This window comes from Zophobas morio, unplaced genomic scaffold (assembly GCF_036711695.1).
Source record: "Zophobas morio isolate AGI-343-1 ecotype UQ-CSIRO unplaced genomic scaffold, CSIRO_AGI_Zmor_V1 ptg000093l, whole genome shotgun sequence".
Lineage (NCBI taxonomy): Eukaryota > Metazoa > Arthropoda > Insecta > Coleoptera > Tenebrionidae > Zophobas > Zophobas morio.
In genome coordinates this window covers 88,870-196,861 of record NW_026972198.1, presented here as the reverse complement: position 1 = coordinate 196,861, position 107,992 = coordinate 88,870, and the positions used below count along the sequence as shown (strand labels likewise).

General features: G+C 32.6%; 18 protein-coding genes and 3 long non-coding RNA genes across 56 annotated transcripts in view; 12 read left to right on the top strand and 9 right to left on the bottom strand.

The window, feature by feature from the left end:
• LOC135144283 (uncharacterized) overlaps positions 1–1,096 on the top strand; it is a 9,764-nt gene extending 8,668 nt beyond the window's left edge. Inside the window, exons 6-7 of the mRNA XM_064076267.1 lie at positions 256–307; positions 1,016–1,096. Coding sequence (XP_063932337.1) covers positions 256–307; positions 1,016–1,046 — 83 coding nt within the window. The 3' untranslated portion in view covers positions 1,047–1,096. The remainder of the gene's footprint in view (positions 1–255; positions 308–1,015) is intronic.
• A 2,923-nt stretch (positions 1,097–4,019) lies between these two features.
• On the top strand, positions 4,020–8,572 carry LOC135144322 (uncharacterized). The gene is made up of 4 exons (XR_010283084.1): positions 4,020–4,059; positions 6,750–6,797; positions 7,343–7,409; positions 8,520–8,572. It is a non-coding gene; the product is annotated as an uncharacterized LOC135144322 (long non-coding RNA).
• LOC135144286 (uncharacterized) lies at positions 7,362–11,501 on the bottom strand. Of its 9 annotated transcripts, none has more exons than XR_010283066.1 (11): positions 11,438–11,501; positions 11,317–11,347; positions 11,178–11,261; positions 10,978–11,121; positions 10,182–10,919; positions 10,012–10,102; positions 9,745–9,963; positions 9,505–9,691; positions 9,340–9,442; positions 9,149–9,282; positions 7,362–7,473 (listed from the first exon to the last, which is right to left on the bottom strand). It is a non-coding gene; the product is annotated as an uncharacterized LOC135144286 (long non-coding RNA). The 9 variants fall into 9 exon arrangements; XR_010283068.1 differs by having other exon boundaries at positions 9,149–9,445; positions 9,505–9,552; positions 9,601–9,691; XR_010283063.1 differs by having other exon boundaries at positions 9,149–9,442; positions 9,505–9,552; positions 9,601–9,691.
• A 9,828-nt stretch (positions 11,502–21,329) lies between these two features.
• On the top strand, positions 21,330–23,643 carry LOC135144321 (anamorsin homolog). The gene is made up of 10 exons (XM_064076344.1): positions 21,330–21,410; positions 21,465–21,581; positions 21,636–21,801; positions 21,932–22,128; positions 22,361–22,429; positions 22,483–22,573; positions 23,150–23,217; positions 23,334–23,387; positions 23,447–23,562; positions 23,626–23,643. The coding sequence occupies exons 2-10, from the start codon at positions 21,465–21,467 to the stop codon at positions 23,627–23,629; spliced, it is 882 nt and encodes a 293-aa protein (XP_063932414.1). The 5' UTR covers positions 21,330–21,410; the 3' UTR covers positions 23,630–23,643.
• On the bottom strand, positions 23,469–27,633 carry LOC135144284 (cGMP-dependent protein kinase-like). 6 transcript variants are annotated; one of them, XM_064076269.1, is made up of 21 exons: positions 27,546–27,633; positions 27,313–27,422; positions 27,178–27,254; positions 26,792–26,911; positions 26,541–26,661; positions 26,180–26,262; positions 26,010–26,122; positions 25,767–25,956; positions 25,669–25,704; positions 25,547–25,615; positions 25,397–25,493; positions 25,095–25,339; positions 24,917–25,040; positions 24,755–24,860; positions 24,553–24,694; positions 24,247–24,361; positions 24,118–24,176; positions 24,005–24,061; positions 23,908–23,943; positions 23,654–23,827; positions 23,469–23,559 (listed from the first exon to the last, which is right to left on the bottom strand). In XM_064076269.1, exons 1-20 carry the CDS (start codon positions 27,569–27,571, stop codon positions 23,687–23,689), a joined length of 2,067 nt encoding a protein of 688 aa, XP_063932339.1. In that variant the 5' UTR covers positions 27,572–27,633; the 3' UTR covers positions 23,469–23,559; positions 23,654–23,686. The 6 variants fall into 6 exon arrangements, 5 of the variants coding, with proteins under 5 accessions (XP_063932339.1, XP_063932341.1, XP_063932338.1 ...); XM_064076271.1 differs by lacking the exon at positions 23,469–23,559 and having other exon boundaries at positions 23,597–23,827; positions 25,767–25,867; positions 25,957–26,122; XM_064076268.1 differs by lacking the exon at positions 23,469–23,559 and having other exon boundaries at positions 23,597–23,827.
• Positions 27,634–34,575: 6,942 nt separating this feature from the next.
• On the top strand, positions 34,576–37,497 carry LOC135144282 (MYG1 protein-like). Its single transcript, XM_064076265.1, has 10 exons — positions 34,576–34,617; positions 35,926–35,990; positions 36,044–36,147; positions 36,200–36,352; positions 36,430–36,576; positions 36,802–36,866; positions 36,920–36,990; positions 37,052–37,168; positions 37,217–37,294; positions 37,355–37,497. The coding sequence occupies exons 1-10, from the start codon at positions 34,577–34,579 to the stop codon at positions 37,495–37,497; spliced, it is 984 nt and encodes a 327-aa protein (XP_063932335.1). The 5' UTR covers position 34,576.
• Positions 37,498–38,681: 1,184 nt separating this feature from the next.
• Positions 38,682–39,595, top strand: LOC135144314 (uncharacterized). Its single transcript, XM_064076334.1, has 3 exons — positions 38,682–38,957; positions 39,050–39,162; positions 39,222–39,595. Exons 1-3 carry the CDS (start codon positions 38,695–38,697, stop codon positions 39,566–39,568), a joined length of 723 nt encoding a protein of 240 aa, XP_063932404.1. The 5' UTR covers positions 38,682–38,694; the 3' UTR covers positions 39,569–39,595.
• A 1,694-nt stretch (positions 39,596–41,289) lies between these two features.
• LOC135144323 (uncharacterized) lies at positions 41,290–41,764 on the top strand. 2 transcript variants are annotated; one of them, XR_010283085.1, is made up of 2 exons: positions 41,290–41,348; positions 41,450–41,764. It is a non-coding gene; the product is annotated as an uncharacterized LOC135144323 (long non-coding RNA). The 2 variants fall into 2 exon arrangements; XR_010283086.1 differs by having other exon boundaries at positions 41,302–41,348; positions 41,441–41,764.
• A 693-nt stretch (positions 41,765–42,457) lies between these two features.
• On the top strand, positions 42,458–45,166 carry LOC135144310 (uncharacterized). Of its 8 annotated transcripts, none has more exons than XR_010283081.1 (13): positions 42,458–42,773; positions 42,827–42,857; positions 42,922–43,023; positions 43,147–43,195; positions 43,575–43,651; positions 43,704–43,832; positions 43,888–43,944; positions 44,057–44,166; positions 44,236–44,293; positions 44,359–44,461; positions 44,526–44,607; positions 44,663–44,995; positions 45,083–45,166. XR_010283081.1 is itself a non-coding variant. In XM_064076328.1 (13 exons), the coding sequence occupies exons 1-7, from the start codon at positions 42,622–42,624 to the stop codon at positions 44,147–44,149; spliced, it is 675 nt and encodes a 224-aa protein (XP_063932398.1). In that variant the 5' UTR covers positions 42,458–42,621; the 3' UTR covers positions 44,150–44,166; positions 44,236–44,293; positions 44,359–44,461; positions 44,526–44,607; positions 44,663–44,746; positions 44,885–44,995; positions 45,083–45,166. The 8 variants fall into 8 exon arrangements, 6 of the variants coding, with proteins under 6 accessions (XP_063932398.1, XP_063932396.1, XP_063932397.1 ...); XM_064076328.1 differs by having other exon boundaries at positions 42,827–42,944; positions 44,663–44,746; positions 44,885–44,995; XM_064076326.1 differs by having other exon boundaries at positions 42,827–42,944; positions 44,663–44,746; positions 44,878–44,995.
• A 49-nt stretch (positions 45,167–45,215) lies between these two features.
• LOC135144309 (ribosome quality control complex subunit TCF25-like) lies at positions 45,216–48,689 on the bottom strand. Of its 3 annotated transcripts, XM_064076323.1 has the most exons (19): positions 48,503–48,689; positions 48,334–48,441; positions 48,054–48,281; positions 47,941–48,002; positions 47,850–47,866; positions 47,700–47,797; positions 47,544–47,642; positions 46,969–47,067; positions 46,818–46,911; positions 46,699–46,748; positions 46,474–46,638; positions 46,326–46,417; positions 46,217–46,264; positions 46,100–46,153; positions 45,908–46,048; positions 45,792–45,857; positions 45,608–45,742; positions 45,416–45,547; positions 45,216–45,285 (listed from the first exon to the last, which is right to left on the bottom strand). In XM_064076323.1, exons 1-19 carry the CDS (start codon positions 48,654–48,656, stop codon positions 45,271–45,273), a joined length of 1,857 nt encoding a protein of 618 aa, XP_063932393.1. In that variant the 5' UTR covers positions 48,657–48,689; the 3' UTR covers positions 45,216–45,270. The 3 variants fall into 3 exon arrangements, with proteins under 3 accessions (XP_063932393.1, XP_063932392.1, XP_063932394.1); XM_064076322.1 differs by lacking the exon at positions 45,216–45,285 and having other exon boundaries at positions 45,375–45,547; XM_064076324.1 differs by lacking the exon at positions 45,216–45,285 and having other exon boundaries at positions 45,375–45,547; positions 46,474–46,608.
• A 2,355-nt stretch (positions 48,690–51,044) lies between these two features.
• LOC135144327 (uncharacterized) lies at positions 51,045–52,319 on the bottom strand. The gene is made up of 6 exons (XM_064076350.1): positions 52,254–52,319; positions 52,116–52,187; positions 52,014–52,061; positions 51,635–51,744; positions 51,311–51,485; positions 51,045–51,247 (listed from the first exon to the last, which is right to left on the bottom strand). The coding sequence occupies exons 4-6, from the start codon at positions 51,731–51,733 to the stop codon at positions 51,210–51,212; spliced, it is 312 nt and encodes a 103-aa protein (XP_063932420.1). The 5' UTR covers positions 51,734–51,744; positions 52,014–52,061; positions 52,116–52,187; positions 52,254–52,319; the 3' UTR covers positions 51,045–51,209.
• Positions 52,320–53,196: 877 nt separating this feature from the next.
• LOC135144290 (DNA mismatch repair protein Mlh3-like) lies at positions 53,197–57,971 on the top strand. 8 transcript variants are annotated; one of them, XM_064076283.1, is made up of 23 exons: positions 53,197–53,405; positions 53,477–53,599; positions 53,671–53,754; positions 53,823–53,983; positions 54,324–54,443; positions 54,498–54,544; positions 54,730–54,811; positions 54,875–54,998; positions 55,050–55,097; positions 55,161–55,243; positions 55,368–55,477; positions 55,525–55,565; positions 55,623–55,674; positions 55,733–55,864; positions 55,919–56,147; positions 56,204–56,347; positions 56,410–56,579; positions 56,637–56,712; positions 56,775–56,877; positions 56,942–57,009; positions 57,070–57,334; positions 57,392–57,720; positions 57,777–57,971. In XM_064076283.1, exons 1-21 carry the CDS (start codon positions 53,303–53,305, stop codon positions 57,304–57,306), a joined length of 2,337 nt encoding a protein of 778 aa, XP_063932353.1. In that variant the 5' UTR covers positions 53,197–53,302; the 3' UTR covers positions 57,307–57,334; positions 57,392–57,720; positions 57,777–57,971. The 8 variants fall into 8 exon arrangements, with proteins under 8 accessions (XP_063932353.1, XP_063932352.1, XP_063932354.1 ...); XM_064076282.1 differs by having other exon boundaries at positions 57,387–57,720; XM_064076284.1 differs by having other exon boundaries at positions 57,070–57,521; positions 57,582–57,720.
• On the bottom strand, positions 57,359–59,899 carry LOC135144291 (V-type proton ATPase 116 kDa subunit a 2-like). Its single transcript, XM_064076290.1, has 12 exons — positions 59,865–59,899; positions 59,756–59,804; positions 59,304–59,702; positions 59,143–59,246; positions 58,960–59,066; positions 58,766–58,905; positions 58,290–58,662; positions 58,126–58,233; positions 58,019–58,069; positions 57,875–57,970; positions 57,591–57,710; positions 57,359–57,541 (listed from the first exon to the last, which is right to left on the bottom strand). Exons 3-12 carry the CDS (start codon positions 59,306–59,308, stop codon positions 57,359–57,361), a joined length of 1,287 nt encoding a protein of 428 aa, XP_063932360.1. The 5' UTR covers positions 59,309–59,702; positions 59,756–59,804; positions 59,865–59,899.
• A 128-nt stretch (positions 59,900–60,027) lies between these two features.
• LOC135144292 (V-type proton ATPase 116 kDa subunit a 1-like) lies at positions 60,028–61,827 on the bottom strand. The gene is made up of 10 exons (XM_064076291.1): positions 61,714–61,827; positions 61,538–61,616; positions 61,339–61,418; positions 61,222–61,281; positions 61,035–61,150; positions 60,875–60,949; positions 60,709–60,814; positions 60,477–60,653; positions 60,221–60,307; positions 60,028–60,160 (listed from the first exon to the last, which is right to left on the bottom strand). Exons 3-10 carry the CDS (start codon positions 61,405–61,407, stop codon positions 60,065–60,067), a joined length of 786 nt encoding a protein of 261 aa, XP_063932361.1. The 5' UTR covers positions 61,408–61,418; positions 61,538–61,616; positions 61,714–61,827; the 3' UTR covers positions 60,028–60,064.
• Positions 61,828–62,335: 508 nt separating this feature from the next.
• On the top strand, positions 62,336–63,420 carry LOC135144329 (uncharacterized). Its single transcript, XM_064076353.1, has 6 exons — positions 62,336–62,478; positions 62,537–62,716; positions 62,774–62,930; positions 63,011–63,113; positions 63,175–63,279; positions 63,335–63,420. The coding sequence occupies exons 1-6, from the start codon at positions 62,358–62,360 to the stop codon at positions 63,386–63,388; spliced, it is 720 nt and encodes a 239-aa protein (XP_063932423.1). The 5' UTR covers positions 62,336–62,357; the 3' UTR covers positions 63,389–63,420.
• Positions 63,421–67,131: 3,711 nt separating this feature from the next.
• LOC135144325 (attractin-like) lies at positions 67,132–68,593 on the bottom strand. 2 transcript variants are annotated; one of them, XM_064076349.1, is made up of 8 exons: positions 68,525–68,593; positions 68,402–68,466; positions 68,196–68,342; positions 68,022–68,146; positions 67,677–67,962; positions 67,430–67,618; positions 67,309–67,374; positions 67,132–67,195 (listed from the first exon to the last, which is right to left on the bottom strand). In XM_064076349.1, exons 2-8 carry the CDS (start codon positions 68,436–68,438, stop codon positions 67,188–67,190), a joined length of 858 nt encoding a protein of 285 aa, XP_063932419.1. In that variant the 5' UTR covers positions 68,439–68,466; positions 68,525–68,593; the 3' UTR covers positions 67,132–67,187. The 2 variants fall into 2 exon arrangements, with proteins under 2 accessions (XP_063932419.1, XP_063932418.1); XM_064076348.1 differs by having other exon boundaries at positions 67,191–67,374.
• A 10,157-nt stretch (positions 68,594–78,750) lies between these two features.
• Positions 78,751–83,877, top strand: LOC135144281 (ATP-dependent Clp protease ATP-binding subunit ClpX-like). The gene is made up of 11 exons (XM_064076264.1): positions 78,751–78,774; positions 82,194–82,292; positions 82,343–82,451; positions 82,517–82,647; positions 82,699–82,825; positions 82,871–82,939; positions 82,991–83,088; positions 83,144–83,233; positions 83,286–83,435; positions 83,490–83,582; positions 83,643–83,877. The coding sequence occupies exons 1-11, from the start codon at positions 78,751–78,753 to the stop codon at positions 83,781–83,783; spliced, it is 1,131 nt and encodes a 376-aa protein (XP_063932334.1). The 3' UTR covers positions 83,784–83,877.
• A 6-nt stretch (positions 83,878–83,883) lies between these two features.
• Positions 83,884–86,654, bottom strand: LOC135144297 (negative elongation factor A-like). Its single transcript, XM_064076305.1, has 11 exons — positions 86,569–86,654; positions 86,185–86,453; positions 85,859–86,014; positions 85,626–85,748; positions 85,488–85,571; positions 85,334–85,435; positions 85,118–85,275; positions 84,995–85,057; positions 84,846–84,923; positions 84,150–84,786; positions 83,884–84,094 (listed from the first exon to the last, which is right to left on the bottom strand). The coding sequence occupies exons 4-11, from the start codon at positions 85,678–85,680 to the stop codon at positions 83,922–83,924; spliced, it is 1,350 nt and encodes a 449-aa protein (XP_063932375.1). The 5' UTR covers positions 85,681–85,748; positions 85,859–86,014; positions 86,185–86,453; positions 86,569–86,654; the 3' UTR covers positions 83,884–83,921.
• A 234-nt stretch (positions 86,655–86,888) lies between these two features.
• On the top strand, positions 86,889–91,832 carry LOC135144287 (uncharacterized). 5 transcript variants are annotated; one of them, XM_064076276.1, is made up of 26 exons: positions 86,889–87,109; positions 87,217–87,378; positions 87,456–87,525; positions 87,592–87,665; positions 88,514–88,603; positions 88,657–88,765; positions 88,825–88,925; positions 88,978–89,028; positions 89,080–89,172; positions 89,223–89,379; positions 89,436–89,542; positions 89,593–89,658; positions 89,714–89,794; positions 89,851–89,953; positions 90,008–90,093; positions 90,151–90,230; positions 90,298–90,408; positions 90,466–90,580; positions 90,637–90,771; positions 90,824–90,858; positions 90,927–91,016; positions 91,066–91,131; positions 91,188–91,229; positions 91,288–91,390; positions 91,443–91,541; positions 91,579–91,832. In XM_064076276.1, exons 1-25 carry the CDS (start codon positions 86,924–86,926, stop codon positions 91,515–91,517), a joined length of 2,388 nt encoding a protein of 795 aa, XP_063932346.1. In that variant the 5' UTR covers positions 86,889–86,923; the 3' UTR covers positions 91,518–91,541; positions 91,579–91,832. The 5 variants fall into 5 exon arrangements, with proteins under 5 accessions (XP_063932346.1, XP_063932345.1, XP_063932344.1 ...); XM_064076275.1 differs by having other exon boundaries at positions 89,851–90,093; positions 91,597–91,832; XM_064076274.1 differs by having other exon boundaries at positions 89,851–90,093.
• On the bottom strand, positions 91,420–93,436 carry LOC135144288 (mitochondrial import inner membrane translocase subunit TIM44-like). The gene is made up of 11 exons (XM_064076279.1): positions 93,358–93,436; positions 93,050–93,268; positions 92,847–92,999; positions 92,607–92,791; positions 92,465–92,550; positions 92,314–92,406; positions 92,168–92,256; positions 91,937–92,113; positions 91,772–91,882; positions 91,585–91,717; positions 91,420–91,533 (listed from the first exon to the last, which is right to left on the bottom strand). The coding sequence occupies exons 1-10, from the start codon at positions 93,418–93,420 to the stop codon at positions 91,598–91,600; spliced, it is 1,296 nt and encodes a 431-aa protein (XP_063932349.1). The 5' UTR covers positions 93,421–93,436; the 3' UTR covers positions 91,420–91,533; positions 91,585–91,597.
• A 6,817-nt stretch (positions 93,437–100,253) lies between these two features.
• On the top strand, positions 100,254–105,902 carry LOC135144280 (potassium voltage-gated channel subfamily D member 3-like). The gene is made up of 8 exons (XM_064076263.1): positions 100,254–100,277; positions 100,573–100,622; positions 101,057–101,241; positions 102,782–102,851; positions 103,755–103,961; positions 104,710–104,847; positions 105,056–105,201; positions 105,747–105,902. Exons 1-8 carry the CDS (start codon positions 100,261–100,263, stop codon positions 105,900–105,902), a joined length of 969 nt encoding a protein of 322 aa, XP_063932333.1. The 5' UTR covers positions 100,254–100,260.
• Positions 105,903–107,992: the final 2,090 nt, after the last annotated feature.

The following is a 107,992-nucleotide window of genomic DNA, read 5'->3' as shown; positions in this document are numbered from 1 at the left end:
AATATCCTGGTTTAAGCAGTTCATTATTTTTTTCGGCAACAAGAAATTATTTTTATAATGAAATTCTTACAACGGATATATTTTGTTACCTATTTATAATTTTTTAAAAACTTCGCTCCTCATTAACTGTTATATTTTTATCAAAAATAGAAGTAATACTAATATGATGAGGTTTCACTATTTTCCCTTCTCTTCACTATTTTTTTCGATATTATTCATTAATGTTATGTAACTTTCTTATTATTTATTTATAAGGCTCTTCGCCTTTGGAACTTTTTATAAAAGGCGACTTGACTGTTACTCATTGGTAGGTCATCCTCCATTAAGAGATACAGCGTCTCATTTTTTTTTTTTATTGCAAAAAACTAGTTTTGAAAAAGTTTTGCTTTTATTTTTCTAATTTTAGTATTATCATTTTTATTATCATTACTATTACTGCTATTATCAATATTACTTTTATTTACATGATTGTTCATTTTTATTATCATTATCACTATTGCTTTTATTAATTATTATTACTTTTGTTTGAATGATATTAATACTATTTTTATTGTTTTCTTTATTATTAATACTTTCATTATTATAATTTTTATTATTAATAATACTGTAACTATTATAACTATTACCTTTACTAATTTATACCAATTGTTAATGAAATTATTACTTTTTTTTATTGTTAACTTCTTTCTCTGAATAAATTGTAATAAATAATAATACAATTATCATTATTTTAGTATTTTTGTTATTCCTTTTGCTGTTATTATTACTATTACTATTATTTTTACTATTTATTTGTTACTAATATTATTACCACTATTATTATTGTTACTATTACTTTCACTATATTATTATTATTATAATTTCACTATTATAACTGTTAATATTAGTTGTTAATATTATTACTATTATTATTCCTTCACTGTTTCAATCGTTAATAATCATATTATCATTACTATTATTGTTATTACTTTACTATTTTAACTGTTAATATTCTAACCATTCTTATTTCTGATAGGTGGAAGGTTTTACGAGTTCGCTTTAGCTAACTTTATATGAAAGGATTAATGATGGACGACTCGTTTCGCTTAAGTTTGAGGATTATTTATTGCTGGTTTTTATAGTTTATATATAAAAATAAATAATTTAATAAAAAGTAAATAATATTTTTTATACTTTTTTGTTTTATTTTAAATATTTTTCTGTTTATCTTTTTTTTATTGCCTTTTTCAATAATAACAGTAATACTTTTTTAATTTTCATTATTAGTAATTCTATTTATATTTATTTTTTCCTCTTCATTTCTTATTTATACTAATTATAATACTTTCTATTAAGTATTTATAAAATATTGTTTCCTCGTTTTTTCTTATATATATTAAGAATAATATTTTTTACTTTATTATCATTAAAATTTTTTATGTTAGTACATTTTTCTACTCGTTTTTTCCTTTTTAATAATAATAATAGTAATTTTTATAAAAAAAATATTTATCATTATTACTTTTATAAATATTCCCTGTCATTATATTTTTTTTCTTTTTTTTATTTATATTTAAGAATAATAATACTTATAAAAAACTTTTCAAAAAATATCTAAGAAATTTATAGTACTTTTTATATATCTATCATATATCAAAATAAATCATAAAGTTTTTATTTATATGTAAAATTATTATGTACTTTATATATATAAACTTTTATTTTGTATAGTATATAAAGTTATACATGTAATGTTTACTATAAAAATCCTTTTTTATTTATTAATTTTTTATTAACTTTTATTTATATTATTAATAATAAACACAAATTTTTTAAGTTATTATTATTATAATAAGAATATTTTTTATTACTTGTTTCATAATAATTCTTTCTAATTTTTTTCTTAAATATTATTGTTTATTATTTTTTTATGATTCTATACTTTTTATTTTCTTTTTATATTATGTTACAGAGTTTTGCTGTATTTTTTTAGAGCTTATATATAATATTTAAGTATATTTTTTTATAAAAGTTTTATTATTTTTTTTAAACGAGAGGTTTATATATTAAAACTTTACTTTCATAGGTTTTGGGATATCAGTTTTATTTATAAATATTAAATATTACTTATAGGATTTTTTATTATTTTTTGCGTTATCAATTTTTTATAAATAACTTTTTTATGAAGTTTTTTTATGTATATAAATATTTATTACAAAATGATTTTTAAAATTTAATACTTTTATACGATATTATTGAAGTATTGTGCTTTTCTTAATAATAAATCTTTAATAGATTATCCGATATCAATTGTATTACAAAAACATTAGTTCAAATTTTTTTTTATAATTATTAGATATTTTTATTATAAAAGTTTCCTACATTTTTACGAGAATATTATTTTTTAATACTTTTTCTATATAAATATGAAGTATTTTACTTTTATTAATATTAAAGCTTTATTGTTTGCAATATCAACTTTTAAATGAATATTTTAGGTTCTAGATTTGTTATTGATATTTAAAAATATTATTAAAACTTCATTTCTAATATAACACTTTTATATATTATTTAAAGGCTTTAATTTCATTAATAATTCTATTTAATCAACTTTTTAATGAAAACGTCATTCAAGTTTATATATGAATTTGTTTGTATTTCTAAGAAGAACTTTTTATTTTAGTTAATTTTATTATCTAATAATTTTATATAAATATAAATTTTATTTTATAGATTATCACATATTTATTGATCTCGAATTTTTTTTATTTTAAGAATATTTTTTAACATTTTTATTTATAAATTTTGTATTTAACTATTTTTTATATTTATTATATAATTTAAAATACAGTTAATAGCAAATTGTTTGCCATATAAACTTTTTACAAACATTTTTTTTTATAATATAAAATTTTTTCAAAGTTTATAAATATATTTTTTTACCAAAGTAACTATTCATCAAGGTTTATAAATACAAGTTATTAATTTTTAAGCCATTAATACAAAAAGTTATATAATAATTTTATTTTATATATTTTTTTTTAAGGAAAATTTTATTCTATCAATTTTTTTTTTAAATATTAGTATTTAAGTTTGAATTATTTTAGTTTTTTACTCTATTTTTTGCGAAATCTTTTACTTATAACATATTAAAGTTCTTTAATAAAAGCATTAACTTTTTGCAAAATATGTATTGATAAAATATAAAAGTTTCAATAAAAGTTTTGTATTTATATATTAATAATAAAGTTTATATTAAAAAAGTTACTAATCAATTTTTTACAGAACTTTTACTAATAAAATAGAAATATTTCTTCACAAAAGTTTTTCTATCATAATTGTTTTTATTAAATATTAAAATTTATAAAATAGGGTGTTTAAGTCAACATTTCGCAAAATTTTATTTAAAAAATTTTAAAGTTTTTCTAATAGTTTTTTTTTTCTTTTTAATAAAAAATTTCAGTTTTTCATATATAAATATTAGAATTTATATATGAAAATTTTCCTCCACTTTTTTTTGCAAAGTTTTACTTTAAAATTTTAAAGTTTTAATAAATATATTTTTATATATTAATATTTAAGTTTTTATGTAACAATCATTTTTTGTATCACTATTAAAGTTTTTAAAAGGTTTTTTATTACTAAAACTTTTATAACACCAAACATTTATTTATTAAAATATTGTTATACCAGTTTATGCATAATTATCTTCATATAATAAAAACTTTTCATAGTAATTATAGGATGTTATCCACCGTTGAAGGCGACGAGCTGCCCCAAGAAGAGTCCATAAGCAGCATAAGCGTGCAGTTATTCACGACTTCTTCTGGTTGGTTGGATGCCCCTTTTTTTTTCAAACTTTTTAATGATATTTTAATTCAAGTTGTTAAGAAGCTCGCTAATAAAAAACTTATCTTTGATGTTTTCATGAATACTATTGGAGACCTCGTTCATAAATATTCGGATACAGGCGAGCCTTTTATTATGTATTTGTTTATTTATATATTTATTTTTATTATAGAAACGATAGATTGTACAAGAAGTTTGCCGTATTACATGCATGTATCAGAAATTATTCGGGTTTTCATTATTATTATTATTATTATTATTATTATTATTATTATTATTATTATTATTATTATTATTATTATTATTATTATTATACTTCTTAAAATTTTTATTTATAATTTATTAAAGTTTTATTTCATTGTTGATCGTTTAATGCATTCTTTGTATATTCTTTACTTTAACTCTAAAACTTAATAGGCTCAGTTAACACCCTTCCATTTATTTTTTATTGGCAAGTCAAGATTTCGGTGCAATTTGTTATATTTTGATAAACCTAACAAAGTAGCAGAGGAGATTTGCCATATAAAAAACTTAATTATGTGATTTATTATAATACTTTTTCTAGAGAACCAACAAATAAAAACTTATATTTTATAAATCTCTAAAAATTTTAATTTATAATTTCATTAATTAAAAAATTAAATTAAGTCACAATTTTTAGTGAACTTCGCTAATATTGACTAAAACAACGGATTTTTAAACCAGAATTCTCCATGATATATGTAAAATTTTTATTCAGAGCAACGCAAACTTTTGTACTAAAAATTCCTTAAAATGTTGATTACAATTTTTTTGTGAATTCTAATAAAAATTAAAAGATTAGTTTTTTTTATTATTTAATACAAATTTATTATTATTTATTTAATGTATATTTGTTTTATAATGTAAATGTTTATTTATTTATACAATTTTTAATGTTATTATAAAAAGTTTCTTTTTTTTTTAAATTTGTTTATATTGTTATTCTTTTTATTTAAATTATATAAAATAACTTTTTTTTTAATTTATTATTTCAACTCTTATTATTTATAACTTTCTATAATATCGTAATTCATATAGATATTAACATGGAAACTATTAATATTTTATGATTTTTTTAATATAAAGTATATTTTATATATTTTTCTTTTAATATTTATTTTGAAACTAATGAATATTTATAAATCTTTGGTATAAAGTTTTTATTAGTATATATTCTTTACATGGTGACAGAAAAGTATAATACCATAAAATTTTTAAGTATAAAGTATATTTTTTGTTAATATTTTCAACTGATAGTGAAATATTATTATTTTTAATATTTTTTCTATAATTATATTTATGAAATTAAAATATTTTTTGTGCAAATTTTTAAGCTGCCGATATTAAATTTTTATTTTTTAATGATTTTTTTTATTATAAAATATATTTTATTTTATATTAAATTATTATTATATGACTTATTTATAATTTTTAATATAGAAGATATACTTTATATATATATTTGTTATTAATATTAAAAACTTTTTATATAAAATATACTTTCTGTATATGTATTTTTAATATTAAAAAGGCTTCATTTCTTTATAAATTCTTTTAATACGAGTTTTATTAGTTCAATATATTTTTAAAATGTTTACATTGAAACTATTGTTAAAAAAATTTATTGGTGTAAAGTTTATCTCTCTATATTTTTTATTATTAATAAATAAACTATTATATAAAGTAAATTTTTTAATATAAAGTATATTTATATATATTTTTAATATCCATATAAGGCTATCCTGTGCTCTTTTTATATATTAATTTTATCATTTTCTTTTTCTATCTTATATATTATTCTGTACATTCATTATTATTACAAATTTAAATTGTACGATATTATATTTTTAACAATTTTTATTATTCTTATAGACTGAAATTATATCATTTTTTTAATAAATTTCTTTAGTACAATTTTTTATTAATTTTATTTTAATTAAAAATACATAAAAATTTTTGTTTAGTTCAATTTTTTTCTTTTTTATGAACAAATTATTTTTTAGTGCTTAATTTTTGTACAGCTTTTATTATTTTGATTATAATTAGAAATTATAAACTATTTTTTGTACAGTTATTATTAATAATCTAAATTAAATTTATTTTACTAAGTATTTTAATTTTTTTATAAAATATTTTGTACTATATTTTATTATGAAAATTATATTAATTTTACTAATTAATTTTTTTGATCTATAAAAATATTTTTTGTACTATTTCTTTATTTTCGTTTTTGAATTAAATTATCTTCTGAACAATTTTTTATATTAATAAAAAATGTATTTATATACTATTTCATTCTCTGTACAACTTTTTTTATTAATAAAAACATATTAACTTTTCCATTCATTTTTTTGTATGAAAATATTTTATTTCCATTTTTTCATTAATAAAAATTTTATTAATATTATTATTCATTTTTGTTCTATATAAAATAATTTCGTATACCTTTTTCTTTATTACACAATAAAAAATTATATCAATTTTACTAATAATTTTCGTTTTTTTATAAATTATTTTTATATACGATTTTTCATTATTAATAAGTTATACTTTACATTTTTGTATTTTGGTTTTATTAAGAATGGATACCTTGTACAATATTTTTTCTTATAAATAAATATTATAATAATTTTATTAAATATTTTTTGTTTTGTTGGAAATATTTTTCTACATTTTAATGATATTAATAATAAACTTTTTATAATAATTCTTAAATACTCTTTCTCTTTTTATCAATTTTTTTTATCATTGTATTTTTCTTTCAGTATATTTATGTGTATAGCTTTGTTTTACGAATGTTTTAATTAGTTTAAGTATATTTATTAATAAAAGTAAACATCAATTTTTGTATAGTTTTTTTTAAAGAAATTTATTATTATTATTATTATTAAAAACTTCAGGATTTGGACCATGTCTCTCATTATATTTTAAGCGACCGCTACGATTCGGTTTTTTTCATAATCTTTTATTATATATGGAAGTATTATATACTATTGTCAACATCTTGAGTTTTTTGATAGTGCAGACTATGTTATTTTATTAATATTTATATAAAACTTTAATATTTGTTATAGTTATTATACTTAATATAACATTTATATTTAACAATTATGTTTACGTACAAAATACTATTAATGGTAAATAATTCATATGAAAATTCTTTTTTAAAAAATATTTTATGTTGTTATAAATAATAATATTTTTTTATATAAAAGTAAATAATAAAACTTATTTTATGTATTTTTATTAATAATTGAAAATTTTTTACTGGTTAGTTGATTCATTTTTATATGTTGTAGTACACAAAAAAAATGATAAAACCTAACTACGAAGTCTTTATAGGTGTACTTAGTAATAATAATGATAAATTAACACAAGATTAATGATTATAATAACAGCAATAATAATGAGAAAACTAGTATTAATAGTAGTTATACTGATTATAATTTCAATATTAATACACGTTACAGTACTAATAAAATACTTATGACAGTTTATTGAAAAGTTTCTTAAGTGCATGACTTTTTTTGAAATGATGGATCCGTACACCTTAAAAAAAGGTGTTTTTTTTTTTTTTCATTCAAATTTTCCATTCATTAATATTATTGAAAAGTTAGAATTTTTCTGTTATAAAAAATTTATATTAGATTTTTTATTTTTTCAGAGGAAGTTATGATAAAGTATATGACATACATGTGTATATATTGAAATTTTATTAATTTTTTATGAAGTTGACAATAAATAATATTAGATGTAGAAGTAAAAATAAAAATAAAAATTGTATGAAAGTAAAATAAATATTTTTTTATAATAAAATTATAATTATAGTCAGATATTATAATTTTTTTTTTAGAATTTTTTTTATTTGTATTTTATATAAGTAAATTGTATTATTAAAAATTAATAGCTAGTTATAGAAAAATTTATATGTAAATTATTAAAATGCTTTTTTGATAAATTTTTTATTTAACGTTATTTAAAGATTTTTAAATTTATTATTTTGTATAAAACTAATTTTTATTTTATATATTTATTTTTATTTTGTTTATTATAAAAATATTGATTTTTTTTATTGTTAATTCTTTAAGAATTAAAGTTTGTTTACTAATTTTTTATCCTCTGTATTAATAGTATATATACATGTATATTTATATAAAAATTGGTTTTTATTATTTATTCAATAGCTTATTTTAATATAAAACAATTTTTTTTTAATTAAGTACATATATTTTTAGTAATTATTATACAAGTAATAATAATTATATAAATAGTGGTACTGGCTTAAAAAAATAACAAAATTTCTAATGTTCTCTTAAATTTTTTAGTTACAAAATTATTATAAAAATTTAGAAACTTCTAAAAAAGATTTATTAGTTATTGTCGCAATCATTATATTTTTGCATTAGAATTTCAAAATCTACCAACTGTTCTGTGAATATTTTTTGTAAAGATTTTATTTGACCTATTATATTTCATTTATATATGAACTGTTAATAAAAAAATATAAAAAATAAAAATAACTTTTTAATATAAAAGAACACTAAATATAACCCAAATAGTCATATTTGTAATAAAATACCAATTTTATATTAATGAAAACTTCTAACTTTGTAATGAAGCCCAAATTTCTTTTATAATGTAATTTTTTATGATATATATTTTATTATCAGGCGAGCATATGCACTACGGCTCTCTAAGCTTCCGTCACGCGCTTATTGTATATAAAGTATTAAAGATAAACTTTCTTTTATTCTTGTTTATACTTTTTGCTTTTTTATAAATGATGTAAACTTTTATTATTATAATTATTTATTTTTATATTATTTTAGGAAAAAAGTTAGAAACAGATAATATAGCAGTTGATTATATATTATTTTTATTATTATTTTCTCTTACTTATTTTTTAGAAGTTATAAAGCAGTTGATTTTCTATTATTATTTATTATTATTTTTTATTAATAATTTATAAAGCAGAGTTGATTGTTTACGACTTTTATTAACTATTATTTATTTTATTTAAAAAAATTATAAAACAGTTTATTATTTTTATTTATTTTTCTATTACTTATTTTAAAAAAGAAAATTTTTAAGCAGTTGATTATAAATTATTATTATAAATACTTTTACCATATTTTCATATATATGTAAAAAAAAATTATCAAGTAAAATTATTTATATATTTATTTTAGAAGTTATTTTTTTCAGTTACTTATTTTTTTAAAATTAATAGTTATAAAGTAGTTTTATTATACTATTTATTTTTTTATAAAAAATTACAAAGAAAATATAAATACTTTACTTATTTATCAATTTTTCTTATTTTTCTTTTGCCGTGTCAAGTGTTACTAACCCAGTAGGTGTAGCATCCGAGTTTGCGGGTGGACGCATTGTATTTTGGGATACAAAGGCTCATCAAAGGTTACATCTATAATGCTTAGTATTTTAAAAGCTTTGAGGCCCTACATTTTAAATTTGTATTTCTTCGGGTACAGAGTGATGGAAATCTTTTAGTGCTTCGATCCCCAAGCTATCCACCCAGAGGATAGTTCAGAGTATAAGCTCTCGTTCCAAAAAGACAAAAACTTTTCATGCCCTGCTTAAGTGAATGTATTAATTGATATAAGTAGTAGAGTGGACGACACGACTGGTACTTACACAATTCTTGATTTGTGCACTTTAAAATAGAGATCCTCCGTAAAGGTACTTTTTTAAATTAGAATCATATAACATAGCTCTCACTGTCTTAAATACTTCTGATTGTTCCTTTTAACAATTCCATTATGCTTTGGGAACAATGATCCTTTAAAGGTTAATCGTCGACGAGTCCTCGAAATAAAAATTTCTGTGCATTGTTACAATAAAAAGTTACCTTACCATTTTAATAAGACTTATTACACCGTCGGACGGGATCAAGTATAACCTTGGAAACATCACTCTTTGTGTCAACAGGTACCAAATTAACCTCTCTGTAAAAGCACAGACAAAAGACAAGACAAATCTATAACAGAGTACGCTACAGGAGTCATTAGTCGCAAAATATCGAAGTACACTATTTCATAAACCCGTGTAGCTTTCAAGGAGTTTTCGTGCGCAAAGTTCAATGGTATCCTTTAGCTGATTGGCAACTTTAACACAAAGTGGCTTCACCAGTTTACGTGATACTTGAATTATCGGCGGTATTATTCTTTAACATGCCCATCAGCAAACGTTTCTGATTATGTCCAAGGCGACGGTACCAGAGATCCAAGGGGGCCTTGGTTTGTGCATAACTGAAATTACTCATCCCCCTAAGCGATTATTAATTGCAGTGTGTAGATCCACACCATTGTTACCTATGGTCTCAAGTCATTCTTGCATGAGAAAGTATGTCTCGCAAGAATTACACAGACGGCAGTTTGCTGAGGCTTATCCTGATCATGAACACTTCGGCCACTTGGTACAACACTTCGAGAAACTTTTGTTGCAGCCCCAACAAATGCCATTGTTTCTTCCTCTTCTCCTCTCTCTCTTCCCGTGTCCCCTCCAAGCGGTAGGCACAGTATTCGCATTGTCACTCTAGTTGGCCATTTTAAGGTCCTATCGAAAATCGCCGTAATAGCGAGCTAAAAAAGAAGGCTCAGTTTGGGATTAGATGATATGAATGAGGCTGGGGCGTTCGTCTGGTAGACCGCTTATGGAAAGCGACCAACATGCCATCGTCACTAATTAAGTACCTCTTAGAAATGTAGGTTACTGTGACGCAGTCATCCTCACTTCCTTTGCGTATTTCTGTACACTTGAGTAGTCTGACTGGCTTAAGCGGTACAATTAGTGTTTGAGGTAGAATCGGCGTTGGGTCGATTTCCTCTCGGGCTGTAAAAGAAGCGATTTCCATACTTAGCGTGGGGTCTCCGTGGTGAGTACGTAATTAATTGTCTGATCGCCGAAGGAGAGGATAAGGGGACTGGCAGCGCGGGCGTAGTGTTTTGCAAGCACCGCAGTGTGAGCCATATAGGGTTCATTCTAATCACATACATTTACAGTGACTAGCACAGGAAACCTTCCCTTCCAGGCTGAAAAGTTCTTTCCGTCTAAGTACGAAAAAGGATTAGTATTTGAGTTCACCTTAATATTCGCCAAAAATTCGACAGAGCCTCCATGGGAAACTCGTAGGAAGGGCTACTAAAGCGCATGAGTCTAAAGATACGGACTTTCGGAGCGCAAGGGCTTGAGAAAGAGGATCTTCGACTTCAACTTGAGGGCTTGCCGTGGGCAGAGCCACAGATTTTTTATCTGAGAGGAAAAAGAGGTGCGGTCGTTTTTGTTGTTTCGTAGAGGAAGGGTGTTACCTTCAGGGAGAAATAAAAAATGTGGGACAAAAATAAAGACGTCCCGTGGTATAAGCACATTGTATGAAGTACTTATATAGACGCCTGTTTAAGCACGTGATTAAGAGTTAACTCCAACAAATAATAAATTCTTATAAACCTTAAGTATATAACTTCTTTCCCAATTTTTTCTAAAATTTGGAATAAATAAAAATTAAAATCAATAAGTAAAGTGAATACAAGTATAAAAAAAATATTAAATAAATATACAAGATGTATACATAAAAATTAGAAAAAATTCTAGAATTCCCTCCTAATCTTTATCAAATAAAATATATATTTTCAATAAGGTAAAATCTGGAAAACAAGTTATGTAAAAAATAATTATTAACGCTAGAAATTTATAGCTTACTTTAACTGGGTGTAATTTTAAATATAAAATATATTAAGAAACTTTCAAAATAGTATTGGGCCGTAAAATAGATTATCTTAGATCAAATATCTTATTAAACAAAAATTTGCATGATGGTAATGCTTTAAAAAAAAATTCATTAATTCTTCTTGAGGCAAAACTTTCCGGCAGTTTACAAAAGCATGGTTGACTAATAGGTTGATAGGATACGTCCTAGAATTAAGTACACACTTCCGTTCGACAAATTATTCAGTTTATAATGGCGAATAAATGTGCAACTGTAAAAGATTGAAGAGAAGGCTGCGCCAAATTCTAACCGCAGTGCTACGGCAATAACTTTTATTAAAACTTATAATCTTATTCAACCAGTTAGCTTCTCTAGAAAATGTGTACGGAATTCATTAGCCAAAGTGTATGTTGTGAACGCAGCTTAGTAGTCAGATCATTAACGCATAAAATTAATGTAACGGTTCCCGTCGGTTCAGATCACAGTTTCTGGTTCTAATAGTCTCGTGTTTCTTTAAAACTCGTGCTTAACAAGCGAAAAATATTGATTATGGTGCCTAATTTTAGGTAAGCTCTGAGCTCAGATTTGGGCTGCTCCGCGAAGTAAAAAAGGTGGTGTTAGTGACTTAATATTCCACTCCATAAGATTTGCTTTAAAAACTGGTAAAATCCTGGGGTTCGCTTAAATTCTATATTAGATGTTAGATTCTATGTTGTTACTTGGCTATTATCATCAGAGGATACTTGAGCTCGTCCTACCACGTTTTTGCGTTGTATAAGGAAATCTTTGGTGAGACTTTTCTTGTAACTGATTACTCGCCACAGCTTATGCGTACTAATATCTGGCACTCCTTACTGCGGATCTACTCTCCGCAGAGGTGGTCAGATAAATCCTTTTGAACCTTACGTAAAACTTTGGTGAGACTTGTTTCCTTTATAAAGCTGACTCTGGTTAGTAGCTAACACACCTACTTTGGAACGATTACAGGAAGTTAGGGTGACAAATTGCACTAAGCATTTTTTCCACAGTTCGGAGTATACTACAACCGAGTTCTATAAAACAATAGGATTTTAAACAGTTAGCTAAGCTTTCTAGTCTATTTTTAAACTCATTAAGGAATAAGTAGATCAGTAATATAGTTAACGAGCTTATCTGGAAAAAAAAAAAACAAGGCCCTTAGCCAGCTGCGAAATGTTTTTATAAATCTATAAGATGAAGTTATTCTACACTTATAGCCTTTTGACTTTTCATCTTAATCATAAAAGGGTCTTTGAAGAGCGTAGAATTTCATAAGTGCCAATGCAGCAACACCTAATAAAGGTTCTAAATATCTTTTAGCCTTTAAAAGTTTTTTGTGAGATTTTCACTTGAGTGTTTATATAATCTCAGTTTAGCTATGTTTAACGCCTTAAATTTTTATTTTTGGCGCGCATAAAAGGTGCCCAACACTTTCTTTAGATTTTTTCCATTAAATCTTTCCCAAGGTTAAGATTAAAGTTCTTCCACCGTGATATCTTTTGATCAAATATGGGTTTTCCTAGGATATAACGTAGTTGAGGTTGCTTTACCTTATAAAAACGTTTTGCTCTATTCTTTAAAAATTTTGGTAGGTGAACATTAAAAAAAAAAAAAATTCCGCCAAAAAAAAAGGTATATATTAGAATCCCCTATTACAAAGTAATACAACTTTTATGTAATTCCTTTGATTAAACTATATTATAATAATAAAGATAAGTCAATGGATCAACCAGTTCAAGTAATAGGTATTATAGTAATGCTCTCTTTTTGAAAACCAACTATTACAATTTTCAAAGCACTTAAAATTGCATCGCATAACTTAAATAATTAAAACTATTGTAATAGATAATATTTATAAATTATTATATGATCTAGTAATAAGGACTTAGTAAGGTTCTATTTTTTTATGTTAGAAATGTTGTTTTAACTATTACGTATAGTTATTTTTATAATCCTGATGAGTGTTAATCATAAAGGACTAGAAGCAATATCAAAAGCATCCATTGAGAAGGAAATTATTTTGGATCATGCGTCTGCGGATCTGTAATTATATATAATTTTTAGTTTTTGCCACGCTCGGCTGATCACCTCTGTAGTCCAACAGTTAACAAATCTATTATTTTTTATTTATCCCTATGGAGGGCTTAGTTGCCTTTATGTGAGAGTTTTGTTAGCATAATGTTGGAGGTATAGTTCCTAACACCAAATTGTTACCCTTGGCTTTCATCTTACTTTTACCCAGGATGGAAAATTAATAAATTTTTAACCGATTAAATAATCCTACCCTCCAGACATCTAGTATGCCTAAAAAATTCACTTAATCATTAGCCTTCTCCCCGTGCACTATATATAAACGCTGGTTATCTATACTATATATTGTAAACATAACTTTATTCTTCCAATGATTTGTTCTTTATACGGTAAAAGAGACCTTTAAAATAGGAAGTAAGAATTGTTTTTTTCTTCAAATCTACCTATACCTTATCTAATAACAATTCTTCGAGCCCTCTTATTGACCACGAGGGAGCCAGAAAATTAATTCAAGAACTCAATCATTTGATAGAAAGAGTCAATGCTAAACGAGAGTCTGACATTATTATGCTCGAAGGTTCTTTTATTATAAATTTTTAGCCCTTAAAACTTTATAACCTTTACAATGCGAATGTTTTAGAACTTCGTCAGCACATTCAAGAAGCACAAAATACATTTTGGCAAAACATGAAAGACCACGTGGAAGTTTTAGAACGCGACAACATGGAAAGGTACGAACTGTTCAACGTTCAAATACAGGAAAAATTACACACTATTGGTAATATTATTAATTGAGCTTATAAAAAAAAAAATTAGTTTTCTCGCTTAGTGCAATTATGCGAGGATCAGAAAGTGTATCGCCGTAAAGTGAAAGAATTGTACTCCAGACTTTGTGAAATTTAAATATAAAGCAATTAAAAATTCAAATATTTTTACTATTTTTGGCTTAAAAATTCAGGTCTGTTGCACTTGAGGGCATATTGTTGCTCAACGGTAGCCAACCTTTTTGTTCCAGGGTGCCACTTTAATTAAATTAAAATATTTGACGTGCTACTATAACGTCTTCGTTGCCAACCCTTAGTGGAGACAAAATGTCTTTAAAATAACACACTACAAAAAATCCTTGTGTTATAGTTAAATAAGATTATTATCAAACATATTTTTGCTAACTTTCTAAAGGAAGCAATAAGCACACAAATTTCCAAATCAATAAGCGACTCAATTTTTAACTCAAACAAGCCAAAATAATTGAAAAAAATAAGGGAAAATTTCCTATGATACTTTATTGGAAAGCAAGGGGGTTTTCGTCAAACCAATTCGAGGCTAGGTAGGTAAAATTACTGGATATAGCCCTTTTAGAGAGCCTACACTCACCTGTACGGATCAAACCTTCTACAATTTGTCTTTTGATCATTACTCATTTCCTGCTGGGGTTGAAGTTTATTTTCTGACTAGGCAGAGAAGTTGTTGAAAATTACTATTTAAAATCTTTTTACAAGTTCAAAAGCGATAACCTATTTTCTTTCCCCTATTCATCATACTATTTTAGGATAATAGGGCTACTTCTGCCTTTGAAGTCTCCGTCGTTGTCTTTAAAGTACGCTACTACATTCAAATCCTTTAAAATTTTAAAACTTTTCACATTAAAGAACATTTTTTTTAAAATTTAAATTTCTCTTTCATCCTTAATTTGGCATTAAACTATTTATATCTAGTAACCAAGTTACACAAATAACTATGATGTCCTCACTTAGTTTCCCTACATATTAAGCAATCATTGACCGAACTGTAGAAGTCTTTAAGCCCAGAGGGTATGGCGTCCATCCCTTTCTAAAAACAAGTATTACATCAACATTCCCTAAAGGTAGTCCAGTGCAATGTACGTTCGTTCGGTTAATAAAAAACATGTTTTCTACTTCCTTTATCTAACTCTAGCAAATAGAATTCTTTAGCATTATACAGGATAGTGAAATAACTGTTGTTTCTCGCTTTTATATTAATTAACTTCTAGTTGGGCAAAGTATATTGATTTATAAGCACTTTTCATTTAAACTTCTGAAACCATTACTTTCATATAGGCCTCGGGTGTACGCTGTAAATGATTTTCAGCTTTATCCAAACCTAATTTAGGGACTGTCACGTGCCAGTATTTCCAATTTTAATCTTAGAAAACTCTAAAGATCCCAATAACTAGATGTTTTTCGGTTCACGTTGTACTAAGTTCAGCTTTAGTTCATCCTTTATTACACACCAAACTTACCTTTCCGCTCAATACCTGAGCGGCTACAATCTCATTAATGATCCCTTTCTCAGTAATCGCTTACCTATTTACATAGCCTCATTAACGATTTTACCAGTCATCAATCGGAATCCCACTTTCCTTTCTGTCGATATCGGCGAAGTCATTACGATACAGTTCACCTTTCATTTTCTCACCATAAATGTAACTGTCTTCTTCTTTTTCTTCTTGGGGCATCTCCCTACCATGAACATTTTTCCAGTTTAAACCATTTCACGATTCCTATTTCATTGCTAACTTCATAAATTTTTAGTGAATAACTCATAATAACCCCTTCCAAGTAAAAAATCAATTTCGATGAGAAGGCCGTGTCGAACGTTTATTCATACTAAACTTACTTGCTTCTACACTTCTGATAGTACCGTAATGAGACCCACCAAGTACGCTATATACCTTTTTTTTTGTTTAATATAAGTAATGAGTATGCGCTCGCTTTACTATAACCTATTTAACACTTATTAGACAATAAATTCGATCCAGAGACACAAGTTTTCAACGAAACACGAGTATAATTTCTATCAACTTTATTGTCCTTATTTACTAAAATACATTATTTTCATACAACTTGCAGGAATTACTCTAACGAGATAAACCTACTACGGTTATTACTACTTGATCAGTTTTTAACTTCCAGTCTGAACTCTAACTTTTAAGTAACTTTCGCATTACCACCTAAAATTATAATAATTACATTTTTTATATCCTTTGCATACCTTATTTTGGCTTTATTAAGTTCCCTTTTTAAATAAATTTTAACTTCGAAGTAACCTACCTTTCATATTCACGTATTTCCCAGTGGTTAGAAGCCAAATTAATGATTTTTCAAGTTAATAGTGTCGAGGATTAGTATATTATAAAGTAAAAAATAATATAGGAAACCGGAGGATTAAAAGAAACTTTAGTTAGTCAATTTAATAATCTAGCACTCTCTCGAGAAACACCCAAAACCAAGAGCGGTTATATATAAATACACAAATAACAGTAATAATAAAATTCGGGCCAACGTCTGCCAAAACACTTTAAATTGTAGAGGAATACTATATACCCTCGAGCTAGCAAACCCTTATATTTGATACATTTAATTAAAAGAATTTCAATTTTAAGGGAACTTGGAGAGATTTAAATATGTCTACTTCGTCAAGAGGACGAATTCACAGATAAATAATTGTTCCTCTTAAAAATACTCAAAATTACTAACTTTATCAAAAAGTAATTTAACCAGTCAACAAGAAGAGCTACGCATCTGCCGTATATGAAGACAAATTAAAAAATCTAAAATTAAATATCTCCCAACGCCAATTCAAGCAATGGCAAGAATGTTAAACGATCTTCTTAAGTCGTTAAAGATAACCTCTCATCGCCAGCTTGAATATGTTCGCATATTACTTTAGAACGCGGACACTCATCTATTCAAAAGAGAAGAGTTTCACAGTTTTTTGATAGCCAAAGAGTTAATAGTGTTTTAATAAGTGAAACTCATCGAAAATTAGCACATCTAATGAATTTCCCTAGTTACGTGCTCTACCGGCATGGCAGGACATATCAATAGAAGGTGGAGCAGCCGTTTTTATTAAAAAGCAGATAGCACAATTATTCATACCGCCGGTTAACTTAAATTATTGAAGAAGGGGCTATTAATATCAATCTTCATGTCCTGGGAACAGTAATTATTACCTCTTGGTATAAGGTCCCAGAACTGCCTTTGTTACCTTAAGCACTGAACTCTGCCCTTGACCGCGTGAAGCTGTAATATTTGGCGGCGCTTCAAACTGCAAAAATTTTTCTTGGAAAGGTTAAGTATGAAATTATAATTGAACCGAACTCTACAACTATGCTGAAAAAATAGGTTACCTTGATTCCCCTCCTATAAGAACTAACAAGCATAGCTAGAAAAGGGCACTTCAAATATTCTTGATATTCTCATTACAAAAAACATACGGTTGTCTCAAACTTGAACGCTAGTACTTCTTCCCTCGGATCACCCCTTGTATTATACGAAACTGGCTTCTAGAGTCTAACCCTCTGAATTACTTATGAAGGTATACGAACTGGAATAAATTTAAAATAGCGATTACGGGCACATAGAAAGCTTTCGTTACAAAAACGACCTCTCCGCTCAAAACACTCTTATTTGAGGAAATTGAATCCTTAACTTAAGAAGGTGACAAAACCGTAAGTACGTAACCTCCAGAAACCCCAGTCAAAAGATGCAAGTACTTCATCAAGTTGCGCAATGAAACTTGGGATATGAAACTTGCGGAGCTTGAATATTTCATAAATCCTACCTCTTGCTAACGATTTGTTAAACCCATAAGAAATCGCAAAACCCTCCTTAATAATGGGGCCGATTATACCTTTGAATACCATGTTAATGCGGAAAGTTTTCGTGTAAAGTTTATTAATTCATTGCAAGATCACAAAAGAAGTAGCTCCTGAGAACGAAAATAGAGCTAATCGCAGTAACAACTGTCGAGAAATAATTTGAGATATCGATACGAATAAGTGCTATTAGTTATAAACCTTTTACATACTACAGAAGCGCCAAATTCTGATGTGTAAGCAAACGAAATGTTTAAACACCTGCCTGAGACACCAATTAAGGACTTAGTTTCACTTATTAACCATTCTTTTGAGTTCTGTACATTTCCTGAACGATGGTAAACGGCAGCAGTCGGGTCATTTACAAAATTAAAGTGTCCTTCATAGAGCTACCATTCTAGAAGTGTTTTATCAAGTATTGACATAATAGGAGAAGAAGCTGTAACACTTTGACTGTTGGAAAGTTTGTTTAGAGAACTAATTGTTTACCCGAGATTTAGTTTGGATTTCAAAGGGAGTACTCTACTACACAATAGCTTTTGCGTTTTTCCGAACACATCACAAAAGGGTATAATGACAATAAGTCGAGATGTGCATAATAGATGTGGAAAAAGCAAATTGATAAGGTATGGCAAGCTGGATTTTAATGAAAATATCTTTACTGAGAATACAACGTCATATTCTTTCGCTTCTTCAGTCTTTTTTGCACCTACTGACGTATCATGTCAAAGTGAGAAATGCCAGCTCATCTATAAAAGAACTGACTATGAGAGTCCCACAAAATTAGCTGCTATCTACCACCTTGTTTGCTTTATACAGGCCGGACATTACTAGACCTGGAAGTACCTCTCCACGGTTTGCGTTGTATCTACGCGTTACTCCAACTCTCCTCCAGCTTTAAAACGCGTGCAAATGTATGTTTCTAACTTAAGGTATGATTTGATCAGTGGCGAATTGTAATTAACCTTCTTTAGAGCAAAGCTATATTTGTAGCAAAGAGAAGATTTAAAACGAAAGCATTTATTATACCACTTTGCAGCCAAGCAGTTTCTTGGCACACAGAAATCAGATACCTGGGTGTTTGGGCCGACAAGCAATATTTGTGCCATTATTATTTAACTATCCCATTAACAAAGCGAAGTAAGCTTTTCAAGAACGATTTCTCCTTGTGTGAAAAGAATTCCTTGTCAATGAGCGACAAACTTAGCTTTATTGCAAATTAATCTTCCGAGTTTTAACTTATGCAACCATGGCGTGTTCGTATGCTAGACAACTAAAAATTAAGCGACTTCATGCGATTTAAAATAGACTGCTGCGATCTATTACAGGCGCCCTATGGTTTTACCAGGCTGCTCACTTGCATGACCTGAAGTAGGAAACACTTTCTGAATCGTCTCAGTCATAACAATTTGTTTGTTTAAGACATTACCTATGACGCAGGTGCTTACACTTGACACAGAAATAACGACACCCCACCGCATAACGGAGCCCCGGACTTAGGGAACTGTTTTGCAAGATTATAAAATAGATAAAGCAGTATTTTAGACCCACTTTTAATTTTAGCCTTACTGTAGTATGTCAACTTTAACAGGACAAAAATAACTTTTTCCAAACAAGAAATACCTCTTTCTAGTAGTGCACTCCCTCCTTTTACATTATTTAAAAATTTTTAAAACTGTCGTCACTTTTACTAAACACTTCCACTAACCAATAACTCTTCAGCAGGAAAACTCGCAAAGGCCTTGTTTTTTAAAGGGGAATTTAAACAAAGAACAAGGTTATATAGCATTGCTTCCATTACAGTTTTACCGACTGATCGGTTAAAATAATTAAGAAATTATAAAAAGCAGAATTGCGTAGTAAAAGTTGTTTAAAATTTTACCGATGATATTAAAAACTTAGGCACTCTTTATATGCAAATCGGTAAGAATCCCTAAATAGCTAAAAAAAATATATATATATATATATATTTATAAAATTTTTTGACAATTGTTGATTAAAACCTTAGGACCTAAGGAGCTTTCAAAAATAATATACTCTTTTGAACTATTTAGATACTTAGTAGTTACTGTCGACAGAAACTACATGGAGATTACTCTTTATCTTTATGTGAACTTGTACAAATAAAGTATTTTTTTCTTATGGAATAAACATAGGAGAGAGTAAAACGAACCATTAAGCAATATTTAAATCTTAAGAACTTTATAGAAGCAAAATTAGAGGTAAATGAACACATTGAGATCAGACACAAAAACATACCTAACTGAAGATAAACTTTTTTCCAAAAAAATTTGAGTATCGAAAGAGTTTGGAAAAAACCATAATATTTATCTTTATTTAAAAAAACGTCATCACCTACAGAGATGAGTTAGTCTTGTTAGCTTTTTTAGTTCACGAGTCCTTATACGCCTAAATGTTACCGCACTCCCTTAATGTCAAGAAAAAAAAAACAAATTTTTAAAAGTCAAATTTTTGGTAATACATTATAAATAGTAAGAAGGAAAAAACCATATTCTTTTCGAAAGTTAAGATCAAGTGGGTAACTTCCGGCATTGTTACCTTTTACAATCCAAAAGAATTTTGAGACGCCCGCTAAAATCCCTGTTTTACGTTAAAAAATTTTAGGTCCGAAGAGCTTTCCCAATTTAAATTTAATCTATTTGATAAACATTTCTTATTATCACGGTACCGCTAAAGTTTTCAAATAATAGTTCCTCTTCCAAGGAAGCATTTTCGCTTGTAACTTAATACTAGAACTTGCAAATTGTTAACTACCCCTACATACAAATTAATCTGGCTAGCTTAGAGGCTGTTATGGACGCTAGTAAAATGAAGCTTCTTGACTTATTTTATAAGATATTACAACTATTGCAACAATAAGACAATTTATACGATCAAGATTGCTAATTCTCTCCTTTCACAGCTTTCATGATGAAAGTGATTTTAACCAAGTCAAGCTAAATTTTTTAAAATTGCTTTAGCCTCACAACCAATAGTGTTGCTTGAAATAGGCCACCACATTTACTCAACCATGTTGCTGCACTTTTCAATCAATCAACTTTTTTATTACTTAACGGTATTCAGCCATACCAGCGCAGTCGCCCTCTAAGTTATGATTGTATTGGGAACTATACCGTAAAGTGTCTTAAAGCTGTAGCTCATAATATCGTAAATGTAATATGACCTCTTTTTTCGTTTGTTAAGATCTATATTTTATATCAGATGGCACACTTGATATTTTCTGAGGTTTCTAAAGTACTACTTTGCGTCAAGTCTGTTGGAGATATCGATAGTTACAAAGCAAGAAATCATCAGTTTTATAGTGATTTGAAGAGAAAGGTTTATAAATGACTATACAGCTGTAATTTACGCATGAGTTAATTTTGAGAGCAGGTTAAAATTGCATCCAACTTGACAATAAAACCTATAGACCACATTCTGGAAGACTTGTCTGAATTTACTTCTTATGATGTAATTATTTCTGGCTTTATTTTTCCATTTTTTGAAAGCCATACAAGAAAGATTCTAGGTAAATATAATAAGCTTCTGAGAATCGGAGGTAATTTTAAATAGTATTCTTTTAAATAATATAAATTATTTAAATAATTAATATTTTATGTTGCTTATCACTTAACATAAAGATTGGTGATGGTTTATATAAACATTCTAATTTATAAGTATATTTCAAGGTATATTGTATTTAAGTGAGCCGACTGTTGCAGTTGAAGATATATGTCTAAAAAATTTAAGAACAGAAAGTAAACTTATTCAAGACCTTAAATTAAGCGGATTTATTAGCGTTAATCTTCTTGACATTAAAAATATCGATACTGAGAAGGATTACGATAAAAAAATTTTGAATTTAGACAAAATAAGGCTACTTCAGGTAAAATAACACACCCCATATGCCTTATATGAAGTCGAGTTTTTAGATTTTTCTATAGTTTTTTTATTATATAATTGAAAGCTTTTTATAGTTACTTTAGTTTAATTTTATTAAGCGCTAGTTTTTTGGATATTGTGTTAGCTCTTAAAAAATGATTCGCTTATCCGTCGGCCGGGGATCATTTTTAAATTTAAGCAATTGTTCGTTTATATTGTTAAAAAGCTGTTATTAGATTAAAGCGTATAAGCCTGAATACGAAATTGGGGCAAGTATCCCGCTTATTGTTTCCTTGAAGGCAGATGTAAGTTCGATATATTATAAATACATTTCAAATTATACGGTGAAACCTGGCAGGCGTGTGCGTCTCAACCTCTTGACCATGAATTTTTGGATGAAGATGACTTGCTCGACGAAAACGATAGGCAAAAACCCGATCCTCCCTTACGTAATTTTCTTTGTGTAACTAAATTAAGAGTGTTGACATACATTTATTGCATCTGTTTATTTTTGTAGCGTTAAATTATTACAACTTCATAAAAATTATTATGAAAATTTTGTGCTTTGTTATAAAAGGCATTTTTTTTATGCCTACTATAACGGATAATTTCATAATAGTTTAAAATTTTAAGCGTTAGTTAGGTTTAGATATGGGCATTCCTTACAACTACTGGGCTTCCCGGTAAATAAGTAGTTTAGAATTTCGATACTGAACACTTTGAGGCAATCGCACATTTATCCTTCAGCAGCGTATATTGTGGTAACTTTCGCAGCTAATTATATATTAAAAGTAAATGTTATTTACCTTTTCCCGCTCTGCTTTATTTTCGAGTTACTATAGTTTAATAATAAAACTAAATACAGTGCACGTTTACTGTTACTTTCTTAAAAAATTTCTGGCTACGGCGTTATTATGGTTGTCGCGATATATTTTATGACCTCGTTAATACAGATTTAAAGTTTTTTTACTAGTCTATAGAAATTGTTTTTCCCACTAAATGCACTTTCTGATTATTTTTATAAGTACCTGAATGCGGCCCGCGCAGCCTGAAAAAGAGAGCCTGTAAAAATTGTACTTGTGGTTTTGATAAGGTATTTCATGTAACTCGTGCATTTTATAGCAATTAAGCTTCTTTGAACTTAATTTTGAACTTAATTTATATACAATAATTCAATGATCCTTTTCTATTCTGCTTGGGTCTTTACAGAAGCAAGACGGTCCGAACGAGGAAACTGGGCAAGCAACTACGTCTTGTGGAAATGTGAGTCTTGATATTTTTTGCTCAATTTTTTATTATTATAATAAATCTATTGTCCACAGTGTTATTTGGGAGATGCCTTTCGCTGCTCGACCTGCCCTTATTTAGGACTGCCGGCCTTTGAACCCGGCCAAAAAGTTATTCTCAGCGCCAATCAGTTAAGGAGCGATTTCGACTAGTAAAGTTCAAAATAAAATTATTGATTCACTTTATTATAAGAATTTACATATTATGCATGCAGCTAGACTATACTAGGCGGATGCCCTTACTTCTCGTGGTCCTCTCATCCTTTTTTTTTACTGCTATTTTCTGAAAGTTGAGAGGATCTCTTGCTTCAACTCAGGAGCAATCTTAAAAAACTTTTCGAGTTGCCCTCGAGTGAGACTTATTACTAAAGCTTCGCTTTTAGCAATAACTTTCCTGCCTTTGGCTGCTTCAACCTCCTACAAAAAAAAAATGGTCGCACATTAACGTGGGCTTGGCTCAAGGGTTATTTCACTCTAGTATCGCTCAAAAGACATACCTTTTCCGAGGAGACATCGTCAACAGAACTTTGAAACTAACGAAAATGGGGTAATAAGTACCTCTTTAAAAAAGTTTAAGGTGAATACAGCATGTACCGTGCTGAGCATAAACGGGTCTCCAAACGGCGTCCCGTCGCTCACATCGTGCTCAGTCTGTCTAGCAGGCACATCAATATATATATATTTGGTAAAATGAGGAATAGTCAAACGTCGTCGCTATCGATGATAGCCACACTCCCGCTCAACTTAACGAAGAGCTTGTCGGTATCTGCGTAAAAAGGCTACATGTTAAGCGTCAATCGGTACCAACTAAGTAGTAAGGCCAACGTTTAGGACACCTTTTTCTAAAAAAACATCGCCCTCGTGTAACTGTTCATAACAGAACATCTTTGCCAGGATATCCATTTTACTCCAAGGCTTATTCTCCTTAACCTTCTTAAACAGTGACAGCATCTGTAGCAAGGCGTAGGAGTTATTATGATGCTGATGCCCAGCCTACTCGCTGCACAAATCTATATGGCATATGAGGTGTAAGCACTCATCCCCAATCACTGCCAGAAGTCTGTTTTTATAGGCTGGGTATAGCTCAAGGCCTGAAAACACACGCGAGCTCCTTCAGCTTCTGTACAGGTATAGAAATATACCTTTAAGGTATTCACTGTTCTTGCATCGACAAAACGCTGAATTATTGGTTGGAGTTCTGGTGCAAGGCTGCGAAATGCCGCGTAATTTTTCTTATTCAACGAAAGGACAACGGTTGCTTCCTTGCAAGTAATAGTGGCGGTTCTTATTGGTTATAATGAGACAAGTAAACCAAAAAAGGGTTATTTAAATTTAGAAAAACACCTTGTAGTGTCGCACGTCAACGCTACTTCGCCGAAAAAGTCGCCGGGGCCCAATTCGCTCAAGATGTGGTCAGAGCCGTCCACAAAGACGGACGCCTTGACCTGGCCTAGCACAGAAGGAGAGTTAGCGCCGGGATCAATGTGTTATGGTGCGCTGTGCTACCAGTAACAATAACGTAAAATTTGTCTCCGGGTTGACCCTCGCGAAAAACAGTGCTTCCTGACGGAAAAAATTCAAACTGGCATAGATTTCCAAGTAAGGAAAGTTTACTCCACGGCTTATTTTCCTTTTCATCAGTGTAACTACTATTAAATGCCTAAAAATCGATATGAGTAATTACTTTAATATGACTAAAAAACGGGATGCGAAGTAAAAAGTCCCCAGTTCGCTTCCTAATTATTTGCTCTACATTCTCACTGATGGACGGCGAAACTTGTAAAAACGCTTGAAAGTTTTTACGGAGCAACTTGAGACAGACAACGTCCGACTTGGCTGCACACTTAAAAGGTCGCGGGGAGTCTGAGAAAAGAGCCATTTCACCGAAAAAGTCACCGTTCCGGAGTTCGAGCAACCGAGTTTCCTCATCTGTGCGAAAAGCTGAGGTGCCTCCTCCCCGGAAAAACTTATAATTAAAAAGGCGACCTCCCACCTGAACGGACATGCTAACGGAGCCAGATACAATAATAAACATTGCATCACTTTGATCACCTTGTTGAAAAATAACTTGATCTTCTTCAAACTTGTAAAGGCGTTATAATATTTATATATAATGGTCCTAACTTTATAAAATACCTTTTCAAACTTAAAAAGACAACCCAACAACGCAAGCCTCTCCTCATCAAACTTTCTAACGGGACCTATCTATGGCCAATGGCAAGCGCGTTGATACACATCGTTTGCAAGAAGCGTAATACCTCTTTGGTAACCAAAAAATTGAAGAGGGACACCGCCTAAATTAGAGGAGGAACACGTGTAACCAAAAAGGCTCAACACCGATAGTAACCAGAAGAACCTTCAACGACGAGGTTGTTCTTTTACTTATCAAAGAATCAAATGCACGACAGCTGCCTTGAATATGGCGCTCTTGAACTTGAATAAACTTATTGAAATTTTCTGGCGAAAGAAAAAGAAACAAGCAATCCTCAAAAGCCACAACGTCCGCAGTGCGGTTGGTATGCTCGATCAGAGATATTTCGCCAAACCTTTGAGTATAATCAAAAGCGTTGCGGTGCGTGGACGAGCGCAAGAGACAGACCACTCGCCGGATTGTAAAGAGCACAGAAAGACGGATGTGTTGGTGTTCACGTCCAGTACACTGACATGACATCGACCAGAAACAATTAAATAAAACCCATCGGAAACTTCATTCTAACAGAAAAAGAGTAACAAAAGCAACAACGCAACCGCGCCAGAAAGGGAGCCGACCTGCTTGCAAACGACCGTCCCGCTTGGACAGCAGCGAAACTGGAAGAGCCAAAAGAGCTGCTGGATTATTGTCTCGCTCAATCCTGGCAGCGGAGGGTAAATAATAAGAGATGAGGAAGGGTCAACTGTTTGGCTGAGAAATAAAAACTCGCCACCAACAGGACGACTCTTGCGAACGAAAAGGAGACAAATAAGTAATAAGTTTTTCAAAAGTGATAGCCGTTCATTTTAAGCATATCACTACTATATCGCTAACATCTACTTAAAGTACAATAACCTAAAAAAGTCAACTATTAATTAATATCGACTACAAAAACAATTACTAAAATTATCTCGCAAGAGCACCAAAATCTCACTTCACCTTGTAAAAACGCAACGTTTTTTAGCTTTATAAGTGTAGAACCGTCGCTAATGGGTGACAGATAAGCAGCTACGTGAGGATCTTTCTCCTTTAGAGCTTCATAGTGCGATCGCTTTATTGTCTAAAGTAGTTATAAAATAATAAACAAGTAACATGCTAACAGCCTCTTCAAAATAACTTTAATAGAAAGCTATAAGTGGTTCAAGAAATACTCTAAGCTTAACAAAAAGTGAAAGAGAAAGAGGATATACCAAAATAGTAGTTTGATCTTCAACAGCAACAAGTGACACTTTTTGAGGTGTTTTATCAGTTAAGTCGAGTACTCCAAACCAACTGCCAGCTCCAAGTCTGCTAACAAAGTTTTCTTTTTCCTAAATGAAAATGTAGTTTTTCAAAAATTTAAACTAATCATAATGCTCTAAAAATAGGAAAATTGTAACGTGAATTTGTGTACGATCAAGAGTGTAGTCAACTTTAAATACAATAAAAGTAAAAAATAAGAAAAATAGATGATTTTTATAAAGCCGTTTTACATCGTTATTGCTATACTCAACAATATGTTAAGATGAGAAATTGAAGAGCAAAAATAGAAAAAAAAAACTTAATTCTAACAAAAATAAAAAAAAGGGGGTAGTACAACAGAAAGCACTTCAACGGAACCAGACACTATAATATTAAAACCAGGTGAATCACCTTCAGAAACGACTAGACAACCTTTTTACAAAGTTTAGGTAATTATAAACCGTAGTAAAAAATTCAGATAGTGAAGCACCTGCTTTGTATTGATTTTGAACGCAAGCTTCCAACAAAATTTTAAATTGTCTTTTTGAAAGGCCCGCGAGAAATGGTAAAACGTTAAGACACTGTTCCTCAATATAGGGGCTGAAAAGCATAAAATTTAAAGGTTTAACTTTTTATATAAAAAGTGTAAATAGTTAAATTTAGTTTACTATAACAAAAAAAATTGATAAAATTTACAAAAAGTGCTATAAAACGAGTACGCACCCTGGAAAGGATAGAAGACCGCCCATATTCAACCAAGAAAGACTCGGATAAAACGAGGCCCTAATCAAGATAATTCACTGTGTAAAACGCGTAGCCCTTTGTCCACTTGAAAATTTGATGATACATTTTAAAGGAAATGAGCGTCTCTTCAAAACCTCAAGCTTTTTAACTAATCAGTCTCTTTAAAATTTGGTTCACTGATTAAACGTTTGTTTTTAATTCGTAGTTCGTTGTTTTTTTTTATTTGTTACAAATTTGTGTTTAAACTTAAAAAAAAAAAATTATTAACGTAAATTAGCACGTTTTGGAAACTATTAATTTTAATAAGCTCAAGCTAACAGTTCATGTTATACAGTTCTAATTAGTCCTTACCTACACCAAGATTTATTGGCCAAACAAAAGCTGTTTTATTTCTGAACAGTTTATTTCGCAGAGCTTAAAAAAATTTATGATATTAAGAATTTATTTGTCTAAACTATTACTTCTTAAATTAAACTGTTTAGTAAAATATAAACTTTTTTAAGCATCTATAACAACTTTAAAATAGGATATATAAGGACTAAAAAAAATATATGGTTATAAGAAGAAAAGATGTTAATATTATACCAATGCCCGTTCAATAACAAGATAAACCCCCTGGTATAGCCTCACGCGCACAAAACGTTATTACATTTAATTTAATAAGGTCTGAACTCTTATAATTACACTGTCAGGTTTTTTTTAAAAAAAAAAAATTATATCTGAGGAGCAATAAAAATTTCACACCATAAAACATTAGGTAAAAGTTTATTAAAAGTATTACTACCTGCCTTAACCTATTAATTTTAGTATAATTAATACCTCTTTTTAAAAAGAGTAATTTTAGTGTGTAAGCAAGTCAAACTAATTCCACTTTATGCTTTCTATAATTTCCATTCAGCAGGAAAATTTTACATCGTTGTTCTAAAAGCGCAGCGAAGAACTACCTAAGTTTAATAAAACTCCGCCCCACTCCGGACATTAGATTATAAACTAAGCTTGATTGACGACCCACAAAAACCTGCGAACTAAGGCCGTTACGTCGCTAAAGTTTTCTGAAAGAGGTATGACATTATAGTAATGGTCATTATTTCCGTTTTTTATTTAGAATTTGTTTCTCGCTTGTCCTTCCCTACAGCTTTCTTTACTAAAATTATACCTCAAAGCTGGAAACCTTGTTAGAAGCGACAGAGCGCTGCTATTGGCGTAAAAGCCACCTGTAGGTATTTATACTTTAAGAGAAGAAGCTATTACATTTTCTCCCTCCCCACGAGTGAAGAGGCAGTCGAACTAAATTTTATACTGGGAAAATTTATAAGGAACTATGTACTTAAATGATGAGGCTTTGAATGCAACAAATGATGAAATTTTTTAATTTTTAAATACCTACATTTCGGAGTCCATATATCTAAAGAACTTATTTAAGGTAACAAGAAAAACAACAAAACAATACACCGCACATTCAAACTCTATTACAACAATCAGTTAATAAAACCACAAGTGCCATACATCAAAAAATAGATAATAAAATCAATCATAAATTTATATAATAATAGAGGATCATTAAAGGTAATAGACAAAATAAACAAGTGAAAAAAACTAAAACACAAATTACGGGAAGAAAAACAAATTTTCACAGGAAAAATAATTAGTTAATAAGCCAATTAATATCTAGTACTTTAACTAAAAAGGGTCAGATTAAAAATAGCAAACACGACATCTTGACCCCATTAATTATTTTGATTCAAAGTAAGCAAAACAAAAATTACAGTTAATTATTAAATTAAATAGATTTTTTCCCCTAACTTTTAATCTTAGAAACTTAATAACTTCAAGAACTAATATATTATAAATGAATGAGAGAAATTTATTAAATTATATAAGTAAGAAATATAATATAGAGTTAGTTAAAAATAAAGAAGGGCAGTAATAATTTATTTAATTGCTCTTTAGCTGCCTGAGTAACACAAGACGACCAAAAAAAAGAGCTCGATGCGCACAACTCCTTTTAAATGTTTAATTCGTGTACTTGGACGGTCAACTCTCAACCGCACACAAAAAAATAAAAATAATTTTTATTCCTTTTATTAGTTTAATACAAATTAAGCAAAGTAAAAATTATAAAATTTATTTTGCAAAATTAAATTATTTTTTACAAACATAGAAGTAATCTTTTTATCTTTTTAAAAGATATATATACAGTTAAAAACTGAGCAATAAAGTGTGCTGGTTTTACAAAACTTAATTTATCTTTTTTGATGTTTTAAGGTTTTAAAATGCAACAGAGACTGCTCTCTTCGAATTTTGTAAACCTCGCTTTCAAGTTACTTTTTTACTAAGTAAGCTCTTAAATTTAGAGCAATGAAAGCTTAGAAGTTTCACCTTAATTTTTATTGCTCCCAAGACCACTGTCAGCTTTGACTTTTAATTCCCAAATGCACATATATCCCTCTTTAAAATTATATTAATTTTATTTTTTAATAAGCTGCCAAAGTAATTTCTAGTAAGCTTTAATCGTTTGTGCAGAAGCTAAAAAGTTAACCAATATATGTTTTTTGTAACTACCCATAATTATGTGAGTTTTTCAAATAACTCTCCAGTACTAATGATACGAGATTAGTCTTAATTTTATTTAACTTGTAACATTTTCTTTAAAATGTTAAGTGAGTTTTACATAAACAGAAGAACTTCCTATTTTGAGGAGTACGCCAAATTCATTTACGCTACACGCCTTATCTAGATGCCCAAATGCCACTCTTTCTTAAGGTTACCTCAGCTTTATTAAAATTTAAACAATCAAAGCCTTATTGCAGAATCCTGGTTTGCAAACAATAATGGAGAAGCACATTTATTATATGCTTGCTTACTAGTAGTTTTTTTAACATTAGTATAAGTCTTAGAAATATAAAAGTCCACTTTGAAAGAAAACTTTTAGTTAAATTCTTTTCCGCAACTTTAAAGCAATTGCGCAATCGAAAACGCAGGAGCAAAGATCTGTTCAGAAATTAATTTTTCATATAATAATCCAAAATGCGTCTGCAAAAGAAATCTCTTAAACAGCCAATATAAATTAATAAAAAATTAAGTTAGCTAGTACTAATTTGTAAATATTCTTAATAATCGTGGAGTTATTATTAAACTTTATAATGACGCATTACCTTTAGTTTTAGCTAAACTAAGAAAACATTAATTATCATACTTAATTTTTAAAATCTTTTTAAATTAGAGTAATAATATCAAACCATGCATATTTATATATATAAGTTTTTTACTATAAATATATAAATAAATTTACGAAATATAAGTATATATACTAATGCGTTCATTATATAATCTATACTATATAATTGAGGTAGCATCTCTTAAAAATAAACTTTTAAAATAATCAGTAAACACTTTCGATACATATACTTGATGTTAATGAAATTTTTGCGTATTACATTAGCATCTTAAGGTCTATTTTTTTATAGTCCTCTGTGAAATAGCAGGCGTTACAAAATTAAAGGCAATGGAAAGAGGTTTGCCATAACTAGCCGACGAAAAAGGCAGTTTTGCAGTTATTGGTCCCAAGGATTAAACGCATCGCTCGCCCTCTTTAGGCCTCGAGGTAATACAAAATATATGTGGCACTTATCCCCTGTCCAATAAGCTATTTGAACTCTCTTCTAAGTACAACCCATTTTTATAGAGGTACAACACAATGCAGGCCCGGGCACTTGCGTTAAAAAAATAACTAGTAAGCTAACATTCCTGGAGCATCTAGATAAAACATTAACTCCATGATACTTTTCGTTTAAAAAATTTGACTTAGATCACTTAGACACGACACACTGGCTTATTGGAATTAGCTATAAAGGAGACTGACAGTAGAGTAAGTCCACCTCGTTAAAAGAACTAGTAGGTGCATATGGATTAGTGAGGGCTAGATTACAAAATTTTTGCGATATAAACCGGCCAGTGGCGCGGCTTGACTGATTTTCAACTTTAATCGCGTGGCTATGCGAAGGCCGACTTCTCGCGTTTAGTAGAGGAGCTGGGCTAAAGAAATTAATAGACTGGAATATAATGTCTCTCTCCTGAAATCATTTTTATATATTTCGGCACTAAACTAAAGTGTCAGTTCACAAACATAAAAGAATGCACAAACAAAACCTACCAAACTTTGTCAGGTTATAACTTAAGAGAAGGCGAAATTTAAGAACATGAAAGATGATCGCTTGCTTTTCTGGCGGTGAAAAAAGCTTTGTTTAAAGAAAGCTGGTAGACGAATTAGAATCTTTTGGACCAGAAAACACCTCTTATGGAAAATAACAGGTGTCCTTCCCAAGCTCGGAACATTAAGCCGCCCATCCATGAACCCAGACACACAGTTGTCGAGACTCCTCTAAAATTTTAGAGATAGTTGCTGGCTCATTAGAGGCTTACTCATCCAAGTTAGAGTCTGACGGAAATGTAAAACGACATCGTAGGCACTTGTTTACCATATTTGCTATTTACCTTTTAATTCCAAAATTTGTAACAAGGTTAAGATAGCGACTCGTGGGAACATAAAATCACTGTTAGTACAAGAGATTGCTTTGGGCCCAAATTACATTTCATATTTAATGCTTAAAAACCTAACTGTAAAAGCATTCTCCTTGCTGTTAAGGTTTATTATTCACATACCTACCTCCACTTTCCCCAAAACGATAAATATTAGCAGAAGTTCTGTGTATTATGTATATTAGACCCCTTAGACGTGAGATACTAGCCCAAGAAGCTTTTCTGGTACTTAAAAGGTGGTAGAAGCGGTTGTTCTGGCTGCGTTACAGGAGTTAATAGAGAGGATGTGCGCTTCGTTAAATTCTAAATAAAATTCCTTCACTGTGCACCAGATACTTAAGCTTACGGGAAGAACTACAAGGGCATGTAATGTAGAAAAGTAACATGTGTAAAACGATGCTTTAGTCTCCGAATTGATTACTACTAGCTTCTCTTTTTTACTTAATTGCGGTACCTAACGGATAAAATTATACTGCTTGACTAAAGTCGATGACGTTTGTTACTGAAATCTGAAGGTGCATGTTTCTAAGGCTTTTTAATCCTCTTTACTTTTTTCCACATGTTTGATATGCCAATAAACCTACCCTAGTAAGCTGATGAACACCGCTTTTTATTATAGTTCAAAAATTTCCAGCTATTGTTTACAAACTTACATCTTTATTTGGCAGTGCTAGAGGCATGGTTTTCAACATGGAGGTTACTAAATTAAGGCGTTAAAAGGTAGCTTTATTAATTAAAGACGAAAAATAAGACTTCCTCAAACACCTAGTCTCTCACTAAAACATGCTGCCCTTTCTCGAGGTAAGAAGGGTTAAATACCTCGGGATGATAATTGACAACAGGTTAAGCTGGACTCATCATCTCTCTTACGTGGTCACAAGAGCCTAACATGTTATAGTCGTTTTGATTCCCTTAGATATGAAACCGATTGCATCAAAAAATAAGTGTTTATTATGTATACGGTCTATAGATCCGCTAATGATGTACGCTCTTTAATGCCTGAGCCTATATTCAGCAAACAAACATTTTAAACTCTCTTATAAAGCGTCGTCGTTATCTTAAAAGAGTTTAGCTTAGAAAGAGTTAAGGTTAACTTGCTGTCTATTAACACAAAGGAAGCTGTTTAATCGAGATCTCAGGTCAAACAAAATAAAAACGGATGTAAATATTTTCTTATTGGTAACTGTCTTTACTACCCTAAAGGATGTGACTCAATAATAGTTATCTAGGTCGATAATTGTCGTATATTTAGAGACCAAACATACATAATAAGTATATTCATGAAAACAAAGAAATATTACCCAGAGAACTCATGAAAAGGATCCTTGGCTCCAACATTAAAGAGAATACAAATGAGCTCCTACTCAATTAAGAAAATCTTGTAACACAACTAAGCGAAGCTTCGGTATAAAACCTAGTAAGCTATCAAACTTCCATTAGTCATTGAAACTAAACTTAAACTGCAAGATATCAATAAAATAAAAGAGAATTGGAGTATATAGGAGGCCTTAGGTAAATAGTAGACTTTTACACAAATTTTCATGGGGTTCCAGTGTGCCGAAGAAAAACTAGCAGGAAAGTTTTTGGTGCACTATAACACCGGTAAGGCGGCGTGTCAACCCAGCGACGACCAGTTCAATTCCAAAAGGGAGCAGTACGCTGGCGCCTCTGCACCATGGCGAAATTGTTTCAGAAAGCCACATGAACGATGCAAAAATTTTATCGATAGTCTAGCTATCTGCGTTGAACCAGCTGCCCTTTCATTTGCTAATAATTTGCTTCTTTTATTGGTTTGCTTTTTCAAAGTTGTCGAGAACTACCATAAACGAATTGCAGGAGCGTATCAAAGTACTATCGAGGCGAAAGACGCTCCGTCCCGACTGCATCAAATCAATTTAAAGAAATTGTCCTTTCTTGCGATGGAAGACCGTAATGCAACTAAAGAAGAGCCCACCGCTAACTTCTTTTTTGACTGACCGAATGGGCTATTTACAAGTAATACTCGAAGAGATAAGCACCGTCTCTCTAAATGTTAGGACCTCATAGGGGCCCACATGCCAAGCCTTATGTTAAAAACCGCGCCATAATTATGCGAGTGGCTTAGTACTACAAGCAGCGAGAGTTTAGCGAAAACCTCTTTTTTTACCTTTGCCCTTTTAGCCTTAAGAGAACGACCGTTTTCAGTTTAACCTTATTTATTAATTGCCCTGTGCGCAGATGACAGTGAATTCTAAAAGTTTTTTTGATTGTCGCCAACGATGGGGGTTGCAGATTCCCTATGAGCACGGTAAAGAGCAAAGCGTACATACTTCACCACCACTAGCGCCGACCTCCGCACATGGTTATTCCATAGTTTTCCTGAAAAAAGTAAATGGGCGTTATTATCTACAACTAACTTTAGTTGCGTACACCAATGGACTAGGTGGTTGCAATAGTCAAGCGCCTTTGCGCAATTTTGCAACTACTAAAGAATGAGGACTAAGGGATTGCAAGACTTGCATGGAGGACGCAGGTTTTTTTCTTTCTCTTTGTTTAGGGTCCTTACCCATTGTGTGCTGACTAGACCTTACCTGTGAGTAGTAGTACATAAAAATAGGTTAATAAACAATATTATTATAAATTTATAGTGTTAAAATTTTTTATTATACTTTATCAGTCAATTTTTATCTTGTGTTAATACTAACCTTAATAGCTAATTGGAGAGCTGTGTAACAGGAGGTGGTTGTACGTACTGTGTATTTGATTATTCACGTCATACACATCAAACACAATTTTAAGTCGAGAGGCGCGCTGTAGTTTGCGGGATACACTTACGACGAGACCTACAGCTAGAGTCTCTGTACAGTGTTTTTTAAGCCAATACACCTCAAATGGCTAAATAGGCGATTTTCTTTCGGTAAGTCAGCTCACTTACGAGCACTGAAGCCCCAAATAATAAAAAAAATGAAAGTAAAGAAAAATAAAATTTTTCATCTTCGGAGATTAGACAAGAATTTTACTAAATAGCCTAAATGTTATTTACGCTCAAAAATTAAAAGTTTTTGGGCTTGATCGAGCGCTAAGTAGAAGCTAACAGGTTAAATAACTAAAGTCATCATACTGAAATTAAAAGTTGTCGAGGTGCTTCCTACCAACATAACTCTCTTTTTTGGTCTTCGATGGTTGGGTATTTAAACCTCGCATAAAGTGGAATCGCAGGCTATTAAATTTATAGGAGCACGAGTATTACTTGTTAACCCTACAGTACTCTCTGGGGGCCTCACAGATTTGGAAATCATTTTGTTTTTAAATATTCAAATTAGATAGAAGTTATAGTTTAGTTGGCCTGTATCTAATATCTTAATAAAATACAAGAGTTTAAAAATTTACGGTACTTTTTATTTAATATAATAGTAAAAATTTGAAACTCAAGGGGCCCGGGAGACCTACTGTGAGTACTAATGTCTAAACAAGAGGTGCTACTCCCTTTGGGTTACCAGTCGAGCACCAGAAGGTGCTATAGAAAATTTAAATTAGAAGGGCTTTGGTGGCCAGTTTAGCTTGTACTCTTTTTGCTAAAAGATGGTCACGATCTGCACGCATAGTGGAAGGTTAGGTCCCAAATTGAGCTCTTATCACTTATATTAGAAGTTATTGATGATACTTATACCTTTGTAGAACTTTATTGTATAACTACTTGTATCATTTCAAATTTATTATATTCTGATAATAATAATAATAAACAGCTATATAGCTGTGAAGTTAACGTAACTAGCATTTATTTTATTCTTTATTAATTTATTAAAACCATGTAAATCTTTTTAAACCTACTCTTTCATAGATTTCATGCTGATGAAGCATTAGCTTGTTTTTTATTAAAGCAACTTCCTCGATTTAAGGATGCAAGTAACTTTATTAACAGTATTCTATTTAACATCATTATTTGTTGGTTTGGGCAGAAATTATTAGAACTAGGGATCCAGACGTTATTGAAAGTGCAGACATCGTTGTTGACGTAGGAGCTATATGTGATCCTGAAAGGAATCGCTATGACCACCACCAGGTACCTAACTTTTCTTAACTATAGTATTTAGTATTTTATTATCTAATTATAGCGCGATTTTCACGAGACGTTTACTAAAAAACACCAAACGAAACTAAGTAGCGCTGGGCTCGTGTACAAATACTTCGGCGAGGAGATCATCGAGCTATTTTGCAACGGTATATCAAAGGAAGACCTTAAAACTATCTACAACGTTCTTTACGAAGTTAATTGATTGTTTATGCACTAACATTTTTTTCAGCTCTGGCTATTATTTATAAAAAAATTAAAATTCTTTTAAAGCGATTTATTGAGGGTATTGATGGAAATGATAATGGAATAAAGCAATACGGTGATGCAATACCTCTTTATCAAAGCAATACTGATTTGCCCTCGAGGATCAACTTTCTTAATCCTGAATGGAACGAAGAGCAAGATGTTAACTTCGACGTTAGTCTTATTCTATATTATAAAGTTTCTGAAAAAATTTACAATTAGAAGGCAGGTTGTTGCGAGTTTATATAATAATAGAAAATTAAACTGTTTAAGTTTATATAGATGTCTAGTAGATTTCTATAGATAAAAAATAAAAGAAACCCCTCAAACTCTGTTACATAAATATTTCTGTTATAATTTTATTTTGAACTTTCAGTTTTAATAATTGTTGCCAGCTAGGAACTTTTCCAAAAAGCAATGGGCTTAGTTGGTCAAGAATTAATGTGCCATCTTAATTTTTTACTGTAATTTTATTTAAATTACTTTTATTACCGCTTTCAAATTACTTTTTCTACAGAAAAAGCTGGTTGCCCGCCCGTTCAATTGTTATTGATGCTTTAAACAATCGCTTTGCTGTAGACCAATCAGGTCCAACCTTTTTGCTGCACTTATTGGCAAATTTGAGTTTTTTTTTTTTGAAAAAAAAAAGGTTTAATAGTAGAGCTGACTCGAAATTGTCCCTGGAAAAGCCATCTTTTTAATTTGGAAAAGGAGTTGGGGCTTCAAGAAAAAGAACTTCCTCTATATGTTATCTACGAATGCGACGGTTCATTCCTCTAATCGTCTTTAATAGGAACACTTAGAATTTGGCTAGGTAGCTGGCGCGTTCAGGCTATCCCCCTTCATGAACAAAGTTTCACCTTACGGAAAGGTCTTCCGGAATCCTGGCGAGGTTTGTTTACTTGTCTAGTTTCGAATACGTTTGCTGTTAAGGTTTTAATATATACTTTAGGCCTAAGAGCAGAAGAGCTCTCGAAAGTTTCTGGAATTCCCAGTTGCATATTTTGCCACGCTACTGGATTTGTGGGAGGCAATAAAAATAAAGTGGGCGCTTTTGAAATGGCTAAGACCTCTTTGAAACTTCCAGAGACGTAATGTGAACTTTTTTCTCAAACAATAAACTTTTACTCTATTAAAAAGAATTATTAAACGGATTTAGTTATTTGTACACACACTTAATCTTTATACATAATATAAATTGCAATATATCCCCGTAGAAAGAAGTAAAAGCAACACTATAAAGCAAGCTCCAACAAGTTTTTGAATAACAGTTATTAAATAGCTTTTTTAGATTTCCATTAAGCAGCCTTACTCAAGTTTATAAACTGCTTATTCGTGGGTTTCTCGAGGCACCCCTACGAAACCCTACTAAGTAGTGGTGTTTTGAGGAAAACCTATGACCAGGCAAAAAAAAAACAATTATGCAGTTAAAAATAATATAACACAAAACTAATTCAACTCAGCGAGAAGATTAACTTTTATCACATGCCTGAACTAATTTCGGACATCGTTATAACATTAAGAGTCACATCATAGTTGAATTGTTAGTCACGAAAAATGTAAAGAGGGAACTTTCCGTACCAATAATCGATATATTTTTTTTAAGGAAATAGAATTAGGTCTCTATTAAAGGTTTGAGAATAGCACGCGATAACAATATAAATTTTTTAAAATACAGCTTAAGTCGAACTAAGTTTTTCCCTGTTAAAAAAGAACACCTACCCCTAAGGGAGCAGAAGATCATGCTTTTAAGTAACATATCCTAACACAAGAGAAGAAGGAATATCTCGATGCAGCAAGGAACAACACGAAGAAGAGCGTCGCATCGCTTATAGTCGAGAGCAACAGCTTTACTGAAATAGTCCAATATGGCGACTCTAATTATCTACAGTACTAAATACGGTTCTCGCAACCCCTAAAATGCCTATATACGACCGCTCGCTGCATCGTTGGTACCCTTAAAAAATTATATAAAAGTCTTATTTCGCTACTTTCTCACAGGTTGCCTGATAGCGGTCGGTAAGTTTGTTGCTGATGGCACTTGATGTTACATATTTTTATTAAGCTTTGGGTGCTTTTTTGCTAAAGAAGTTTCCTTTCACTGTCTTATTTTAATTATAGACTTAAGCTGTTTTATATTACCATACAATAGTACGTAATAAACTTGAGAAACTTTTGTTAAGTTATTTATAGCTGTGAAGCTTTGAATTATGTGAATTATCCTTATATTTAATAAGTCAACTGTAGTTTACTTATTTTAAATAATGAAGCGACTTCTTTAGAACTCTAACTATGCACTCCAAACGGGAAGAAAAACTTTATTTGACAAGTTTAAGTAATCTCTCGGAGAGATATAGGGATATGGCGAACTCTATGAAGGAGATTGTGGAGCTAGCCGAAGATGAGTTTACTGTGGAAGAAAGGAACTTGTTCTCCGTGGCCTATAAAAATTTAATAGGCCCTTTGCGTTCTGCTTTAAGAATTTTTGCAAATGTTAAGAAAAATGAAGAAAAAAATGGATCAGAGAGGGTAGCCTACATAACCGAGTATATGAAGTACGTCTTGTTTATATATTTTTTACTTTTTAATTCTTAGCTATTTTGTCATTCTTCTGTCAGAAGGAGTTAACTTCTTTTTAACTTTATAGCAAAATTGAGAAAGAAATTAAGGATATCGTAGACGAAGTTATTGAAGTTACGCAACACTTAATAACTAAGTGCGGTACCTCTGAAGGAAAAGTTTTCTTTTTAAAAATGCAAGGTTATTGTATGACATTTAACTGCTTCAGTGCGGCAGATTTCATATCTGACTACATAAAGGTGACTATTATCGGTATCTCGCGGAGTCTAAAAGCGGCCAAGAGAGACAAGAAGCCTCGGATAATTCCAAGCAGCAATACCAAGAGGCTCTTGAGATAGCCAAAAAGGACCTTGAGCCCATGAATTCCATTCTCTTGGGCCTGATCTTAAATTATTCTGTATATTATTACGAGATTGTGGAAAATAAAGAGATGGCTTGCCAGTTAGCTCAAAGCGCTCATGACGAAGCTTTAAACCAACCACAGCAGGAAGATAGTGGCACCAAAGACTCGGCCCTTATCCTCCAACTTATCAAAGACAATCTGAATCTTTGGCAATCCGATCAGAAGGAGGAAGAAGACGACTGAACCTTCCTAATTTGATATATCGTTAATAAAAGCAACTGATATCATTCGAACTTTTTTTTAATTATTTTTGAGGTACCTGTTATAGGCCTCTTACTTCTCAAACACTGCTTTAACGTTGACTATATAGTTATAATATTTTAAAATAAACTTCAAAGCGTTTTACGTCTTAATTGGTGCTACTATTCCAAAAAAGCTAGCAGGTTGGTGTGGATTATAGTTATTTGTTAAAATAATATGAGTAGCAGTTTTAACCTCAGGTGAAACATATAAGGCTTTATATACGGTAGAAAACTGACCTTTCGAAAGCTTCTTAAAGTCTATTCTTTTATTATAAAACTTAAAGAAAGGAGTGCAAAAGGTTGTTGTACACCTTAAAGGAACTTGGTAATTTTAAAAATTCTTTTTGTGTAATTTTTAAAACGAAATAGCACTGTAAAGATATGCGGTCTTTTGCCGAGTGAGTCTAAACGCTAAAGGGGAAAAAAGTCAACCTCTGAAAGTTTTCAAAAATGTTTTTTTTTTTTTTGCGGTATATTCATTGGTAAAGGCTGTTTCAGTGACTAATAAAAGTTGTAGGATACCCTAGTACGCACTTGTTCCCTTAAGTTAAGCTTGCAAATATAATGATTAGTGATATTTAATATTAGTGTGCGGGCAAGCCAAATGATAAGGTATTTGGTTTTCGCGCCACTAATTAACATAAGGTCTAAGGAGCCGACCTAATGAAAGTTAAGCTAAGTTTACATCAAAGAGAGAGCGGTTCTTTTCATTTAATTAGTAAAACTTGTTTAACGCTTTGAATGCTCGCAAAAAGATAATGGTATAGGTCTTCCGAAAAATAGCGTCACTACGCTGTTCAAGAAAAAAGTAAGGGTTATAATTTTATAAATTTAGACCGTTGCGTTTTTTGTAAGGTGGTGTTTAACAATTGTTAGAAGAGTAAAGTTACAAACAAGTATAATTTTACATAATTAAAAAATTCACAGTGACTAAAGTGTTTATTTAATTGCTTCGATTTGAGATAGGTTCTTTAAAATATTCTTCAATTTTCTTGGGTTTGCATTGACTTTCAAACCTTTGTTGAGTTAGAGCGCCTTCACTAGGTAAGGAGATTGGGAAAATAAGACCGATTTATCGAAGTTTTAATAAAGGCCGGCGTACGCTTTTAAGAGTATATACTAGACCCATTTCTATCAGTTAAAAGGACACATATTTGCTTGAATGAGATAATAATGTTTTAACATTATTATCATTTCCCATATTTTTCACAGTTAGGTGGTAGTGATCTCTGTTACGCAAGTTTAATAAATATTGTTGCAAGTGCTTTTTTAATTTTAATTTATAATAAAAAAAGATTATCCTTAGCGTTCCCTAACTATCATTTCAAACTTGCTCTGCATTTGGCTTGTAACTCAACATTACGTATTGTGGTGACAAACCACAAGATACAGAACATGATTGTTATAACAAGCATATATAAAACTACTTAGTTGTTTAAGGAATTTCACTGTTCGTTTTACCATTTTGTTCAACACATATATATTTATTTAAGCTCATAGCTGATGAGGGAGTTATATAAGGACAGTCGAACGGGTCTGTGAGAAAATTTTTTTAACATGTTTTTAATATGTGGGCAATGTTCATAGACAGTGCACATGTGGTTATGAAAGTTTCATACGCGCACCCATTATACTTTTTTCTTTCCCTTTGACCGTTCTGCGGTTGGGTTTGGTGCGCTTATGGAGGTCTGTAAAAGTCAAATTAAATTTAGTGCTTTCTGGTACATCGACTTTACTATGTTATTTACTTTATTATCTATAATATACTTTATATTATCTATTTTATACTACTTTACTGCCTATAATATACAAGTTTCTGTAGACTTGAAGCCTGTGAAATCAACGTGCAGCTTTTGGGTTGATAGAATCGTATACTGGCTAACTGCTTTCATACCCCGAAGCTCTATGGGTTTCGCCAAAAAAAAAAATTTATAACATGCGGGCTTCATAACGTCTAAGAGGAGAGATAGATGTTGGAAGCAATCTGAACTTTAAAAAATTTCTTTTTTAAAAACTTTTACTAAACAACTAATGGTTGAAAACGTACACCTACGCAACAAGCTTTCATTTATAAGCTCTTGAAAAATTCCTTCAAAAATAGGAAATAGCAATGATGACTTTCTTTACCGGATTAAAAGTATGATAACCCACTACCACTTCGCAAGAAAATTATTAAGTAAATCGTTATTATATCTCGCAAGAAAAAGGAGATACGGATCATAAATAACTTCCTCCTAGGCTATCCTACGTGTTTGATAGTAAGTTTGCCAACAGAAATTTTTTTTGGGTAGTTTTGTGTAGCCACTTAAACTTACTTACCTTTAAAGAAGAATACAAATAACGATTTTATAGAAAATAGTAGAAGGTATCACAATACAGAAGACTTGGTAATATACACTAAAATGGTACAAATCTTTACCTTTACAGAATGTTGGTAGTAAGTGGACAATTACTTGAAGTTCTGCAAAAATTCAAGCGAAGCTGAAGTTAAGTTTATTTTAAAATGACGGGTAAAAGTTTGACTAGAATTATTAGAAATATGTTGAGACATTTTTTAAAAAAAAGAAACTTTTAAAAGGTAAAACCGTTAAAATTATAAGCACATTAAAATCTTAAAACGATTGACTAGTTCTATATATATTTAAATATATACTTATAAACTTATGTTATATATATCTTGTGTAATGGATTACTATGCACAGTGTTGCGAATTAAATTAATAAATTTTTTAGCCCTCTATTTTTGGTCGTTTACGCCACTCTGTAAGTTTCTAGTTTAAACACTTGAAAAAAATTAATAAGTTTTCTATTAAGGCCAACAAGATAAAAATCTTGTTTAACTAAGATCTCTTTTTCTCTGGGAGGCCTCTTTCGACGTTTTAAAACCGTATCCATTTAGTAGTTACGAAAACGGAAAATTCGCTATAGAATTTGCGTCTAAAAGGTTCTGAGTGACAAAAAATTTCGTATATTATGGTGAAGCCCTCACTAGTTCATGAAAAGAAGTATTATTTATTTAATGTCGAAGGGGGAGGCCAGGTCACACCTGCTTCACTATTATTGTCGCCTCTGCGACTCCAACTGCTCTTCGGATTTAGTGTTGCGGCAGCATCTGTATGGAAAGAAACATAGAAAATCCTGTATCAGGTTTTTTGTCTTTGTGTACGATTCACGACTATTTTTTTAAAATTTGTCTTCAGCTGTAGTTCTTCTTTTGGGCAAATAGACCAAGTATTTTTAGGCTCAAATTTAGTATGCGATTCTTTGGGCTCATCTCTTCTTCCCTTTCCTGCAGAAGTCTTGGACTGTCGCCTTGATGTAAAAAGTTTACTTTGATTTAGCAAGAATTTGAAACCCCTTTTGTTTTTCCAACCGTCAGCGATCTTAGCCTACCAATGTTAACTATAAAAATTTTTAAATTATTTAAACTGTGATAAGAGCAACATTGAAAAAAATCTATAATCCCTTCCGTTATTTATGACTTTATTTCATAATATTGTACTTATTAACAAAAAACTAGGACATATTCTTGGAAACGTTTTATGAACGATGTTCCCCTTCCGAGAGGGGTATATACTTTTAAAGTTGTAGAAATCTTAACGTTGATTCAGCTTTGCCTTCTTTATAACTACCTATGACTCCTCATCCTTATTACAACTTACCATTTTCAAGGCGAAAATATGTTCTGTTAGCTTTCCCTTACCATAAACTTGTGCCTAACTTATTAATTCCAGAACTTAAAAACTTAGTGGTTATGTGTAAGCTTTTAGGCTAGTTGTTAAAAATATGGCGAAAGGTAAGGCTTTTTTCATCGATTACGTACTTGAGCTGGAGAGTACAGTTCTTCTAAGTTTCGTTGTTCTCTTAGAAACTTTTATTTCGCCGGTGTTTCTTGATTCAAATAACGTCAAGCTTTCTCTGCTTAATTGAGTCTACTTTTTTTTTAAGGTTTAAAAAGGATTGTTAATGTTGTAGATGAAATCCTCCTTATTCTCAAGCCAGGCCCAATCTCTTCTCACCTCAACGTATTCTTCTCTTATAATTTCCTTATCTCTTTTTTGTTTGATCAAGTCCTAGACGATTCTGGTAGGCTCCTTTCCCTCAAAGACCATGATTCGCTCCCGACCAACTTTTGACATTGTTTTGCTCTTTGGAGCCATCCCAAGCCCCGAAGAAGTAGGGGCACTTGCTTATCTTATCAAGAACGTTTGTTATCTTTTTCTTTAAAAATTTGCGCTTCACTATTATAAATTACTCGTAGGGCCAATTCTGTGTATCTTTGAGGCCTCCATTCGGTCTTGTAGCTTCAAAAAATAACGTACTTTTGATTACTACTCGTTAATACCTACCCTACTTATGCGTAGCCGAGCCTGTTTTTCTTTTTGGTTATTCTATGTTGCTCCTACTTTTCTATATTATTTTCCATCTAGATTTGGGTAAAAGTGCTGTTAACGTCCTCCCAAGCGCTGCAAAGAAAGAACGGCCTGCCACCTGCCCACTATGAAATGCTGAAAAGGGGTTAGATGCGGTTCGGCACGAAGTTACCGTTTCATAGCTTCCGTCTTAACTTATTAGCTACTTAGCTAGCTTTTGCGTGTACTTTTTGTAGGTTTGGTTTTCCGAGCACCAAGCAGATAAGATTAGCCAAGCCGTTACCATCATCAAAGGCGAGATCTTTGCAATACTGATTCAGGGAATAGCTTTTATAAAAGCGCATTACATAATTGTTAAGGTCTAGTTGACTGGCGAAGCCGAAGAAATGGGGTTGATCTTTTTCGTTCGCATAACGATATTGAGGTTGAACTTGCACTTACCTCCGCTCTGGAAGAGTTCGGGTAAGGAATCTTTCCCTAGCGGCAAACTTTTTGCCAGCGCTTAACGCCGTGTATCTTGATATAGAACTTATAACTGGCTAGCCCTCGCCCATTGGGTGTTTGCTCGTGCAGAATCTTCCATTTGCTTATGCAGAATTGTAAAGGAGGTACCTTTGGTGCAACCATTTGGGGCTTCACTAAGAATGCTCCGTTTCCTTGAAGGTTTTTGGACTGCTAGCTTCGGGAGTTCTCCTCGCTTCTCACATTAAAAACTTAAAAATTGGGGATGAATGCGAGCCTGGGAAGGTTATTATTGTTCCATCTTCCTGATTAACAGCTTTGCGTGGACCACTCATGGAAAGTATTAGTATTTTTAGACTAAAAATCAGCTTAACATACAACCTTTAACTTTTTAAATAAATTTTTTTGTTAATAAGTTTATAGGGGACCAGTTGACTTTTCAGCAACGCGATCTCATCACTATGTTCGCTCAGCATTTCCTCAGACTTTTGCTATACAGGCAGCTAAATCACCTTTTCTTATCTCCCGGACAAGGTAGACCTTTTATATTTTGTTACGAGGGCGACTTTCACCCCCGTAACCTCTGCTTATGCAGATTGCTATTACTTTTTATTTTCCAAGGTTTTGCCGAAAATTCTACTGGTCTAAAAGAGGAAATTCAGAAGCTTTCTGAAAAGCAGATAAGTTTTTCAGCGTTGTGGCCCCTTTTTTGAAGATTAGACAATCTTTTATTTAAACTTGACCTTTAAAAAAAGATAAGTAAAAATTTATTCGGGTAGGGAGACAAACATCATTTAGTTAGTATTCTTTTAGTCGTCCTCCAACTGCAGAGTAAGTAGGAGACATTAGTATATATGAGACTGTCTTTGATAATATGCAGCACTGTGGCCCTTGTGGTGTGACCAAACCCACAGCGCAACCTATAGAATACTCTCAATTGTATATGTAAAGTACAGTATAGGATGGCCAAAGTGAACGAAAAAACATCCAAAGAGAGGAAAGTGTAGACGGCCCGGGTGTACCCTCGTTGGAATTGTCGTACGGGTTCACACTATCAGCAGGGGTCAGTGGGTCAAAGGGCCGGAACTAGGTAGCCAACGGCTCATTTTGTGAATGCTAAACTACACCTCTAATATTGTAACTTACGGAATTATTTTGTAGAACGGATGGCGGGAGAAGGTCGAGTGCCTCTTTAGCTCCCGTCATAGCAACGTGTCGATAAACTGTTAGCGAGCCGTAGCTGCCATAAGCCTTTTCCAAAGTGCGCTTGTGCACCCTCACCTGTGGCGGGTTTGGGAGAGTCAAGCCGTTGAAGTCTAGATTCGCATACCATGGGGTCCCCCGAGTCGACCATTGTAGCTGCTATCAGAAGACTGTGTTCTAGCCAAGACATAACCTGACGGGAGAGTTTGGAAAAAAAAGAATTCTCACTCTGCTGTGCGTTACCTCTCCCGTACCCCAAAGAGAATGGGCTCTTATTACGTATAAACCTTCAAGGAGCCTGACAGAGTGCTGACTGGTTTCCTGAAGAGCGGGCCTTTTGAAGTAGGAATGGTCACTGCATGACCGCTTAAGACGAAAGCCACACTAAAGAACGCCATCGCTTTAGTTAGTGGTGAACTTGAAAATAAAACAAGCCTTTTCAAATAAGGGTAAAGCAACTCCAGGAAAAAGCAAGAGAGCTCGTTGCAACTGTGCGAAAACGACAACTAAAGATAGCAGTTCATGCAACTAAGAAAAAGGCAAGGGCAGCACCTGTTTGCTCGATGAAAGAGCATCAAGATCAGCTACTTCTTGGGATGCCTGTGGTACGCCAAGCGTAGTAAAGGGTATTAGGTAGGCGTAAGAAAAGTTCGCGGTTTACCATTTCTTCTTTTTCTAATAAAAATTCGGCTAAGGCCAACGAATAATTAAAGTTTGGCAGTAGATCAAGTGACTTTTTTTCTTTCCAAGTTTCTAGTTTTTGACAACCAATATAAATAGTACAAAGAAGTCTTATTGGACTTAAAAACCGTAAAAGAGTTTCAGAAAGTGATAAGATTTGGCTTTAATAGCATAAAAATCGAGCATTAGTAAGCATCCCATTGGGTCACCCTCATCCAGTGAGAGCAGTAGTTTACAAGTTTCCAAGGCCGTCTTATGGCAACCTAAAAGGCAATACCCCAAGGAGTAAAGAACTTGGTATAAATATAGACAAGAAAGCTTCAGTCGCACCGCTAAATACACGTACGCGATACCTTTGTGGTTTAAGCTGTCAATGCGACGAAATAACGCAATGTGCATGGCCCTAAAAATGCGTCACCGAAGTGTGTGACTGTTAAATACTCAAAGATACACGCGTGGTTATAACATTGACCTGTTTTCATAATATTTATACGGGAGGCGGCAAGTGGACGTTGCCAAATTGAAAGAAGCATGTAACGAGAGTTCTAGGGTGTAAAGAGCCCTATCTATAACAGATTCATCGAAAAGATAGGCACTTAGTAAAATATTGTGACAATAAAAACCATTGAGGGCAATAGCATCTTGTTCGTTACTCTGCGCGCGAGAAAATTCAGACAAATGTAGCAGAGTATCCACGTGATATGGCATTACCAATAGTATTTCTATAGATAGGCTAATAAGAAAAGGTGATAAAAACTCATAAGTTTCAACATCAGTTAAGCTCGGTAAGTCAGTTGTTTTAAGGTGCTGTCTTCTACTAAGTCTATAAAGAATTTACACCTCATATAACAAGGGTTACGAGCAAAGCGTTTTGCCACTCTGTTAATACCAAGCCTTCCGCTCAATGAATTGAAGGCGGAAGGATTACTAACCCCTTGAAATCCAAATACCAATATAAACGGCCCCTGACTCTCAACTATTATCCACGACTCAGACTGACCCAGACAAGAATAGGGAACATTGGTACTATGAAATGATACTGTATAAATAGTGATATTACTAGTAGTGTGTAAATATGTTCGCCAAGTTTACAAAGGTTCCCTATAATTACACTATTTATACAGTAGAATATCGTCTGAACGTGGATAGTAGCTATGGGTAAATAAAATTTGTAATATCTTAACTATATAATCAAAACCTTTAAAAATTTGAGGATCAAGAGTTACTACAGCCGAAAAAAACCGTCTTTGCATTTCGGCATATTCCCTTTTATGGCGAAAGCGAAACGTTATTAAGTCTACAATAAAAAGTCGAAGTGAATTACGTTTAGGGTATACTATGTAAATGAAAAGACCTTTTTCTCGATTAATAACCTCCATGAATAGCCCTGAGTTAGCAAATTTAGGCCATGAATTCTCTGGGAGTGTTAAACAGGTCCTCAATAACGAAGTTCTATAGTGAATTGAAATTTTAAGGCTACCTTAATAAAAATTATATAACCTACTTCGTGTTCCTAAACCTCTAAAGGAGAAACGAGAAACCTATCAATATGAAAAAGTAGAGGAGACCTTTAACCATAAATAAGTTACAAGTACCGCGCGTGAGCAGAACATCTCTTCAATTTCATTTTGACAGTTTAGCAATCTCTTGTTAATTTCTGGTAAGTTATATATAATATACATTCAAAGAATTAAGTAAAATATTATACGAAAAGCTGGAAAAACGGCATTGGGAGTAAAAGCTATAAGGCTCGGTTTCTTTTTGTTGACAACTTTATAGGGCGTTGGATCTTTGAAGGTACGATCCGACAACAATGTTAGGGCATTATCAATGCTTTTCATAGATAATTTTAGTCCCTGAGCCTTTTTCTTGAATTCTTTAGCTTCTACACGCTTTTGATTCAATAAATATTGTTGTTGTTGGTTATAAAATTTTCCTGTATGGCATGCATTAAGAGTTGAACAGAAGCCATCTAAAGGTAACATAACCTTTTTTTTTATTTAACTTTTTTTTCTTATCCTTTTTAAATTTATCGAGGCGTTGAGCAAGAAAAAAACCAAATTGTGATTCTGCTTTCGTTATATTAATTTGTGCCCCTAAAGTTTTCCCAAGTAGAAAATTAAAGTCTCAAAAATTTGGCTTAAAGTAAGTACTTACCCTCTCTTTTACTAGGTAGATTGGAGTAAGAGAGACGGTTAGTTAAAACATATTCTTCTATTGTGTCAACCTCAAATGTAATTAAGGCAATTCTTAATAAACGTTCTTGGACTATTTTGAAGGTGCCAGTAGTCTCATAACTATCAGAAAACATTAGAACTTATTTTAAAACCCCCTCTTAGGACGACTTAACGTTACTAATTAAAGCTAAGAGTAAACTGAAACGAGTGACGCAGATTGTAGTTTGTGTTCGAATAAGAACTAAGCTGACCTCAACCTATAGCACGCGCGGTCTGAAAAAAAAAATAGAAAAACTGGACAAGAGACTTTTGGGAAAATGAAGGGTTACCTAAAGTAATAGTGATATTCAACAACTTTTGGGTAATAATATTTTAATAAGGAAATAATGGTAGGTACAAATAAAACTAGTGGTAACAGCAGTTGAAATATTAGGTGATATAGCGATAATGGAAGAGTTAGCATTTCTAATATAAAAACTTTCAATGATAGAAATCGAAAAAAAGCTAAACGTGAAGAGTAGGGTTCAGAGGCGCTGGCACTGGTAAGTCTTATACTCAGTTTCTAGCCACAGTAAATGGATCGGTATATATGACCCGCGATTTTTCTTTGGCTTAATTTGGTATCTAATAAGTTCCTCCTTTTACCGTAGCTGAAGGAAACACTAGTAATCTTATAGTATAAAAAGTTGGTAAGTTTTAAATGAGGGGCCATAGATAAAGGCTTTGACTAATACTGAGGCTATATAGTAATATAAAGGAGTAATTTTAGTGTTTGTTCTCTGGCGCTAGTTGTGAGAACAAGGATAAATATAATGGTGTGAGTATTTACAAAAAGTTGATATTAATATTATTAGTAGGAGTAGTAGTGGATATCAAAGTAACTACATCCATTACACAAAAGCAGGCAAGGGTGTACATAAAAAGGTTCCGCCGTCGGTACAGATGCAAAATCAGAACACGTTTTTAGAATATATAATAAAAATTAAGTGGGATAAAAAATTTAATCAATGGAGCTAAGAAACTGACGATAAAAGGAAATATCAGCCCTGCCATCATTAAAGAAATAAGAACAGACAAAGGAGGAGAATCCTGAAATGAATTTTTACGAAAAGAACTTAAAAACAGGGAATGTTTGTAGCACTACCCCCAAGAATACCTCAGTACTTGCTAAGCGGGCAGAACCTACAAACGCAACATGACCCGCTGTATCCAGAAACAATAAAGATCACCACTGCAATTATGAACTGAGCCCCTGCGTGACTCCTGTAGGGCTCGTTTCCTTAATAAATCATATATTGACCCCTTTAGGTGGGCATCCACTTTTTAACGTGGTGGGTAATCTAGCAATGGCCAGCAAACCTTTTCTTTCTGTCTCTGCAGACTTTTACGATGCGCGCATATACTTATATATACTGGGTAATAACACTATTTAAAAGAATAATTAACGCTAAAGTTAGCTACACTTTTAGCAAACACCATCATGACAAACGAGAATGCTAACTTTAACTATGGAAGTTGTGCGAAGAATTGGCCTGTATAAGCTAAGGTATCATTCTATTAGCTTGGAGATTAATAGTTTTAAGCAGTTATTTTATTATTATTGTTATTGCTATACAGTCAACTTTACAGTAAAACCAAAAAGATTTTGATAGTATTTCTTATAGTTTGCCTTCATCAAGAAAATCAAAATTTAATATATAAATATAACCAAGTCTCTTTAACCAAAGTTACTAAGTTGTAATGTTAATTTAATTATTTCTTTAGTGAGACCAAGGCGTTATCCTAAAGCTTTACTAACGGTAATTATGGCAATATGCATACATAACATAACTCGTACTAGTAAAATAATTTGTTAAAGCTACGTAACTTGCAGTTGAAATATTTTACAAATCAGTAATTTAGAAATATCCAAAAGATAATCACATTTATTCACTTCTGCGTTTACTGGTTTTTTAGTACTTTTAATGGTAATAGCTTAGCGATTTATGTTTTTCAAATACCGTTTTAATCAATACTTCGATAAGAATAACTATAATAACAAATTTCCCTGAACGTATGTGTTGCGACTCTAAAGACGTAAGATTTGCTGAAGATTGGAAGCGCCTACATTTAAACTTTTTAGAAATTAAAGTAGTAGAATCATAGATGTCGATTTTAGAACAAGCTTGGAGCTATGGCATAACTAAGTAAAACTGTGCGCAGACTAGAATAAAATTTATAACTAAGCGCTTGAATAGAATTGGAACTTAGGAACTGGAAACAGTAGCTAAAGAGGGAACAAAGAGAAGTAAGAAAAAGGAGCTTTAATATAAAGAAGGTAACAGAATTAGAACCTTACTTTAGGTGGTAAGCCTTAAACACTTTTTGTTTTATAAATAAAATGAGTTTATAACAGTATTATAGGTGTACACTATGCCACAATTTCAAAGTTAATAGATTAATAATTTCTTTAATAAAAAAAGAAGTTAAAACCAGCAGAGAAACCAGATGTAGGGCAGAACTAAAAGTTAAAGCTTTAAAAGAAATATAATACTCTTTTCAAAGTATATAACTCCTAAAACACAAAAAGTTCTTTACTCTTTAAATAACAACCACGCGCATTGTACAAGAAACGGCGAGTGAAGCGCACTAAAGGTTATTTTTTAACACGCAAAGAGCCAATATGATACTCTCCATAAAAGTTTATACTACAGCTCCTTTTCAGTTATGGGGATGCCCGGAGCGCCTACTTGTAAAAAAAAATAATTATTGATAATAAACCGTCGGAGAGCAGTGACGTGTAGTGTACGCTTATTGCCGTCCTCATCCACAGATTCTCCAAAAGACAGTCGAGAAAAGTTCGCTAGCACGTCCGGAAGTTCCTCTGTACTTAAGGAAGATAAACTTTCTGCCAATCCGCTAATTTCGTCCGTCCTGGCCCCATTTCCAATCTTCTCTGCATAAACTTGCAACAACTCGAAAATCTCGAAGAACACCAAATATAAAGACAATAAATATACAAAAAGTTTAAACTGATAAATGGAGACGGTAAGTACAATCTTATAAAACTAAAATTCCCTTTCGCTTCCTTAAAATCTAAGTAAATGGCAGTAAGGATGACAGTACTGCTTACTTCTATAAAATTATTTTGATCGGCCTGCACCTTTGAGAGGTACCTCATTCTCGACCGGGCGTAGTGAATAGGAAGCCAGTTATTTTGATCCTTCAGCATCGGTGAAGCGCCTGCAGGAAAAACAGTTCTTTGAACAATGTGTAGCTTACAGGCCGGTTATAACATAGAGTGAGATCCTTTACAAATTTAAAAAGGAATATCTCTTAGTATGACGGCCCGAATTAAAGATTTGTTAGGATCTCAAGCTTAATTTAGGCAATAAAAACTTACTGCAGATACTGTATTTATACAATTCGTATATATATTATACAATATACGTTACAATTAATCAAAAAATAAAAAAATATAATATAATTATTTTTAAAAAGGTATAAGTTACCAAACTGTAGTAACAACGTGATTACATTAATATTTCCGGTTATAGACGCTATTTAGTAAATTAAATAAATTATTATAGTAGAAGTTCAAAGTTAACTCGAACCTAAGTGTAAGGCAGTATTTCCAATATAGTCAGTGTGATTGGGATTACAGCCAAAGACAAGAAGAAGTTTAACTAAAAAGTTGAGGAGTTAAAACTATATCTTAAATAAAATAATCGGTACATTAATTAGTACGTAACCTATTTCATAAGAACCAGAGACAACCGCTACGTGCAGGGCTGAGCGTCTTTTTGAATCACAGATATTAGGGCTTACACCATCTTGTAGTAAATGCTTTACTTATATATTGATATGTTGGTTAAAACAATTATTAAAAATATGTTATAATAACATAACCTTTAAAAAACTTTTTTTCTTCAATTGCTTTAAAAAAAAGTCGACAAGCTAGAAAGAGTAAACCGAGATAAAGTAAAAAAAAACGTTAACAAAATGAATACGAACAACGAATTCGAAAGTAGTCTTACAAGATAAATTTTTGTGTAGCATCGGTGACTTCCGATAACTTTTTTGTGCATTAGATCGCTTAAATTTATTCTTTAACAAAAAGTTGCTGTTTCTCTGGACTTCAAAGTTTACCTCACTTGCTAACCTCTCTGGTTGGGCTTCTTTAAAGCGTTCATCAAGTTTTGAAGGAAAAAATTCTTTTAAATAACATACTTCCGTGGTAGTTGGATCGGTTAGAAAAGTTTCAATATCTAAAGTACTGTTTCCAACTGGGGTATCTAAAAGTTTTTTAAAGTTATCACCCGTACTTCCAATATCTTCACATTTTTCTTTATTACATAAAGACATACTCTATTAGTTGGTGTATATGCCACGGCTAAAAGTTTTTTAAGTTTCAGTATATAATCTGAAGTTAAAATAAGCTTTTTACTTAGACAATAACTGATTTTCTAGGTTTCTACAATCTAGAAGAATAAAAAATTTACTGTAATTAGGGCTATATTAAGCACGACGGAAATTATTTGGGTTAGGTGGGTACCGATTATCGGTTTACTGTGACCAACTCCACATGACCTTTTATATTCGTACTGGTACCAGCGCCTCTCAGTGTTTCTCTGCTTGACCCCCCTTCCTCGCATGGATAGCCATAGGAAGTTAAAATATCCCTTTTTAATATTTAATAGCTCTAACATTTTACAAGTAGTAAAACCAATTTTTTAAAGTATTTATAGTTAATTATTTTAGCTCATGCGTTTACTCTTATAAAATAAAAGCCTTGTAGTTCATGAATAGTATTAGAGAGTTAGATCTTAAAACAGCCTCTCTCCTACGTTCAAGTTTGTCAATCTGCACCTACGCACAGGCAGTTGAGGAAGTTGTTTTTAATGGTAAGTTCATTTTTAGAAATAGACCATTCTATATACTACACAGATTACCAAATACTTTTTTACTCAAATAGCCATAGATGCTGGAGCTACTTCTATATCTATTACCGTAAATTTTAGTACTTTAAGTTTTGAAGTCTCCGATAACGGTTTCGGTATAGAAGAAGAAGATTTTTCATTAATTGGTGAGCGCTACGGTAATTATTTTATTTATGAACTTACTTTGTATATAGCTTAGCTTTGCACTTTTTCTTTATGTTAAATCTAGCTACAAGCAAAATTAGAAAGTTAGAAGACTTAAAGAACCTCACTACGTTGGGCTTTAGAGGTGAAGCGCTAGCAAGTTTAAAAGGTAATACGTCAGTAAATGTTTAGGATTGAATGTATTAAACGTGCACTTATGCGTAATATTAATTATAGAAACATCTACTTTGGAAATTATTAGCCGTAGCTCGAACAGCTTTACCACATATTCAAAAATATTCCAAGATGGTTGCGTACTATTTTTAGGCCCATCTGTAAAGAAGAGATCTTCCGTCGGGTCCACCGTGCGTGTCCACAATTTTTTACACAGTCTTCCGGTTATTCCTTACTTTTAGTTGTGGTATTTTTCGAATTGTCAATAGCATTGCCTCATATTTATTATAAATTATATTTTTCACATTTTTATTATATATTTACTTCCGTGGCAAAAGTAAAACAGTAAACATTTTACTTTTTTTATTAGAATTTAAAAATATACATATTTTTTACAGATTTATCATTTCTCTCTAAACATTGTATTTTCCCGGCCTATTACTGCTGCATGTTTAAATATTTTTTATATGCACTTTATTTAAACGTTGAAGTATGTTTAATTTTATTATAATATTGTCTGTGGCAAGTAAATATCTTTTACTTTCCCTAACAAAGTCTTTACAGGTCAGACAGAAAAGACTTGTAGAGCTAATAGAGATCGAAAGTCTTAGCAAAAGACTTGAAGGTCTATACTTAATTCGGCCTTATTTGACGATTATTCTGAAGGATGAAGTCAACTCTCAAGTAATATATGTATAACTACCAAACTTACCTGCAGTTAACCGGTTCGCTGTTCAGGAGATCTTAAAAACTAAAAGATGCGAGAGCAAGAAATTAGCATTCAGGTAGCCTGCGTACAAGGAAGTTTGGCTTTAATGTACCTAATAGCGTTGTTGCATAAAGTTTTTTTTTATAAAGACCCCAAAAGATTATTATTTAGGTTTATTGGGTTCTTTTTTTCAGAGTTACAAGCTTATAATTGTTAAAGCGATCAGTGATAAGTCTGTTCATTGTATGTTTGCTTTTTTAGGCTTCTTTATGGAAATTTAAAGCTTTTATGCAGTTGCGAGTTCTATGAGCTGGCGGAGGCATGTGACCGCTATGCTCTTTCGGTAACCTATGGCGCGTTTATTTTTCACTACCCCTTTGTAACACGCACTCTTCCACGTATTAAGGGGATTGTGTGCTCTACAGGCTACTATTCTAAGGAATTTCAGTTTTTATATGTGAATAGCAGACTCGTCCAAAAATCTCAGTTTCACCGTCTTCTCGATCGCATCTTCGATCACACAGCGATTGGTGACCCACTGATTTCGCTACATGACCGCAGTAAGTTTAAAAATTCAGCAGGGAGTCGCTGGGCTCATGTTCAGCCGGGAGGCAGGGAAAACGTGTTTGGTGGGTTCAGTATAATCAGCATTTTTATTAGCAAAACGTAATTCTGAATTATTCTTTTATTAGGAGTCTATGTGTTGAACTTCTCCTGTTCTCCGTGCGAAGTTGATATTGGCTTTGAGCCGGCTAGAGTGACGGTAGAGTTCAAGGTGCCTAATTTGTCTTAGCGTGGCAGAACTAATGTTGCTGCTGACCGCCTGAAAGCTCTTGCATTTTGCTTGCGAGTGTTTATTTAATTGCAGTGTTTTACCCATATTTGTCTCGCCGGCTCAGGATTGGAGCCCGGCGTTGCGCTTCTTTCGGGAGTCGTTACTCCAGTTTTTTAACTCAAAAGATTTACTGATGAATTGTTCTCCCACATTTAGTGATACCTTAGCCAATGGGTAGACATTATTATTTTTATTATCGTTTTTATTCCAATTGCGTATAGAAATATTCCTCAGGACTTAATAGTCAAGAGGGATAGTGCAGGTATTTAAGAACTTTGTGGGCTTTGCAGGAACGTTCACGTTTCACACTTTTGTAAAGCTTATAATACCTGTTCCCATCGTAATTCGGTAGAAAGCGGAGACCCACTAAAGTTAGCGGTTGCTCCCCGTAACACCGCAACCTCTTGTAATTGACTATCGCCCGCATAGCAACGACGCTACTACTATTCGTAGAGAAGTTACAGGAAAGGCAACAAAACTCTATGTTGCAGAGAAAATATCTGAAAAAAAGTTTGGCTTTTTGAGCGACTTTGCCATTTATAGAAGTTGCATAAATAAGTGGTGCGATCTTTTCCTCACCTGAAACAGTAGATTAACGCTTTCATCTTTGTTTAGCTTTGAAGATAAACGCAACCACTCGCCTTGTAAGCCAAGGAACTGTTCTTCTCACACAGCAGGTGACTGGGGCCGTACAAAGTCTGCGGGTGCTCCTCCGGAGAGTTCCGACGCCTCTGGAAAAACTGTCGTGGAATTGTTTAGAAACTGGGTGAACCCTACCTTTGCGTTTATTGGCCAACCTCGTCATTCTAAGAACTTAGTAGGGGTTCCCGTTCAGTTTCATAAGGTGATCAATTTTCTAACGCGATTATTAGAATGCTTTTTTAATCCTGCGCAAAATAGGAGATGTTAAAGAGTGCCCGAGTGCTTCGCCAGGTCGATAAGAAGTTCATCGCGTGTAGAATGGCCTATACTGACCCTACTGGAGACCGCTCAGAACCAATGGACCTGCTCGTGTTTGTTGATCAGCATGCTGCGCACGAGCGGGTGCAGTATTATCTTTGGGCCGTTTTGGTGTGCGAGCGTTGTTATACTGTTTCCGGCTTGAGATTCGGCTTGAAAACTACTTCGAGCTCGTCCACCAAAAAGAAATATGCACTGTGTTGCTGGACCCTCCCTTACTGGTGGACGACCTGCGGGGTTGTGATGTTGGATCCCTGAATATGTACTCTAGGGAACTGGAAAAGTGGGGGGTTTTCTCTAACGCGAGGGGAAGTGGGTTGTTTTTACGTTAACCACATACCTTTTTCCTTCTCTCATCCATCTGGTGCTTGAGGGCTCTTGAAATCACAGAAGTCTCGGAAGTCTTCATCAGTTCTATTGACTCTGACTCTGTCACTTCGCTATTAAAAGTTTAGTAGTTTTGAGCCGTTGCAAATTTTTTTAGTAGACCTATTGTCTTCTTTTTTTTTAGACCGCTGTGCATGAACTTATACAGACAATGAGGTCCCTTTGCGGTATAGCAGGCACGATACCGCGGTGCTTTCTCGATGTTCTTAACAGACTTTCCTGCAGAGGTAAGCGTTCAAGTGCCCAAAGAATCTTTCTCGCACTTTGGCCTTACAAGACCTTTTTTCTTAGGTGCCATTAAATTTGGCGATAAGCTGGACTATGCAGAGTGCGCGCGCCTTCTTGACTCTCTTTCACGAGTAACTTTTTTTGTGAGCCTATCCTCCTTGGTTGCACTACTTCTTTTTCTCAAAGTGCAGTTTGCCTTTTCAGTGTGCCCACGGCCGTCCTTCCATGGTGCCTTTGGCCGACTTGTCAACGTTTACGGACATGCCAAAGCGCTCACCCAATTTAAGGAAGTTCGGCAACAAATAAAGTTTTTACTTTATAAGTCGTGGCTTCTTTTATTAGGTACGGGTAGTGATCGTCACGCGGCCGTTTGGTGGACGGCTGTTTTGAAGGAAAATGGAGCGAAGGCGTGGCCGCCCCCCTCATAAAATTTGTTCTGAAACTCCACCCTGCAAAGTCAGTAGGATTGGATCGTATCGCTTATCTGTACTTAGAAGTTGCGCACCAGTGCAGGCGTAGTGCATGAAGGAAGGCCGAGAGCCCTTCCATAATTACCAAAACAAAAACCGAGAGTGTTGCCCATATGAAGAAAGCAATGTAAAGCACGATAAAGCTTTTTGTGAAGGCTGGCCGCAAAACCATAGTCCATAAAACTTCGGAAAGCTTTTAAGCGCATCAGTGTAATCCTACTTTCTCACTAAAGATCTTTTACCTGTGCGTGGGCCAATGATAATGCCCACAAGCGGAGGTACGATGCAGTGTTTGATACGGCTCCAAGACAAAATTCAATAGTGTGGATGGCCCGGTTCACTAAAATTTCTCCAAATCTGCCCTATTGGATGGTGGGCATTAAATCAAAATAAAGTTATAGAATGTTTTTTTCTACAGCGTATACAAGTACAAGTAGGAAAACAGCTTCAACAGCTTTCTCGGGCAGTAATTAAGGAATTTTACTGGTGGGTGGGAAGATTCTCTACAATGGAAAAGCCCAGTTACCTCGGGAGGGCCGCAATGACTTTCGTCGGCAGCATTGACCGGCTCCTGCACGAATAACCCGATCTCGCTGTTGCCTTCAGCCTCATTTTCACAGTTCTAAAGCAAGTTAATAAAAATTGTTAAGTCGCGCACTACATTGCCCACCAAGAAAACTCCAAGTTCGTAATTGGAGATGTTTTCTAACTGGTTGTAGGCCTGTATTAGGTTGTAAATTAATGAAAACGGCGTCGTATAAATATCGCAATTGTTACCCTCGATGAAGTCAGTTTCTGGCGAAACTTCTGGACCAGGATATGCGAGAGTAGCATCCATGGCACGCATAGGACAGCAGTGGCCACGAGTATCTTCTGAATAACGCTCTGACAAGCCATAGCTCTCATGTCATTGGAAGAAACGGCTTATTCTCAAAGAAGACCTGTCCCCTGTACATATACGTCCGCGAGCCGTATGAAATATCATTCGGCGATAAAAACATGGAGATTAGCACTACAAGAAGGGATGGATCAGTCTGTCCACCCCCATGAAAAGGAGGATAAGAATTGAGCCATCTAGTGCATATGATAAAAGAGAAGCTATGATGAGTTTGCGGTAACATTGTCAGGTATACACAAACAGGGAGGGGGCGCAAGGACCCTAGCCCTTTCCCCAAACCATCACAGGGGAGGAAGGGGGGGAGGGGGGAGAGGTTAGTATTTAGCTGAGAACCGTACTTGCTGATGATAAGCGCGCACAAATAACCAAAAATTGAAGCCATGAATAAAAACTGAGGAATAGTCTCGCAATAAATCCTGCGGAGTTAAACAATAGTTATCTAACGAGGCAAAGAAATAAAAAGGCTAGGATAACGTGTATAAACTTGATGACAGCAAATACTTATTTTAAAATGTGTACTTTAGTTTATTTTTGAAGAAAGAATGGTTGAAAACATTCAAGAAAATGGCGACGAGCATGTGCACCACACCAACAATCACAGACATTTTCATCTTGAAGGAGTTTAAAAAGGCCAATTTGTTAGCAGCCAGAGCCCAAACCTACACAAAGTTTATTCGGTCATCGTTAAATAATCTTAATTATCCGCATAATACTGGATCAAGTCCAAATGGGTAAGGACTTCCGTTAAAACCGCAGCCGGACGGACAACCTGGTGAAGCATGCGAGGAGTTCGTTTTGTTTGTGGGTAATACGATGTGGTCTGCCAATACATGACGAATGAGATCAAGTCTTATGTTCCGCTGCAAGCCGTCTGGCAGTGGAAGAGGCAAACCAACCACTGTCAATTGCTTCCGTAGGCAAGTAGTAAGCCGAACTAAAGAGCCACATGGCCTTGGAGAAGATATCGTTGTAGATGAAACCAGCATACATCGAAAACAACCTCGAGGGAAAGAAGAAAATTACGCCAACAGAAGGGCTACTAATAGGACGAACAAACCCCATTAAAAGGATTATGTAGCGGCCGGAGAAAGCAGTGTCCCAAAACTAACCATAAATGGTGGAAAGTCAGCATGACTTCATAGAGCAGTGGGTTGGAATAAAACCCATTCGTAATACCCCAGCTACAAAGCCACAACAATAAAAAAATTTTTTTTTTCTTTCATGATATCGTTGGTTGTTGCATCCAACAGGCACGCATAGACAAACCTCTTTACCTATAACTGCCCCTTGCAATAATAGTTATTAAACAGAAGAACCTCTCCGGCGCCCCTTTTCGTGCGGAGCGACTTCTCTCTAATGCACATCCAAGCGCCAAAGATAGTCATCACCGCGCCATGACCCACATCGCCAAACATTATACCGAAAAGGAAAGGGAAAGACACCAGCGTAAATAAAGCTATAAAGGGACATCCTCATAAACTACAAAATATTAATTATTTGAAAACTAACCGGGATTGACTTCCTTGTAGGACGCAACACCGTACGCGTCAACAATGGCCTAACGCGTTTGCGAATTTCAAGGAAATAAAGGATGGAGGGGAAAAAATAATGGAAGGACTTGAAAGGCGTTAGTAAACTTGTTGGTCAGGTACAAAGTGGGGGCTGCTCTTTGGTGATCTTTTGCTTAAGTATAATCGGCGTTGGGTTTCCGGCTCTTTTCTAAAAAGACAAAAATAAAGAAGCGAGTATACCACTAAAAAGACAAAAGAAAAACTATTCACCCGAACTTTTTCCATGGCGTTGTAAACAGCAGGTAATCTAGCGACGGGACACCACGCCTCGCCAATTAGTGCGGAGTTGGTGACGTCGTAATTGAACGTATTTAGAACAAAGTAGGTAGACTTGACCTGCAGGCTCAAAAAAGAGGGAAACAGTTTGGCGTATTTCTTAAACTTAGTCAGCCGTCATTAATACCTTTTTCAAGGCAACAAACCAGCCTTCATAACGCTCTTTAATATTCGTAAGAAGCATAAGTTTGTGATCTACAGTCCTCTGTAGAACCTTAATACAAAGTATATCTATAAAAAGTCGGTTATTTGGTCACAAAAACTTCTCAACACGAAAAAAGTGAAAAATCTTTGTAGAAAAAACGAAATTTTCTTTAACTGCCGATTCCCTCGGGATCGCGCTAAAGCAAAAAGCAGTTCCACTACAGGTCACAAACAAAAACCATTTCGAGGTCGTATAAACTTGTTTTCACGTGCTTAAGAAGAGCAGAGCGTTCATTAGCGGACTCAGGGCAGGCATACAGTTTGGCTCCGAAGCCGTCACAAGCGCGGCGGATTCTCTCGCCAAGTAAAGTGCCCTGGAAAAACACTACAAAGACGCTCTTCTGAACTCCTCCCAGCTGATGGGCAATCCTGTAAAAAGGAGCGATGGCTGTAGTAAGCAGCAAAGTTTACAGATTGGGAGTTGCAGATTCTTAAAAAGGCACTTCCGCGGCAGATGCGCCATAGTAATCTTTCAAAGGAAGTTTTCTTAGATAATTCAATCACTCCTGCAATACACCTGTGCATCGTTGCGAGCTTTGCTAATGATTGAATAAAAAAGTTGGAAATCGTTAAAGACCCGAATCTTAGTGCCGGTGACCCAGAATCGCATTTATTGTCGGGAAAGCAATACAAAGCAGAAGGAAGAAAAATTCTAAAAAGAGATTAATATATGTGATCAACTTCTTTTATCACTTTCAGCTAAAATTGTTATAAGACACAATAAAAAGAAAATTTACCTCTCCGTACCACTTAAAAAGAGAAAGGAACCCTCTAAAACACTTTGAAACTCCTGCAGATTTGTCAGTTCCTCTAGTAACGATTGTTCATTCTCTTCGGCTTGTTTCAAGGTTTTCTTAAGGATTATTGTTTACAACATTAGAATATTAAGGTGAATAAGATAGTAGTTACTCATAGCGAAGCTACCTCTAAATCATAAAGCCGTTGCTCCAACTCATCGATCTCGTAAAGAAGAGGAAAAGCATACTTCGAAATTTTTTTTATAGATAAGGTCAAATTCATATATTTTTTAGAAACCATTACCTTTTCTTCTGCATCTAAATCAATGAGGAGGTCAGAATTTCTGCACAACTTATGCGACTCCATAGCCATAGCAAAATGTTCTAATAAAAAATTTTAAATAACTACCGTAAAATAATACAAAATTTTTTTTAAAACATATAAATTTCGATCCCTCAAAAGAATATAGTCGTTTTAACAAAAAAGACATGTGAAAAATTACTTAATATCCGCTCTAAATCTTCGCACTTTCGAATTTCTCTCACAAAGTTCCTTTGAAATTGACTAACATCGCTATTCAACTAGAGACATATAGCATAAAGGAAAACGTAAGGATGTAGGTAGCTACCAGAGTAGGGAGCAATATATAAGCTAGAAGTACGTATGATAAAATATAACATCTTTATACTGAAGCCAGCCTAACTCTCCGGTGAGACCAACAGCCTCATATACTATATTAGAAGGCACTATTAACTCAATCAAGCAAAAATTTTCTGATCGGAATAACTCTCCCATATTGAGATTACGCTAAAGTTATAACTGGAGCAAAAGGTAATAAGGGTTTAGCCTCAGCAATAATACTAGCGTGGTTCACGCTCGCCGGCTAACACTACACTTTTTACGCAATACATAGTTAATTTTTGATTTATTTAGTATAACTCATATTTGCCTGTCCTAAAAATGTTCACCAGGTGGAACCCAAACTTTTTGCAAATAAAGCGTTTTTTGAGTTCATCCGCGCTTAGTGCTTGTAATATTAAAAGTAATAAGTTTTTTAGTGTAAAAGATGAAATACTCGATGTTCTGCACAACACAATGAAACCGTTAGTTTGTTTGGACACTACTATCTTGTCTAGAACAGTAAGTTATCCCGGTAACTTAGCTATTGCAAATGAGACACTAAAAACTATAAAAACTATGGGCGCAGTTCCAGTTCCCCTCGCCGTTATTGACGGAAAGGCACTTTTGTTATCAAATATAAACGTTGCAGTATTTATTTGTTTTTAATCTTGAAGTTAACTCTTGGGCTAACTGAACTGGAAATGGAACGGTTAGCTAATATGGAATTGTACCAGTCAGAAGCATCTCGAATGGATTTATCCACAGCACTCGTTAATAAGACTACTGTGCGCACTACTCTTTCTGCGGCCTTATCTGTTGCAAGTTCTCTTTAACTATATGATCAACTTATGTTAACCTTTTACTTATCGTTTTCCTATAGACTTTCTTGGAATAAAAATCGCAGTAACCGGCAGTCTCAACGGTGTACAACGGAATGCAAACAGCGAGGGGACTTATGCCATTAGTTCTTCTATTCCTGAAATAGGCCGCAACTCTGTTAGCGTTGTTTGCTCTGGCTTAGGACCAACTGTCCACTTAGACAAAACAATGCAATTTCTTAGTATGACATTTCTTTATAGTTGTAGTAGTTTTTTTTTCTTTTTGAAATAATATTTAGCCACTGCAAGCGTCACAACTGCCACCTACGGAAATACTAAGGATTTGCCCGTCTTCGGCTGCTTTAATAGTGGGGGAAGGGCTCTCTCTACTATGCATTCGACAAGCATTACCGATATAGCTCAGTTGGTGCTTGCTCACATGGACTTGGGGCTAAAGTACAACTCTATTCTTTTACATAACTAGGTTTGTATTTTATATGGTTACCTTCCTGTTCAACTTTTCTACTTATTTTTAGGGGGTTAGTGATTTTCGTTCCAGCCTCTCCTCCGAATGCACTGGAATTTAGTACCATAGAGGAAGCTTTACGCCAGGCATTGACAGAAGCGGAATCTGAAAAGGTAAAACAAGCATTTTTTTCAAAACGTCCATTTTTTTTTTACTTTTAATTTCTCGAAAAAGTTTACTTTTACCGAGGGGAATCAGTTTTTATGCGCGAGGGTTTTTGAAATTGTGGATTTTCCGGAAAGTTTTATTAGGGATCTTTACGTTTCCAGTGCTATTAAAGTAATTTCTAACTATTAAGTTAATCTTATAACAGCTTTCAATTATACTCGTTAAGGGCTCAGAAATTGCCATGGAGTTATGGAAAATAAAAGGGTCAAGCCATCTCTAAACGGCAGGCATCAACTTTAAATTCTTCTAAGCAATATATAACTTCCTCTATAACCTCCAAAATCTTTAGAACTTTATTAGATAGCCTTGCTTGTCTTTCAATAGAAAAAAAATAAAAATTTTCGACCATCTAAATAAATTATTTCGTCTCCTATGCGATTCAATATAGATAGTAGAAGAACAAAAGCTAGAGAGCGCTGGAGTTGGTTTGTTGAAACGTAATCTTATAAGTAAACATTATTTTTTATCATTAAAAGTTTGATTCACTGTCAAGGCTAATAAAGTACTATTTTAGCTTATTAATGGTCAGGTAGATCTGTGGTTTGTGCCTAACTCCGGGACCTATTCTTAAGGATATTGTTATTAAATATAAAAATTAGCCATATTCTTTGTTTTATATTATACTCTTCTCTGGTCCCGGAAATTCTCGTCGTTAACAAGTAAAATCACCAGGAGAATGTTTTGATTGTTTAATTTTTCTTAAAGTTATTACACGCTGTACTGTATAGTCGTTCAAAAGACAATATTTTTATCTTAATTTCTATTGAGTTAAAGTACTTCACGCTAGATTATGAAGACTATTAAGAAAAGTGTTATTAAGATTACTTTGTTACTCTAGCCATTTTTTAAATAAAAAGCTCATAGCAAAATTATAACTCAAGTTTTTACTAGCCATCTCAAAGCAGTTATGATTTAAAGCAACTCGAGTTCCAGTAAAATTAACTTTGCAGCACTGATCAAAATTATGGAGGCGTCAACATCATTAATAACAATAGTTTTAAAACGATAGCGGTGTTAGTGCTGCCTTGGTTAAGAGGCAAAACGTATTATACAAAAAATAATAACTAGGAGATTAATTCTTCGAGTTTTTAAAACTATCTCTTTTTTTTTAAATCCTTTAGTTTCCTATGTACTGTGGCCTTTACCTAGCCGGACGAGCCCCGTGACTAAATTAAAAAGTTAAATACTAAAATGTAGTACTTTGTCTCGACACGAATTCCAATGGTGTAGGTTTAAATCTAATTATAAGTAGAACTATATATACAATTCATAACAAATGTTTATAATATTAAGCCTTGTATCAAAAATTTAAATCGATTTATAGCTAGTGCGCGGCGAAATGGTATATTTTAGCAAACATTTACTTTAGAACATTAAACACACGGCACATGGTATATAACGCTCAAACCATTTAGCTCCTAATATTTTATTAACGCCCAAACTCATTTATAGGACACTAGGCTATAAGGGCTTATAGAAGACTACTGTTGCGTAGTAAATCTAAATAATTAAGAACTAAAGCTCAAGTGATAAAAAATTTTAATAATCAAACATAGGATACTGTATTTAAAAACTCTCGAAGCAACCTTTCGAACACTTAATTCACACTGCGTATCCCTTTAGACGACACTAGGCAATCGGAGCGGATAAAGAATTACTTTTTCGTAGTAAACATAAATTATTAAGAAAACTTTAGTAATTAGAAAGACTCAAATAATTAAAAACGGGGAATAAAGACTTAAAACTTTCTTGAGCCAGCTGTAATTTGTTTTGTTAATTTTTTAATCTTACCTTTGATGCTGCTTAGTAAATTGCTTTAAGTCGTTCACAAGTCCGCAGTTTTTATTATAAATGAGAAAGTTCAGTGTCCCTAAAAAATACTACTTGTTAGATGCCAATAAAACTTTTCCACATTTTATTAATTATTTAAGGGAAAAAACGCTGTCGAAATATTGTTTTTAAAAAAAAAGCTTCCTACCGTTATATCTCGTTAGTCACTTTTAGTGGTTTGACTATCTTTACACTCACTTTCGGGCTCTTCTGGTCTTTTGTCTTTATAGCCTACCTTTGTACCCTTTTCAATAGTATTTGAGAAAGAGGGCGTGAGCGTAGTAGATACATTAAATAGGCTCTAATACTTGTATTAAGGTAAAATTTTAAGAAAATAGATATAATCTTGGAGTAATTCATTACTTTAGTAATTTTTATCCTCCTTAGCTCCGTACTTAGAAATATATTAAATTAAGTGTATTTTTTGTGGATTGTAGAAGTAAATAGACAGTTAAATGCATAGTAAAATAATTCATCAACATTTTTATTAATAAAAGTCAAAGAAACAGTTACGTTAGCCTGTGATGCAAAAAAGTTATAGCCTACTTAATTTAAAAACTTAGTTATTTTTGCGCATGGGATATGAGCGCCTCGCAGAGTTCTTGAGCTCAGGCCTCAGCAGTGGCGAACGGCTCTAGGTACCGATTTCTCGCGCCGCTCCACGTCTTTGTCTCACGTTTTTATTAGCCTTTAGTGGTTATAAGTTTAAATTCGAAAAGCTGCATTTATCACCGAATTTTAGACGGTAACTTCGAAACAAAATTCAAGAATTTGCATTCTCCAAGTCAAAAAATTGAGTTTTAACCGCCCATTTACTAGTTCTTGCAAAAAGTTATAAACTTTGCGTCCTTCAAATGGACAGTTGGTCCTGGGAGAATATTGATTCAACGAGCAAACCTGAAAGTGAAGACACCGTTGTGTCGGCTTATAGTTAAGGTGTTAAACCTATTATTTCTTCGTTTGTAACATATTTATAATACAAACTCTAGATCAGCAAGGAATAACGTAAAAAACAACACTAGATAATAAAACTTTAAGAGCTGCAAGGTTCATTTCCGGCTCAGTTCAACTGTTCTGCTTCCTCGCTTTTCTAGTGTTTTTTTTTTTCTATAAAGGAACATAAATTAGGTGCACGTGAGAACTTATAGTATTTTTTACTTTATCCTATTATGTTTTATTTTCGATGGGTATTATGTCGTTTTTTGTAAATATTGTACTTTATTTTGTTTCGGCGTGAAAGGGGCTATTATTAAATTTTCGTCGCTTTTTATTCAAATAAAAGCTGACAATGGAGGTGATATAAAAACTTTTATTAATAAAAAAATGTGGTAGTAAAAAATTTTATTTTACCAACAAGTTTATTAGCTCTAGGGGAATTTCGTTCTCTAAAACTAAAAACAAGCTTTATTTTTATTGATTGTTATCAAGCTGTATCTATTTCTTCGGTTCTATGCCTTTCTTAAAACTACTGAAGGGATATATTTCAGACAATTTTTATAATTTTTAATAAAAAGCTTGCCGTCCGAGTTATTGGTCTAAGCCTATTTCATATTATAAGCTTATTTATTTGCCATTTTTTAAGTTAATCATAAATCTTCGCACATGTAAGCAGAAATAGCTCCCGTTTTTACAGGCTATACAAGCTATGTACTCCAAGTTTGTTTAATACTCCTTGTTTCCTTGTTATTAGCTATCAAAAATATATATTTTTTGAATTTAGTTGCTAAAAGGTTCACTTTCTATTAGGCGCCAGTAATAATCTAGTAAAAAATACTATAAAATCCACTTTACAATAACAATACAGACTATCTCTAGCCCTATTAGCTTATACTAATTCAAAATAGTGAGTTTCACGTTGATATAAGCGAGTTACCAGGCATTATCCTTGGATTAGTTCGTTTACAATTTGCGTTCGTTTACAATTCGCAATAGTTAATGTAAAGCACTCGCGTTGGTAAGCCCTTCCATAATAATTTTTTTATAATACTAAAAATATCAGGTTTTAGTACTCTGCCATTTCCCGAGTTTACAAAATTAACTAAGGATAAAAATTAAATAACGCTTCGAAAGGGATCTAGCTTAATAAGATGGTAGCTTTTATTATTAGTAGAGAGTCAGAAAACTAATAAATGTGGAGAATTAAGCTAAAATAGTAGGCCATAATTTGAAGTTTTTAAATTTTAAGTGCCCTATGAATCTAATAAAAACATTAAAAAGAACTAAGAAACTATAATAAATAGCTATACAACACAATGGCTAAGATGTGCATTTTGAAAAGTATAGCGAAAACAGCGTTGTCTTGGTATTTACCTTCTGCAACAGTAACCAAAGAACAACCAAAAGCCAAAAAGCGAAGGTCGGCTGATGCAGGAAGCTCTTAAGTAATTGGGTAGTTAAAATCCTTTTGTTTTATATTTATTGAAGTGCCTACCAATAAGTATCGTCTTAATTGCCGTTTCATTGTCTTTTAAATACTCAAGGCTCACAGTTGAAGGTGTCAACTCGTTATTAACTGCTAGAGAAGAATACGGACGTCTCATTAAGGCTTTCGTTAGTCGCTTTCGTTTTATTTTCCTCCGACGAGTATCATAATAAACACATATCTTAAAGCAAAGAAGAACTTTTTTGTTTATAAATAAAAAAATCCTTTAAAGTAAAATAAAAAATAATAAAAGTACTTAACAGGGTAGATCCGAAAAAAATTAGAAAAAAAGGAATTAACAGCTGAGCAACACTTTTTTCAGGTAAGTTATACGAACACAACAATATGGCATCTACTGCATCATTCTCATGAGGGCTAGCCAGAAGAAGTTCAAGGTCGAAGGAGAGGGGCGGAGCATTCGCAAAAGCTCTATCGTAAGAAATATATTCGGAATAAAAGCTCACTTCTTGAAAGACAATTGTATTCGTTTTTCCATATTCATTTGTAGCAATTAGCGTTAACAAAACTTTGCTTTCGAAATTCTGTTTTTAGCAAATGTCGTATTATAACTAATAATAAGAACACTTCCCCATAATACAACCTTTCCAGAGGAACTAAAGGTGATGTTTACACCTTTCAGCCGTCGTGGCGGATAGAATCTATAATACCTTTTGGGAACTTCCTGAGTAAGAGTTAGTTCGTATATAGTGTTCCCAGAGGCCAAAACTATAACCAGTAAGTTAGTGACTCAAAAGCAAATGAAATATGATATTACAATAGCAATGGCCCCCTTCTTTTGTGGGGTCACCTTCAAAGTAATTAGAAAAACACATGGAGCAGTTGAATCCTGTAGAACCAACTCCGCAGAAGCACTGGCCAGTCTCATTATTGCAGCGCGTAGACTGGCCGTTGCAGAAACAGTCTAAAAATATTTACCATTTAGCCGTGTAGCAATGAATTAACTGCACAGCTTTAACCAACACAATTTTGTCCGCTTAAATATGCCCCAGAGGGACATGTAAGAGGGCTTTTAAAATTTCTGGGTTCTAGATGGAAATATCTGTCGCATGCATTGAGGCACATTCCTTAAATAACAAACAATACCTTTTTTAAAGTTAACTTGAGAAGATCCTCCCACGTAAAACAGTAAAGCGTAAATCATGAGGTGTAGTACAAAAAGGGTGGAAAGGTCCACTTTTTGTCTAATTATAATAGTGCTACTGTTTCTAGTAAAGTCTTTGTTCTAAATAAACAAAATTCCCGTGAGCGACTAAAATAAAGAAGCCTTAAAGAGGCTAACTTATTTTTACTTTATGACTTATAACTGTGATGGTTTTGGTTAAAGCCCGTGTTACACATCCATGCATCTCACCACACATAACCTTGCTAAAGCAAAAAATACCTAAGGTCTGTAAATGTCTAAAACATACAAATAGTGAAAGTTCACCAAGTTTAAATGTATACAAAAAAATATATTTTTAAAAGTTAATAATATTGCACAAAGTCGTTTTTTATGAGGAACCTATAAATACTGTAGTTACCGAGTAGTATAAAGGTTCATTCGTTCTTTAAAGTAAACAATTTTCAATAACTTAAAAAGGCGAACAAAAAGCATGCTATGCTTTTCTTTAAAATACAGAACTTTTATAAATTTTTTTAAAATCTTATAATCTTTGAGGGGCTCCTTTTAAATTAAAAAGATTAGGTATCTAAAAATAAATAGTTTACTTGTTGACTATAAAAACCAAGTTAAGTTTCAATTATTATCATTTAGAAATAGAGGGCCAAAGGGATCGAAGGGAAGTAACCAGATTTATACTTTTTTAAAAGTTTATCTACAAATTCCGTTCTGTAATAAAATATTAAAAAAAAACGATTAAAGCAAATGGATTTTAGCATAGAGAGAATTAAAAGCACCGAAGGGAACAGCAAGAAATTTATATATTACTAGCTAACTTAATAAGCCGTAATCCCCTGTTTGATAATTTTTAGTTCTCGAAACAATAGTACTAAATTTCTTCGCGCTAAATGTTTATCATAAATAATAATAATTTATTGGTTAGTTTTTTAATTAAACATACTAATATAGAAAGACAAAACAAGCTAAAGTGATTCTTTTTTCATACACCCGTAGATCGCCATTGCTGGTCTTCCTTAGGCTGCAGCGTTAGAGGAGCTGTTAACTTGGTACTAAATTTTCAAAGCCGTGAGGTTTAATAACTGTAAATAAATACTTTTTAATTTGGACTGTCATACTTTCATAAAGAATTTATTAAGTTATCCATAAATGCACAACTTTATCAACCTGCTCTTAATGGTGAAACAACAAAGAAATAGTTTACTAAACGTCTTTAAATAGACTTTAATAACCATATTTACTCAAAACCTTTTTAAATATAGTGGATATCAAGGCATAAATTTTTTTTTAGAGCATTGCACTTACAAACCGCTTTGTAAGGTTACTTGTAAAAAGCACACATGAGAACCTCATAATTCTAAGGTGTACCATGATGTTTAGGGCAGCTTATCTACGAAACTAATACTTTTGTTATATGAAATGATAACTCGAGCTAAAATTGAATAATTAAGCTGGTTTCTAGTAAATTTTTATTTCCGTAACTGATATAGAGTTTACTAGTAAAGCGGTGTTCATGAATTAATTAACTTGGTGACGATGTGCTGGGTTAAAAAACTCCTTTTTAACGCTGCATATTTTCCTCTATATTCTATTAGTTTATCTTTTACAATTTATTACAACTTATTAAAGAAGAGTATATTATACTTTAGATTAAAGTATGTATTATAAGAAGGTAATATTCTGTTGAAAATGCTCAGAACAAGTCTGTCCTGATTAAGAAAACTTGCTGACTTGAGCGTTTGCTCCAGTCAACGACTTACCCATAAGCAAATTTCGTAACCCTAGAGGAAATTTAAGTCTGGGTTGGTAAATCTGACTAATCCAAGGTCTAAAAAAACATTCTTATTAATTTATGTTAGCCTTACGCGAAGTAATTGTGCATTAGTCCCTGTATTTGAGTATAATGCGATGAATGGTCACAAAGATTTCATACCTTCCAGCAAAGCCATACATGTAAAAATGTGTCACTAAAATACCTGGCGAGCATGCCGGTTATAATGTTTATATTATAAATGGCATATTTTGGTGCTCGATCGGTTTAAAAAAACACCGATCTTATAAGCTCTCATTAGGGTAATAGCGTACAAACTATGTAAGCTCTTGTTAAAGCAACCTCATACCTATATATACATTTTTTTACTTCTAGTTCAATTCCGTAAATAAAAAAATACATAAAGTACACTCCGTGCGGCGATAGTGTGCGTCCTATGGTACTTAACTGAGTTTTTTTGTCAGTAATCGATCGATAGGTGTGTGTGTAAGCCATCGTAAGTGGTATTAGAATTTCCTGATAAACGGGAGCTAGCGGCTAATACTGAGGGCTTGACGAACATTAACAAAAAATTCAGCAATTAAATACGAGCGATATGTCTTCAAGTAAAAATGTAGTTAGTGATAAACAAATTATTGGGGTTGGATAATATAAAGATAACTTTATTAAGGAAACATGAAAACGAATTTTGAATCAGAATAGAGCTAAAGGGACTAATGGTAGAGAAAATATATGAAAAGATCAAGGAGGGAGCAAGTAGAATTAAATTAAGAAATAAGAAGCAAACAAAATACTTAAACTCTATCTATAAGAGCGTATTATAAAAATATAATAGAACAACATCCCGTTTGCAGTTGACTTTATCTTAAATATCTACATGAGTGTGATAGTAAAAAAAATATTTTAGTTAAAAGTTCACAAAAGATAAATATTTAATAAATATATAGTGAATTAATAAGCTAAGTTTAAGTGTTCAAAACTATAAATTCTCCATAAAGGTTTATCATTAGTTGCTGGGTCTTTTGATTATTTATGAGTTTATTTAGTCTATTATCCATTTGTTGTTTAGAAGAGCGTATAGTGCTAAGTAATAATTAAAAAACCATGTATAATTTTAGGTCTTATTACTCATTTCATTAATCTTATAGACCAGCATCTTCACCTCCATAGGCACGCACCTTAACCCGATAGACTAAAACGAAAGCACCTCATGATTGCCTCTCTAGATTGCCATCCTCTAGGCTATGAAGGATGGTTATAAAACAAGGTTCAAACAAAAACAGAAAGGCCAGACTAAATCATCTTATTTTAATTATTTTTTCTTAAATGGACGGAATTATTATGTTCAGGCTCTCTATTATATACGGACCTAAAACAACCCCCCGACCTGATATCTTAGTCTTCTAAGTTTGAGGATTATTAATTTTTTTTTTGATCTGATTTAAACTTAGCACACTGGCGATGGAAAAGAAGTTAATGGAGGCACCGTCATACATTCTTCCAAAGCTTTTTACATCCTCTTATAACTTATTATATTTTAATGATCTTTGAACTTGTACTTACACCAAAAGGCACCTTTCGGCGATTTTATCTAATTAAATACCACCACAAATATAACAAAACTTTACGTGTACTACAATCTAGAAAAATTTGTCAATTTTTTCGTTTTCGCTTTTTAAGACATTCGCTGCATTCATAACTTTCTTAACTTGGTTAATACGCTGCTGCTTTATAATAGTAAAATATATTCCATAAGCTTTAAATTATTTTTTCTTCTCCCTCTTCCACGAAGTGGGGGCTACCCACCACAACAATTCTATTGGTCTATATTATCTCCTCAAAGTTTCCTCTCTTATATGGGGTATAGAAAGAGAGAAAGGGGTGGTTGTTAATTGCTCTAGTTTACACTAGCGATGACTAATTGATAATGTATAATAAAATTATTAATATTAACCGCATTTTAAGGGAAACGCTTTCAGTTGTAGCGAATAATTCGTCGGAAGGTATGCATGTTTTGACACTCTAGCTCACTGAAATAGGATAGGATAGCTCAGATATCCAAGGGTAGGGCCTTTTCTCTTTCGATAAGGCTCCCAGCCGAGCTAATATAAATTTTATATTTTTATTCGGTACTCTAGGCCGAAAAAACACAAATAGAAAAAAGTTTAATAAAAGATATATGTACAAAAAAATAATTTAATAACCTAATTAGCCCGAATTTTGAGCGCCTTAACAAGTTGGATCATTTTTTGTTATTAATTTAATTTTTAAATAAATATTAGCAGTTCATTTTTTATATTAAAAATTTATAATTATTACGAACATAATTTTTTTAAAGTTTATTTTATGCGAATATTGCTAGAAAAGGAAAGTTTTTAAAAAAACTTAGCTGTCGGGCTCAATATAGTATATACTAGAAACAATACCGTTCTAATAGTGTACTTATCATACACAAGTTTATTATTCTATTCATGTTTTGAAGGAAGCATTCTTTTCTTTTAGATTATTTAAATTTTTCAAGCCTATTAAACTAGTCCAGGCTTAATTGTAGTCACGGTAAGACCTAAAAAGTACACAAAGAGTAATAATCTTGACAAGAAGATTTTGTGCAGCAAATAAATATAATAATAAGAAGCATACCATTAATATATCAAATGCTGCTAACAAAAATCAATTTTAATAAAAAGCTGCCATACAAAGCCGCCCTTTCTAACGGCTCGTGTTGTGTAACGCCGCAGGTAGTCAGCTAATTTTACACCGCCATTAACCTAATTTTCGCTTGTCCTACAGTATTCTAAGTGTATAAATTTCTCGCTCTTTTAATTAAATTTCCAACTTATATACAAATTTTAACGTGAAAAATGAAAAAATTTTCAGGTTGCCATTGGGTTTTAGAAAATTACTGCTGAAACATCAATGACAGATAGGTCAACTATGACTGGGCCGGCGCACACTATCTCCGACCGCGCAATGGACTCAAAAGATTTAATTGTTGGTTAGGGGTAGAATTATTTTTAATACATATAGATTTATGAGATTGCTTTAACACAAGCCTAAAGCTAACGTGTACGCTATCACCCTGTTGAGAGCTGGTAAATTGTGTGTTTTCTTTTACGACTCGATCAATCACCAGGAAATATCATTAATAACAAAACTTATGTTAGTTGGGGAGACTTAGCCGGCAGTGGTGCTGGCCGGTAACTCTTTAGTAGCTCGGGTCTTGTGTCTTAGGCAGCCCCCTCCTGGTGGTGGTTTTTAGCTGTTATACACCATACTAGGACAAAACGGCGGAAGTCTGGGCCCGATATTTTCCGCTTTTCCAATCCTTGGCAGGACGGTCGTTATAGCTCTATAAAGAGTGTATACTTGTGGACACTCGCTCCCTAACACCTGCAGAAGAGGAAATTCAGCTCTAGAGGCTTAAGGTCTCTTAAGAAGGTCGGCTGTAGTATTCCAGTAAAAAAAAAATAAAGATTTATGCGATTTCTCCTATTTGGCCCTTCTTTGTCTTGTAGCTGTTCATTTTTGTCTGCAGGGCTTAGTTTGGATTGAAGCTCAAATCAAAAAAAAAGTAACTAAATAAACAAATAAAAAACTAAGTTAGTAAACCAAAAGGTTGCTGATAACACTTGGGGCATTATTTATAGAAATATTTCGATTTTAAAATTACATTTTGAAGTTAGCTAGAAAGTGCTAGAGTTAACAGTTTTACCTCACAAGATCTTTTACTAAATTTTTTTTTTACTAATATATTTCGATATTAAACTTTGTTTAATATAGGTTAGCTGGGGATTTTAAACCTCTTTTCTTTCTCTCACTTTTGTTTTTTTTATACATTTTTGAATTCTTTTATCTTGTTTTTTGTTACTTTTAGCTTGTCTCACTCTACTTATTCATATTATTTATTCGATTAATTTTTTTTAATAATTCCTGATATGTTTAATAATATTATAGCTTAATAAATGCTAAAGCTGTAAGAAAAACACATGAAATTTATGAAAAGATTTTTGTGATAAACAACATTGCAATATAAAGGCGTTTTAAGGAAGAAAGCTAACCTCTAGATTTATGTATTTTTAAAAGTTGACTGCAGTTTTTTAAATAGTTGCGTAAAATACATTTGCCTGTGCACAGCCATATGAACGCCCTTACTCCACTAGGGAGTGTATAACATTGAACGTAGTTCGCAAAATACGAGCTGACAGCGCTACAGTACACTGCATGCAACACCTGCGCAATTGAGGACTAACGAATAAAACCCTGACTTTAAAGAATGACCAAATAATACTTTCGCAACTGAAGGTGGACCTCGCAGGCCTTCGTATGGATAGAAAGGTCAAGAAACCGCGCACTTGCGCGAGTAAGATGTTACCGACGGACTTAAATTACTTTTGCTTTTATTTTACTGCTTTACGGGTTTTTGCCTCTGCTTTAATACTAATATTTTTGACTCAGCAGCAAGGGGTGACCCACTTTTATGAGTACACTACTAATGATCTTAGAAGTACCAGCTTAGCTTTCTTCCACAAGTAATCACTGAGATGAAAATATTGCTAATACTCAGATTTCTGGAACTTAACCAAAGACCAACTCATCTACTTAGCCCTCTATAATTGTTTTCTGTTCTCTGTAAAGAGTGCTGCCAGTTTTCACTTAGGCAATTTTAATTAAATAGACTTAATGTCCGAGTAAAGGCGTGTAATACTACTTTTTTCATGGTCCAAATTACCCTAATAGCTTTGTTCGGTGTGTCACAATGGAAAAAAATACATTTAGCGCTTGCTAAAGTTTAGTATTTATTTATCATTCTGCTAACATAACTTAATTTATTAAAAGTTTAATTATTATTTCTATTACTATCAATAATTTTTTGAAACTTGGCATATAAAAGGGGTACAAAACGAGCTCATAGTGATAAAATATTAATTTTAATAATTGTCCAGCAGAATAATACAGCTCCTTTTTAGAAAAATTAATATTATCCCTGTTGTATATCATTAATAGAGATAGTAATTGCTGCACCTTGCACATCATTTGCAAGCGATGTCTTTTTTAAACTTGATTAACTTACAATTGGAGGTTTAAGAAATTAGTTTAAAATAAAGGAGCATGACGACTGTATTATACCAAAATACTAGCGTGCAACGAAATACGGATTGTTAAAGACACGTTAACCTTTAAAGCAGAGACATGTTTTATTAAATTATCGCGTCTAAGGTTACCTTCACCTCATATTTTTTTAGTTTCTAAAACTATTATTATTGCTGGTGGACGCGTAAGCATCCCTATTAAGGGCTTGCATAAATTGCAATCAACTGGAAGTGAGCTCAAGGGGACATGCATACTTTTGTATTCATTCCCTTACTTTGGGAAAATTTATTTGCGTGCATACTTCAACATAGAGTCCTCCCAGTTGTATTTATGCTAGCAAAAAGATTGTTATGTACCCTCTGATGCTAGCGCAGGTTGGTTTTATATGTTCCTCTTCCTTTTTCTCTATGTTTCCCTTATAGGCGCTATAGTTACGTTTTAGTGGACTACGCGGGTGAAGATAATAACACGTGAACTATAATAATAATAAGGATATTGAGTCCATAAAATTAAAAAATGGAATGTTGGTATTTCCTAATAGTGATCAAAGTTTTTTAGAAGGTAAAAAAAGTAAAAAAAGAAAAAACGCCAATAGTAAGAGTAATAAGTAAACCGTTTCTTATTCACTTTCTAATTTGTTACTGGTCAGAATCTTAGGCCGCATAATCTAAATTTTCCTCTTCGAAAGGAAATAAATTTGTACGCCCCTAAAGGAGTTATCAAAATTGCCTAAAAGGACTGAAAAATCGTAAAATTTTTGGCTGGACGGACTACCACTATATAGACTAGGATAGTGGAAAACTGCTAAACGCCACCATGGGGCAGACGATTCCAAGTACAAGACTCGAGGTCAACCAGCAACGTGCTAGCTAAGTATCCCTACCTAGGTTTTGTAATTATTTAAAACCAATTCCCTTTCCATATATGCCAAAAAAATTCAAGAAGGGAAAATTAGCAATGCAGAGTTATAAGTTTAACTAACCACTAAGACATCCTTATGTTTAAGTTTTAAATATTATTACAACTTTAATATTATACGTTTAAGTATTATTGGGTAGCGATAGATTAATTTGTAATTTCTCTTTTTTTTCATATTAAATTTGGTTTTGATGAACAAAACACTTAACTATCAGAAAATGATAAATAAATGAAGCAGGTACATATTTGTTTATATTTATTAATAATGTATTATAGACATTTTCATTTATCTCAAACCTTGAGGAATTATTTTTATGAAGGTATTATAAAAGCCTTCTTCTATAATAAAGTAGTAAGCCTTTGTTCTTCAGTTGTTGGTACCTGTCCTCGCTCCTGCGTTGGCAGATACCGTTAGTCGGTTAAATTCAGCAGTTTTCATTTAACAGATTAACAACAAATTCTATGGCGAACGAGTTCGTATTGACTAATGAAACTCGTATTCGAAAGTTGAAGACTGTAGCAAACTAAGCCTGGTGGAGTATATATCCGAAGTTTTACTTAACCAGTTTGAAGCTGTTGTTGAGGCTTTGACTGACATGCGAATTTACAAATAGAAGAAAACTTGGTTAGCAAGGCATTCCTACTATTGAGCTGGTGAGAAGATTGATTAATGGACAAATTAGGAAATTTAGTGAAACCCATGCAACGTGCATCACTTTACAATAAATTTAATTCTATTACGGAGAGTATGATTTTGACTATAAGGAAGATTATCTATGATAAAAAAGGACGAAAATGAAGATTCCAAGGCCCTAATGTATAAAATAAACCAATTGAATTCCATAATAGAGCCAAATTATTGATCGTATGAAACAAACCAGATTCCTTGGAACACTACCTAACTTCGAACTTAAGCCCTCCTATATGCAGAATGTACTTGTAAATCGATGCAGTCAGCGATATCATGAGGATTAATTATGAAGCAGCAACTGCAGGCTAGCCAGAGCACCTCTTATATAAGGATTTGAATACTAGATTTTCAAAGTTTTCAATAATTAGTGATAGGTAAGGTGAAAATTTTAAAAAGAGGGAAGTTTGTGAAATGCTATATGTGCAGCAAGCGAGGTCATACCACCAGACGCTGTAAATTGCGTACCAAAAAACAGCTTATGTCAGTAGAGCGGGGATGCTAATGGACAACTGGTCAATCTTGATGCAGAAGAAACTAAGAGTTTACAAACCTTGTAAGCAAAGGAAATGGGGGTAAGTGGTCATGTAGCCGCCTTGGCACTGAAAAGTTATATTTAAGTAAGCTTTATAAGTCTGAAGGGCAAAATTAAATTAAAATCGTCTAAAATAACTTTGTGATGAAAATAAAGTTGATATAATTAATTCCGAGCAAGGTAACAGTTTATAAAAGGACAATATAAAGGAAAAGCTATTTTAGGAAGCAACACCGACACACTGGCTGCTCCAAGAGATATATTGACCGTTACCGTTATTGTGTAACTGAGAAGTCTCACAGCACACTAGAAGAATGGCATTATATACTGACCATATAAAGGATAATAATTTAAGGGATACCTCTTAAAGGGATGGATTCGATGCAGAAGTTAATAACATAGACTGCGATATATGAAAAGAAATAAATCTTCACCATAAATCAGTAAGAAGGTTTAAACAACAAATACGAAGGTTTACCGAAAGTGTCTCCCTTGGAATGGACCTAAGTGGACGTGGCCAGAATATCTTAGTGTAAGTAAAATAATGCTTACCAATCGTAAGTAGAAGAACAAGGTTCTTTAAGCACTGCTGCTTGAATCAAAGTTCTCCATATATTATGATATAGAAATTTTTTTAGATGACTCATTTAATAATGGGTATATTGCAGAAAATGAACATACATATTTAGGGATTGAATTACAAATAACTTTTTTAGAGTTTTGAAGACAGCGGATAATGCTTCAACCCTTTACGTCTTCATATATACTATCTCATAACCCACGGGAAAAGTGATTTAATAAAATATGAATAAAAATGACTGAATCAACGATACGCCGAGCTATTTTAATTTAATAGTGTTTGAGTGGAGTCGATAAACCTACTGCTTTCTTAACCAATGTGTACTCGCAGCTGGGAAAATAAATATATTAGGTCATGTCAAAGATTAGTGCGTCGGTTGCTTTCGGCTCATTATTGTATAGACATGAAAGTTTCGAGAGGATTACTCTTGTTCCAAAAACTGGTAGACTTTTTGTCGTTCAATTGATACTTGTGGGGGTAGTCCGAAAGAATGGTGGAAGCCATAAATATCTTATCCCAATGTAGTGACGGTAGTTGATATTATTAATGAGATGCCCTTTTACACTGCTGCACTTGAAGACAAATGACATTGGCAAGTTTCGATTAACGATGAAATACGAGAAGCATATCAAGGTATGACGGCAAGACATTTTTTCCAAAAGCCGCCGGAGAGACATTAAAGTAAAGTATTTGAAGTATTCAGTGAAAACCGAACTTAAAGCCTTGGACAAGGTAGGTGGGAGATGACAAGTCTGCCTAAAGGGCATGCATTGGTTTAATTACATTCGTAGCTACCTTGAAAGAGCTTGTATTATACTAATTAATTTTTCTGAGCCGTGCTTATCTATAAATCGTTCATGGGATGCTGTTACAGCAGTGGCTGTTTATTTGGACGCATCCCACAGAGAATTCGAGGATCGTTAAAGCCTGTTAGTAGTGAAATATTGAACTTCCGGTATATTTTCGAGTATTACGCAATTCAATTATATGCCCAAGGCCGTGAAAATTTCTTAAGGAAAATATGTCGTTAGCTTACTCACCAGTTACGACTTGGAGGGAGCTAAGCTTGTAAAGTATTCTCCGCACAATGATGAATTACCTAGTCCTGGAAGCATTTCCAAGAACTGTTCATAATAAGAACAGTTAGAATCACTACGGTATCTCGAGAGTTGTTTCAGTTTGATATTTAGTTACTAATGAATAAGTTATCTCGACATCTTTAAGCCTTTGCAATCCAACACTGAAAATAGCGAACACGGTGTTACGCTATTAAGGTAAAAAAAACTACGAGGAAAGGAACCTCAGATATATCTATATTCTGAGGCTAGGCTACCCATCACAATCTAACAGAAATTCAGATCTACTACCCTAATTATAATATTTAATATCTCTTAGTATGGGAGGTAAGGAAACAATTCATGGTTGCACCTTCTTCGAGAGAAGCAGTGTACATAGAAATGGCCTAGAGTATCTGGAGGGATGAATGCTGTGTATAAGGAAGTTGGCTCCTATGCATACTCGTAGGTATCCTGTCTGACAACCAACCCTCGGAACATATAGCATATGATGGAAGCGGGGAAGCGGGACAAGGTTGTCAATACATATAGCTGTTAAATATCAATGTGTTAGAGATTAAATGAAAAGAAAAAGTGTTTCTTTTAAGTATTATCATACTAAACGAGATGTTGGCTTACTTTTTTTACTAAATGTAATAACTTGTCCTCAGTTTACTTAGTCCCTAGGTTAACTAGTTCATAACTCTGCAATTTAGGGGGTGTTTTATAAAAATGATGCATGTTGTTTATTAGTTAGATTATTGTTTACTAATGCATTCTAAAAATTTCTCAAATTTCTTTCGTGGTTGTGTATGTAAAGTCTTTACAATAAAGCAGTAAATTTTTGCTCAGTTGGTTCTTTCTTGTCCCTTGTCCCTGCTTAGCATATACCGTTAGTCGGTTCAAAGGGTTGCGAACTGTCAGTTGGTTAATTGAGTAGTATTGCTTTAAGAGAAAACATTGGCTTACACCTACTTAATAAATTTATTTTGCCTTCAATTAACAATTTATTTCTCTCTCTTTTTTCCTATAGCTTAGTGGATCCTTACCAACCGTAAACCAATTTTAGTCTCTTTTTGCTTTTAGGAAGTGTTAACAATGATGGAACCGTTTAATAGTTTCCACATTAAATTTTTAATAATTACAGGAATATACTAAAGCAATTGTTATAAAATTAAAAAGAAGACGGATTATTTGTTAATTTTTTAAGCCCGATTGCGAACAGTATTAGGGAATAATTAAAAAAAAATTCCACTAGTTATAATTCAAAGGTGATTATGAATAATCATGTTAATATTATAGTGTGGACAACGAAGTAACTTTTAAAAAAGGATGAAATGTTAAGAATTAGTAATTTAAAATTTTTACTGAGTTTCTAAAATTTTGGTGCATTTAATAGTTAACTAGAATTCACGTTGAAAGGTAATAGGTGTGTATTTCTCAAAGTACAAAAGCTGACCAATTATTTTTTTCAATAACATTAATACCACAAAAAATAAGCTTGGTATAAAAAGTCGAATGATAAAACCTTAATTGGTGTCTTAATACAAAGTTACCGTTGTAATTATTCCCTATAAGGCATTCAATTAACTTTAGTTAGTCTTAAGATATAGCACGGTTACCTTAATAATTCTCAACTTACACAATAATATATTTGATTGAAACATAATATATTAACTTTAGAAAAAGGCCAAATATCATTATGCTTATTAAAATATCTATAGTATTTGCTCGTAGTTTATTTGTAAGCACATTAACGACTACCCTGGAAATAAATGAGTAGAAAATCTAATATAGCTTGTTTTAAAAGAAATTCTAAAAAAATCTTTAAGATGTGCATTTTTCACGACACTTTTTTAGTCTTCATAAAAATATTATCTTTTGAAGCTCTAAGGTTTCATCTACAATTCATATTACCGTCTTATCGAATGCTGGTAATATAACATTATCTGGAACCACTAATCAGGTTGACTAAAAATTTCTAGTAACTTAATTTGGAAGTCGCTTATTAAATTGGAAGTTTTCAAGAGGAGAATTAGTGTTTATTATTAACACAATTGCTAATAAACCCGGTATTGACATCTATTGCTCTAGTGTTCAATAATAATTAGTAGCTAAAAACACTGATATATATATAAACTTGCGGGAAAATATATAAAAAGCGTTTGCAATAACTCTAGTTACTCTTTATTAGTTGTTGTAAGACCTAACATTCCAGCTATGTCTTACGCAAAATTTTACCGAAGATTAAGCAATTTACGTTTAACGCTTCCCTTATTTACGTTAAGTACTAACACGATGTTAATAAAAAAACCAGTCTTACCGAAAACTGTCTATAGTCAGTCGAGTGCTTCTAGATTAATAAATTCAAGATCAAATTTTCTCTTTCGCGGCTTACATTCTAGCACTCAGTTAAAAAGTTATAAAAATAGAAAGAGCTTGCTTAAGTTTTGTCCTAAGTGTCTTGTACCCCTTTCCTCAGGCAAGCCCAATTTAATATAATGTACTACTTTTGAGAGAAACACAATGTTTTCTCGTAACATATTTGTATTTTTAGAAGGGAAGGGAATATACTCTTGTTCAAAGTGTTCATGCTTCTATGCTTATAATAGCCTTGAGCCCTTTTTCGATGAAAAAAAGTTTCAATTGCCTGCTAACAGCTCTGAAACGCTCTTGACCCCCCGTCAGGTTAGTAGCTCAAATAGCTTACTAAGTTTATTTCCTATGCTGTAAACATTCCAATAATAGATTTCTAATCTTTTTTTAAAAACAAGTTATACGATTTTACTAGTGAATATGTTGTGGGTCAAGAAGAAGCTAAAAAAACACTCTCTGTTGCTGTATACAACCATTATAAAAGAATTAGGGTTAATTCTGGAAAATACTACAAATTAAAGTTAAGGAGCCCTTTTGATATTAAGGGACGACTTGTTCAAAAGGAATTTATAAACTTTTTAGGTTTTATAAAAATTTGTTTAACTCCTTGAACTTTAATAGTTAGATGAGGCTCTCTACACTTTTAAAAGTGCCAATCCTTATTTTGAAAAAAAAACTGAAGAAATTTTCTGCGAAGACCTGATGAACCATTCTGAACAGGTTTTTTGAAAATAATGTAAGGGAGCTTAACTTAACAAACTTTTTAACAGATTGATTGCGCAGTTTCGAAGACTATGTTCCAGGAGCTTTCTTATAATAGTTATAACTTCCAAGTATTAGACAAAAGTAATATTTTATTAATAGGGCCCACCGGAACGGGTACTTTTCTACTAACAATCTCTACTAATTATATCTGAAAAGCAGATTCTTTTTAACGGATGTAGGTAAAACTCTTTTAGCAAAAACGCTTGCCCAGTGTTTGGATGTTCCTATAGCGATCTGCGACTGCACTGTGTTAACCCAAGCCGGCTATATAGGAGAAGATATTGAAAGTGTGTTATATAAACTTTTGAAGGTTTAATTTATATTTCCAGCTGCTACAAAGTATAAATATCGTTGAGCAAAGGTGGCTGATTTTAACATTCAAAGAGCGCAAATGGGAATAGTGTTTTTAGATGAAATAGACAAAATTGCTCGAGAGGCAAAAGGTAGAAGTATGTTTAAGGACGTTAACGGAGAAGGAGTCCAGCAAGGTTTTATTTTAATAAGTATATTTTTATAAAGCTTATTAAAATTAGGATTACTAAAAATGCTTGAGGGGACCATTGTAAATGTTCCTGAGAAGGGAGGCAATAAGAATCCACGAGGTACTACCTAGAATCTTTTAGTAGCATTTTTTTTTACTTTATAGCCTTAAGGAGAAACTCTTCAGATCGACACCACAAACATTTTGTTTATCGGAAGTGGTGCCTTTCCTGGCCTCGATAAGATAATCAATGAGCGCTGCTGCAAAAACGTTCATTTATATAGTAGATCATATTTACTTTTATATAAAACTATAAATATTGAAGTCTTTAGGGTTTGGCGCAAAGATTAGCGAACCTTACGATGAAAATTCTACTGATGGACGGGTCTTGCACCAGTGTGACCCCATCGATCTGGTTCTTAAAATAACGCATGTGCAGTGCAGCCGCAGTTTAACTTTTACTATAGGTCAAATTTGGCCTCATCCCTGAATTCATGGGTCGATTCCCGGTTCACGTGTGCCTAGACGCTTTAACGAAAAGGGATCTGATAATGATCTTAACCGAGCCAAAAAATGCTCTACTTGAGCAGTATCGCGCACTTTTCGAGATAGACGGCGTAAGTATAATTTAGAAAGTAACAAACCTAATACTAAAGTTTCCTACTAAACAGATCGAGTTGATAATAACAGAAGAAGCCCTCGACGTTATAGCAACTAAAGCGCTGGAAAAAAACATCGGCGCGCGTGGGCTCCGCACTGTGATTGTACATATTTCATAGCGCACTGCGTTCAGTCTCTGTTTGCCCAAAATTGGCTTGAATTAGGAAAGGATTCTACTTGAGCCAATGTACGAAACGCCAGGCTCCAACGTAGTGGCTGTACTGGTTGATAAAAAGGCGGCGTCGGGAGAGACACGACCTCGTTTGTTTCGAAAAGAGGAGCTCTCCAAGGCCATCCACGTGTAACCACTTTAGTTACTACGGCAGCAGCTCTAACAGAAGAGACAGAGTCTGCTCTACAGGAGAAGCTACAAGAAGAAAATAAACAGACGAAACTCATGCACCCATCTTAATTTTAATAAATTAAGTATTAAGAAAAACATATCAGCCAGTCATTTTTACTACCCCGCTACGCTTTAAACGCTTCCAACTTTTAAATTCGTAATTCATTTCAAAGATAATCTGCTCTATTGTATCTTCACCATTAGAGTTCTTGACATACTCTTCGTTCATTAATATGTGATGTACATTCGAGAAGATAGCAGGGTTCGGATTTTCTATATAAACATATCCATAACACATTACCAGTTGCTAACGCACAAGCATAACGACCTCGGTCGCCGTCAATAAAGCGGGCAATGGTAATCCGATCTACATCAGTGAGGCAATTAGTCAACTGAAAAGTTTGAGCGTGTTCCTGCTCTACTCGTCTTAAAAGTTTCACATAAGGATGGGTGTCCATATAACCGGGCTGCTGCAGCCGATCATACAGAAGTGGCGAGGCACTGGGGCCTCCCAACGGCGTAGGAGAGGGTGGAACGCCAGTCAAGTAAGGATAAAAACTACTGCGAGGCGCACCGTAAGGAGGTGCTTGCGGGTGTCGTGTGCTCTCGCCATTGTAAAAATTCGGGGGTTGCTCCCGCGCGAGAAAAGCCGGCTCCTGGGAGCAGGGGGCGGGGGGAATTGGTACTCTAAAGGGCCCCATCAAAGCCGGCTCAACCACGTGCTCTGTGGTTTTTATTTTTTGCTGGTGAAACGCTGGTAGTTTTTGTAAATCCAGATCCCGTTCCTTGTTAGAAGCAGAGGAAGGCTGCACGTGGTCGCTGGGCAGAGGATTGTGTTTCTTCCACTCTTTTTTTCTCTCCCGCCGCGCTTTTTTCTTTGCTTTCTTCAACCGAACCGACTCCTCCTCCAAACTTTTATTAGTTTGCTTTATTTCCTTCTTGGCTTTTGTCCCTTTAAGGAGTGGCTAGACAGAAACAGTAGTGGATTAAAAACTTACATCACGTAGAAAAGGAGGACTCATACTTTACTCTTCTCCTTGAGATCAGAAAGTTCGCCATCGTTTTCTTGCCTCTCTTGTGAGGGTAGCTCAGAACTCATATTCTCCAAAACAGGGAGATGCATAGATATAACTCTTGAAAATCGGCTTGAATGAAAAAGCAAATAAGGTATACTTGTCTGGCATCTTGCAACGGCGAAGTCGAAGGCTTATCTTCCCTAGCAGACGGAGGGGGAGGCTGTGCGGCGTTCAACGTAATAAAAAGTAACGCATTGCAGGGGAAAAAAAGGAGTGCGACCTCAGTATTCGAAGCAGCTCTTCTTTGTTTTTTCAAAGCAAGAGATTTTTTCCTTTCAAGCGCCTTTTCTAGCTTTTCTTGTTTTTTTTTCTCTTTTTCTTCTTCTTTAAGTTTTTTCTTAACGAGTTTTTCCTCTTCCAATACGGCCAGTTCGGCATCTAACTTAGTCGAATTTTTTATATAAAATATGAGGAACTTTAGTTTTCCAGTTGAAACCAGTTTTTTTCCTCTTTATTTGTTTTTGTTCCACAAGCCCGGATTCCTCTACGCCCATATAAACCATCCCTCTTCTTTGTTGATTATAGCTTTTTCCTATTTCTATAGAACAAAATTAAAAAATTATAAAAACGAATGCAGAAAATTAAGAAACCGATGCCGTTGACGGAGGAGTGTAAAGGCAAGCGCGTCCCGAAAGAAATTTTTCTGTGCACAGAGGAAGGATGTGATCTTCGATCTTAAATAAATTCAGTTAATCTAAGGGAAATCTAAATATAAACTAAAAAAAGACCTGAAGGATCGTTAAAAAAGGCGCTTTTTTTAAATCCTAAAGCTGGAACCTTCATATTCTTTTCCTGCTTAGAAGTGGAAGACAATACAGAATTGAAGTTTTCGGCAAGCGCTGCTTTACAACCTCAAATTTCAGTATTAATAATATAAAAATAACGAAGTCAACTATTTTACAATAACTATTTATTCAGTAAAGAAAAATAATAAGAACTACAATTATATAAGCGGCTGTACATATTTCCCGTATTTCTGTAGCAAGCTTGTCGGATTTCGGACGACTTTTAATATTAACGACAATATCAGCAGCTTCTTGCGAAAACAATTCTTTAGAAACGCGTTCGTTCAAATAACAAGCGTATTGGGGATAACAATTTACTTTAGAGTTCCGCACTATAATTGTGCACAAACAAAGCAATATACGTCAAAAGAAAAACTCAAAAAAAGTTTTATTATCCTAAATTCTACTTATATAAATAATTTAAATAACAACAATAAGTACTTTTAGTGTTTACTAAAATTACAAGTAATAATAATTTTGAAAAATAAGAATATTAACTTACGAGCCGACGCACATTCTTTATAGGACAACTCAAGAGCATTACCACAGGTTTCAAAATCATGAGTGTTTAGTGTAAAATTTTTTATATAGGTCTTTGTTATATGGTATACCACTTTTACCCATTCATCTTTGTCTTGTGAAGCTGAGTTAAAGATTGCTTTTAATTTTTCTTCTAATCCTTTCAAAGCGCTTCGTTTAATATTTATTATCGATATTAATAGTTTGGCCTTCACTTGTGGCTCATAACTGTTAAAGTTTGCAGCTATTTCTCTATAACAGGAAAACAAAAGGTCATTAAAATTTTAAATTTTTTGAGATAATATAAAAAGTTTAGATATAGTAGAAGCTGCAAAAAAAATAGTAAAGTTGTAAACACAGATATTACTCCAAAATATCTGGTGTGAGAAGAGCAGAGATATTTTCACCAGCCCAGGGATCTTCCAGTTTAGCCCGAAGCCAAAGCTCGGTGTCCTTAACTCGGAAGGCGGACATAAATAAAGAACCTACACTCCTCCCGCTCTTAACAAAAATAAGGTTTCTTAATGGCTTATTTACCAACACTGCGCTTATTCCAACCGGCGTTTACTGGCTGCAAAAAAATAAAACGCAAAGTTTCAGATTGTATATTTTAGCTTTACATCTCTATTTTTATTTAAACTTTTATAGCGCTCACGTTTAAAGGTTTAAATTTTGAGTTGCTAATTTTCTTTTATGAGCTCTAGTAAAAAAAATAAGCTTTAATGAATGTATTGCTTTGTGAGATATTAAGTTGGCCTGTAGATCTTTTAAAAACAAGCTCCTCTTCTTATAAAATTAAGAACGATGTTAGTCTTATAAAGCCACTGCCAACTGCTTTTAGGACCGTTGAAAGCTATCGAACTTTTTTGTTAAAAAGCGTCCTGGAGGAGACTAGGGAAATTTCTCGCGTAGATATATATATATATATCTTTTAATATTTGTAAGGGTACCTTTTTACTTATTAACTATTTGCGTTTGGTCTAAAAGTTGTTTACACGCTTTTTCAACTTTTAAGAGAGCTATATTACAAAATTTGACCACGGAATTCACGTTAGCTTTCCCTGTTGTTTGTAATGAGTGGAAAGCTGGTGTTCACCGAAAAAAATCTGTTCTCTGTATCGGCATTTTTAAGATTGGCACCTTAAAAGAATTTTCTAACGTAGTCCCAAACACACTAGTAGGTTTTTTTTACGTCTGTATGACTGCCTTATATAATGTTATTGATACTTCTCCTTCGTTGCAAAACTTTTCAAGGTTGAGGTAATGTGTGTGTCTTGGAGGGGACTTGGACTTTTGCATATTTACTACAACGGACCCGATAACGGTAAAATGGGCAAATTTATTAATAACTGAAATTAAAAGTGATTTATCAAGTATTAATACTCTCAAGAGGAATTAAGTGTCAAGTTGCTGTTACCTAAAGAGCTGTACCAGAATTTTGACTCGCTAGACTTACACTGGCAGGTAATAATTAGTGGTTTATTGTTAAGGAAAAGGTCTTGCAATAGTTAGGTTTCGAATTTTTTTCATTTGTAGGAGACTTTTCACTTAGAGACCTTGCTAAACCTTTCTATGAGTTATTTGAGATTACCCCTTAGGGTAGTGTTATAAATTTGACTTTTTGGGGCTTTATGATAGTAACTAATAATATGTTGTAGAATAAGTTAACTAAATAAAGTCTTCGTGATTCCAACCAAGTTCCAGTCACTTTGAAGCTCAAAAAATGTTCTCTTACTAAAGTGAATCAAGAGTTTCTTTAAAAGTTGACCTTACCTTTAGCAATCTTTCGTTTATAAACCTCTGACTTCTGGTTTGGCAAGACAAACTTCTTTAGCAATAACAACACTCGACTCACTTTAGCTTTATTGAAGGAACAGCACTTATTATACAAGCCCTCTAACAAAGCCGAACAGTTTATGATATTTAAGAAAGTGGCAATGATCAACAAAATTTGTGCCATTCTCACGAACGTTCAGTCAGTTCCAGTTGATCTGCTCGAACGTCACGTAATTACGTGAAGGTCAAAGCAGGCAAAGACAGCGCACTATAACGATAAATTTTTCTAAAGCACCCAAACTAAGTTGCTCACTTTTAATTGAGAATTTTTACGTGAAGTTGAACTTTCGAGACGTTCTCTGGAAGTAAAAAAAAGACGCCTACTTCGATCTTTCTCTAATTATATTTTATTATTCAAAAAGGTAGCTTTAGTTCCGAAGGTTTCATTGTTTAGCCTGCAGTTTTTAATTGTTGGTCGAATACATTACTGAGATCTCTTACATGAAGTAAAATGGTCTATTTTTGGCATTCCTAAGATTAAGAACCTTGGCCTTCCATTGACTTTGAAACTTAGCATGCATGAAACACTTTCCCAAGAATTTAAAATTTCATACTTTAACCAGTTGGTAATTTACCTCTAAAGTATTAGAATTTGTCAAAAATTAATATTCTTGCATAGGCAAACGGATTAAAGAAGGTAAGTAATAAAATTAGTAAGCAGGCAAGTCCTTCCGTAATCATAAGTCCTACCCATTCTGCTCTGACAAAGCTTAATAAACAACAGAAAGGTGAGCAGATACGTGACAAGAGCGTTGTTTTCTCCGCTTATGTAAAATACAATACGTAGCGGCACTGCTCAACTTTATAGAAAGCTCTACTGGGGAACTCCAACTCCTTCACGCTCCGCCTGGCACAGGAAAGACGACGACTCTTTCAGCGCTTTTGCACGTACGTTCCATGATCACCCTCTAAAGTAGCGCTGAAAGCGTCTGGACATCAGATTTTTTGGACAGCTAAAGTGCGCTGTCTAGCCTCATCTCCGTCTGACAAAGTAACGCTTTCTTTCTCTTGAGTAATACAGCTTTACCTTTTTATATTTTAGGCCGTTCGCGTTCTTGCTGGTATGTTTCTGAAAGAAACTTATAAAGCCAGTCAACCTTGCCCTCCAGTTGTTATGCTTTCAACAGCAGATAAGGTAGACTGCCGATTTTGCTCTCTCAACTTATAATTTCCACTCTTGGCTAGATTTTTAGCGAGGATGAGGAAAACCTTCGTTCCATATACATTGAGACGTGGGCAATCGTGCGCCAGAGTCACGCAAAGGCTTTACTTATTCGCTTGCAAATATTGGCAAACGCGCTGAAGAGTCCCCCGAAGAAGCCCGTATTTGCCGATGCTACTGGTCTGCCTTTTTATATGCGCCATGCTCGTTGCTGGGTTTTAAACGTTTTCTTTAAGAAATAACTGCAGAGTTGGAGGACATTCGGGTAAAACTTTCATTGTTAAACAAGGAAATAGTTGGAATGGCCCCCGAATGGGGTTGCCTCCTTATTAAAGGGCTTCAGGTGCTTAACTGTTCCAGTAATTTTCTCCATTGATTTTATTTTTTTATAAGGCCGCTATTGAAAACGTCCGGGATATTCAAAATGGCTTTGTTTTCACAAGGAAGAAAAACTTATGCGTACGTCACTAACCCTACTAAATAAATTAAAACGGTAATTCTTGCTTCCTATAAGCTTGCCGATGTTTTTTTAGATTCTTATACACGCAGTCTTTCCGCTAAGAAAGCCGAAACTGCTTGCGCCTTGCTTAATGAGGCGTTTATATTTTTTAAAAGTTATTTATATTTCTCAAGCTACTTTTTTCATAACAGATTCACAAGCAATGGTGCGTCAGGGCTGCTGTTCTTGCTAACGAGCTGCGCAATCACGCCGTCATTGTTTTTTCACCGCTATATGTTCTTAGTCGTTCCAATTGTCTCAAACTTTTCTTAAGTGCCGTAGTGCGTACTACAACTAATTGTGGTTTAGTGCGAAAATGCATGCGGCCATTTGAGGCTTTCGTAGTGGACGAGTGCGGACAAAGTTCAGAGCCGGAAACATGCGTAGCCTACTTTGTTGTTGCTTCTTAGCGACCCGTGAGGCGTTTTCTCGTTATTACCGCTGCTTAGCAGTACGCTCCAAAGAAGTGCTTGCTGGTAGGCGATGTCACTCAACATCCCGCCACGCCTACTTCCTGCGAGGCAGAAAACAAGTACCATTTGCTTAACCGATTCCTCATCTAAGCGCCAGATTTGTTAGCACCCAGATATTATTCCAAGGGGCTACGGTAGAAGCCTCTTGGAAAGACTACTTAAAAACGACTATAGCCACGTGGAGTTAACAATCCAGTACAGAATGCATCCGGAAATCTTAAAATTTCCTAATTATCGGTGCGTTGATAGCTTATAGTTCACAACTTTAAAAATTGCTCACGTTCTGTAAGTCAGTTATTACAGGGGCCTCTTGGTAAATGCCGAAGGGCTCGAAGTTGCCAGGCAGGCGGCCTGCCACGCTGTCGGATGCCTGGGGCCATACTCCTTTATAAACTGCCCACATTCTACCGTATGTGTGTGTTGTAGGGTCTTCACGAATCTTGTTTGCACGGTCCTTAAATTTAGGAGACGGCAATAAATCTCAGTTACTCTAACCAATTTGAGGCTGAAGTTATCGCGGAAATAGTCAAGACGCTTAAAGAAAAGTTCGATTGTAACTTGAACCAGGACATCGCTATTCTCACTTTCTTTGAGGCTCAGGTAAGAGCCATCTTGTGTTTTCGCACCTATTTTTTACTATCATTCTTTGCAGGTTGAGGCAATAAAGGCAGCCTTAACTTATTCAGAGTGCGTGCCAAACTTCTTAGTCCCGCGCGTGATTTATATACACCCTCTTAAACTTATTTTATATGAAGGCCAGAGTTGTCGTCAAGCGTCCTCCAAGTGCACACAATAGAATCCTTTCAAGGCTGCGAGCGTGATATCGTTCTTCTGTCCACCGTCAGGTATCCACGTGGCCATTTTTCCTAAGCGGGTGGCTTATAGCGCTCTTAGAACACGCGATGCCCTGACATTATGGAACGACTTCCGCCGGCTGAACGTGGCACTCACTCGAGCGCGGTTCTTACGATATGCAGTAAATAGCTAAACAATAAGTCTGATTATGCGCCCTTCAGGTTCTCCATGATTATCATTGGACACGCTCAGACGCTTTTGAGGTCCCCCCCCCGAACACGTGTTATAATTCCTGGTTAATCCGCCTATATTTCCGTGCAGCGCGCATGGAACCGACCTCGAGTTTCTGGTCAAGGATGCACTGGCAAGAGACGTTTTATACAACTGGCAACAAGTGCGCACGTCTTTTCAAACGCATGAAAAAGTAGTTTACAAAATTTTAGTTACGTTCATTTATTTTTTAATGCTCCAACCAGAACTGCATAGAAAGCTTTTCCCCAATCCCCAAAGAAGTAATAAACTTCCATGGATTGGCCTCAGACACATTTTAATTAGCCGTTCCAACTTCTGCAAAAGTATTCATCTAATAAATAGCTTTCAATCTCTAAAAAGTAAAACCATTTGGCCAAGCTTATAACGCCATTGGTCTCTTATAGTGAATCGCAAAGTCTTGAATTTTCCATCCGCCAGCTTGATAGACGTCCTGCTCTCGGAAAAACGCTATATAGTAAAAAGCTTCTTCGACAATATTCTGTCATGTTTATCGAAGTAAGTACAACATGAATGCGCATACACAATGCCGAACCGGATCTCCGTGAATAATATTTCCTGCGCGGTCTTTGCCCACACAGACTTGCTGAACACGGGCAACTACGTTTAGTACGGGCCCTTGCTCCATTCGTACGGCATCAAAGATCTTTTTACGAGTATTAAAAGCCAGCATACGGCCTCGTAGTATATATAAAGGTACGTCGACATAAGAAATTTCTCGAATGTCGCAATGTTCCGAGATTCCAAGTTTTTGTTGATTCTTAAAAATGGTCGTTAAGCATTTAAAGACAGCGTCAGAACACCATTTCTCTAAGAGATCAAGGTCTTTTTTATAATAAGATTCCAAAAGCAAGGGTATGTATTGCGAGTGAGCGAGCTACTTAGTAAAAAATAACAAAGAGAGATAAATAAGGTTGAATAAAACGTCTACCTCTATGAAATCTTCTTTTTCAAAAGAGGGATCTAGCCTCTTAATTTCTTCAAGAACCAATAAAGTATCGTTTCCTCCAACCAGAGACTCTAAAATAATTTATGAACTATATAATAATAACAGCTAATATATTTAAATAAAACAACCTTTAGCCTCAGAAAACTTTTCGTGTATGTTTCGTAAACCACGAATTAGTATATTGTCAGATTCGTCATAAAACATTTTCCATTCATAAGCGCCTTCATTATTATTACTATTATAACTAAACAAGTCAAGGTTCACCGAAAAATTACTTACGCTGTAAAACAGAATTATTATCTTTAAAATTTTGCCACTCAACCTCCCAACGCGAGCTTTTATGTAATACAACATCTTGGGCATCTCTGAAAATTACATCCAACTTAAAAATTAATTAGAAACGAAAATCAATTGAACACACAAATTCTCAGGCACTTGGGATGCCTCAGCAGAAATGGTTGACTTCAAAACTTTTTCCTTTACTTGTAGAGTTGGGCTTTGGTAAGGATGATATCTAGCAGAGGCTAGAACGCTGCCATCAACAAGCTCCTCTTTTAAAAAGTTGGTGCCCTTTTTAACGTTCTTAAAAACTGCAGTTTGATCAAGCTTTTTATTAATATAATAATTACATTGAAATAAATTACAAAAGAAACACAGAAACCTTTTTTGCCGTCTTTTGTGTAGCTTCAACTGTGGCGTTAGTCAACTTTCTCGTAAAGGCAGAACCTTTGCGGCGTATACTTACAGGGAAAACTATGTTAACCATCTTCTGAAGTTTAATTAAGACTAAAATAACTTTTTTAATAGTCGCAACCTGCCAGAAAAATCTAAGTATTACAATTTCTAAACCGATAAAAGCCATACAGCAAAAGGATTAATAGTTTCATATGTTCGCTTCCTTAATTTATCCACATTTTGTGTCCTTTTTCTAGCTTCAGAAGTTAATTGCTCAATCGAGTCTTTCATCTCTTTAGACTCGAAACCTTTCTTTACATTATTAATGAAGTCGGAAAGAACACCCATATTACGTCTTGGGGAGCAAAAATTCGAATACAAGCCGCAAATTTTGTATTTTAAGGGAGCCTTTAAAAAAGATAAGATTAAAAAAGAATAATAGAAAAAAACAATTCTGTCCGTCCAAAAAGAAGGTTTTAATATTTTAAAGTAATTACCATTATGGCTGTCCTCGTATATATAGAATAACACCTGAATAAGACTTTATAATTTGGTTTCATTTATTATTACATTGATACGACAGTTATTAAAAAAATAAAACGTCTAATGCTTCACTGAGTAGTAAACGTTATTAGCCACTCAAGCAAACCTCATGCTTAAGAGTTTTATCCAATAATTTGTTAGATACAATACAACTGGACCAATTGGTGAGCAGGTACAAAACCTCAGTTCTCACGTGTCTAAAGACAATACTCATTTTGCAAAACAAACAATTCAAAATATTAAATAGACAGGCATTGACAATGTCGTAGTGAAATTTTAGTTAAAACATACTTGATATATTATAAAATAAAATAAAATTGACATAAAGTTTTGTAATAATTATTGGAAATCTTTTGATTTGTTTGAGTTCCATTTTATCTTCCACCCCACCTAACTATTGATAATAAAAATGAGCTTTATTGTTATATAGTCTAAAATTTATCTATATTAATAATATGCTTTTACAATTGAAGTGGATTATTTTTCTTGTTAACTACTTGTAGTTTATGGGTTATTATTGTTATATAGTTTTAGTTACCAAAGTTATGGGTATATATATATATATGCTTTTGTAATTATTATTGCTCACTATTATTTAAAGAAAAAAAGTATTCACACTCTTCGTAGCTATACATTTGGTATGGAACTTTCAATCGACCTCTCAATTAAAAAGAAGACGAAGTAAATATATAACGGATAAAACAATTATCTTTCGTCTTTATACTCTTAAATATTCAAGGGCGAGCAACCTGGGGGAGGACGGTAGGCAATGCAGTACGATGGTTTGATTTGAAAAAACTGTTTGCTTGTTAAAAAAAAGTTAGAGCTTTATAGTACTGCTTTTATTTTTAATTTGATTTTTTACTTCCTCTTAGTAATGGTGAACTTTAAACGAATTTAATTATTGAATTTTCATCTCATTTTTTCATATTTTACAATTTCTTTTGCTCCTATTTCGTCTTTTTACAAAGTATAAAATTAAAAAACTTGCAACTAACCTTTTGAAAAGTATCCAGCTATACTTATGTTTGTGCCAGAATTACACTTCAGTAAATGTATGATTGTTTTTTATAACTTTCGAATAACCTTCCCACGCATACCATAAATTATTCAACTAATTAAGAACACTTATAAACTTAGTTAATTATCATATTTTTCTTTGTGAAATATTCATAATCCGTAAATTCAGAATTGGTTGCCAGCCTACTAACTTTGTTCACAACTACTTTGTGTATATAATTAATTGGCAAGTACTATTCCTCGTAAAAGCAACGTATCGGCTATCTACATGACATAGTAACCCCTTGTAAATGTAAAAAGAATTATATATATTTAATTAGTTGACCGAATAATTTTCGTTGCGGTGGGGTTTCTTACGTTATAATAGTTTAAAGAGATATATACAATATATTTTGGGCATGTTGTTTTTCACATTGTTCATACATAGGAGTGGAACACTTTTAGCAGTCACGGCTAGCTTATCTTTAGCAATTGGACAAATGCCACACTTTAGAGACTTTAACTTCCTGTTGTGTTTAGATTATTTAAATGCTGCGTTTATCGGTTTTGTAAATTTAGAAGCCAAGCGAACACCATAAGATACTTTTGGAGTTTGAATTCGGTTAAGTAAAAAAAAGGTGTGCTAAGTTGTTGGCTTTGCGGGTGTGTGCAGATATGGATACACGAAATGTGAGCGTTTGTGCCTGCAAGGTTTGTCCCATGGGCCATCACTTTGTTCTTAGAAATTCATTGTAGTTCATTTGCGTCTAACGCATCAACACCGCTTTTGTACTAGTATAAAAGTAAATTAGGTCTGGTATTCTAATTTTCTGATGGATATGGTGTTCATGTTGCATACTGGAAGCAAATAAGTACCACAGCTCTTTCTCTTCTTGGAACATAGGGACAAAGAGTGGTATTAGATGTAAATTTAATAACTGTTTGTTTCTCCTGGATAAGATTTAGAAGATAACCTTTTATTATTTGGGGGTTTTTTTTTTTAGCCCTCCTACGTATGTGAGTTTAACTTTTGTATACTCGTTTACTACTCATTGTGAATACCATTTATCGGCAGTAATGTTCCTGTTCGTAATTGAGACAGTAGAAACCATCTTAAGACTACTTGTATGGGTAAAGAATTTGTTGATTTCCATTAATTTGTACAGTTTTTTTTTTGAGTGTTGATATATTTTGCGGATCTTAACTTTCCATTCGTTTCTATCTAGGCTAGGTAATTCTATTTTGAGCTCATATATTGTGAGCTTGTTAGGTATACGCGCTTTAGAACTGTATCGACCTCTATAAGTTACCATCATTTTTGTTAATAGTGAAGTAAGGGCCTGGTATACTAGTCCTAACAACTAATCTTGAAAAAAGCATTGCATATGTAACTGCTTAAAAAAAACAACTTTATTTAACTATTTACAAAGCTTATGAAGATATTTCACTATGTACCTATATTTCTGTTATAAATCGGGATAAACATGATATATCCGCAATTATTATATTTTTAATGATCTGGTTTCTATCTGTAAAAAAAAGGTCGACAACAGATTTTTGGGACAAGATTGTATAGCAATTAGTTAATTTTTTTTGAACGGAGTTGACTTTACAACAATTGTCACAAAATGTTAATTTGTTTTTGGTATCTATCTGTCAGATTTGGTCATAAAAATGATCCAAGGTGCAGCAACAAGCAAGGATATACGTTAAGTAATTCTCAAACAGTGTTGGCAAGGCCAATACCGTTCATTAGGTTGCTGAATTATTAAATACTGCAAAATTGACTGTTTATAACGCCCTAAACACTATTGAGAAAACGGGAGATGTTAAAGGGTAAAAGTTTAGGCCACCTTAGGTTAATTTTATTAAGAATTAACAATCTCATAAACTTGTAAAAAAGAAAGGACGACGAAACAAGTTGCGAAACATTACGGCACAGTGGAAAAAACTATCTCGTAAATTTAGTAGACAACGGATACATAAATCTAGACTAAAAATTTAAATGGGAATGGCGCAATTATCGAGTACTTTTTCAATCTGAGTATTTTTTTTTTTACTTAAAGGTTAATGAAAAATACTCACAAAAAACAAAAGAAAAATAGAAAGAATGGGCGAATTCTAAACTATCATTGATTGTAGAAGGCTAAGACAAAAATTATTTTCAAAGGGAACTTAAATCCGATATCTGTGCGTGAAATATTTTTCACGATGAGTCACCAGGTCAAAATGAGGCTTTCATGCAGACTGCAATAAGCGAACCTTCATCCCAAAAAGGGGTGCTGACTTTGGGACAACTTGAGTTTACCTACAGTATTGTGATCGCAGAGAAATATTAGCAATTATCTAAAAATAGTCTTCTTTCGAAAATTAATGAGCTTTATGCCGAGGAAAATAGGGTTTTCCAACAAGATGAAGCCTAAGACCCTTTCATTATTATTATTAAAACACTGGCATAAAATGAAGCAGCAATTAGGTAATAACCGTCAATGTAAAATTCCAGGTTTAAAATCAAATTAGCAGTCATATGGACTGAACTTACACCTGAGTTGCTTCGTTAAATATATAGCAGCCACCATGCCTTCGAGAAGCGGTTGTTAAGATCAAAGGAAATGTAACGTTATATTAACCTGCAACTTAACGATTTTGTCCCAAGGTATAGTTGCAACGATTTTTCATGTTTGAGTAATTTATTTAAATATAAATACTTTGTAAGCCTAACTACCGACTTTTGTTACATACAATGCAAATTCAGTTATACAACTGTCATATTTTTAAACAATTTTTCTAAATCTTACTGCTATTATAAAATAATAATCCTAAATATATATCGCTTTTCTCAACAATTAGGCGTTATGTCTCGTAGTTAAAATTGCATTTACTAACAAATGAAAAAATGTTTAAAATGGGGGCTCTTCCATTTTATCCTTAGGAGTTGAGCGATTGTCAAACGCAAACAGCATAGAATAAAGAAAAATAATGCCATGCTCATGGTGGTTTTACTCACGTGTCGTATTCTCTGCTGTTCTATTAAGCTAAGGTCTTCATAACAGTCTCGTTAAGTACAGAAGGCTAAGAAAAGCATGTGATTCATCCATCTAAGTCGCCAGTATAATTAGGTTTAAGCTTAAAGCGAGAATCGCTGCACCCTATGAAACTCTCGTAATTATCTCATGGATTGGATACGTCGATTATATAGCAGAATATCTCTCAAAATAGGGTTACCTATAGGCATTTCTAGACACAGATAGGTGTTTGGGGGTTAGCAGGGTTATACAAACTTCTGGTATGTCTTTTGATTTAAACTTATTCCCTTGTAGGTGATCCCATCCTTTACATGAAATGCTTTTAAAGCATTATACAAGATATTCTTGATGAGGTGGCATAGTCAGAAGCGAAATCCAAAACTTGTCAAACTGCTTCTCCTCTTCTCTTGACAAATACTTGTTTCAAAGTAGAAGAGCATGCACTATTACTTTTATCTTGCATAATTTCCTCAGTAAAATCGTCCGAAAATTCTTCATCGCCATTCTATATAAACTGTTCACTCCCATTTTATTAACTTGTAGATCAATATTAGTAGGTTCTCTAAATATGTAAATTAAGTGAAACTAAGGAAGAAAAGCAGGAACACTTAAACATTCAAGTATTTACTGCACACGGTTCAACCTATCCCTTTACCTGCTCATTTCCGTTCCTGTTAAACAATCGGGTAAAGTATTTCAGAAATTTGTAATAAATTATTTTTTGTAAGAATACTGCAAATGGCGTAAATGTAATGTTTGTAGTAAGAAAAACAGAGAACTTAACCTTTCGTGAGTGTTCTGGGTATGAGATATCCTTGTGTCTCAAGTGTTCTTCCCTAATGAAAATATCTTTTTGAACAAACATCTCTGTAAATTATTTGTGTTTTAGCTTCGAAGTAACTGTCCCTATTTTTTTGATATGGGTAGAAAACTTATATAAAAATTGAGAAAATTATCTGCAATGTAAATATATTACAGATCTTATTTTGGGTCACAATTTTCCAACACAATATAACGAAGGATTAAAAGTTGTTTAAGCCAGTTTGACCTCCTGGACAAGTAATTAAGAATTAAAGAAAAGATTGTTGCAAACACAATAAAGTTTTGGTGGTTCTGCTTACAAAATCTCAAATCCTTATAGTGTCTGTCTATTTTACTATCAATTTTCTTCCCTAGCTTTCTAGTGCTTATTTCGTTTCTCTTTCTTCCCTATTTGTAATCTTACAAAAAACCTTACTTATTCTTGTAAGCTCAACAATTTTTTAGCTTTATATTTATCCTGCTTTAAATTTAGATTAATACGGTATATTCTTATTTGTATTACCGTTGTCGCTTAACTAAGTTTACTTAACCTATTTAATTATATTAGCACGATAATTTAACCGTCAAACGCTTTAATTATAAATTTTTTGCAGATCACTAGCCGTAACAATAAAAAAAAGGATTGTATAATGGGGGCAACTTTTTGAAAAATTTAATAAAATTTTTAAGAATTATTAACTAAATATTTATGTTTTCTTTTTTAAAAAAAAAGGGGTGACATCGAGCAATGCATACGAGGGGTATCTGTAGTTGCTTTGTTCAAGGGTTATACGACAGTTTGCGCAAGAAAATCGACTTTTACATTTTTTAACTAAAATAGGTGGTAATCACAAATTGTTAATTTTGTAGTTTCCAAATACTTATTAGAAATGAGAGATAAGGGGGGAGGCCTTGGTAACTGTAAACCTCTCAAATAGTTGTTTAGTATTATCTTTTGTTTACAGTTTTGCTATATAACAAAATAAACTGCTAATAATACTAATGTAAAATTTCTATTACCTTCATAGATAAAGATTTGGCAAATATAAAGGCGGCAGAGGAAAAGGAATACTTAAGTACTCATCTGGTTAATACAATAAATACAAATAGCTATAATAATAAAAGAAATGTAGATTTTGGTTTTGCTAGTTACAGTTTTGATTTAAAAAACCAAGATGTCCATCCTGGATTCACTGACGATACAGCCAACCAAATTATAAAGTCTAAAAGTAATCGCCTAAAGCTAGATCAGAGATTTATTTTTCACTTTCTTAATCGACCTTCAACAGTGGCTCGCCGGTGCTATCAGATATTGATGTCCTTTACTACTATTTAAAATTTATCGTTATTATTAAATAATTCTGGATTTCATTTGTTGATCATTAGAAGTGGAACCTTAAATACAATTTAGTGTATATGTTTTAAAAATATTCAATTTAGAGGGTTTAGTTAAGTTGCTCGCTAACAATCATAAAATATTTAGTATCGTTTTAACTGTTATATTTTTCACTTAATTTTTTTTTGAGCCTTATTAATTATTCCAGTTTATCTTTGCTCTTTCTAAGTCTCCTATTGGCTTTTTTGGAAACTACGAGCTCGAGAGTAAAAAGTAGATATGCTGCCATCGACGTTCTTGAAATTTTTTTGCTAACTATCTTGGTTTTCGAGTACTTCAGCCTAATCACTTTGTGTATGTTTGTCTCCTAGCCGTTACCATAAACTTTTTTTAGAGAGTCCCCAAAATCACTTTTTTTTGCTAGTTTTATATAGCAAAATTCAATTTTACGCACTTTAGTATGTCTTACGACTTATTTAATTAAACACAATCTTACTCAATTTTTTTTTCTAACAGGCACATCCGTTGCAGAGTATAAAACCAAAAGGCTCAAGTATGTATTGTCCTATGAACGACTCGTCGATTTACTTATTATCCTGTTTTCCATCATCATCGTTTCTTTTCATGTTACCAAGAAATATTCCCATAGAGCTTTTTTTCATTCTAGCAACGAAATAGTTCTTTACTTTTTACGAATGATTCGAATGGAAAGGTTTACCACTTGCACTTAATTATAATAATGTTAAACGGGCTATACTTTTAAATTTGATTACTTTTATAAGTTTAAGTATTGTAATTACTGATTTAAAACTTGTAATCTTTATTATCATTTACATAATTACTTTTTTTTTAGTGACTGTAGTTGCTTCCTTTTTATTATTTATAGTGCTACTATAAATAAGTTATAATATTTTTGTAATAATTATTAGTAACTTTTATATTGTTACGCAATTTTTTTATTAATATAAACTTTGACATGGTAAAAACAATAAGTTATCATATTATAGATTTTTTAGAAGTATTCCGCTAATTTTTGGGGTTTTAAGCGAGAATCGAGGTATACATTATATAAATTTCATATTAACTTTAGGGTTTACAAGTAAAAATAATATAAATTTTCTGTTAAATTTCAGATCTTTAATATTTATTCAAAAATTATTAACATTCAATTTGTAAATTTCATATTGTTGGTTTTATATTTCCTAAATGTATATTTAATAGTTTATTGCTCTTCTTTCGAACTTATTTTTCTTATAAGTACCGATTTTTTGTTGAGTGAAAATGTTGTTAATAAATTGATTTACACTGTGTCTCTTGCTTATATTTAATTTATTTTTTTAAACCTTAGAATTTAATTTTGGGTAAACTTTATTTTCTTTTTTTACTTTGCTAATTTTAAATTTTTTTTATATTTAAACTCGTTATAAAAAGTTATTAGCTAACAAGCAATTCTTTTGATCTAATATTTCTGTTTGTCCAAAAAAAAAATAGGAGCCTTTTTTGGGATTCTCTATATTAAGCTAATGGAGATCGTCGCTTTTGGGATTCTTATTTTTTATATTGAGCGTAACGTTAATAAGAACATATCCAATTTGCCTCAAGCTCTTTATTGGTCCTGCATAACGCTAACAACTGTTGGCTACGGCGATAGCACGCCCTTATCGGATTGGGGAAAAGTATAATTTTTCTTTTTAATTAACATTTTTTGGCCCGTACTGATTCTATCGCTCTCGCTTGGTTAATTCTATTTTAATTTTAACCAATTTTTTTGCCGTAAAAGTGGACTTAAAAAATAGATTTTTCAAAAAAAATTAATTTGTAACGTTGAGTATACCGTTGTTTAAGATTTATTGTAAAACGATCACACAGACTTTTTTTCATAAAAAATTATCTACAATTAATCTGGTAAATACAAATTTTTTAATTTAGATTTATAAAAAAATTTATAAATTTTTAGTCACTATAAATAAATTATAAATTTGTTAAGTTTTTCGTTATACAACTTTCCGTGCCTTTTTTATTGAGAAAATTCAGTGCCGGTAATTACTTCTTTGCGTTGAAATTTAGTATAATAAAAGTAGTCTTAAAAAATACTAAGACAAAAGTGTTTTTTTGTATAAACTTATACTTATTTATCGGTATTAATTATAAAAAGATTTTTTTTAAAAAATTGGCGTTTGCATTGTTTTTTAATTGGATTATTCTGCTGGAAATCTATTGGTATTTTTATTTTTTTAAGCCTTAAGAAAAAAGTTAGAAATTTGGAATGTTTGAATCCAATTTATATTTTTAAATTTTTGGTTTCGTGTGTAAAAAACGTAGAAAAATAATAGTCTCCAACTTTTTTTATTACTGAAAAGCTGTTACTGAATTTTAAGTTTTCTTAGTAATAAATATCAACTTTGGGACTTTAAATGATAATATTTTATTAATACGAGCGCTAAAAAAGAAAATAATGCTTTTAATGATCGTTGTAACTACTAGGGATTCATTTCAAGAAGATTATTATAAAGTTTAAATTAATTTAATCTAAATTTAGAATTGTTTTTTCGAATAAAAGATTTCATTACTTTAAATATACAATTTATAAACTACTGGAAGACTATTACTAATCCTAAACGAGTTTAGATCATAAATCAGAGAAGTTTCCCTACACTAATTCAAAGTATTTGTCGTGCACAGAAATTTTAAGAATCAAAATAATTATAATTTTTTAACAAAAGATTTAAACTTCTAAAAGTTAGTAATAATAACGTCTTATTTTCCACTGATTATTCTAATTTCTTTGAAAAAAATCTTTTTTAATTGTATTTGTAATAACAAATAGTTTTACTTTTAATTATCCTTCAAAATGTTTTTTACAATTAATTTATATAAAATTTATTAATAGAATTGGAATTCAAAGTTTTTTCCGATAATCTATCCGATTTACTTTATTATTTAATGAACTTATAAAAGATAATATTAAAAAATAACTAAAGTATGTCACTATAGAAAGTTTATAGTAGCAATGAGAAAAGATAAATTACTTTTTCAATTTTAAACAAATCCCTTAAAATTGTGTAAAGAAATTTCTGTATAATATAAAAAATATAATCAAATTAAAATCATTTTTAGAGTAATTAACCGAAATAGCACAAGTAGTTTGTTGTATTTTTTTGTTTGAAATTTATAATTTTTTTATAACTTTAAAAATTTTAATGGTTAATATTAAAGTTTTTGGCGTCTTTTGCTGGTGTGTTTGGCATGTGGTTCTTTGCTTTGCCTGCTGGACTGCTCGGAACCGGTTTTCCATTTTTTTTTTCTCAATACTTTACATATAACATTTTCGTGCGTCTTTATAAGATTGAGCATCTAAGCGAATGTAGATCTTTTTTCCCATAATATTGGTAGGTTTACTGGATTTAATGCAGATTATAAAATTATTTAAATCGAAAGAAATTAATTAATAAAAAAAAATAAAGAAAAAAACTTTACTATATTATATAAAATCATCCTATAAAGCGATATTTAACGAATAGAATTAAAAAGTTTTTGTTACAATACTTTTATATTCGATTATTTTTTTTTAGAAAATTTACTAATTAATTTACGTCCAACAGTTGATTTCATAATCCTTCAGTAATATTGATTTACTATATTTTATAATTTGTTGTTCAGATGTTACTGGAATAAATACTTTATGCTTTGACTTATAAACTTTCTTAATTTTCAATTTAGTTTTACTTTACTTGCAATTATATATAAAAAGTTATAAAGTTATTAGCAATCTGTTACTAAACTTTATTAAAATTATTTTTAAAATATTTTTCAAATTGCTACTTAGTAGTTTATTTTTAGTAAAATTAATTTGTACAGGTTGCGGACTATTATTAGTTTAATTATAAAAATTTTTTTAGTTGCAGTTAAATATTTTCGTAATATAATAAACTGTAATAAAAAATTTCTTATTATTTTTGTTAATTTCATGTATACCACATGAAAAAGTTTTTTCTTAGTGTCATAATAAATCTCAAATTTACTTTTATTATTCCGTCCATGTTCAAGGTTTTATAAAGTTATTAAATAAAATTTTAATTTGTAAATAATTATATGATTTTCTCCTACAAGTTGCTATAAATTTCAGTTAAATTTTTTTAAAAAAAATAATTTTCAAAGTTATTATTATTCTATTTTTTTTACTATTTAGCGATTGCATTGCACACACAAAGGATGAAAAAGAAGAAAAAAGTAAGAATCGAAGAGAAACATGACGCAGCACGTGTCATACAGACGCTTTTTAAATATTGGATTTTGAATTGCAAGAAAAAAATCTCCGCTTCTCTATTATCGCATAGAGCTGAGCACGTGGCCACGGCAAAAACTAACTTTATGCGTTCGCTTGCAGAATTCATCGGTTTTTTTTATATAAATATATATATAATGAACCTAATTTATTTACACGTTAATAATATTTATTAAAAAAGTTTATAAAATTATTTTTGTATTTTGAATTTTTATATATTTGTAAAATCGACCAAAGTAGGCGAAATTTCTATTAAGTACAAATAATTGTTTTTTAAAAAAAATATTAGAAATTTTTACTATTTTTTTTTTGCTGGAAAATACTTTGCAACTTTAATTATCAGAAGATTAAACATTTGTTTTATTCATCACTATAAGACTCTTTCTGGCATTGAATACTTTAGCGTCCCTTGTTATATTACCTTTTTACCGCAAATTTATACTCAAAGTTTGATTGATAGTTTGTTAATGAACTTAAAGATGCTTTCTTGCATTCGAGTAAAGTTTGACTTCTCGAAATACACTTCTTGTATAAACTTTATAGAAGATAAAAAATTATGAAGTTTAGTTTAATTGAGAGAACTTAAAAATTTTTCTCAAACGTTTTTAATTTTGGTTTTAATGAGTAAACAACATATAATAAATTGTTGCAGCATAATAATTTGTTACAAAACATAACAAATGTTGTGAATTTGGTATAAGGATTTATATTTAAAGTTTTTATTACCTTATCATATTTGTTTTTTAAAAACAGAATTAGTATAAAGAAAATTTAAAAATGCACAAAGTATAATCACATTTCCTATTTATTTAAGAAATCCAAAATATTCTGAAGGTAATATGCTTATTTATACCTTCAGAAAGAAGAAATCGGCGATGCATAGCTGATAACACCGACACGACGATTTTTTTTATTAGTAAAAAATTAGATAAATTGGTTAAAGATTTAAAGCGCAGAGAACGCAACCGAGAGACTGCTCATAGGGAAGCCCCCAAAGGTTTTGAAAATCTCATTACTAAGCTTTATTATATATACATTTATTATAAGTTATTGAATTATGAAAAAATTTTGTGGGTAATAGTTTAAAGCAATAGCCTTTTTTGAAAATTAAAACTTTTGTCAAACTAAAAAGTTTAAAGAGATGCCTTTTTTATTATTATTAAAAAAGATTTTAACTTGTTAAAATTACAAATTCTTTTGTACAGAAATATCAAATTTTAGAGCCTTCTTGAAGGACGGCCAACTCTACGTGGAACCTCCAGGATCTTCCCAAAAGGGCTCATCTGTTCAGCCTGTAGAGTCTGAAAATAAATATGATGTTATTACTGAATCTCTTAAGCAGGCTACTAAAGTTTGGCTAAATTTCAATTTATACTTATTACAGAGTAACAAAGGAAATCTAAATAATTGTGTTGACTCTAAAATTCTTGTCCAATTTTATATCTTTCATATATTTATCTTTTTCAAAAGTTGTTCTGTGAAAAGTAACCTTTCCCCCTTTATAATATAATTTAATTATAAATTATTTCAGTGGAATATAAAAATACTATCAAAATTTTTTTTCTAGGGTAATTAAATTAGACCTTTTGCTTCCAGTTTTAAGCACTAAGTTATATTTATCAATTTTTTGAAACCCAAACTTTTAAAGATCAATCCTGTAACCATTGCTATCTATTGAGAAAGCAAGTACAGTTCTTTTAAAAAAAAAAGTTTTCCTTTTAATGGGTTCAAAGTTTAAAGCTATACTAACTTTAATGTTTTACTTTGATTAACAAAAACATATTACTCTGTCAAACAATCTTATACATAATTTTTTTTTTTGAAAAACATTGAACTAATATTTTATTTATTTAATACATTTTATTAGCCTTACAACTTTTTATACTCATTTTATAGGAGATGAAGTTAATCGACGATAAAATTTCTTCTCTTGCTATTGAATATGCTCGCGAACTAATAAAAAATTCTCAAACCAACGGCGAATTAGAATTAGCGCAAGCGTTAAGCTTGTGTACAAATTTAGATGTAGTTGTAAATAATGAAGCAACTTGAACAGTTAACGCTCAAACTTGTTTTTTTTTTCTGATTATATTAATCGGTTTATTAAAAGTTATTAAAGTTCCGAATTCTAATTAGGCCTGTGAATAATAAAAGACTAAGCCACATTATATTTCACTGAGACTTACATCAAAGAAATCTTATAAAACCGTTATTAAAAGATTCTGAAGTTTTAAAATTAGTAAAAAAAAAAAATTTTGTGATATAATCTCTTATGGATATAAGCAACATATTCTTAGTCAGTCTACCATAGACAATCAACATAAATTTAATGTCCAATTTTTTTTTTATACGGCGGGGATCTACCACGAGAAATTAGAGCTTTAAATTTCTTAGTCATTCTCTTCCTAAAATAAGGGTTAAGTACAAAACGATGCAGCACTTGAAAAAGAAATTATTCTTGATAATGCTTAGCAAAAAAGTTATTTGAAGTATTGGCATACTTATAAAAAAAACTTATCATATATTAAGGTCAAAGTTTATTTTTTTAATTATCTTTCTACTCGGCAAGGTGTTGTCAAATTTGATATCGCTGAATTATGTACGCTATTTTTTAAAAAAATCTTAAATACGAACAAAGTTTGAAAATATATTCACTTTACAGAGTTTTTTTTACCAACCAAATTTTTTATACTCAATTTATTGAAAAATTTGCCGCACTTGAGTAATTCTGGTAAAAAGTATATTATTTTATATAATATAATGGACTTACGTTACCCCACAATTTATCTAATCTTTTTGTATTTCCTTAAACTAATACAATGAAGACGAGGTTATCTTTAATACAGTGACAAGCAAAAGTAAAAGATTTCTACACTTTCAAGCTAGTTTTTATACTGTCATTGGCAGTCAATGGTTGAATTTTACGCCCACTTGAAGTACAGAAAATGATAAAAAAATCACAATTTTGAATTAATTCGAAAAAACTTCAAAGAAGCGGCCTGAGTCATTCAGTTATTTCTAATTTTGCTTTTTGCATTTATTTATTATGGAAGTACAAATCCAAGTATTAACTCAGTTTTTTGTAACTAAACTCTAAGGGGAATGAAGTGCTTTGTTAAATATTGAAAAAGTTCTTAAAAACTCAGTTCACAAAATGCAACTATAAATTTAGGTATGTCACGAAGCAAAGTCTCACTTTCAGCTTTATCAAAAAAACTTAGAAGTGATTGATCGTACAATTTTATATAAAATGAAAATATGAGCTTTGAAATTTACCTTACAGAACAAACACTACCCAAAGATATCGTTAACAGTACTCTTAATAATGCCAGTTCTAACTATTCAAAAAGTTAAAAATAACGAGACACATTACGACTTTACTATTAAACGTTACTCATTTTTACTTCTATTGTTACTCAGAATGATTTAAAAGCTTTACTTTTCCTTTAAACGAATTTTTAAAAGCCACTAAGTTTTCTGAGGTAACCTATACAATTTTAAAGCACAAAGTTTAGATTGTTTGCATCTGCCGGTCTCGATGTAACCGAGCAATACGCATGAGCTATGGAGCATCTGTGATTATTCTGAGGGGTTTGTTTTAAAAATCTGTAGCCTATTTTTAAGACTCTCAAAGTAAGACCGACAAACAGAAGCATACATCATAAATGGGATAATTGTGAATTCCATATAAAAGCAGTTTACTTTTCAAGTTGGAGCTTGCTGCGCCTGCATATCAATGGATATAGGGCATTCCTGGCAGCATTAATTTTTCTTAGCTCTCAACATGAGCGTTTCAAGTTAATCCATTATAACCACCTAAGTGCTTAACACGAGAGCTCCACGGCATAGCAGTCTTAAATATATGTAATATGTAATTTTGACAATTTTGAATGTTTAACCCTTCTGCTCATTTTTTTAGCCTCAAGGGAGGTTAAAACCAGTCGACTGCTTATAATTTGTCTTTTTCTTAAAATTAGCTTCTCTAAGTTGGCACCACTTTAAATCTCGAGAAGCCCCCATATAGATCCCGAGGGCCCCGCTCAGGCAGGCGCCTAAACAGCGAAATATGTTGGGCCACCTGGACTAACACCAGGAAATCGGTGTTTATTATATTTGAACATGTCTTATCTAATGCGCCAAAA

Bases quoted from the DNA above. Each gene is read 5' to 3' on its own strand.
- LOC135144321 (XM_064076344.1), top strand. From the start codon at position 21,465: ATGGCACACTTGATATTTTCTGAGGTTTCTAAAGTACTACTTTGCGTC. The intron at 21,582-21,635 runs GTTTATAAATGA...TTTTGAGAGCAG, and splicing joins ATAGTGATTTGAAGAGAAAG to GTTAAAATTGCATCCAACTT. The intron at 23,388-23,446 runs GTGAGTCTTGAT...TATTGTCCACAG, and splicing joins CAACTACGTCTTGTGGAAAT to TGTTATTTGGGAGATGCCTT.
- LOC135144284 (XM_064076269.1), bottom strand. From the start codon at position 27,571: ATGGGCGGTCTTCTATCCTTTCCAGG. The intron at 26,263-26,540 runs GTGAAGTGAGAT...CTCCGCTGCCAG, and splicing joins AAACGTTGCGTTTTTACAAG to GATTGAGCGAGACAATAATC. The intron at 25,041-25,094 runs GTAATTACTCAT...ACTGATGAAAAG, and splicing joins CGTTTTTTAGTCATATTAAA to GAAAATAAGCCGTGGAGTAA.
- LOC135144282 (XM_064076265.1), top strand. From the start codon at position 34,577: ATGAGGACTAAGGGATTGCAAGACTTGCATGGAGGACGCAG. The intron at 35,991-36,043 runs GTAACTTTATTA...TGGTTTGGGCAG, and splicing joins TCCTCGATTTAAGGATGCAA to AAATTATTAGAACTAGGGAT. The intron at 36,991-37,051 runs GTCCAACCTTTT...GAAAAAAAAAAG, and splicing joins CTTTGCTGTAGACCAATCAG to GTTTAATAGTAGAGCTGACT.
- LOC135144314 (XM_064076334.1), top strand. From the start codon at position 38,695: ATGCACTCCAAACGGGAAGAAAAACTTTATTTGACAAGTTTAAGTAAT. The intron at 38,958-39,049 runs GTACGTCTTGTT...TTAACTTTATAG, and splicing joins TACATAACCGAGTATATGAA to CAAAATTGAGAAAGAAATTA. The intron at 39,163-39,221 runs GTTATTGTATGA...GACTACATAAAG, and splicing joins TTTCTTTTTAAAAATGCAAG to GTGACTATTATCGGTATCTC.
- LOC135144310 (XM_064076328.1), top strand. From the start codon at position 42,622: ATGAAAAGAAGTATTATTTATTTAATGTCGAAGGGGGAGGCCAGGTCA. The intron at 42,945-43,146 runs GTAAAAAGTTTA...ACAAAAAACTAG, and splicing joins TCTTGGACTGTCGCCTTGAT to GACATATTCTTGGAAACGTT. The intron at 43,945-44,056 runs GTACTTTTGATT...TTTTCCATCTAG, and splicing joins TTGTAGCTTCAAAAAATAAC to ATTTGGGTAAAAGTGCTGTT.
- LOC135144309 (XM_064076322.1), bottom strand. From the start codon at position 48,656: ATGTTTTCTGATAGTTATGAGACTACTGGCACCTTCAAAATAGTCCAA. The intron at 48,442-48,502 runs GTAAGTACTTAC...GGAAAACTTTAG, and splicing joins TCTACCTAGTAAAAGAGAGG to GGGCACAAATTAATATAACG. The intron at 48,003-48,053 runs GTATAATATTTT...ATAACTTACCAG, and splicing joins TGCCGTTTTTCCAGCTTTTC to AAATTAACAAGAGATTGCTA.
- LOC135144327 (XM_064076350.1), bottom strand. From the start codon at position 51,733: ATGCTGAAGGATCAAAATAACTGGCTTCCTATTCACTACGCCCGGTCG. The intron at 51,486-51,634 runs GTAAGCAGTACT...GTGTTCTTCGAG, and splicing joins ATCAAAATAATTTTATAGAA to ATTTTCGAGTTGTTGCAAGT. The intron at 51,248-51,310 runs GTACACTACACG...TTTTACAAGTAG, and splicing joins GGATGAGGACGGCAATAAGC to GCGCTCCGGGCATCCCCATA.
- LOC135144290 (XM_064076283.1), top strand. From the start codon at position 53,303: ATGAATAGTATTAGAGAGTTAGATCTTAAAACAGCCTCTCTCCTACGT. The intron at 56,348-56,409 runs GTGCAGTATTAT...TTCCGGCTTGAG, and splicing joins AGCATGCTGCGCACGAGCGG to ATTCGGCTTGAAAACTACTT. The intron at 56,878-56,941 runs GTAAGCGTTCAA...CTTTTTTCTTAG, and splicing joins TAACAGACTTTCCTGCAGAG to GTGCCATTAAATTTGGCGAT.
- LOC135144291 (XM_064076290.1), bottom strand. The intron at 58,070-58,125 runs GTAACAATTGCG...AACCTAATACAG, and splicing joins AGAAACTGACTTCATCGAGG to GCCTACAACCAGTTAGAAAA. The intron at 57,711-57,874 runs GTAACTGGGCTT...ACCATCCAATAG, and splicing joins GTCATTGCGGCCCTCCCGAG to GGCAGATTTGGAGAAATTTT.
- LOC135144292 (XM_064076291.1), bottom strand. From the start codon at position 61,407: ATGGCTATGGAGTCGCATAAGTTGTGCAGAAATTCTGACCTCCTCATT. The intron at 61,151-61,221 runs GTAGCTTCGCTA...ATAATCCTTAAG, and splicing joins AACGGCTTTATGATTTAGAG to AAAACCTTGAAACAAGCCGA. The intron at 60,161-60,220 runs GTATTAATGACG...CTCTTTTTTGAG, and splicing joins GGTTTGTTGCCTTGAAAAAG to CCTGCAGGTCAAGTCTACCT.
- LOC135144329 (XM_064076353.1), top strand. From the start codon at position 62,358: ATGGAACGGTTAGCTAATATGGAATTGTACCAGTCAGAAGCATCTCGA. The intron at 62,479-62,536 runs GTTCTCTTTAAC...GTTTTCCTATAG, and splicing joins TGCGGCCTTATCTGTTGCAA to ACTTTCTTGGAATAAAAATC. The intron at 62,717-62,773 runs GTATGACATTTC...AATAATATTTAG, and splicing joins CAAAACAATGCAATTTCTTA to CCACTGCAAGCGTCACAACT.
- LOC135144325 (XM_064076348.1), bottom strand. From the start codon at position 68,438: ATGTCCCTCTGGGGCATATTTAAGCGGACAAAATTGT. The intron at 68,147-68,195 runs GTAATATCATAT...TACTGGTTATAG, and splicing joins AGAAGGGGGCCATTGCTATT to TTTTGGCCTCTGGGAACACT. The intron at 67,375-67,429 runs GTAGGCACTTCA...CAATTACTTAAG, and splicing joins AATTAAGACGATACTTATTG to AGCTTCCTGCATCAGCCGAC.
- LOC135144281 (XM_064076264.1), top strand. From the start codon at position 78,751: ATGAAATACGAGAAGCATATCAAG. The intron at 82,293-82,342 runs GTTTTTTGAAAA...ACTTTTTAACAG, and splicing joins TGATGAACCATTCTGAACAG to ATTGATTGCGCAGTTTCGAA. The intron at 82,826-82,870 runs GTTTTATTTTAA...TATTAAAATTAG, and splicing joins CGGAGAAGGAGTCCAGCAAG to GATTACTAAAAATGCTTGAG.
- LOC135144297 (XM_064076305.1), bottom strand. From the start codon at position 85,680: ATGAAGGTTCCAGCTTTAGGATTTAAAAAAAGCGCCTTTTTTAACGAT. The intron at 85,436-85,487 runs GTTTCTTAATTT...TTTGTTCTATAG, and splicing joins CTCCTCCGTCAACGGCATCG to AAATAGGAAAAAGCTATAAT. The intron at 84,787-84,845 runs GTATGAGTCCTC...GTTTCTGTCTAG, and splicing joins ATCTCAAGGAGAAGAGTAAA to CCACTCCTTAAAGGGACAAA.
- LOC135144287 (XM_064076275.1), top strand. From the start codon at position 86,924: ATGAATGTATTGCTTTGTGAGATATTAAGTTGGCCTGTAGATCTTTTA. The intron at 89,543-89,592 runs GTGCTTAACTGT...TTTTTTTATAAG, and splicing joins TCCTTATTAAAGGGCTTCAG to GCCGCTATTGAAAACGTCCG. The intron at 89,795-89,850 runs GCGTTTATATTT...TTTTCATAACAG, and splicing joins CTTGCGCCTTGCTTAATGAG to ATTCACAAGCAATGGTGCGT.
- LOC135144288 (XM_064076279.1), bottom strand. From the start codon at position 93,420: ATGAAACCAAATTATAAAGTCTTATTCAGGTGTTATTCTATATATACG. The intron at 93,000-93,049 runs GTATGGCTTTTA...TTTTTCTGGCAG, and splicing joins AAACTATTAATCCTTTTGCT to GTTGCGACTATTAAAAAAGT. The intron at 92,114-92,167 runs GTAGACGTTTTA...TTTACTAAGTAG, and splicing joins AAAAAGAAGATTTCATAGAG to CTCGCTCACTCGCAATACAT.
- LOC135144280 (XM_064076263.1), top strand. The intron at 102,852-103,754 runs GTTTTCCATTTT...TTTACTATTTAG, and splicing joins TGCTGGACTGCTCGGAACCG to CGATTGCATTGCACACACAA. The intron at 103,962-104,709 runs GTTTTTTTTATA...TTATACCTTCAG, and splicing joins TTCGCTTGCAGAATTCATCG to AAAGAAGAAATCGGCGATGC.